At 40.8% G+C, this 144179-nt stretch overlaps 3 protein-coding genes across 18 annotated transcripts; 1 reads left to right on the top strand and 2 right to left on the bottom strand.

Annotated features, from left to right (window-relative positions):
• The first annotated feature begins 6170 nt into the window (after positions 1-6170).
• Positions 6171-47491, top strand: LOC101673359 (adhesion G protein-coupled receptor E2). Of its 8 annotated transcripts, none has more exons than XM_045082849.1 (10): positions 6171-6335; positions 6969-7067; positions 13505-13558; positions 13867-13986; positions 24528-24683; positions 27411-27557; positions 27933-28079; positions 28167-28213; positions 28338-28415; positions 28801-31013. In XM_045082849.1, the coding sequence occupies exons 3-10, from the start codon at positions 13513-13515 to the stop codon at positions 29080-29082; spliced, it is 1023 nt and encodes a 340-aa protein (XP_044938784.1). In that variant the 5' UTR covers positions 6171-6335; positions 6969-7067; positions 13505-13512; the 3' UTR covers positions 29083-31013. The 8 variants fall into 8 exon arrangements, with proteins under 8 accessions (XP_044938784.1, XP_044938757.1, XP_044938809.1 ...); XM_045082822.1 differs by lacking the exons at positions 6171-6335; positions 6969-7067 and adding exons at positions 11615-11808; positions 31804-32049 and having other exon boundaries at positions 28801-28978; XM_045082874.1 differs by lacking the exons at positions 6171-6335; positions 6969-7067 and adding exons at positions 11615-11808; positions 22985-23066.
• Positions 47492-51218: 3727 nt separating this feature from the next.
• Positions 51219-87541, bottom strand: ADGRE2 (adhesion G protein-coupled receptor E2). Of its 3 annotated transcripts, none has more exons than XM_004748204.3 (20): positions 87360-87541; positions 85399-85452; positions 78448-78597; positions 76425-76475; positions 75991-76125; positions 72010-72165; positions 71286-71450; positions 70731-70777; positions 70524-70601; positions 69927-70104; positions 62254-62361; positions 61893-62095; positions 61512-61691; positions 59437-59634; positions 58926-59161; positions 56378-56444; positions 55889-55932; positions 54754-54922; positions 54560-54670; positions 51219-53392 (listed from the first exon to the last, which is right to left on the bottom strand). In XM_004748204.3, the coding sequence occupies exons 1-20, from the start codon at positions 87493-87495 to the stop codon at positions 53342-53344; spliced, it is 2517 nt and encodes an 838-aa protein (XP_004748261.1). In that variant the 5' UTR covers positions 87496-87541; the 3' UTR covers positions 51219-53341. The 3 variants fall into 3 exon arrangements, with proteins under 3 accessions (XP_004748261.1, XP_004748260.1, XP_044938702.1); XM_004748203.3 differs by having other exon boundaries at positions 55889-55980; positions 72010-72135; XM_045082767.1 differs by lacking the exon at positions 70524-70601 and having other exon boundaries at positions 55889-55980.
• Positions 87542-93269: 5728 nt separating this feature from the next.
• LOC101673058 (adhesion G protein-coupled receptor E2) lies at positions 93270-129893 on the bottom strand. Of its 7 annotated transcripts, none has more exons than XM_045082782.1 (10): positions 129763-129893; positions 128652-128702; positions 128281-128403; positions 119735-120142; positions 119553-119628; positions 118961-119138; positions 103221-103287; positions 101576-101744; positions 101386-101496; positions 93270-94462 (listed from the first exon to the last, which is right to left on the bottom strand). In XM_045082782.1, exons 4-10 carry the CDS (start codon positions 119968-119970, stop codon positions 94256-94258), a joined length of 1044 nt encoding a protein of 347 aa, XP_044938717.1. In that variant the 5' UTR covers positions 119971-120142; positions 128281-128403; positions 128652-128702; positions 129763-129893; the 3' UTR covers positions 93270-94255. The 7 variants fall into 7 exon arrangements, with proteins under 7 accessions (XP_044938717.1, XP_044938719.1, XP_004748262.1 ...); XM_045082784.1 differs by having other exon boundaries at positions 128281-128380; XM_004748205.3 differs by lacking the exons at positions 119553-119628; positions 128281-128403 and having other exon boundaries at positions 119735-119781; positions 119996-120142.
• Between the last annotated feature and the right edge of the window lie 14286 nt (positions 129894-144179).

Raw genomic sequence — 144179 nt, 5'->3', positions numbered from 1 at the left:
TGGATTGTATTTGTAGGCAGCTTGAGAAGGAGCTGACGAGCTCGGACTTCTCCCCTGCCAACCCTGGGGGACACTCCAGGGTGTCGAGGGGCCCAATTTTTTGGAGCCCCTCATTTGTCCGAGGGTTATATCCGTTTGTCCGTTCCAGAGGAACCCCTCGGCCCTGGACGGAATTTGTCCACCGCAGGGAGATCTCGAGGCTCCTCTGGGCCGGTGGAAACCTTGCTTTCGGTAGTATACCGAAACTGCGCAGCGACCTTTTTGTTAATTGTTTTGTGCGTTCTACTCGTTGTCCTTGGTGTTTTCTTTGATTCTAAAATGGAGCTTCTCCCTCACTCACTTCCCGTGTTAATGGCTATAACTGGAGCCAACTGGGGTTGGTCTAACTCAAGACAGAGACTATAAGGAATATTCCCAAGCAGCTGCCGAAACTCTCTTTGTTTCGGGGAAGTTTCCTTGTGTTCTCTGGCCTGACTTAGACTGCTTAACCCCTCCCCCCTTGCTGGTGGGAAAGCATGGTGTCTGCTCCTCCGTTGGGGCTTAGGAGCTCCAAAACTGGGAATCCTTTCTCTGCCTCCTGGCGGCACTTTGTTTCTTCTGTTTCCCCCTTACGTGTTTCTGTACCAACGTGTGTGCAGCCTGCATGACTGGCCTCTAGATCATGCACCACAGCTCCTTCTCTCTCCACTGTCAAGGAGCAAGAAGAGAACCCCCTGGACCTAACACCCACTCCAGATCTTCCCACACATGTCTCAGGTTAGTACAGTTCATTAAAGATCGCCTGTCTGTTCAGACTATGGTACTGACACAGCGATACCAACTCCTCAAACAAACAGAGCCCCGGACTAGCTCAATGCAAGGGCAGGACATGCAAGAACAAGACGAATGGATAGAAGATTCTATCCATGATAAAGAAAAAGGGGGGAATGAAAGACCCCTCCCCTAGAAGATAGATAAGATAACTAACCGCTTGTTTCCTTTTCTGTGAACCGCTGGCTTTTAGGCGTAAATTAGGTTATTAATTGCTCTTTTGCCCTTCTGTAACTGCTTGGCTTATAGAAATAATAGAAGACGCCATGATGGCATTCCTACCTTCCCCCTTCTTGTTCCCCCTCCCTGCCTCTCTCCTCCCGCGCGCGGGCCCTCAGAACCAATCAGCTTGTTCCCCCTTCCCGCCTCTCTCTTCGCGCGCGCGAAGGAGCAGGGGACAACAGTCGAAAAGGACTGCTGCCAGGAGCAACTCCACAGTCTCACTTTTACTGGATAGAAAACAGTAGCCAACAGAAGGACTGATGAAGGTCAAACGTTAATCCCGTCTTGCAGACAAGAAGGAGGATAAAGTTTATAGTTAATCAAGCACATTCAAAGGACTCATCTAACTAACAACGAGCACTTCTGGGAAGAGAAAGGAGCGATAACGGATATGGGAAGCAGGAGGTTTTCGTTCCACCCTAAGCTGACCGGGCCTTCCCTGGTGCTCGGCTTCCCTGAAGCAGGCGGCTTTCTGCCCTGAGCAAGCCGGGCATCCCCAGCTGCCCAGCTTCTGTGAAGGGGCAACATTCCGCTCTGAGCGAGCCGGGCATCCCCAGCTGCCCAGCTTCACGGTCGTACATCGTCCTTCTCCCCAAAGACCCGTTGTCGTATATGTATTTCTTAAGGCCATATCTAAATGTGCTTGGCAACTAGTAAAATCCTCCAGGGGTTACAGTTTAAGTAACAAATTTTTCCGAGGGGCAGCAGCATCTCCCCCCTTTTGTTTGTGAAGAAGTAGAAAAGTTGATTTTGCAGCTTCTTGATTTTTCAGTCGTTGGAGGGATTTTCGCGTGCTTCTGAGGACTAAGCATGAAACATTACAGCAATAAGAAGAATAATCAATCCACTTATAACACCGAGACCAGTTTGTGTGATCCAAGTAGAAGGGTTTAAGTCGGACAGAATATCATTAATTCTTTGAGTAAAACTCACTCCTGGAACAGATTGTAATGATGAGTGAGTAATACTTAGGATCGTATCTTGAAGTTGTTTAATATCTAAGGTTAGATTATCACCATAATGGTTAGTAATATGTCGGCGAATTTTGCTCCAAGATACTTCTGATTCATTATAGGCATGGGAGTAACACAGAAAGAAGAAACATTCCAATCACATAAAATATGAAGTCTAAGCTTTATATTCTGAAGATCATCTCCTATATATATCATGGCTGTCTCTAAATCAGAGACACGTTCATCTAATTTTTGATCTATGAACATTTGTTGATTCCAGGCCTTGCTAGCATTCTCGTGCCACTTCTGTACAAATTGTGTAGTTTGTACAGTTTGATGCAAGGCCATTCCTGCAGTGGTAGCTGTAGCAGTAATGGCTATAATTCCTAGAATAGCTGTTATAAGTAACCCAACAAATCTTTTTGTTCTATAAATCCAGTTCTTCAATACTGTTAAAAGTATATGTACGTCTGGAGAACTTTCCCAAACACGGTGGTGTTTCACCGGTAGCCAAATGCCTATTCTTCTTCTAGCTAAAAGAATGATAGAATTGTCTTTATAAACATTCGTATCTACACAGGTGAACATCTTACAGTTTAGATAGTCTATTTCTTTATTACTATGAACAAAAGTCATTTTGCCAATAACAAAAACATAGGGATCTCTAACACAAGCTCTTACCCATTCTTCATCCATGAGGAAAAAAGAAAATGCACAATTATTAGACTGATGAATATAAGAGCCATTCCAAACTCTTACGTGACTTAAAGCATTAGTAACCTTCCATAAATTTTTTTGTCTTTTATGATAATCAACAAAAGGAGATGGCATAGAAAGTCCTTGCCCAAGCCACACCAGATGTGCATCTCCTGAAGCTAAGGTTTGCGGTACAATGGGATCATCAAAAACTTGCCATATTAACTTTTGATGAGGGCAGCAGGGTTCCCTAGTGCAATTGGTGACTGCCATCCCCATAGGGGACCAGTCCCATACAATTCCGTAGGAATCATTAATAAGAATACTGGGGTGAGCTGCTCTACAATCCTTCTATAAAGGGCAAATTCCCTCATCTGACCACATCTGCGCTGGTTTGCATTTGGGAATAGGGGGTGCTGCGTTATAGCTAGGACCCCGATATTTGTAGGCTTGGAATCCTTTAACGGAAAGTAAATGTAACTGAGCTTTAGTCAAGTAATTATTAGTAGGAAGGTCCACCAACCATCTCTGATCACCAGGAACAAGGCAGCTGGAATGACTGCCAATACATATTGGCCTATTTTGATATCCAAAAGTAAGATTAATATTTGTGCCCTGTTTGCCCACAGTTGAAACACTGTCCTTTAAATTTTCCTGTGGTCAGAGCAGCCATTGCTTGAGCTAACAAATCAGCTCTATAGGTCTCTGTTCCTACTCCTTGACATAGCTTAATATAATCTGTCAATGTTCCCTTGCCTTTAAAGGGTGCTAGCAACTTCTTACAATCAGAATTAGCATTCTCATAAGCCAACAGTTGCATAATGGTACCCCCAGCCTCAATATTATTTATCTGTCTTTTGACAGCCTCTTGTAATCTTGCAATAAAATCAGTATAGGGCTCCCTTGGACCCTGTACCACCTTTTGAAAAGAAGAGCACTTATCTCCCTGAGATTCTATTCTCTCCCATGCTCTCAAACAGCAACGCCAGAGCTGCTCAGCAGCTTGATCATTCATTAATATCTGGTCTTGACCCTGGGCCCATGGTCCACGACCCATGAGCTGTTCCATGGAAATAGGAATGTTATGAGCTCTATTATGGGCAGCTGCTATTTCTGCTTGATCTTGCCACCATGTTTTGAACTGCAAGAACTCACTTGGAGATAGAACTGTTCTTGCTAGCAATGACCAATCCGTCGGAATAAGTCGATTGCCTTCTGTGATGCCTTGAATAATTCCCGTTGTAAATGGAGAATTAGCTCCATATTTTTGCACTGCCTGTTTTAGTTCCTTCAACAATTTGAAGGGAAATTGCTCATGCTTGGCCTCATAGACACCATTAGGGTTGTTAGGATCATGTCCTGGAGCGACATGTTCTGTAATAATAACCGGGAAATTAAAATGCAAAGCATCTAGGTCTCCCGCTCACTGTGCTTCAAGGAGGCCTTTCTGAACAGCCGATAGCATGTACTTTCCATCTTTTTCATTTAATGGTGCCCTCTTATAGAACGGCGGAGCCGATGGCAACAGTGACATGGGCACCTTTTGTTCTGTTACTGGAGGAGAAGGAGGAGGAGGTTCCTCCTTTCTATATTCCTTTCTGGTAGCCTTAATAGTTTCTTTCTCCTCCTGGATGGCATGTTCAGGTTCCTCTTTTTTAGTTTCTCCTGAACATTATCGCTCTCCGAATCAGTGGTTTGTAAAGGCTCCAAAACGGAGCGAATGAGGGTCCAAGTAGGCCATATAGTGACTGGAATTTGCTTTCCTTTCATATATGAAAGTTTTAACTCGTGACCTACTTTTTCCCATGTTTGTAAATCTAAAGTCCTAATATAGGGAACCAGGAGCAATGTTCTTTGATTACCTTTTTTTTTTTTTTTTTAAAGATTTTATTTATTTATTTGACAGACAGAAATCACAAGTAGACGGAGAGGCAGGCAGAGAGAGAGAGAGGGAAGCAGGCTCCCTGCTGAGCAGAGAGCCCGATGCGGGACTCGATCCCAGGACCCTGAGATCATGACCTGAGCCGAAGGCAGCGGCTTAACCCACTGAGCCACCCAGGCGCCCTTTGATTACCTTTAAAAGCTCCAGAAGTTGACCCTCGCTGACTTTTGCTCCTCCCACCTTCAAGAGCCTTCTCAATAAACACACGTAAGGGCTCTCTAGATTACCCATACCCTGCGATAATTGCCCACAACTCACCAGCGGGAAAAAGGAACGGCCATGCAAAACTCACGTTGGGGCTTCTTCTCCTGTTTTATTTCTGATCAGATCAGGTCTGGTCTGGCCCCGGTCCCTGTTCGGGCGCCACTTGCCGCTTCCAGTCGGCGACGAGAGAAGAGTTAGGCACAAACAAGTCAGCTGCAAGAGATTGGGAGCAGGGGACAACAGTCGAAAAGGACTGCTGCCAGGAGCAACTCCACAGTCTCACTTTTATTGGATAGAAAACAGTAGCCAACAGAAGGACTGATGAAGGTCAAACGTTAATCCCGTCTTGCACACAAGAAGGAGGATAAAGTTTATAGTTAATCAAGCACATTCAAAGGACTCATCTAACTAACAACGAGCACTTCTGGGAAGAGAAAGGAGCGATATCGAAAAAGGGAAGCAGGCGGTATTTCCTTCCACCCTGAGCTGACTGGGGCATTCCTGGTGCTCGGCTTCCCTGAAGCAGGCGGCCTTCTGCCCTGAGCGAGCCAGGCATCCCCAGCTGCCCAGCTTCATGGTCGTATATCGTCCTTCTCCCCAAAGACCTGTTGCCAGTATATGTTTTTCTTAAGGCCATCTCTAAATGTGCTTGGCAACTAGTAAAATCCTCCAGGGGTTATAGTTTAAGTAACAAATTGTTCCGAGGGGCAGTAGCATATAGCCTTAAGAAAAACACATACTGGGGCGCCTAGGTGGCTCAGTGGGTTAAAGCCTCTGCTTTCAGCTCAGGTCATGATCCCAGGGTCCTGGGATCGAGCCCCGCATCGGGCTCTCTGCTCCGCAGGGAGCCTGCTTCCCCCTCTCTCTCTGCCTGCCTCTCTGCCTACTTGTGATCTCTGCCTGTGAAATAAATAAATAAAATCTTAAAAAAAGAAAAAAAGAAAAACACATACTGGCAACAGATCTCTGGGGGAGAGGATGATACATGGCCTTGAAGCGGAGCAGCAGGGGATGCCCCGCTAGCTCAAGGCAGAACATGGCCTGCTTCATTTTTTCCATTATCTACCCCCCGCCCCAGCACCTGTGGCTAGTTAGGTAAGTCCTTTGAATGTGCTTGTTCAACTATAGACTTTATGCTGCTTGTCCAGACATACTTTGCCTTCCTTCTTGCTTATCTACAAGGCATATGACTAATGTTTGGCCTTCTTCAGCTCTTCTGTTGATTGCTGTTTCTATCCAATAAAAGCTGGACTGAGGAGTTGTTCGGGGCAACAGCCTTTTCTACTGTTGTAGAAACAGTACAGCTGCTCCCTTTCTCTTGCAGCTGACTTGTTTGTGCCACATTCTTCTCCCGTGCACCCTCAGGGAGCAGCATGTGATTATTGCTATTAAGCTGAAATTCCATAAAACTCTAACCTCTCACTCCCCAGATGCGTTAAGAAAGATCAGATGTTGGCCATTGGATAATTTGGACAATAGTGCAAAATCGAGGCGGGGCTCCTTGACAGGTCAGATACAGTTTCTCTATGACTTTTTTTCTCTCCAGTGCCTGGGGGAGTAGCTAACACACAGTAGGTGCTCAGTATATGCTTTCTAATTTGTTTCTTGATTTCGAGGACACTTACGTTATAGCCTGCTATGGGAAATGCAATTTTTGACTAGCAGCTGTGTTGATTGGGTAATTTCCACCTATTAAAGACTGGTCTAAATGCTGTTGAGGTTGTAAAAGCAAGAGAAAGCCAAGCTAGTGCCTTCACGGAGTTTAAAAGCTTAGATGTTTACATAGAATACACTCCAGAGACCACCCTGTAAACCAAATGTAAAATCACATCCCATATAGGAGGCTCTGGGTGGCATATTGTAGGAAAGGCTATAATGAGAGAAGGGAAAAGAAATTCCTTGAGGAGCTTAGAATTTCAATCTGGAAAGGAAAAACGTGGAATAGATTATTGGGTACAAAGTCAGTCATGACTGATTTCATCCATAGCTGAAAAGAAGCAGATTTCAAACTGTAATACCTAGGTTACTGTCTTCATGCTGCCATTACTAATGGCTGAAAACACTTAGGGACTTAGGGAGCACACACTACGTAGCAGTTACTGTCCTGGGTGGTTAATGAGTATCACTGATTTAATTCACAGATAGCTGCCCTGTGTGGGAAGTGCTGCTCTTAGCTCAATTTTATGGATGAGGAAATTAAGGCCGAAGAAAGCTCCATGGCCCTAAAGGATGCACAGAAGGTAAGCGATAGAATAGGACCTAAAGCCAAGCAGGCTGGCTCCAGAGCCGATATCCTAGATTCAGATCCAAATTTTGGACTGTACTAGTTTTCTGTGGCTGATATGACAAATCATCACAACCTGGCTGGCCTAAAATAACAAAAATAACAGAAGCATCTTCTCTCACACTTGTGGAGAACAGAAGTCTGAAATCCAGGTGCTGGCAGGGCCAGTGTCCCTGTGAAGGTTCTGCGGGGGAGGGGTAAGGTGGGGGTGGGGTGGGGGTAGGGGGTCCTTCATTGCCTCCCCCAGCTCTGGGGGCCCCAGATGCCCCCCGGGTTGTGGTCGCCTTAGAGGCTGCTTTTATTTTTATTTTTTAATTTAATTTGTATAATGCTTCATTTTATGTTATTTTTTAATTTTTTTTATTATGTTGTGTTAGTAGAGGCTGCTGTTAGGTCAATGGGCTTGGGTACAGGATGCAGAAAGGGCCACAGAGTCCCCCTGGCTGAAGAACAGGCCCGTCAGACTATCTGCAGGCTCTAACTGACCAACGGGCTACTTGCAACCAGGCACAGTTCCCAAGAAAGGGAAGATTCCATATGTCGCCAGACCGCCTCCCCTTCCCCCTTTAAAAACGACCCCCACCCAGTGCCTCGTGACAGCCTCTCCTCTGCTGTCTTGCCCACTGTTCCCTTGTGGTGTATTCCATAAACTTCTATCACCTTTATTCTGCTTCAGGTGGATTCTTGTCACCACCTGCAACCCCAGCGTCCACGCAATCATCACCTCATATTTAGGGGGCCCCCATCCGATCGAGACCCCTGATTTAGTGGTACCCTAGGTACCACAGCCACATCTCCCCAAGGTCTGCTTCTGTCTCTACGTGGCCTTCCCCTCTGCGAGCTGCACTGTGTCCTTCCCTCTCTGTATAAGGACACCGGTCATTGGATTTAGAGCCCACCTGGTGAGTCCAGGATGGTCTCACTTCCAGATCCTTACATCTCCTTTTCAGATAATATGTAAAGTTTTTTCCAGCAAGATAAACACAACACCAGGCAAAGTGGGTGCAAGGCAAGATTTACTAAAAACACTCTCCGGGGAAGTTTCAGGGCTCAGGAGAGGGGGAGGCGGGAAAGTTGCCCCAGGAGGAGGTGGGCACCCTCGGGCGAGGTTCCGGATTCTGGAAAGCAGAGTGGCGGAAGTCGCGCTGATGTAGGGAGAAGGGGGCTTTTAAGGGGCCTCCAGGGGAGTTCAGGGGTCTTTTAGCAAGTTTCCCTTATTTGGATATTTCGCCTGCTCATGGAGTCCCATTGGTCCACTGGAGCCCGGGGCAGGGGTCTCAGATTCCCGCTTGTCAGGGTCCCATTGGTCCACAGGAGCCCAGGTGGGAGGGTTTTCATATTCCTGCTTGGGTCTTTGTTCTCCTGTCTGAGCTCAGGTTTTGTGGCGGGGACTTTTGCCATCTTAAGTAGCCCTTTCTTTCTGCCAGCCCAACAGAATATATACTACTTTGTGAACAAAATGATAAAGTGCTGCAAGAAGGAAGTCATAGTGGAGATAACTGATTCAGGCTGCACTTCTTGGTAACAAAGGGACCCCAGGAGGATAGAACAAAAGACCAAGACTTATTAATCTCTTACTATGAGCCAGACCCTCTCCTCCATGTGTACAGTTAGGGACTCACCTTGTGAGTAAGGAACTCTTAAAATTCCCATTTTGCACATGAGAAATTGAAGCTTGCCCAATATCATAGCTGAAAAGTATCAGAACTGGGGCCTGAGCTCAGGCCATCTTGTTGTGCAATTTTACCCATGGAAAGTCATGCTGTGCCACATGGGGAAAGGCAGGAGCATTCCCAGGGAGAAGGGCAACCTGTGAAAAGGAAGGTATCCTGTCCACGTGAGGATAGAGCCAGGAAAAGAGAATCATAAAAGCTAGATCCTTGGGTGTGACTCATAGGCAGGAGTGTCTGAGGTCAAGAAAAAATTTTAGAGAGAGGAAAGGCTGCTTTTCCTTTTTGCTATTTTAACATCTCAGTCCTGAAAGCACACTTCTATAATGACATTCTATTGTCAATTTCATTATACCCATTTTACAATTGAGCAAACCGAGATTCAAGATTTAAGTGGTGAAGCTAAAGCCCCATATAAGGGGAGGAGTGAGGAGTTCAAATTTGGGGCTGATTTCAAAACCCACTCTTCACTTGTATGTCCTGGAACAGGGAGACCAGTACTCTAGGGAGAGGAATCCTGAAAGAGGAAGCAGATTTCTATTATGGTCTAGCTCTGGGCAATGGCAGACCGAACAACTGAGGAATTTCTCCTTTAGAATTTACCCCCTCTGCTGGAGAGGTTATTGTTTTTTCCTTCCTTCCTTCCTTCCTCCCTCCCTTCCTTTTTTATTTTCTTCCATTCCTTCTTCTTGTCTTTTAAAAAGATTTTATTTTTTTGAGAGAGCAAACACGAGCCGGGGGCAGGGGCAGAGAGAGATGGAGAAGCAGACTCCCTGCTGAGCAGGGAGCCCTACTTGGGGCTCTATCCAGGGACTCCAAGATCATGACCCACACTAAAGTCAGATGCTTAACCAAGTGAGCCACCCAGGTGACCGAGGTTGGTTTTTAAGTTTTGCAAATGGCATCAGCTGTCTGCATATATTTTGTCTCCTTTCTGGTAGCACCTGCGGTACTATGGGGGCTTGTGGCTGTTGGTAACTGGTTCCTCAGGGAGTCCCAGGAGATGGAGAGGAGAGGTTGAGCCCAAGATTCCATGCAAAGCGGGGGAGCCTGGTCTGGGGAGCCTCCAGAATTCTGCCAGAAAATTGGGGGCTGCAGGACCAGAGCCACCTAGTGTGGAGGCAGTGGCCATGGGGATAAGAGTTGTGTTGGGGTTTGACTTCTTTCATTCACCACCCTTCTTGCCCCAGGACTGTCTGTGCTGCTGCTCTTGCCATTGGGAGCTGCAGCCCTGAACCCTGGAGGTGAGCCTGGCCAGCTGGCCCCATGAGCGGTGGAGGGCATGCCAGCCTGGGCTCTGTGTTCCTTCACTGCGAAGGGAGAGCCAGGGAGAGGAGGCTTATTCTGTGAATGAACCTCTTCCTCTTTCTCTGGAGATGAGAGAAACTTTCTTCCTCCTCAAATACCTAATGTTCCCTGAATTCTTCCTTTTCAAGAGCAGCTAGCCTTCCCCTCCTCCGCTCTCTGGTTCCCAGCAGGCAGCTGGCATCCTGCATTCCCTGGGGCTTTTGACCACAGTCTCCATCCCAACAGTGTCTGCGGTTGGAGGTGCCCTTCTGACTCCATATCTCTCAGGGCCCCTTCCTGTTGCCGTTATGTTGATTCATATTTCCCTCTGGGGAGATCTTCAGCAATCCCATGATGGGTTGTAAAGGTACAACAGGTACAGGCTTGAGGGTATTGGAGAGGGACCTCCAAGATTGTGGGACATTCAGTCCTCAGTCCTGGGAGCAGCACAGAAGCACTTTGTCAAGAGAATATGGGCCAGAGGAAAAGTGGTGGGGAGGGGGCAGTGCTGGCATGTTGCCAGGGGGATGCAGCGTGAATATCTCTGGCTTGTAACTAGAGGGCTTGTAACTTCTGTCCCTCCCTCCCTCTTTCTCTCCCCTAACCCCCTTCTCTCCACACTCAGAGAAAAGATTGTGTGGGGACACAGGAAGAAAGGTGGCCATCTACAAGCCAAGAGAGAGCTCTCACCAGAAACCAACCCTGCCATCTCCTTGGCCTTAGAACGCAGCCTCCAGAAACAGTTTGAGAAAACAAATTTCTGTGGTTTAAACCTTCTCATTAATAACCTATTATTATGCAGCACTCACAGACTGATACACATGAAAATGGAGAAAACAAAGAAAATGTAAAGACTGCAAACAAAGGAAATTACCATAATTCTATCACAGACACTAGTGAAATATTTGGAGGTAATTTTTCCTCATCTTTTAAAACATATAAATAATATTTTCTTTTATCAATGAATGTGAATGTCACTGTGTTGAGTATTGCACGAACAATGAATCTTGGAACACTGAAAAAATAAAATAAGATTAAAAAAAAAATACCTTCCAGGGTTTGGGGATGTTGGGGTTGCATGAGGGAGAGCTTGTGGTGATGGGATCTTTATCTGCTTTATTGCAGTGACAGTTACAGGAATCCACATGTGCGATAAAATGTCACAGAACTGTACATGTGTTGTGCTGATGTCAGTTTCTTGGTTTGCATATTTTATTATTACATAAAAATACATAAATACATAAAATGTATCTTTTGCAGGAAGCCAGGGAAGGGTCCTCTAGGTATTGTTTTTGAGACTTACTGTCAATCTCTGTTTATTTCAAAATAAAACTTTAGAAATAAAGAAGTCTTTGAATAGATAACCTAGATAAAAAACGATCTGTTCAGTCTGAACCATAGATCTCTAGGGACCAAAACACTAGTGGAATTATCTTCATAGAAAATTGTTTGTGAGGTCTTCCTATATCAAAAAGGTAGAAACCATTAAGGAGGCTTTCCCAGAAATACTAGAAAGGCTGAGGAAATACTTAAAAAGAGAAGTGTGAGTTTCAGAGATGTTCATGATAGGGAAACACAGGGCAAGGAAGCATCCAGACTAGCAGTTTACCAAGTAGCTCATCTAGATAAGTAAAAAGGAAGTCTTTTCAGCACACCCAGACCAAGACCAGATGGTATCCTCCATGGCTGGGCTCGCTGGTGTCTGCACCATGAGGAACGGGCATCTATGGTTGCTGCCAGGTAGGCAGAATTACAACAATGGTGATAGGACAATTAAAGCTACGCAGAAACTATCCAGTTTGAGAATTATCTCTGCTCTTTGCTTTATTTCTAGCTTTTGCTCTATTTCTTCTTCTTTTTTTCACTCTGTAAGGATAAACAAGGAAAAAGTTTTAATGCTATTAATTATATTAAATTCTCAAAGAAGAAAGTAGGTGGAACTTACTTCTAGGGCAATTTTTAGAACTTATCAGAGCTTTCTCATTTTCTGGCCTATATGAGACCTCGTTCTCCAGAGAAACAGAACCAAGTTTTGGCATATTACATATTTGTATAAAGATGTGTATATGTGTATGTGTATGCGTGTGGGTATAGACAGATGAGAAAAATGTATTAGTTTAAGAAATTGTTTTATGAGATTGTTGAAGTTAGAAATTCCAAAATCTGTAGGGCAGGCTGGAACCCCATGGATGTTTCCAAGGACACTGATGTTGATCTTAAGTCTGAAGTCAGTCAGAAGCAGAATTCTCTTTCTTGGAGGAGGTCAGTCTTTTTAGCGCTTAAGGTCTTCAACTGATTAGACGAGGCCCACCCAGAGTGTCTGCTTTACTGAGTCTACTGATTTCACTGTTAATCTCATTTAAATAACCACCTTCACAGCAGCATCATGCTTCCCATGAGTGGAATGACAGACTCTGACAGGTGATCAGGTGGTTGCCTGTAGGACAGATTCCTTCACACCTGCAGTGGTTTCCATACCATGAAGCATGTTCAGTGACTCATCAGTCAGGACCAGATTAAGAGATAAAGGGAAAGGCTGTGCCCCCAGGACACTGTAGGACAGCCAGGAGCTCACTTTGAAGGAACCAGAGAAGCCATGCTGCACCTGGAGAAGCCACTTAACCAGGAGATGGTGGCTCCAACTGCTAGTGTGATAGTTCCTACCCCTCACCTGTCATCAGCTCCCTGTCTTGAGATGCTAGGGCTCCCTACCCATCCAGTACGACTGTGAGCTGGGACTCAGACTTGGAGTTGGCTGACTCCCAAACCCATGTTCTTCTTGTGTGCCCCAAAATATGTGGGTTAAACAGGGGGAAGTCATCCTGGAAGAGAAATCCTCAAGGTAGATTTCTGCCATTGCCAGAGAAAATAGGACCTGGCTATGGGCAGAGTACACCAACCTGTGGACTTTGTACTTCAAGATTTACTCTCTCCATGGTACTTGGGTGACCCAGCCAGTTAAGCATCTGCCTTCAGCTCAGATCGTGGTCCCTGGGTCCTGGGATTGAGCCGTGTCAGGCTCCCTGCTATGTGGGGAGTTTGCTTTTCCCTCTCTCTCTGCCCCTCCCCCAGCTTGTGCTCTCTCTACTCTCTCTAAAATAAATAAATATTTACTAGCAAAGTATTTAACCCCTCCATTGGGAGAGGCTGGAATTTCTGTGTTGTGTCCCTGACATCGCCTCTGTATATTCTGTGCCCTTACCTGTAGTTCTGAGGCTGCATGATGGTGCCTGTTAGTGACTGACTCCTCAGGGAGTCTGAGGAGAGGGAGGGTAGAAGACTGGTTCTCAAATCTTCATGAATCACTAGAGCCTTGGGAGGGCCATGGGCTACAGAATCAGAGCCACTTTCTAGGATGAAATGGCCCTGAGGACAAGGGTTGAAACTGGAGCTCCATCATGTTTCTTTGTCATCTCTCTGTTTTTTTCTGCTCCAGGACTCTTGATGCTGCTGCTGTTGCCATTGAGAGCTGCAGCCCAGAAGACTAGTGGTGAGTCTGCCCAGCCAACCCAACTGGTGACAGAAGCTGGGGAGTGCATGAAAGGGTCTGGGTCCTCAAATGAACAAGGGGAAAAAGGCGGGCATATCTTCAGGTGAGGTTCTGGTCTTCTGGAGATAACAGAGACTATTTCTACATCCCCAAATGTCCAGAATTTTCTGTCCATTCCTCTTTCAATGGCAGCCATCCCTCTCCTTCCTCCAACTCACCTCCCTCCCCCAGCTGGCTGCTGACTCCATCCATTTCTTGACTCGTCCTTCTGACTATGGTCTCTGTCCCCACAACATCTGCCTCTACAGATTGTGCTCGCTGGTGCCCTCCAAACTCCACATGTGCCAATGCCACTGCCTGTCGCTGCTCTCCAGGATTCAATTCTTCATCTGGGGTGATCTTCACCAGCTTGTTGGAGATCTGTGAAGGTACAGGGGCTTGGGATGGTGGTGGGGCATGGAGCTGGGTGTGGGGGGAGAAGTGTTCTCTCTGTGCCTCAGTTTGCTTGTCTGTAAATTGCAGACAATCATTGTACCTACCCCCCATGGATGGAGTAAGATTTAAAATTCATGTGTGTGAAGAACAGGTGAAGACTAGTACAGACCAGACTGTCAAACACAAGCTATTTATCATGGTTACTGCTATTATTACTGTGATTATTCTCATAGCACAAGGAAAGGAAGAAGTGGAAGAAACAGGAGAGAACAATCAACCAGTGCCTGGAAGATTAGACTTCATCTAGTAGGAGCTTACTGGGAATAGTTATTCCTGATACCTTTGAAAAGTTAAGAAAAAAAATACCCTAAATTTTCCCGGTAGTTTGTATAGTGGACTTATGGGTGATTTTATTTTCATTTTTTTACATTTTCTTTCTCTTCTAAGTATCTATGTTCCATTTAACATTTGGGGGAAAGTAAATTTTTAAAAAATCTTATTTTATTTAAATTCAATTAATTAACATATGTTGCATTATTAGTTTCAGAAGTAGAGTTCAGTGATTCGTCAATTATATATAACATCCAGTGCTCATTACATCACATACCCTCCTTAATACCCATCATGCATTTACCCCATACCCACCCTCTCTCCTCCAGCAACCCTCAGTTTGTTTCTTATGATAAAGGGTCTCTTATGATTTGTCTCTCTGATTTTATCTTGTTTTTTCTCTCCCTTCTCCTCTCCTCCTCTGTTGTTTTCTTAACTTCCATATTTGAGTGAAATCATATGATAATTATCTTTCTCTGATTTTATTTTGCTTATTTTGTTTATCATAATGCCCTCTAGTTCCATCCATGTTGTTGCAAATGACAAGATTAAATTTTTTTTAGATATATCTATCATCTATCTATCTCACATCTTTTATTATCCATTCATCTGTCAATGGACATCTGGGCTCTTTCCTTATCTTGGCTATGGGAGACACTTCTGCTATAAACATTGGGGTGCACATGCCCTTTCAGATGACTACATTCGTATCTTTGGGGTAGACCTAGCAGTACAATTGCTGGGTTGTAGGGTAGCTCTATTTTCAACTTTTTGAGGAACCTCCATACTATAGCAGCTTGCATTCCCACCAACAGTATAAGAGAGTTCCTCTTTCTCAGCATCCTTACCAACACTTGTCTTTTCCTGAGTTGTTAACTGTAGCCATTTTGATGGGTGTGAGGTGGTATCTCATTATGGTTTTGATTTGTATTTCCCCGATGCTGAGTCATGTTGAGCATTTTGTTATATGTCTGTTGGCCATTTGTCTTCATTGGAGAAATATCTGTTCATGACTTCTGCCCATTTCTTGACTGGATTATTTGTTTTTTTGGGTGTGGAGTTTGATAAGTTGTTTATAGATTTTGGGCACTAACCCTTTATCTGATAAGACATTTGCAAATATCTTTTTTAAAATTTTAAAATTTTTTTTATGTAACAGTGTAACAGTATTCATTATTTTTGCACCACACCCAGTGCTCCATGCAATCCGTGCCCTCTCCAATACCAACCACCTGGTTCCCCCAGCCTCCTACCCTCCACCCCTTGAAAACCCTCAGATTGTTTTTCAGAGTCCATAGTCTCTCATGGTTCACCTCCCCTTCCAATTTCCCTCAACTCCTTTCTCTTCTCCATCTCCCCATGTCCTCCATGATATTTGTTATGATGCACAAATAAGTGAAACCATATGATAATGGACTCTCTCTGCTTGACTTATTTCACTCAGCATAATTTCTTCCAGTCCCGTCCATGTTGCTACAAAAGTTGGGTATTCATCCTTTCTGATGGAGGCATAATACTCCATAGTGTATATGGGCCACATCTTCCTTATCCAAATATCTTCTCCCATTTTGTCACTTGTCTTTTGGTTTTGTGGACTGTTTCCTTTGCTCTGCAAAAGCTTTTTATCTTGATGAAATCCTAATAATTCATTTTTGCCTTTGTTTTCCCCACCTTCGGTGAAGTGTCTAGAAAAAGTTGTGGCAGATGTCAAAATGTTGTTGCCTGTGTTCTCCTCTAGGATTTTGATGGGTTCCTATCTCACATTATGTCTTTCATCCATTTTGTGTGTAGTGTCAGAAAGTGGTCCAGTTTCATTCTTCTGAATGTGGCCGTCCAATTTTCCCAACACCACTTGTTGAAGAGACTGTCTTTTTCCCATTGAATATTCTTTACTGCTTTGTCCCATTTCTGGGTTCTTTACTTTGTTCCATTGTTCTATGTGTCTGTTTTTGTGCCAGTACTATGGTGTCTTGATGATTACAGCTTTGTAGTATAACCTGAGGTCAGACATTTTGATGCCTCCAGTTTTGGTTCCCTTTTCAACATTTCTTTGGCTATTCAGGGACTTCTGGTTCAATATAAATTGTTTGTTTGTTACAGCTCTGTGAAAAATGTTCATAGTATTTTGATAGGGATTGTATTGAGTGTGTAGTTTGCTGTAGGTAGCATATACATTTAAACAATATTTTTCTTCCAATCTATGAGCATGGAATGTTTTTGCACTTTTTAATGTCTTCCTCAATTTCTTTCATAAGTGGTCTGTAGTTTTCAGAGTACAGATACTTTGCCTCTTTGGTTAGGTTTATTACTAGGTATCTTATAGTTTTTGGTGCAACTGTAAATGGGATGGATTCCTTAATTTCTCTCTTCTTTCTCACTGTTAGTGTATAGAATTTCAAGTGATTTCTCTGTATTGATTTTATATCCTGCCACTTGGCTGAATTGCTGTATGAGTTCTAGTAATTTGGGGGTGGAGTCTTTTGGGTTTTTCACATAAAGTATCATGTTATCTGTGAAAAAAGAGTTTGACTTCTTTGCCAATTTGGATGCCTTTTATTTCTTTTTGTTCTCTGAGTGACTGCTGAGGCTAGCACTTCATGTACTATGTTGGACAGCTGTAGTGAGAGTGGGAATCCTTGTCATGTTCCTGACCTTAAGGGAAAAGCTCTCAGTTTTTCCTTGTTGAGAATGATATTTGCTATGGGCTTTTCATATATTGCTTTTATGATATTGAGGTATGTTTCCTCTATCCCTATACCATGGAGAGTTTTAATCAGGAAAGGATCTTGTACTTTGTCAAATGCTTTTACTGCAATCATTGAGAGGAGCATATGATTCTTCTCTTTTCTTTTATTAATCTGGTGTATCACACATTGACTGATAGATGCATATTGAACCACACTTCAGTTGAGGAATAAATCCCATTGGTTGTGGTGAATAATCCTTTAATGTACTGTTGGATCTTATTGGTCAGTAGATTGGGGGGAATTTCTTTTGGGGGGGAGAATATATATATTTTTAATTAACATATAATGTATTATTTGCCCCAGGGGTATAGGTCTGTGAATCATTAGGTTTACACATTTTATAGCACTCACCATAGCACATACTCTCCCCAATGTCTATAACCCAGCCACCCTATCCCTACCCCTTCCTCAACCTCCCAGCAATCCCCAGTTTGTTTCATGAGATTAAGAGTCTCTTATTATTTTTTTCCCTCTGTACCCCGTAGGACCCCCCTCCCTGCCTCTCAAATTTCTCACATCAGAGAGATCAGATAATTGTCTTTCCCTGATTTACTTATTTGCTTAGCATGATACCCTCTACATCATTGATACCTTTCCAGGATACCCTTGGTATCATGGCATGATCCATTTTGAGGTATCAAGGAATGATACTCTTCCATCATTTCAAATGGCAAGATTTTATTTCTTTTCATGGCTGCATAGTATTCCATTGTATATATATTTATACCACATCTTCTTTACCCATTCATATGTTGATGGACATCTAGATTCTTTTAATAGTTTGGCTATTGTGGACATTGCTGCTATAAGCATTCGGGTGCATCACTATATTTGGATCACTATATTTTTATCTTTAGGGCAAATACCCAGTAGTGTGGTTGCTGGATCATAGGGTAGCTCTACTTCCAACTTTTTGAGGAACTTCCATACTGTTTTCAGAGTGGCTGCACCAGCTTGTATTCCCACCAACAGCATAGGAGGGTTCTTGGGGAGAATTTTGTATCCATGTTTATTAGGGACGTTGGTCTGCAATTCTCCTTTTTTGGTGGGGTCTTTTTCTTGTTTGGGATCAAGGTAATGCTAGCTTCATTAAAAGAATTTAGAAATTTTCCTTCCATTTCAACTTTTTGAAACAGCTTTAGAAGATAGGTATTATTTCTTCTTTAAATCTTTGGTAGAATTCCCAAAGGAAGCTACCAGCCCTGGAGTGTTGTTCTTTGGGACATTTTTTGATTACTGTTTCAATTTCCTTGCTGGGTCTGTTCAGGTTTTCTATTTTCTTCCTGTTTCAGTTCTGGTAGTTTTTATGTTTCTAGGAATGCATCAATTTCTTCCAGTTTACTTAATTTGTTGGCATATAGTTGCAGATAATATGTTATTATAATTGTATTTCTTTGGTGTTGGTTGGATCAATCCTCTTTCAGTAATGATTTTATTAATTTGGGTCTTTTCTCCTTTCTTTTCCAATAGTCTAGGTATTCAAGTTTTTTAGTCTTATTAATTTTTTCAGGACTTTATCAATCATTAATTCTTTCAAAGAACTAGTTCCTAGATTTGTTCATCTGTTCTACTGTACTTTCGGTTTCTATTTCATTCAGTTCTGCTCTAATCTTTATTAATTTTCTTCTCCTGCTAGGTTTAGGCTTTACTTGATACTTTTTATTCAGCTCTTTTAGGTGTAAGTTTAGGTTGTGTGTTTGAGCCTTTTCTTGTTTCTTTTTCTTTTTTTTATTTAATTTTTTCAATTTATTTATTTTCAGAAAAACAGTATTCATTATTTTTTCACTACACCCAGTGCTCCATGCAATCTGTGCCCTCTATAATACCCACCACCTGGTACCCCACCCTCCCACACCCCCACCACTTCAAACCCCTCAGAATGTTTTTCAGAGTCCATAGTTTCTTATGATTCACCTCCCCTTACAATTTACCCCAACTCCCTTCTCCTCTCTAACACCCCTTGACCTCCATGATATTTGTTATGCTCCACAAATAAGTGAAACCATATGATACTTGATTCTCTCTGCTTGACTTATTTCACTCAGCATAATCTCTTCCAGTTCCGTCCATGTTGCTACAAAAGTTGGGCATTCATCCTTTCTGATGGAGGCATAATACTCCATAGTGTATATGGACCACATCTTCCTTACCCATTTGTCCGTTGAAGGGCATCTTGGTTCTTTCCACAGCTTGGCAACCGTGGCCATTGGTGCTATGAACATTGAGGTACAGATGGCCCTTCTTTTCACGAAATCTTTATCTTTGGGGTAAATACCCAGGAGCGCAATGGCAGGGTCATAGGGAAGCTCTATTTTTAACTTCTTGAGGAATCTCCACACTGTTCTCCAAAGAGGCTGCACCAACTTGCATTCCCACCAACAGTGGAAGAGGGTTCCCCTTTCTCCACATCTTCTTTTTCTTTTTTTTAAAGTTTTTATTTATTTATTTATTTAAAAATTAACAGTATTCATTATTTTTGCACCACACCCAGTGCTCCATGCAATCCGTGCCCTCTATAATACCCACCACCTGGTTCCCCGACCTCCCACACCCCTGCCACTTCAAAACCCTCAGATTGTTTTTCGGAGTCCATAGTCTTTCATGGTTCACCTCCCCTTCCAATTTCCAACTCCTTTCTCCTCTCTAACTCCCCATGTCCTCCATGCTATTTGTTATGCTCCACAAATAAGTGAAACCATATGATACTTGATTCTTTCTGCTTGACTTATTTCACTCAGCATAATCTCTTCCAGTTCCGTCCATGTTGCTACAAAAGTTGGGTATTCGTCCTTTCTGATGGAGGCATAATAAATACTCCAGAGTGTATATGGACCACATCTTCCTTACCCATTCGTCCGTTGAAGGGCATCTTGGTTCTTTCCACAGTTTGGCAACTGTGGCCATTGGTGCTATGAACATTGAGGTACAGATGGCCCTTCTTTTCACGACATCTGTATCTTTGGGGTAAATACCCAGGAGCGCAATGGCAGGGTCATAGGGAAGCTCTATTTTTAACTTCTTGAGAAATCTCCACACTGTTCTCCAAAGAGGCTGCACCAACTTGCATTCCCACCAACAGTGGAAGAGGGTTCCCCTTTCTCCACATCCCCTCCTACACATGTTGTTTCCTGTTTTGTTAATTTTGGCCATTCTAATTGGTGTAAGGTGATATCTCAATGTGGTTTTAATTTGAATCTCCCTGAGGGCTAGTGATGATGAACATATTTTCATGTGTCTGATAGCCATTTGTATGTCTTCATTGGAGAAGTGTCTGTTCTGCACAGCAAAGGAAACAGTAAAAAAAAAAAAAAAAGCAAAGAGGCAACCCACGGAATGGGAGAAGATATTTGCAAATGACAGAACAGACACTTCTCCTTTTCTTGTTTCTTGAGAAAGTTGTGTAGTGCTGTGTACTTCCCTCTTAAGACCACCTTTGCAGCATCCTAAAGTTCTTGAAGAGTTATGTTTTCATTTTCATTTGCTTTCATGTATTTTTAAAATTCTTCTTTAATTTCCTAGTTGAACTATTCATTTTTTAATAGGATGCTCTTTAATTCCATGTATCTGTGTTTCTTCCAAATTTCCTCTTGTGATTGAATTAAGTTTTAAAGCATTATGATCTGAAGATTGGCAGGGAATAATCCTAATTGTTGTTGGTTGGACATGATTCTTTTTTTCCTTTTTTTAAAAAAAGATTTTACTTATTTATTTGACAGATAGAGACTACAAGTAGGCAGAGAGGCAGGCAGAGAGAGACAGGAGGAAGCAGGCTCCCTGCTGAGCAGAGAGCCCAATGTGGGGCTTGATCCCTGGACCCTGGGATCATGACCTGAGCTGAAAGCAGAGGCTTTAACCCACTGACCCATCCAGGCACCCCAGTTGGACATGATTCTTGACCCAGTGTGTGATCTATCCTGGAGAATGTTCCATATGCACCTGAGAAGAATGAGAATGCTGTTGATTAAGGACGGAATGCTCTGTAAATGTTTGTGAAGTCCATCTGGTCCAGTGTGTCACTCAAAGCTTTTGTTTTCTTGTTGATCTTCTGCTTAGATAATCTATCCATTGCTTTGAATGGAGTGTTAAATTCCCTTACTATTCTTGTATTATTATCAATGTATTTGTATAGCTTTTTATTTGTTAGTTTATAAAATTGGCTACTCCCAAGTTAGGGGGATAAATATTTTAAATTGTTATATCTTCTTGTTGGATAGACCCTTTAATTATGATATAAAGTTATTCTTCATATCTAATTACAGTCTTTGGTTTAAAATCTAGTCTTTATGATATAAAGTTTGCTACCATAGCTTTCTTTTGATGTCCATTAGCATGATAAATAGTTTTCCACCTCCTCAACTTTCAATCTGGAAGAGTCTTTGGGTCTAAAATGAGCCTCCTGTAGACAGACTTATGGGTAAGCCTTGCTTTTTTAGCTTATCTGATACCCTGTGTCTTTTGACTGGGGATTTTAGCCCATTTACATTCAGAGTAATTACTGAAAGATATGAATTTAGTGCCATTGTATTACCTGTAAAGTCCCTTTTTCTGTGTATTGTCTCTGTTCTATTCTGGTCTTTGTTACTTTTGGGCTTTCTCTTCACTTGAAAGATCCCCTTTAATACTTCTTGCAGGGCTGGTTTAGTGATCAAAAAAAAATATTTTTTTTCTAGGTTTCTGTTTGTCCTGGAAGCACTTTATCTCTCCTTCTATTCTGAATGACAGCCTTGCTGGATAAAGCCTTGGTGCGTATTTTTCTCATTTAGCACCCTGAACATATCATGTCAGTCTTTTCTGGCCTGCCAGCGCTCTGTGGATAGGTCTGCTGCCAGCTTTAAGTTTCTACTCTTATAAGTTCAGGACCTTTTGCCCAAGGTGCTTTCAGGAATTTCTCTTTGTCTCTGAAATTTGCCAGCTTCAATATTATATGTCAAGTTATTGACCTATTTTTATTGATCTTGAATCCTCCTGGACTTGAATGCCTGTTTTTTTCCCCAGAATAAGGAAGTTCTCAGCTGTAATTTGTTCAAATAACTTTCCACTCCTCCATTTCTCTTCCTCTGGGACACCAATTATTCTAACATTGTTTAGCTTTATTGCATCACTGATGTCTGGAATCCTCTCCTTGTGATCCAGTAGTTGTTTATCTCTCTTTTTCTCAGTTTCTTTATTCTCCATAATTTAATCTTCTATAACATTGATTCTCTCTTCTGCTCATTTATTCTGCAGTCAGAGCATCCATCATTGATTGCATCTCATTAATAGCCTTTTTTATTTCAGCTTGATTAGATTTTAGTTCCTTTATTTCTCCAGAACCCTTTCTCTAATGTCTTCTGTGCTTTTTTCAAGCCCAGCTAGTGTCTTTATAATCATTATTTTAGATTGTAGTTCCTACATTTTTTTATATCCATATTCATTAAGTCCCTGGTAGTGACTACTGCCTTTGTTATTTTTTTTGTGGTGAGTTCTTCTGTCTTGTCATTCCTGCAAAAAGTGGTCTTTTTTTATTTGTAGACTTGCAGCAATTCTTTTTTAAAATCTCTGGCTCATTTGCAGGTGTTCAGAATAATTTGATAGCTATGTAGCTGAATTCTAGGCAAAATGAGGGTCCCCTATTCCTCCACCATCTTCCTCTTCTTGGGAGGAAAGTAAATTTTATCATAAAAAAAAAGGTGTTGTGACTCCCGCCCAGCCCTTCTATGCCCAAGAGGTATCCCTAACAGATTCCTCTGCATTTGTGTCTCATGGATAATCATGGCTGGGTGAGCATGGCAAGGAGCCCTGCTGATGGAAACCAGCTCCTTCCTGGGAGCACGTCTGTCAGGTGGAGAATTACTCATTGTCATGTTTTCCCCTCCCACACGCCTCATTCCTGTTTGTGCCCCACTCTACTCCACTCCATGCAACAACCATGAAGGCTGATGTCCAGCCATTGCTACCATCTAAGAAGAGAGGAGGACAGTCCCATTGCCAGATGGGAGTGAACATGAATGTGTTAAGTATGTGTCTTCCCACATCCTGTCATGTTCTGGTGCTGACATCCACATCCTGGGTCTGTGGTCTTAGAAGGGAGGTCCACAGTTTAGGGCAGAAAACTGATCTGGGGGAGACCATTTGCTTGCCCTGACTCAGCATGATACCATGAGTCCTTTTAGGCTCTAAAAGTCTTTTTGCCCCAATTGGAAGGTACAGGACCAAATATTCTGTCCTTGCATTTTGATGCGTTCTTGTCTTGCTTGTTCTTATTAAACTGTTATTTATAAACCAGTGATGTGTGGCTTCTGTTGTGTGGGTCCCTGAGCTACTCAAAGAGGACCTGGCTCAAGGCAATCTTTTCTCTCAGGTTTAGACAGGAGGAGATAGGAGGCCAGAAAACACCCCCAGTGACTCCACCATGAGAAACTGCATTTTACTTCCTCATTTCATATCTCCAATGGCTTTGATAAGAGGAAATTCTTCCAGGGCTGGAGGTAGCAAGATTCCTCCAAAGAAATCCTGGAGTATCTTTTTTTCTTTCTTTTCTAAGGTTTTACTTATTTATTTATTTGTTAGAGTGAGAGTGAGAGACTGCACACGAGTGGGAGGGGGAGGGGCAGTGCCAGAGGGAGAAGTAGACTCCCCACTGAGCAGGGAGCCTAATGCGGGGGTTGATCCTAGAACCCTTGGATCATGACCCGAGTTGAATGGAGACAGTTAACTGATTGGGACACCCAAGTGCCCATCTTGAAAATGCCTGACACTGGAGCTGGGGGAGTGCTTGATGAAGCCTGTGGGGTGTACCGAGGTCACCATGAGTAATGAGAGATGGAAGCTATCAATGGCAGGGGCCTGGCCACCTGGATTTATCCTCAAATGGGAAAGAGTGCTACCTTGGACAGACTCTAGCCATGACTCCCTTCACGACTCAGTATCAAGAGTAACCTTCAGGGGCACCTGGGTGGCTCAGTGGGTTAAACCTTCTGCCTTCGACTCAGGTCATGATCCCAGGGTCCTGGGATTGAGCCCTGCATCAGCTCTCTGCTCGGTGGAGAGCCTGCTTCCCTCTCTCTTTCTGCCTGCCTCTCTGCCTATTGTGATCTCTCTGTGTCAAAAAAAAAAAAAAAAAAAAAAAAAGTAGCCTTCAGTGCCAGTCACCCTGACTGGAGCCCACCACCTATTCCCCAATAGTGCAAACAGAAACTCAGTACCTCACAAGACCTGCAGAAGGGGATGAAGACCTCCTTCCAGACCCCATGGTGGCACAGCAAAGTGTCTGGGTCTAGGTCCCATCAGGCCCATCTAGAGAGCAGAGATGAGCAGAGCAGTGAACAGGTGTTTGGAATAGCAGCTTCCAGCTCATCCAGAAAACTATGAGCTGAGTTCTGTCCAGTCTCTATGGCGAGTAGTGCTTGAGGCCAGGGCCTCTGCCCTATGGAAACTCACAATTTGTTGAGGTGACCCTTTGTTCTGTTGTGTTCCAGATATCAACGAGTGTGGACCACTGTCAGCCGTGTCCTGTGGAAAATTTGCAGACTGCCAGAACACAGAGGGGAGCTACTACTGCACATGCATTCCAGGATACGAGCTTGCTTCTGGGGCAAGAATGTTCAAAAATGAGAGTGAGAACACATGTCAAGGTAAGAATTGAGTTCTGTCTTCCATCTTCTCCTCCATGAGGTTTGGGGTCACTCAGCTCACTTTCTCCAGGCACCAGAGAACATCCTAGTATCCTGTCCCTTTTCAAAACTCAAGGCTCAGAACCCTATCCCAGAGGGTCACTTCTGTAATTCTGAAATGTCCTCCTTGTCTATCTGGGATCTTTTGTTCATAAAACAAAAAGAGAGATGGCATCAAGATACTTCAGAAGCTGAGAGCATGTGTGTTCTAACACAATATCTATCTTCTTCACCATAATCAATGACTGCCATGAAGAGATCTGCCCCCACTGGAGCCCACATGTGTTTGGCCCCCACTGGGAGCCCTCTCAAAGCCCTGGGCCCTGAGGGATCCAGTAACCCTATCCAGAGACATGGGAGGAAGGAGATTTAAGGGTGGGTTCATCTTCCCCAGCTGGCCTTGCCAACAACTCCACCTAGAGAAGACACCTCCTAGCACCTTGATTTGGGTTTTTGTCTGCTCTACCACTATGTACTTCCCCATGCAAGGCTCTGCCTGACTCTCCCCAGTAACTTCCATTCAACATCCTAAGACAAATTGGTGACCAGGATCTGGGAGGCTGTTGTGTTGGTGGTGGGAAGAGTGATGTGGACTATCCCCACACACCTGAAAACTCAGATGAATGGAGGAGGGTCTCATATGGACCAAATGGCAAGACAGGACATAATTGGAGATCAGAGTCCCAAGTCTGACCCTCTTACAAAGGGCTCAACCTGGGTCCCAGGTTGACTCAGACCACTTGGTGACAGAAGATGAAGGCTAAACTCACTTGAAAGGATCCACAGGTCTGTGTCCTTTCCTGGGACACAAGGCCAAGAACCTGTCATTCCTTGCCATCAGCATGTGTTCCTTATTCCATCCACTCAACTCTTGCCTATCTAAGGACTTGCTCAGATGTTTATTCTCAGCACTTCCTGCCAATCCAAGCATGCCTTCAGGGGAATCATAAAAAGTCACCTTCATCACCCCAAAGCTGCTTGGCTGAACATTAGCCCCCCACTATCCTCTTCAGCTTGGTGCCCGCTGTTTGGGTGACCCAGGACTGGCTGGCATAATCTTCATCTTCCTTCCTCTATAGAAAGATTTTTCCTTGAGGAGCCTGGCTCAGATGTGGGTCTTGGTGCATCTCCATGGAGCTGAAGTCTCAGGCAGTGTGGCTGAGTGTTGTCCTGCTAGGGTCACCGAGTTCCAAGGACAACTCAGGCAACAAGTTGTTGCCCTGGGAAATTAGGACAAAACCATCACTGGGAACTAAGTCCTGCTTGGGGAACACAGCATTTCCCCTGCATTTGGTTCCTAGGAAGGCCCACCCTGGACTTGTCCAAGTCCTCAGGCTGGAACACAGGTGGCCATGATGTCCCTGCCTTACCTGGGAGCTTCCCAGAGAGGCCAAGGGGACCAGAGCTGGCAGATGGGGAGGACTTGGACCACTTCTGGCAACATCTGGAAACAACATCTGGGCCACCATGCTCACCTATCACTCATCTTCATGTGAATTAGAAAAGGCACCCAGTCACTGAGGAGGAGAGAACAGAGGTTTCCAGATGCTTCTATCCCAGGAAACAGCTGCAGGCACCCAGCATCCTCTCCTTTCCCCTGCAGATGTGAATGAATGTCAGCGGAAACCCCGAGTCTATAAAAGAGGCAGTATCTGCGCCAACACTCAGGGCAACTACACCTGCGAGTGTCCGCCCAGCTTGCAGCTCAACCCGGGCGACCTGAATCTGTGCACAGGTGGAGGCCCTAGCAGACACTGTGAGGCTGCGCTGGAGCTGGGGAGGGGCCAAGACAGAGCCTGCAGCCCCAGGAGGAGGGAGAACCTCAGGTTCCTGGAACACTGGGGGTTTGCTCTGCCCAAGGAGTCACCTTGCAGGAAGGTCCTACTACAGAGCAGGGAAGCCACAGGGCCTTCTGGGCCTGGGGTTCCCTATGGGCCTCAGTCTCTATAAGCACCCCCACACTTGCCCCTCCTAATCTGTCCCATTCCAGCAGGAAGTGTCACTTCTAGCTCTGAGTAGGGGAACCTCAGTTGCCAGCTGAGGAGGAAATGACTAAGAACCTTGACTGGGAAGTCTAGCTCTCATGACTCAATTTCCCCTTTGCTACAGTTTTTGCCTGAGAAGGAGGATACTGTCCCTCCTGAGTTCATCTTGAAGGAAGCTGTCATGAGCTTTGAGAGTGGAGAGGCAGCATTATTTTCAGGACCAGTGTATGCTCAGTACAAGCAGTGAGGAGATGGGGAACCGGGCCTGGGCAGGGCAGGGCTGACCCTGTGGGATTTGTTCTCATAAGGACAGGGGTGCGGTTTGGGACAGCAGTGGTGCCATTACCCCACCCACTGAGTCAACACAAGGGTATCTCAGTGTCACAGCCTCACTGGGTAGAGGCCCATTCTTGCCCCCGATACTCAGTCCATTCTGCACCATATGTGAAGGGACTCAGCTTCGTCTGGAATGACACACATGGTTCTTCCCTGTCCACCTTGCAGGGATAATCTGAGATTATGGAGTTTTTACAAGAGATGATGCTATCATGAAATTTATTTTGACATGCTAAGTGGCTGGTACATGGTGTGTGTGTGTGTGTGTATGTCTCCTTGGTGTGAAGTACTAAAGTATCTGAGAAAAGGGGAAGGCAGGATGGGTGCAGTGAGTGGAGGGACTCTGACCCTCTTGCTTTGTCCTCAGATGTGAATGAATGCACATCAGGGCAGAACCCATGCCACAGCTCCGCCCACTGCCTCAACATCATTAGTGGCTACAAGTGCCGCTGCCGCCCTGGCTGGAAGCCCATTCCTGGGTCCCCCAATGGACCAAGCAACACTGTCTGTGAAGGTACGAGCTCAGAAGCTACTTCCTGGAGAACTGCACTCAGAACATCTGATCCCATATTCAGTGGCATTAATTATTTTGAGGCTGGAGGGGGGGTGGTTTCTGGGAAAGGAGCTAGGGTACAGAGGAGCAGGCTCCTTGGAGACCCCAGACAGCAGCTAATTACCACCTCGGGCAAAGATATTTCTATATTCACAACCTACACATCTGTACAGGGCTCACGTGCTGCATGTCAGGCTCACTTCCCCTAATCCCTGCATCACTAGGATATGGAGGTAACAGGCGTTATCACCTCCAGTCAAGGGGGTACACTAACACAAGTAAATGAGGAAGGGGACAGAGAGGAAAGGGGTCCTGACTCCCATTTTGTGTCCCCAGATGTGGACGAGTGCAGCTCTATGCAGACTACGTGCCACAAGTCCACCATCTGCATCAACGCCGTGGGCTCGTACAAGTGCCGCTGCCGCCGGGGCTGGGAGCCCAAACCTGGATTCCAGGATAATCAACTGAATACCACCTGTGAAGGTACCTGGTCTGACCTGACCCCAGACTCCGCCCTTGATACACACAGACACTCTCACACCTAATGAACTGCTGCTCTATCCCCTGCAGAGATGTCCTTCCCCACCTGGACCCCACCCCCTAGAATCAAGAGCCAGGTGAGTGGCCCCAGCAGGGACCAGGATGCAGGAATCCCTTCACGCAGCGCACCTGATCCACCCATTCATCCCAAGCTCCTGACTCAAATGTGAGGCTCTCTGACTTGTGTCATCTCTATCCTAGCGGCTCTCCCATTTCTTTGAAAGAGTCCAAGGCCTGGGGAGACACTTCAAGCCAGCCTTGGCTCAGGACACCATCCAGGTAAGGGCAGATCCCAGGGAAAGCAACCTGGAGGCATCCCATAGAGACCTGGGAAGCTTTGGTCTGGGAGGAGGCAGCCCCAACATGATGGCTTCCTGTCTCAGGCCCCACCTTTCCCAGGGTGGGTGGAGACCTGCAGGCATTCCTACTCACTGTTAGACACCCCCCGCAGCCAGAAATGACTTTTTTTCTTGCTGTTTCTGGACATTGGGCTAATGTCACTCTTGGCATTTGTGAACAGGGTTGACTTTTGTCTGGCTGGACAAGACCCAGGAAATGTGATCCAGTACCACCTTCATCTACCAATGATTCTCCAGGCTCTGTTGTCTGGGGCAGAGTGGGAAGGGTCTTCATGCTCACTAGCTCTGTGTCCCCATCCCCCCAGGACCTCATTCAGGTGGTGGATGAGCTGCTCCAGACCCCTGAGGACCTGGAGACCCTGTCCCGCTCAGACCAGCACTGTGTGGCTACGAGCCTGCTCGGTGGCCTGGAGGATGTCCTGAGAAACCTGAGTCAGGCTCTACCTAGTGGAACATTGACCTTCAATGCATCTGCAGGCACAGGTAAGTACTGGGGTCTGCCCCAGGCAGACCTGTTCCCGCCACATTTGTCCCGCAGCCTCACTAGAATGTGTGACCATGCTTGTAGCTCAGTGTTACACTCATAAGCCAATTAAGATGTTAAATGAATAAAACTGCTAATCATACACATTTTCATTGTAATATAAAGAATGGAAATTTAATATTATTTGATATTTAAGTATGATTTGTTTTATTGAGGTAAAATTTACATAACATAAAATTCACCATTTTAAACAAAATGTACAATTCAGTGGACTTAGTACACTGCTAAAACTGCTAATCATACACATTTTCATTGTAATATAAAGAATGGAAATTTTAGAAATGGAAAAATCAGTCCTCAAGTTCACAAGGCATTGCAAGGGGCAAAAATACCCAAAACAATCTTGAAAATGAAAAACATAGAGTTGTACAACCATCACCTCCATTTCTAAAATATTTTCATCACCCCAAAAGTAAATAGTGTACCCACTAAGCAGTCCCTTCTCATCTCTCTCCCAGACCCTGGCAGTCACCAGTCTGTTTTCTGTGTCTGTGGATTTCCCTATCCTGAACATTTCATAGCAATAGAATCACGCAATAGGTGATCTTATAGTCTGGTTTCTTTCACACAGGATCATGTTTTCAAGGGGAATCCCTGTTGTAGCCCGTGGCAGTAATTGTTTCCTTTTTAGGGTCAGATAATATTTCATTATTGTGGCTACAGCACCTTTTGTGTATCCATTCATCCACTGATGGACCTTTGGGTTGTTGCCAGCTTTTGGCTATTTTGAATAGTGTTTCTATAATATTGGTGGACAAGTTTTTGTTTGAATAACCATTCTCAGCTCTTTGCATACCCACTTAGGAGTGGAATTTCTGAGTGATGAGGTGACTCTCTCTTCAACTTTTTGTGGAATGACCAAACTCTTTTTCCAAAATGGAGGCACCATTTTACATCCCCACAAGCAACACAAGCAACACAAGGGTTCCAGTATGCACAGTCTCAGCAACACTTCGTACTTACATTTTGTTTTTGTATAGCCATTTTAGTGTATCAGGTGATATCTCATTATGGTTTTGATTTGCATTTCTCAAATGACTAATGATATTTACCATCTTTTCATGTGATTGCTGAATATTTGTGTGTGTGTATTTTTTTTTTTTTTTGAGAGACATCTATTCAAGTCTTTTGCCTATCTTTTTAATTCATTGTTTGGCTTTTGGTTGTTGAGCTGTAAGAGTTTTTTATATATTCTATAGTAGACTCTATGAGATACGGGATTTGCTAATTTTTTTCTCCCATTCCATAGACTGTCTCTCCACTTTCTCCTTGGTCTTTTCACTCTTGTGAACAGATGCTTCTGTTTTGATGAAATCCCTTTCCTCTATTTTTTCTTTTGTTGGCTATGCATTTGGTGCATTCTCTAAGAATCCATTGCCAAGTTCAAGCCCATGAAGATTACACCTGTGTTTCTTCCTAACTGTTGTAGTTTAGCTTATAAATGTAAGTGTTTTACCCATTTTGAGTTAGTGTTTGTGTGTTATGTGAGGTGGGGTCCTTCTGTTCTAAGTGGAGATCCAGATGTGCCCAGCACCATTTTCTAAAGAGACTTTTCTTTTTCTGCTGAAGGGTCTTGGCATCTCTTGTTGGAAATCAATTGAGTACTCAATTGATGTGTGGGTTTATTTCAGGACTTCCAATTTTATTTTACTTGTCTGTATGTCTATCCTTATACCAGAGCCTACTGTTCTGGTTACTATAGGTTAGTACTCAGTTTTGAAATCAGGAGGTATAAATACTCCAATTTTGTTTTTCATTTTCAAGATTGTTTTGGGCATTTTTGCCCCTTGTAATGCCTTGTGAACTTGAGGACTGATTTTTCCATTTCTAAAAAAAATGTTGTTGGAATATTGATATGGATTGCATTGAAAATGTAGACCTCTTTTGAAAATATTGCTATTTTAACAATATTAAGCCTTTAAATCATGAATATAGAATGTTTTTCCAGTTACATAGGGTCCTTCATTTATTCTTTTTTTTTTTAAGATTTTATTTATTTATTTATTTGTCAGAGAGAAAGAGAGAGAGAGAGAGCTAGTGAGCACACAAGCAGGCAGAGTGACAGGCAGAGGTGGAGAGAGAAGCAGGTTTCTTACCGAGGAAGAAGCCCGATGTGGGACTCAATCCCAGGACCCTGGGATCATGACCTGAGCTGAAGGCAATGGCTTAAGCCACAGAACCACCCAGACGTCCCTCCTTCATTTATTCTAACTTTTTTTTGTAGTTTTCTTTTTTTTTTCTAAAGATTTTATTTATTTGACAGAGAGAGATCACAAGTAGGCAGAGAGGCAGGCAGAGAGAGAGAGAGAGGAGGAAGCAGGCTCACTGCTGAGCAGAGAGCCCGATGCGGGACTCGATCCCAGGACCCTGAGATCATGACCTGAACCGAAGGCAGTGGCTTAACCCACTGAGCCACCCAGGCGCCCTTTTGTAGTTTTCAATGTACAAGTCTTGAACATCTTCGGGTAAATTTATTCCTAATACTTTCTTGAAGGTTATTATTTTTTTTTACATCTGTGACCACAAGAAATATTGGTCTATAGTTTCCTCCTAAAGGCTTTATCTAGTTTTGTTATCAGGGTGATGGTGGCATCATAAGATTATTCACATAGTATTCTATCCTTTCCTACATTTGGAGGGGTTTAGTAAGGATCTTATTAATGCTTACTTAAATAGTTGGCAGAAGTCCACCAGTAAAACCATCTGGTTTAGGCTTTTTATTTTGGGGATTAAAAAAAAAAGTGTTTTATTTATTTGTTGACAGAGGGAGAGAGAAACAGTGAGAGAGGGAACACAAGCCGGGGGAGTGAGAGAGGGAGAAGAAGGTTTCCTACTGAGCAGAGAGCCCGATGTGGGGCTTGATTGCAGGACCCTGGGATCATGACCTGAAGTGATGGCAGACGCTTAATGACTGAGCCACCTGGTGTCCCATTTTGGGGAATTTTTACCTGCTTATTATATTTCCCTGTGATAGTTAAACTTTATTAAAGTTCAACTTTTTTGATGGCTGCATAGTATTCCATTGTGTATATATACCACATCTTCTTGATCCATTCATCTGTTGATGGACATCTAGGTTCTTTCCATAGTTTGGCTATTGTGGACATTGCTGCTATAAACATTCGGGTGCATGTGTCCCTTTGGATCACTACATTTGTATCTTTAGGGTAAATACCCAATAGTGCAATTGCTGGGTCATAGGGCAGTTCTATTTTCAACATTTTGAGGAACCTCCATGCTGTTTTCCAGAGTGGCTGCACCAGCTTGCATTCCCACCAACAGTGTAGGAGGGTTCCCCTTTCTCCGCATCCTCGCCAGCATCTGTCATTTCCTGACTTGTTGATTTTAGCCATTCTGACTGGTGTGAGGTGATATCTATGCAGCCATCAAAAGAAATGAAATCTTGCCATTTGCAACAACATGGATGGAACTAGAGCGTATCATGCTTAGCGAAATAAGTCAAGCAGAGAAAGACAACTATCATATGATCTCCCTGATATGAGGAAGTGGTGATGCAACATGGAGGCTTAAGTGGGTAGAAGAAGAATAAATAAAACAAGATGGGATTGGGAGGGAGACAAACCATAAGTGACTCTTAATCTCACAAAACAAACTGAGGGTTGCCGGGGGGAGGGGGTTTGGGAGAAGGGGGTGGGATTATGGACATTGGGGAGGGTATGTGATTTGGTGAGTGCTGTGAAGTGTGTAAACCTGGTGATTCACAGACCTGTACCCCTGGGGATAAAAATATATGTTTATAAAAAAATAAAAAATAAAATTAGAAAAAAAAAAAGGGAGAAAGAAAAAAAAAAGAAAAAAAAGAAAAGAATTAAAATAAAAGAAAATGAATAAAGAAATATATAAAAAAGAAAATATATATATATTAGATAAACTAGTTAAAAAACATTAAAAAAGAAAAGGGCAAAAGTTAAAAAAAATTTTTTTACCAGAAGGCGAGAAAAAAAAACAAAAAGTGAAAAAGAAAAAAAAATTAAATTAACTGCAAGACTAAAAAGAAATCACAGGGAGAAAGCCATGAGTTCTGTGCTTTGCTTTCTCCTTCTCTGGAATTCTGCTGCTCTCCTTGGTATTGAAACCACACTCCTTGGTAGGTGAACTTGGTCTGGGCTGGATTTCTTATTGATCCTCTGGGGGAGGGGCCTGGTGTAGTGACTCTCAAGTGACTTTGCCCCAGGCGGAATTGCACTGCCCTTACCAGGGGCCGGGCTGAGTAATCCGCTGGGGTTTGCTTTTAGGAGCTTTTGTTCCCTGAGCGCTTTCCATAGAGTTCCGGAGGATGGGAATACAAATGGTGGCCTCCTGGTCTCTGGCCCGGAGGAGCCAAGAGCCCAGGGCCCCACTCCTCAGTGTGCCCTCAGAGAACAGCACCCAGTAACTCCTGTCTGCCTGACCTCCGGCCGCGCTCCGAGCTCACCGAGCCTGTAACCGGTTCAAGGTAACACCGAGCTGCGAGCTTACTGTCAGCTCTGTCTCTGTAGCCGGCTTTCCTGTTCCAATATGCACAAGCTCTGCGACACTCAGACACCCCCGATTCTTCTGTGACCCTGTGGGACCTGAGGCCACGCTTCGCCCCAGTTTAGCCTCTGGAACGATGTCCCTCAGTGGAACAGACTTTTAAAAGTCCTAATTTTGTGCTCCGTTGCTCCGCCGCTTGCCGGGAGCCGGCCCCTCCCCCCGGGCCTATCTTCCCGTCGCTTTGGATTCACTTCTCCGCTGGTCCTACCTTTCAGAAAGTGGTTGTTTTTCTGTTTCCAGAATTGCTGTACTTCTCTTTGATCTGCCGATGGATTTGCAGGTGTTTGCAATCTTTAGATAAGCTATCTAGCTGATCTCCTGGTAGCTGAAGTAGTCTCAGCTTGCTACTTCTCTGCCATCTTGACTCCTCCTTAAATTAATTTTTAAAACTTGAGTATGGTTGACACAATATGTCATATTACTTTCGGGTGCACAACAGAGTGTTACAACAAGTTTAAACATTGCACTGTGTTCACCACATGTGGAGCTTCCATCTGTCACCACAAAACACTATGTTGATATCACTGACTATATTCCCTAGGCTGTGCCTTTTATTCCCGTGATTCATTCACTCTTTAACTGGAGGCCACTCCTTTTCACCACTCTGCTTTTCATTTATTCATTTATTATTTTAAGAAAATCAGGGGTGCCTAGGTGGCTCAGTGGGTTAAAGTCTCTGCCTTTGGCTGAGATCATGATCCCAGGGTCCTGGGATCAAACCCTGCATCGGGCTTTCTGCTTGGCAGGGAGCCTGCTTCCACCTTCTCTCTCTCTGCCTGCCTCTCTGTCACTTGTGATCTCTGCCTCTCAAATAAATAAATAAATAAATAAATAAAATCTTAAAAAAAAAAAAAGAAAATCAAAGCTCAAGCTATGAGGGGGCAAGATGGCAGAAGAGTAGGGGACCTCTTTTCATCTAGCCCATTGAATTTACCTAGATGACTATCAAATCATTCTGAGCATCCATGACTTCAACCTGGGATGTAAGTAAAGAATACTGGAACTCCACTTTTTGAAAGGTAGGAGGTGTGGAGAAGTGAATCTGAGGGGAGATATCAGAAGATAAATGGTGGGAGGAAGAGGTCTCCTATTCCAGCTTCCAGAAAGTGATATAGCCCCAGGGGCCCAGATCAGAACCCTTATAAATCTGCTCCTGTGAAAGACATCCCTGTCTGAAAGGTGCTCAGGTAGAATGGGCAGAATTCTAGGTGGGACAGCATGGTCTCAGGATTCCTGGAGTCACGGAATTAGCCGGGGTGCCTGAGCCATTAGATTTCCCAAGCATTGGAGCAGGAAAACTGGTTATAGTCAGCGAATGCATGAGGGGGTTCTCAGCTGTGTTTGTCATAAACTGTGACCTGGCGACTACTGGGAGACTGCTGGGAGACTGGAACATGTGGACCCTCTACCATCCCGAGTGTGGGCTGGGATGGTGATGAACATGGAAGCAAAAAATCTCACCAAGATTCTAGCCAATAGGGTCCAACAGTACACTAAAAGGATTATTCACCAAGACCAATTGGGATTTATTCCTGGACTGCAAGGGTTGGTTCAACATCTGCAAATTATTTAATGCGATACTACATAAAGAACAGAACAGAACAGAAAAGAGAACAGAAGAAAAGAAAAGAGAAAAGAGAAGAAAAGAAAGGGCAAGAAAAGTAAAGGAAGGACAGGAATCATATGATCCCCTCAACTGATGCAGAAAAAAAAAATTGTCAAAACAGAACGTCCTTTCTTGATTAAAATTCTCCAAAGCTAAGATAGAGGTAACATACCTCAATATCATAAAAGCTCATAGGGAATATAATTCTCAATGGCCAATAACACAGAGGTTTTCCCCTAAAGTCAGGAAGATGACAGGGATGCCCATTCTCAACACTTAAGTTCAAGATATTACTAGAAGTTTGAGCCTCAGCAATCAAAGATATAAAAGGCATCTGATTGGGCAAAGAAGTAGTGAAAAGAAGGGCCATCTGTACCCCAATGTTTATAGCAGCAATGGCCACGGTCGCCAAACCGTGGAAAGAACCAAGATGCCCTTCAATGGACGAATGGATAAGGAAGATGTGGTCTGTATACACTATGGAGTATTATGCCTCCATCAGAAAGGATGAATAGCCAAGTTTTGTGGCAACATGGACGGGACTGGAAGAGATTATGCTGAGTAAAATAAGTCAAGCAGAGAGAGTCAGTTATCATATGGTTTCACTTATTTGTGGAGCATAACAAAGAGCATGGAGGACATGAGGAGTTAGAGAGGAGAAGGCAGTTGGGGTAAATTGGAAAGGAAGGTGAACCATGAGAGACTATGGACTCTGAAAAACAATCTGAGGGTTTTGAAGGGTCGGGGGGGTGGGAGGTTGGGGGAACCAGGTGGTGGGTAATAGAGAGAGCACGGATTGCATGGAGCACTGGGTGTGGTGCAAAAACAATGAATACTGTTACGCTGAAAATAAATAAAAAATTTTAAAAAAAGAACTAAAACTCTTACTCTTTGAAGATTACATGATACTTTATGTGGAAAACCAAAACGACTCCACCCCAAAATTGTGAGAACTCACACAGCAACTCAGCAACACGGCAGGATACAAAATCAATTCACAGAAATCAGCTGCATTTCAATTCTCACCATCTTCCCACTCATTACGTATCACCCATATCGATTTCACAAACATTGAACATGAGTTGTAGATTCATCTGAAGCCCCAGTCTCCAGGCTTAGAGACTCAATATACCTGCAGTCCTCTGCTTGGAGTCCCCCACTGATCTATTTGGGATCATTCACCTCCTTTCTAATTTCACAATCCCATTGCCTCTTTCAGACTCCAGTGGATCATCTCCCTCATTAACCTGTTTTTGTTTTGCTGTTTTATTTAACATTCCCACAGAAAAAGGACACTTTCTTTCAAAATAAGTTAGATGTAGGAGTTGTCAGTGTGTAATTTTTATTTAATTCTATGTATGTTTCCCTGCTAGAATGTGAGTACATGGTGCATGTTATACATAACTCAGACATCATTTGGTTAGGACCAGTAAGAATAAATACATACTCTGCAAAGGAATGAGAGAATCTGTGCCCATGAGAGATTCTGTTGCCAGTTTACAGAAGCATGGAATTAGTCCAGAAATGGAGGATGTTGGAAGGGAATTTTCCATATTCCAAGCTTGGGACCATCTGTGGGCCAGGCTGTGGTTTGTAAGAATAAAATAGAACAGAATAAATAGGCATGATAAAAAAGTATTAGAGTGCACCATATCTAGGGTGTATAGAAAATCATTTTTGTGCTAAATTAAACAGATATTTCTTTAACATATTAAATTATTTGACTATAAGTGAATGGGTTGACCCACCAACAAACACAATGATCTCTTGGATCTGGGCTAGGCTGGATAGGGTTTGAGGCAAGCACTGGTAAAAGCTTTCAGCTTCCATTTTCTCTGAACCTTTCCTGAAATGCCTGCTGAGCTCTGAGACCTACCTGGATGGGGTCTCTGAGAGGAAAGTCTCCATGTGGAGGTCCAAACTCCTCCCTTAATGTTTCATGGTGGAGACCTAATTTCTGTCCCCAGACAGGACAGCAGGTAGTAGTAAAGCATGGGTCCCACAGACAGACTTAGGTGTCCAAAAGCAAAAACTACGTCTCCTCCAGCTCAAGTTTTAACATGCTCAGGGGCTTCAGTAGAGGATATATTTACAGTTCCCAATGTCTGCTGTAAATGTCCCCTATCCTTAATCATTAGACACATTTCCCATTATTACTCCAGCCCCTGAGTACATCATCCCATGGCAATTTATCTGTCCTGGATGAAATTCTTTCCTGTAGATTTTCCGTTCCCAAGAGACCAGGTAGCATTCAGGCACATGCAATGTTTATTACTACTCCCTGAAATTACCCAGCTTCCAGAACTCTAACATTGAAACTTTCCACAGACCTGAGTGAAAATCCTCCCCACCCCCAAATCTAGGACTGAGAAACCTGCCTTGACTATATCCTTTGGTTCTCCAAACAATTGACATGTGGTGGGAGCACAACTCCTTACAGCTCCAAAAATTTGTACTTCCTTCTTCAACAAGCAAGAGTGTGTTCCTTTGCTATAAAACCACAGGTAAAACAAATCCTTGGATTCATAATTCTTTTTACAAATCAATTAGGAACTTTGTATGTTTAATACAGGTTAAAAGTTGGCATTTAGTCTTTCACTTTTAAGATATTTGATATTATAAGAAATCTACTTAAACTACTTAAGGCACTAAAGGATGAGCTTAGAGTCTTATTGTATTTCTTTTATTTTGTGCAAAAGCCATTCTATGAGGACCATAAAATGATGAGTCTCATTCCACATCTATAGAAATGTGATTTGGAATGGTTGAGTGTCTGACTCAGAATTATGAACTGGGTAATTATGAACTAATGTACTTTGATTCGAGTGCAACAAGATAGTCCAGGGGTTCTCAACCAGGGATGATTTTGCCTCCAGAGGACACTTGGAATTGTGTGGAGAAATTTTTGATTGTCATAGTGTGGGAAGTGCTACTACTAATTTGGCATGTCTAGGGTGGCCCAGAGAGTTTGCATTTGTAACTAGCTCCCAATCATTGATGTGCCTTATCTTGGTGTGTAGACACATTTGGTTTTCAAGGCTGCAGTCCAGTATCAGAATTAGTTGTGTTCTTCTTCTCCCAGAATCCTCTATCCACTTCACGTATGACCTTAGGTGGACAGGAAAGTTGACAGATATCTCTTTTCCCTCATGACAGTAAATGAACCTGTAATGTATTTGTTTCCTGCCCATAGAAGAGAGAAATTTCATCTAATGATTTCATCTGAGAACTTAGTATATTTTAGAGTTCACAGGAAATTCTGTGAAACAGAGCAGGTACTCTATCCACGAGGACTATTATGACCATCTAAGTACCACATTTCCTAAGCTCATGATGACACCAAAAAAGGTCTCTTGGGACAGGAAGTGAATCCAGGATTACTCTGCCTCTGGGACAGTTTTCTGTGTGGGTTGAGAATGAAGTGGGTGTCACTGACAGCATCCTGCACAGCTGGGAAAGCCAAGAACTCACTCACACACTCACACACTCACATTCATCCATAGGAGAAATCCCTGGCCAAGAAGATCTCCTGTGGCACTGAGTGTGCTGCCTTGAGTTAGAGGGTATGTGGGTAAAGTGCAATTGTTCCTCTCAGTCTCCTCAACGTGTTCAATATTGGATATTTTTCGTGCCATGTTGGGATTGAGTTTCTTTGTCAAACCCCCGGACTTTCATAAAGGACTTTAAACCATGAGTTATGGTCAAAAGTGGTACTTTTTGAGAAAAAAGGTGAGAAAACACATATTCACCATTTTGAGGATCTATTTCTTTTTCCAATTTGGAAAATGCATATTTACCTAGAAACTCCACTAACAGATTTCAGTCATGTATATTTGGGAAAATTTGTGTTCAAACACAGATAGTGTATTTGTTTCCAAACATGGTATGATAGGGAGAATAATGGCCCTCCCAAACTGTCCACATCCCAATCCTTAGAACATGTGAAAATAGGTTACCATGAGGTTACCATAAGAAAAAAGAAGTAAAGTTATAGAAGGAATTTGGTTTTGCTAATCACCTAACATTAAAATACAGATTAGCTGAAGTTATTTGTATGAAGCCAGTGGAATTATAAGGGTCCATGAATGGGAAAAGGTGGCAACAGCAATAAGATTCTGAGAGATGAGACATGAGAAAAACTTAGCCTGCCACTGCAGGCATTGAAGATGAGGGTAGGGCTATGGGAAAAAGGATGCAGGCTTCCTCTAGAAGTTGGAGAAGGCAAGAAGGTGGGTTTCCCCTTAGAGTCTCTAGAAAGATATACAACCATGCAGACAACTTGACTTTTATCCCAGGAAGACCCATTTTGGACTTCTGATTATTCTTTGTGATCTTTTTAAGCCACCAAGTCTGTGGTCACTGGTTACCATAACAACAGTAAACCAAGAGACTTGATCACCCCTATATTGATGTTTTCATCTGAGTATATTGCCAACCTTATCAAATCACTGTCCTGTCACTAGGAAAAGCAGATAATCCATATTAGAAAGTAACCTTGCCTCTGTTTAAGAAACAAAACAGACGAACAGGGGAAGGGAAGGAAAATAAAATAAGGAGAAAATTGAGACGGAGACATTCCATAAGAGATGCTGAACTCTAGTAAACAAACTGAGGACTGCTGAAAGGGAGATGAGTGGAGGAATGCTATAATTGGGTGATGAGCTTTAAGGAGGCCACTTGATCTAATGAGCTCTGGGTGTTATATGCCACTGATGAATCCCTAAATTCTACTTCTGAAACTAATAAAAAATTGTGAAATTGGCTTAAGCTTAAATTGGTGTCATGACAAAAGAATGAGAAAAGACAAATTTTATAAAATAAAAAGCTGTTATATTATAAAAGTGGTATCGAAAGCAGTAAGTAAACATGCTTGGGTAGCTCAGTCAGTTAAGTTTCCAATTCTTGATTTCAGCTCAAGTCACATGGTCTCAAGGTTGTGAAATTGAGCCCTTGGTAGGTTTCCCTGCTGGATGTGGGTCCTTCTTAGAATCTGTCTCACCTTACCACCCCTCTCCATCCCCCTCTCTCTTCTCTCTCTCTGAATAACAACAACAACAACAACAACAAAATGAATAAAAACCAATGAAGAAAGCAAGTTTTTGAAATAAATGGTGCTTGGACATTTTTTATTAGTTGAAACCAAAATAGCATTAAATTTATCTCTTTAATTAAATAGAACTTGCCTATGACCCTGCAATTGCACTTCTGGGTATTTACCCCAAAGATACAGATGTCGTGAAAAGAAGGGCCATCTGTACCCCAATGTTTATAGCAGCAATGGCCATGGTTGCCCAACTATGGAAAGAACCAAGATGCCCTTTAACGGATAAATGGATAAGGAAGATGTGGTCCATATACACTATGGAGTATTATGCCTCCATCAGAAAGGATGAATACCCAACTTTTGTAGCAACATGGATGGGACTGGAAGAGATTATGCTGAGTGAAATAAGTCAAGCAGAGAGAGTCAATTATCATATGGTTTCACTCATTTGTGGAGCATAACAAATAGATGGAGGACAAGGGGAGATGCAGAGGAGAAGGGAGTGGAGGAAAATTGGAAGGGGAGGTGAATCATGAGAGACTATGGATGGATTCTAGGATTCTGATGGATTCCTGTCTCAAATTGAGGCCTTTTTACCATTTTGAGTTTATCTTTGTGTACGGTGTAAGAGAATGGTCAAGTTTCATTCTTCTACATATAGCTGCCCAGTTTTCCCAGCACCTTTTATTGAAGAAACTTTTTTTCACTGTATATTCTTTCCTGTTTTGTCAAGGATTAATTGACCATATAGTTGAGGGTCCATATCTGGGCTCTCTACTCTGTTCCACTGGTCTATGTGTCTGTTTTTATGCCACTACTATGCTGTCTTGGTGATCACAGCTTTGTAATAAAGCTTGAAATCAGGTAATGTGATGCCCCCCATTTTATTTTTTATTTTTCAACATTTCCTTAGTGATTTGGGGTCTCTTCTGATTCCATACAAATTTTTGGATTATTTGCTCCAGCTCTTTGAAGAATACCGGTGGAATTTTGATTGAAATGGCATTAAAAGTATAGATTGATCTAGGCAGTATAGACACTTTAACAATGTTTATTCTTCCAATCCAAGAGCATGGAATGGTCTTCCATCTTTTTGTGTCTTCTTCAATTTCTTTCATGAGTGTTCTGTAGTTCCTCAAGTACAGATCCTTTACCTCTTTGGTTAGGTTTATTCCCAGGTATCTTATGGATCCTGGTGCTATAGGAAATGGAATCAATTCTCTAATGTGCCTTTCTGTATTTTAATTGTTAGTGTATAAGAAAGCCACTGATTTCTGTACATTGACTTTGTATCCTGCCACGTTGCTGAATTGTTGCAGTAATCTCTTCGATATCAGCCACAGCAACTTCTTTCAAGATATGTCTCCAAAGGCAAAGGAAACAAAAGCTAAAATAAACTTTTGGGACTTCATCAAAATCAAAAGCTTCTGCACAGCAAAGGAAACAGTCAAGAAAACAAAGAGGCAACCCACGGAATGGGAGAAGATATTTGCAAATGACAGTACAGACAAAAGGTTGACATCCAGGATCTATAAAGAACTCCTCAAACTCAACACACATGAAACAGTCATATCAAAAAATGGGCAGAAGATATAAACAGACACTTCTCCAATGAAGACATACAAATGGCTATCAGACACATGAAAAATGTTCATCATCACTAGCCCTCAGGGAGATTCAAATTAAAGCCACATTGAGATATCACCTGACACCAGTTAGAATGGCCAAAATTAGCAAGACAGGAAACAACATGTGTTGGAGGGGATGTGGAGAAAGGGGAACCCTTTTTGACTGTTGGTGGGAATGCAAGTTGGTGCAGCCTCTTTGGAGAACAGTGTGGAGATTCCTGAAGAAATTAAAAATAGAACTTCCCTATTCCCTATTCCCTACATTCCCAGAAGTGCAATTGCACTCCTGGGTATTTACCCCAAAGATACAGATGTCGTGAAAAGAAGGGCCATCTGTACCCCAATGTTTATAGCCATGGTCGCCAAACAGTGGAAACAACCAAGATGCCCTTCAATGGACGAATGGATAAGGAAGATGTGGTGCATATACACTATGGAGTATTATGCCTCCATCAGAAAGGATGAATACCCAACTTTTGTAGCAACATGGATGGGGCTGAGAGATTATGCTGAGTGAAATAAATCAAGCAGAGAGAGTCAATTATCATATGGTTTCACTTATTTGTGGAGCATAACAAATAGCATGGAAGACGTGGGAAGATAGAGAGGAGAAGTAGTTGGGGGAAATTGAAAGGGGAGTTGAAACATGAGAGACTATGGCCTCTGAAAAACAATCTGAGGGGTTTGAAGGGGCGGTGGGTGAGAGGTTGGAGGAACCAGGTGGTGGGTATTAGAGAGGGCACGGATTACATGGAGCACTGGGTGTGGTGCAAAAATAATGCATGCTGTTATGTTGAAAATAAATAAAAAATAAATTAAAAAAATGAATGGATTCTACTAAATGAAAACTATATGTCCAAAAATAAAGAAAATTTAACAAGTGTAAAACTAGGGAAAATATTTAAACACATTGCCTATCACAAAGCATAACGTGTCGAGATGTAAAAAAGGGGTGTTAGAGAAGAGAAGAGAGTTGGGGTAAATTGGAAGGGGAGGTGAACCATGAGAGACTATGGACTCTAAAAAACAATCTGAGGGGTTTGAAGTGGCAGGGGGGGGGTGGGAGGTTGGGGTACCAGTTGGTGGGTATTATAGAGGGCAGGGATTGCATGGAGCACTGGGTGTGGTGAAAAAATAATGATACTGTTTTTCTGAAAATAAATAAATTAATTTAATAAAAAAAGTTTCCAAAATATTTTTTAATTTTTATTTTATTTTATTTTATTTTTAAAATTAATTTATTTATTTACCCCAACTCCCTTCTCCTCTCTAACACCCCTTGTCCTCCATGATATTTGTTATGCTCCACAAATAAGTGAAACCATATGATAATTGACTCTCTCTGCTTGACTTATATCACTTAGTATAATCTCTTCCAGTCCCGTCCATGTTGCTACAAAAGTTGGGGATTCATCCTTTCTGATGGAGGCATAATACTCCATAGTGTATACAGACCACATCTTCCTTATCCATTCGTCTGTTAAAGGGCATCTTGGTTCTTTCCACCATTTGGCGACCGTGGCCATTGCTGCTATAAACATTGGGGTACAGATGGCTCTTCTTTTCACGACATCTGTATCTTTGGGGTAAATATCCAGGAGTGCAATTGCAGGGTCATACAGAAGTTCTATTTTTAATTTCTTGAGGAATCTCCACACAGTTCTCCATAGAGGCTGCACCAACTTGCATTCCCACCAACAGTCAAAAAGGGTTCCCCTTTCTCCACATCCCCTCCAACACATGTTGTTTCCTGTCTTGCTAATTTTGGCCATTCTAACTGGTGTCAGGTGATATCTCAATGTGGTTTTAATTTGAATCTCCCTGAGGGCTAGTGATGATAAACATTTTTTCATGTGTCTGATAGCCATTTGTATGTCTTCATTGGAGAAGTGTCTGTTTATATCTTCTGCCCATTTTTTGATATGACTGTTTCATGTGTGTTGAGTTTGAGGAGTTCTTTATAGATCCTGGATGTCAACCTTTTGTCTGTACTGTCATTTGCAAATATCTTCTCCCATTCCGTGGGTTGCCTCTTTTTTTTTTTTTTTTTGACTGTTTCCTTTGCTGTGCAGAAGCTTTTGATTTTGATGAAGTCCCAAAAGTTTATTTTAGCTTTTGTTTCCTTTGCCTTTGGAGACATATCTTGAAAGAAGTTGCTGTGGCTGATATTGAAGGGGTTACTGCTTCTCCTCTAGGATTCTGATGGATTCCTGTCTCATGTTGAGGTATTTTATCCATTTTGAGATTATCTTTGTGTACCATGTAAGAGAATGTGACCATGACGTCTTATTTAGACCCGTATATTTCCTTATGAGTCAAGAGCATCATGTACATCATAGTCCTCAGAGTGAAGCAAGTCTGGAATGAAATGCCGCTCTCTCAGGTGTTTGCTATGTTACCTTGGTAAAATCATTAAAAATTTCATATATATATTTATTTATTTTAAAGATTTTATTTATTTATTTGATGGAGATCGAGTGAGTGCACAAGCAGGGGGAGGGGAAAAGGGAGAGGGAGAAGCTGGCTCCTCACCGAGCCAGGAGTCTGACGTGGGGCTCCATCTCCAGACTGTGGGATCATTACCTGGGCTGAAGGCAGATGCCCAAATGACTGAACCACCTAAATGCCCCTAAAAATTTTAGATCACCCATTGCCACCTTCCTCTTTTCCTACACATGAGACAGTTTTTTTTTAGATTACCTCAATCAGTACTTATTACTTGCTTCCATATGTGGATATTTTAGGTGGCTCATGCTTTGGTGGTGGGGGCTGAACACCTCCCACACACATTGTAGATGTTGGTTCAGCCACGGATGCTTTACAGCATTTAAAATGTGCTTACCACTTGTACCAATTGACCTTTCCTGAAATCATGCAGTATTGAGTTATGTCTTGAAATTTATTCCCATGCCAGAATCTTATCAATATATAAGAAATTTAGAAAGATTAGGTGCCAAAATATCCAGCTCAATGCTTGTTGTATATTTTTAGTATCGTACAGAACTAAAATCCCAGGAACTATGAACACTCTGGACCTTATGTGGTTTATTCCTTCAGTCATTTCAAACATAGAAATTAGGGCCTATATGGTTATTTGCCTGCTCACGTTTTGTTTACATCTCCCACATTCATACCAATATACATCAGGTTTGCTCAACTTCTTTTTCTTTTTCTTTTTTTTTTAAATCAGTCTTACAATGATTACTTCATGTCTTTCTACAAATTTCATTTTGCGCTGTTATGGAAAACCTCCATTTTGAAAATCTACGTTGTACAGAAGCACATGTCTTTAATGTCTCCAGACAAAAAAGCCTTACAGTTAATTTTAATGTTTGCACTTTGGGTGCAACTTACAGGGAGGGCCTGAAAAAAGAACAGGAGGGGGCTACTAAGTATTTTTAGTAAAATCTTGCCTTTGTCTTGTGCAGAACATGTAGAATATGCTCTTTAATTTAGTAAATATTTTTTTAAAAGGTAGATGCTTTGTTATTGTAGCTAAAACAATTCTTAATCATAAAATTTCTGAAATTCTTGTAAGTTTTTTCTTATCTGAAGTTGTTTATCAACATATTTTTGTTTGAAGTGTGATTTTTTTTCTTCTCTTCCCAACCTCTCTTGCAAAAAAAAAAAAAAAAAAAGTGTACCAATTGACCTTTCCTGACCAAATCAAGCTTGATTTCCAAACCAAGCAGGAGCTAATGTAGCATCTCTCAGTACAGCTGATGCCATCACACAAGCAGAGGGATCACAACATACATCCTGAAACAGATAGATCATTTTTTTCTGTAGCACATTTAACTGCTCTTATCTTTTGTAACTTGGGGGTTAGGAAATGTAGGGAGATGGGAATTCTGGGGAAGAGCAGGGTCTCACCTAATATAATCCGATATGCCCTTTTGATCTTACTCTGACATATTCATCTGGCAGGTAAATTTTGTGATTGAAGGCTTCTTAAATTTCTTATTCCTTTTTTTAAAGGAAACTTTTGAGCAGGATTTTAAAATCTATTTGAAAGAGTTAGAGAGCATGAATGGGAGAAGCAGAGTGAGAGGGAGAGAGAATTTCAGGCAGACTCTGAACTCAGCATGGAGCCCAATGTGGGGCTCATTCTCATGACCCTCATCATGACCTGAGCTGAAACCAAGACTCATCATGTAGCTGACTGAGCCAACAAGAACCCAAAGGAAGCTTTAAAATTATCTTTCTGTAGTGTTTTATATCATTTCTAAAATATTATCTTTTCTAGGTTTATTAAAAAATCTTTTAAGTTATATCTTCTTATCCCTTGGAAATTTGGAGCTATTAGTATCTGAGCCTTGAGAGGATAAATAAGACTTCATTGTGTGTATTTTCAAGAAATTCACCATGTCAACAATGTGAAAGAAGTCAACCATGTTTGACACTCAAGATCTGCAAAATCTGGAATTTTCTGTGTACTTCAGTGTGCTCAGAAAACTTTCATCATATAAAGGGACAGCTGTGGCCCAATTTCGTGGTTACTCTTGGTTACACCCTTTTCTGAGGCCTCTCCTTCCTACAAAGACTCTTCCAGACTGAACATCTATGAGCAGGAAAACCCAGCTCAATGGATTTTCCTATGGGCAACATCCACAAGAATGGAAGTGTTCACACCAGTGTCTGGATTTTGTAATTTCTTTCTTCTGTTTTCTGTGTGTTTAGTTATTTACCCATTGAAAGTTATTATTTTTCTCATTAAGTCCAAGGCAGAAATCAAGAGAGACACAAGTTTCACTTTCATTGAGATTTCAGGGGGAAATAAAGTGATTTTTTTGTAGCTAGAGTTGACTCAGAGGCTGAAAGATATGTATAATACATGTATCTATAGCTGGATAATTGAAATATAAACCGTTTTACAGACACATCTTATTTCCTTCTCACATGATGATGCAGATAGTTTGAAAACTTAGATGATTACATGTATATTTTAGGCTTTGTGGGCCTGTATATTAGCCAGGGTTGTCCAGAGGAATAGAACCAACAGGATACACACACACACACACACATTTTTATGCAGGGATTTATAATGAGGTATTGGCTCACATGATTATGCAGCTAAGTCCCACAGTCTGCTGTATGCAATCTGGAGACTCAGGAAAGACGGTGGTGTAGTTTGAAGGCCTGAGGACCCGAGAGATGATGCTGTAGATTACACTGTGTGTCTGAAGGCCTAAGTGCTGGGTGTGTGGAGGCTAGAAAATAGATGCCCCAGTCAAACCATCAGGTTGAGTTAATTCAACCTCCCTCTATGTTTTTATTTTATTTAGGCCCTCAAGGGCCAGGATGATGCCCATCCACATTGAAGAGGGCCTTCTGTTTTACTCAGTCTAACCCAAATGCTAATCCCTTCTGGAAACACCCTTACAGATTCACCCAGAATTCATTTTTAACCAGCTATCTGACATCCTGTGGCCCAGTCAAGTTGACATATGAAATTAAGCATCACAGCTAGAATCTATAATGACAGTTTAACTCTGCCATTGGAGCATGAGAACTGCTATAGACACTCATAAATGATTGATGATCATGACTGTGCTTTTATTTTTTAAAGATTTATTTATTTATTTATTTGACAGACAGAGATCACAAGTAGGCAGAGAGGCAGGCAGAGAAAGAGAGAGAGAGAGAGGAAGGGAAGCAGGCTCCTTTCTTTTTATTTTTCATTTTTCTCTTTAAAAATTTTTTAATTTTTTATAAACATATATTTTTATCTCTAGGGGTACAGGTCTGTGAATCGCCAGGTTTACAGCAGGCTCCTTTCTAAGCAGAGAGCCCGACTTGGGGCCCAATCCCAGGACCCTGAGATCATGACCTGAGCCGAAGGCAGTGGCTTTAACCCACTGAGCCACCCAGGCGCCCCATGACTGTGTTTTAATAAAACTTTATTTTTGGAAGTTATGTGATCTTAACATTATGTGATGTTAACATGACATGAAATATTCTTCTTTTGATTTTTTTCACTTGTTTAAAAATGTAGAGACTCGGGGCACCTGGGTGGCTCAGTGGACTAAGGCCTCTGACTTCAGTTCGGGTCGGGATCCCAGAGTCCTGGGATGGAGCCCCGCATCAGGTTCTCTGCTCTGCAGGAGCCTGCCCCCCCTCCCCCGCCCTGCCTGCCTCTCTGAAAACTTGTGGTCTCTGTCAAGTAAATGAATAAAATCTTTTTTTTAAAATTTATTTTTTATTTTAAGCATAACAGTATTCATTATTTTTGCATCCCACCCAGTGCTCCATGCAATCCCTACCCTCTATAATACCCACCACCTGGTACCCCAACCTCCCCCACCCCTGCCTCTTCAAACCCCTCAGATTGTTTTTTAGAGCCCATAGTCTCTCATGGTTCACCTCCCCTTCCAATTTCCCCCAACTCCCTTCTCCACTCTAACTCCCCATGTCCTCCATGCTATTTTATATGCTCCACAAATAAGTGAAACCATATGATAAGGGTATTTACCCCAAAGATACAGATGGAGTGAAAAGAAGGGCCATCTGTACCCCAATGTTTATAGCAGCAATGGCCATGGTAACCAAACTGTGGAAAGAACCAAGATGTCCTTCAACGGATGAATGGATAAGGAAGATGTGGTCCATATACGCTATGGAGTACTATGCCTCCATCAGAAAGGACGAATACCCAACTTTTGTAGCAACATGGACGGGACTGGAAGAGATTATGCTGAGTGAATAAACTCCTTAAAAAAATGTAGAGACTCCATAAGTGACTCTTAATCTCACAAAACAAACTGAGGGTTGCCGGGGGGAGGGGGTTTGGGAGAAGGGGGTGGGATTATGGACATTGGGGAGGGTATGTGATTTGGTGAGTGCTGTGAAGTGTGTAAACCTGGTGATTCACAGACCTGTAACCCTGGGGATAAAAATATATGTTTATAAAAAATAACCCCCCCCCCCAAAAAAATAAAATGGACTAGATTCGAATAGAAAAAAAAAAAATGTAGAGACTCTTCTTACCTTGTAGGGTGTACAAAGCCAGGCAGTGAGCCAGATTTGGCCCATGAGCTGTAGTTTGTTGAGCTATATCCAGGATGTTCTGGGGAGCTCTTTATCCCACATCAGTTAATTCAGGCATTTTTCAGTCTTGCAGTTTTTTTTAGTCTTGCAGTTAATTTAATTTTTTCTTTTTCATTTTTTTTTTTTCTCGCCTTCGGGTAAAATTTTTTTTTAACTGTTACCTTTTTCTTTTTTAACGATTTTTTACTAGTTTATCTAATATATATATATATATATATATATATTTTTACATTTTTCTTAGGTGTTTTCTTTTTTTAAAAATTCTTTTCTTTTCTTTTCTTTTTTTTTCTTTTTCTTTTCTTTTTGCTTTTTTCTTTCTTTCTTCCTTTTTGAACCTCTTTTTATCCCCTTTCTCCCCACTCACGATTTTGGATCTCTTCTAATTTGGTTAAAGCATATTTTCCTGGGGTTGTTGCCACCCTTTTAATATTTTACTTGCCCCTTCATTTACTCTTATCTGGACAAAATGACAAGACGTAAAAATTCAACACAAAAAAAAGAACAAGAGGCAGTACCGAAGGCTAGGGACCTAATCAATACAGACATCGGTAATATGTCAGATCTAGAGTTCAGAATGACAATTCTCAAGGTTCTAGCCGGGCTCGAAAAAGGCATGGAAGATATTAGAGAAACCCTCTCGAGAGATATAAAAGCCCTTTCTGGAGAAATAAAAGAACTAAAATCTAACCAAGTTGAAATCAAAAAAGCTATTAATGAGGTGCAATCAAAAATGGAGGCTCTAACTGCTAGGATAAATGAGGCAGAAGAAAGAATTAGTGATATAGAAGACCAAATGACAGAGAATAAAGAAGCTGAGCAAAAGAGGGACAAACAGCTACTGGACCACGAGGGGAGAATTCGAGAGATAAGTGACACCATAAGACGAAACAACATTAGAATAATTGGGATTCCAGAAGAAGAAGAAAGTGAGAGGGGAGCAGAAGGTATACTGGAGAGAATTATTGGGGAGAATTTCCCCAATATGGCAAAGGGAACGAGCATCAAAATTCAGGAGGTTCAGAGAATGCCCCTCAAAATCAATAAGAATAGGCCCACACCCCGTCACCTAATAGTAAAATTTACAAGTCTCAATGACAAAGAGAAAATCCTGAAAGCAGCCCGGGAAAAGAAGTCTGTAACATACAATGGTAAAAATATTAGATTGGCAGCTGACTTATCCGCATTTTTCAAAATATGTTATAATTACTTATTTTTTTTTGTATTATGTTAGTCACCATACAGTACATCATTAGTTTTTGATGTAGTGTTCCACATTTCGTTGTTCACGCATAATAACCAGTGCTCTATGTAATCTGTACCCTCCTTAATACCCATTACCAGGCTCACCTATACCCTGCACCCTTCCTCTCTGAAACCCTGTTTGTTTCCTGGAGCCCATAGTCTCTCATGGTCCACCTCCCCCTTTGATTTTCCCCTCTTCAGTTTTCTCTTCCTTCTAATTTCTTCCATGATATTTCTTATGTTCCACAAATAAGTGAAACCATATGATAATTGACTTTTTCTGCTTGACTTATTTCACTCAGCATAATCTCCTCCAGTCCCATCCAAGTTGATATAAAAGTTGGGTATTCATCCTTTCTGATAGCTGGGTAATATTACTTTATGTATGTGGACCACATCTTCTTTATCCAGTCATCTGTTGAAGGGCATCTTGGCTCTTTCTACATTTTGGCTATTGTGGATATTGCTGCTATGAATACTGGAGTGCATATGGCCCTTTTTTTCACTACATCTGTATCTTTGGGGTAAATACCCAGTAGTGAAATTGCTGGGTTATAGGGTAGCTCTATTTTTAAGTTTGTGAGGAATCTCCACACTGTTTTCCAAAGTGGCTGCACCAACTTGCATTCCCACCAACAGTGTAAGAGGATTCCCCTTTCTCCAAAACTTCTCCAACATTTGTTGTTTCTTGCTTTGCCAATTTTTTAAGTAGCTGAGGGGTTGTGGGATCAAGCCCTGAATTGGGCTCTGAGCTCAGTGTACAGTCTGCTTGTCCCACTCCCTCTGCTCCTGCCCTCCTGTCCCAGCTTGTGTGTTTTCTCTCTCTCCCTCTCTCTCTCAAATAAATAAATAAAATCTTAAAAAACATTCATTCACAAAGTTAGTTTTGTGCAGAGGTGAAAGCATTTTATGTGGACATCTAGGAATTTATGAGGGCATATATATTTATGAATTAATAACTAATTGATATATTTATTGTCTTCTCTGACACCTTTTGTTTATCATTTTAAACATAGAGAGAATTTGGAAAAAACATACAATAAACACTCATATTCTCCATCAAGAGTCAACAATTGTTAACATAGTGCCACATTAAAACACTTTTCTCAATTTATTTCCACACATGGATACATTTTCTTGCTAAAACATGATACTCAGTGGTAGACATCATGACAATTCATTCTTCAATCCTCCTTCAACAAATATTTGAGAATTCAAGAATTGAGAATTCAATATTCTATATAAACCACAATACTATTACTATACCCAAGAAAATTAATAAAAATTTCATAATAACTTTCAATGCCTGATACATATTCAAATTATCCTAATTGCCTCCAAAATGTCATGGATAGCTGTTTTTCTGAACCAGAACTTCACTAAAATTGATACTGAATTTGTTTGTAATGTCACTTCCATTTCTTTTTTTAAGTAATGAAATATATTTATATATTTATTTAATTTTATTATTTAACTTTATTTTTTCCATGTTCTAAGGTTCATTGTTTATGTACCATACCCAGTGCTCCATGCAATATGTGCCCTCCTTGATACCCAGCACCAGGCTTTCATTTCTTTTAATGTAGAGCAGCCTCTAGTCACTTTGTAAAAATGATATTGATTTTAGAAGAGGCCAGGCCAATTGTCTTGTTGAATGCCTGAATTCAGGATTTGCCTGACGGTTTCTTCATGATGTCATTTAAATTATTTTGTCCTCTGTGTTTCATCTATATTGAAAGGTAAGTCTAAAAGGACAGAGACCAGCAAGCTTCTTTTATAAAGGGCTAGGTGGCAAATATTTTTAGCTTTGTATCCTTATAGCCTCTGTCACAACTCAACTCTTACATTGTAGCATGAAAGCAGCCTAGATAATGAATGTGTTTGGCTGTGTCCCAATAAAAGTTTATTAACAAAAATAGGCAGTTCCCTGCATTTGGCTGGAATGTTATACTTTGCCAATTCACAGCCTAAAGTTTGGATTAGATTTCAATTAGAGTGATTTGCTAATAATTCTTCTTCTTCTTCTTCTTCTTCTTTTTTTTTTTTTTACTAAAAATGGGATGTTGTAATTTCATGACATATCAGGAGATACATAAAGTCAGTTTGCTTACCATTGATGATATTAAGCTTCATCATTAGTTTCAGATGATGGCTGTCAGATCTCCATGTTGCCAATGTACACTTTGTCCCTTGTAATTAATTGGTAGTCTGTGAGGTGATTCCTTGAATCTCTGGCCTTAGCCTGTTCTCCAAAGACTTTCACTCAATGTTTTTAGTGGCCACTTATGGGATATTGGAAGAATCATGCTGTTCTAATTATTCAGTGGTCTTTTAAAGCATCACTATGGACTCATGGATAAGTTATTTAAAACATAATCATGTTTCTTAGATGTTCAAATTGATACAGAATTGGTCAGAGGGAGTCCTCAGGAAATTTCTTGTAGGTGTAACTGCTCTGGATTTAGATCTTGCTTAGACTGCATGAAGAGAGTGAAAATATGTTATCTATAAATAAATCTCACAAAATGTGCAGTAGCCATATATACCTTTTCCCACAACTCAACTTATAAACATAAAGATGCAGAGACTCTAGTCCCCTAGCTCTGATTTTATTCTGATGAAACCTTCCCTTCCCACATTTAAAGTCTGTGAAATCAGGAATTGGATCTCCTTGATCTATTCCCAGCACATACTTTTGGAATGAATAAATTAGTAAGTCTTTAGAAATGGAAAGTGAAGAAGTTGAGGCATTGTATGTATGTATGGGGACCAACTGATCTACTTTGCCTGTAACCAAAGTGTTTCCTGGGATATAATATTTCCAGTACTAAAACCAGGAAAGTCTTGAGCAACTGGGATTAGTTGATTATACTATATGCAGGTGTGTGAATATTAGTTTCCCTCTTATGTCATTTCAGGAAAGTCCTTTGAGGCTGTTTTTCCTTGTTATATATCATTAACCTGAGGAAGAACTTTTGTAGAAGAGGTTTCTACTGGGGTATTGGGCCATAGCTCCTAATTACACTGGGAGTGAGATGAACATGCTGTATGCACCAGAAAACCAAAAGTCTCCAGCAGCTGAATATCAAATATTTACTGCTTATTTTCTCTTACAAGTGGTGCCAAGAAGAGTTATTTGTGATAAACATGAAAAAGCATCTTTTATACTCTGTCCAAAGGATGGCAGCCAGCATTTTCTTCATTTTCTAAGAGACAAGTTCTTCAGGCTTAGCTGTTCATTATAATTCTCCTAAGAAGGAAGGTATAAACATGATTTTGTATTAGAAGGTGCATGGTGTGCACAGAAAACTACAAAATATTATTGGAAGAAGTCTAAGAAGAGAAATGGTTTTGTAAATCTGAACATACAAATTCTTGGTACAATTCACATTGCCAGGATCTCTCCTCTGCCTTCTGTGACTCTCTAGTGAGGTTTGCAGGGTTTGTGTATTTGGAAATACTAGGAATGAAAGAAGACTTTGAAAAAAGTTTCCAATCCATCCTAGTATTTATTTCACTTGACTTTTGTGACTATATTTACACATATTTGTTGTTTGTCATACACAGGGCTGGTGGGGAATGATGACGGATAAAGGATGTGCAGTGACTATGTGTAGCGTGTGCATGAGGGGTACAGATCTTTATTCCTGATTACTTGGTCGATAACAACATTATTCTCTGCTTATAATTATTTTGTATCATGTTACTAAGTACATTTAATATACACTATGGAGTATTATGCCTCCATCAGAAAGGATGAATCCCCAACTTTTGTAGCAACATGGACGGGACTGGAAGAGATTATGCTGAGTGAAATAAGTCATGCAGAGAGAGTCAATTATCATATGGTTTCACTTATTTGTGGAGCATGACAAATAGCATGGAAGACATGGGGAGTTAGAGAGGAGAAGGGAGTTGGGGTAAATTGGAAGGGGAGGTGAATCATGAGAGACTATGGACTCTGAAAAACAATCTGAGGGGTTTGAAGTGGTGGGGGGGTGGGAGGTTGGGATACCAGGTGGTGGGTATTATAGAGGGCAGGGATTGCATGGAGCACTGGGTGTGGTGAAAAATAATGAATACTGTTATGCTGAAAATAAATAAATTAATATAAAAAATTTAAAAAAATAAAAAAATTAAAAAGGGGATGCACCCATGTCACACTAAGTGATGCTGTACATTGTGGAGAAAGAGGACAGTCTTGTGCAAGGGTCAACATGAGCATAGAAAGTGAGTGAAAGTATAGGAAGACCCCTTTTCAAGATAGGGAAGTGTCTTCAAGTGAGTTCAGGTGAAAACCAAGTGTAAGTCATCATAGAGCATCTCCTGATGTATACCCAGGTTATCAGTGAAGTAGGCATGAGCTTCTCAAGAGGACTGGTTAGTGAAGTGCTCTGGGAACACTGGATAATCTTACCATACTGTGTTTGGAGTCATCAGACATGGTCCGACTTGAAAGAGTGTACTTCTCAGACTCAGCTTTGGTTTTTCCGACCCCTTTGAACCATTTCTTGTATTGTTCCCGGACCTGTAGAGACGAAACATGCTTGGGTCAGCTCACTGAAGGGAGTGAGCATAGGAAGGGTCCTGGGCGGGAATGAGCAGTAGTACCTGCTGGTTCAGGATGCAGTATACCAGGAAGATGAAGACGCCCTGCAGGCCGTTGATGATAGTGAAGAGGTAAGCCATGACATGGGCAGCTGGACCCACCTGAAGGATGCCCAGACACCATGTACAGCCCAAGATGAGCAGCTGAGCTGTGGCTTTAAATGTTAGCATCCTGGGTAGGAGGAGGAAGGAGGTCAGGATGCATCCAGAGCAACACAACCAGGTCTGGTTTCATGTCCACTCCATGATGCTTCTGACTGAATTGTGATCAACTTTGACCTTTATTGTCAATGATTCCCTAAAGAGAAACACTATTTGGGTCTAGGATGGCATTTGACTCGGACTGAGGATAATGGTGACACTCAAAAATGTGAGTTTTGAAAAGATCCTGATGTTTCATGAAGATCCCTAATTTTGTTCAACTGACATTACCGAGATTATTCTATGCACCTGGCTCTAGGCTGGGGCTAGGGCATTCAAAAGAACAAAGAACAAGACCTCTGTTCTTACAGACCTTAAAATCTGGTGGAAAGACAAGAATAAATGATCACTTATAACATTTGCAAAGTGAGGTACTTCTTTCCATCCAGGGCTGACCCTCTCCATGAACTGAGCCAGGGTATGCTTTGCCCAGAATTGAGGCCATTGATTCTGTGTAAAGTTGAGGAAAGCAAAGGACATCCCCAAACTCTTAGAGGATGTGATATGTGGAAGATGAAACTGATTTCACCAGGTTCAAGAGAAGGGGGAAAGCAGAGGGCAGAGCATGCATGAAGGCATGAGCATGGTGGGGTGTGCTGGTTCCGAAAACTGTTATGTGATTTCCTGAGTGTGTTATAAAGATATGAATTTTCACAGGATATTTTTCACAGATCTCTGATAGCAATCTCTGCTTGTCAGAACAAAGTCATTTCTCTCTGCAGCTGAAGTAGTTTGTTGTGGAGGGTATGCACAGATGGAATGTTTTTAGTATGGGTGTCAGCAGCAAACCACAGAATCTGAGCTGGCTGCCAAGGAGGGTTGCTGCCCTTTTATCTTCCTGTCCCCTCAGGAGTCCTGTGAAGGGACACCAGAGCCTTGGAGGCGTGAGGACAATGTTCTGTCTGGGGCATGGTGTGACCCTGCGACCCATCCTCACCTTGTGTTCTGGAGGGTGGACACCTCGCTGTTGAGTGAGGAGAGCTTGTTTTTCACAATCCAGAAGGTCATCAGAAAGAAAACCAAATTAATCTGCAGAAAACCCATAGGCATTTAACTACACATTTAGAAAACCTTCGTCCTAGCTCATCCAGCTGCTAATGTGGGAGGGAAGAAGCCTTTGTGTTTCATAACAGTCCTAGAGAAGCAGAGTAAACACTCTCTAAATCAGAGTTTATCCTGTAACTTCAGTGACCACTTCAATTCAGTTTGCATGGGAATTCCAAATTTTGTCACTGAAAGTGCTACGTCTCAGGAAACACCTGATTCCTGGTTTTACAGTGGGAATTCCCACCTCCTGGGAGCCCCTCATCCGTCCTGGGCCGACTGGAATGATTGCTCACCCTGCCTTTCACCCTCCTGATACACCTGGTCTTTGAATGACCCTCAGCTGGGCAAGTGGGCTGCTCTGATGTCATCCATTACTCACAGAGAAGATGGTGCAGACAGGGCCAAGGAAGGTCCATATGAATCCTTTGTTTGTGTGGAGCCAGCATCTAAGAGAAAGATGGGAAGAGATTCAAGAAAATATTGGATTTCCTGGATAAAAGATTTATAAATAAGCACCCCCAATGTTCCCTCCTGCCTTCTTCATCATTATTATTATTGCTTTTTTTTTCGTGTGTAAACATTTAACATACCCTACTAGTCAATTTTTTTTTTTAAGATTTTATTTATTTATCAGAGAGAGAGAGGGGGAGAGAGCGAGCACAGGCACACAGAATGGCAGGCAGAGGCAGAGGGAGAAGCAGGCTCCCTGCTGAGCAAGGAGCCCGATGTGGGACTCGATCCCAGGACGCTGGGATCATGACCTGAGCCGAAGGCAGCTGCTTAACCAACTGAGCCACCCAGGCGTCCCTCTCCTAGTCAATTTTAAGTATGCAATACTTAACTATTGTTAGGGAAAACCGCTATGTGATATAGATCTCCTAAACTTACTTATTTTGAAGAACTACAACTTTGTATATGCCTTTGATGGTGGCAATAGTTTCATGAGTATTAGCCCCAAACTTAACAGGTTGTGTACACTAATTACATACAGTGTTTTACATGTCAGTCATACCTTAATAAAGTGGTCTTTTAAAAAAGATAAGTTCCTTTAAAAAATTCTTCCTCTGTCTTGGCACCCAGACATACTAGCAAAAATAAATATAATTTTAAAAAAGAAAATAGCAGTATTGACATAAATTAATTCATGGTTTTTTTTAGGTAAGTATTGAGTGTCTCCTCTGTATCAGGGTCTGTGCTTGGCTCTAAGATTGGCTGGGATTAGGCTGGGGTGGTCTCAGTCCTCAGGGAGACATCAGCGAGGTGGGAAAGTCAACAATTAGTAGACAAAATCAAGGTAATTAATTTTATGATCAAGTATGAAGAGCTATGAGGATATGTAGCTGGATCCATAACTTAGTCTGGGGTATAGGAGATCCAGATAGTCAGGAAGCATTTCTCTGAAAGAACTGAATTGTATTTAAGGTGAAATATGAGTGATGAATGAGTATGGACAGGTGAAAATTTTGGACCATGCAAGAAGTGAGGGAAAAATCCCAAATTAGACAAAACAGTGAGCCTGCTCCAGCCTTAAGGCTCATGTGTGTTACATAACTTATGGAGACAGGTACTCACACACTCACAGATGAGGCATCTCAAGGCCACACTGAGAGCAAGGACAGAGCTGGACTTTATCCCCAGTGAGATGGGAGGTGTAAAGATGGAGAAAGGGTCAGATGGACCCAGCGGGAAGCATCAAAGTATAGCTTTGAAGGTAGGTGTTGGCAAAGCAGGCAGCTGCCACTTCCTCTTGAAACTGGGTTTTATTGGAACACACGCTCATCCCTCCCAAAGTGTCTATGGCCTTGTTTATGCTCTGAGGACAGAGCTGAGTAATTGCTGCAGAGATCATAGGACCCACAAAGCTGGAAATATTGATTACCTGGCCATTTATGGAAAAAGTTTGCTAACCTTTATGCTTAACTCCCTAGGGAGGCCAGATGGCCAGGGCTCGCTGATGCAGCTGAGCTCTCGTGTCATCAGGATAGGCACACAGTGTGAGTTCCAGACTGGATGTGGCCCCAGTTCTGCCACAAACCAGCTGTGTGACCTCAACCATGTTAGTTAATCTCCTTGTGCCTCAGTTCCTCATCTGTCTTGTGGCCCAATACCAGTTTCTACTGCACAGGTTGTTGTTGATTTGAGCTGACATATGAAAAATATTTAGAACAGTGATTGTGTATCAGAAGTGATTTCTAAATCTTGGCTGTTTTTGCATTTATTTTGTCACCCAAATGACCCTATGTTTCCTTTAAAATTAGGATAGAAAAGTTTACACAAATCAGTGCCATCTCGTCATTTCAGTTTTTCTTTCTAGATTTAAAACTGTCCCCTCAGTTAACACAATGAATACTATATTAATATGTATTTACTAATGCACAAGATGTTATTTATATTACAGACTATAGTCATTAATATAATTTAGTTATTTATGTAATATACACTTAATATTTAAAATAATTATATCTGAAAGATTAAAAAGTCACCTCATTTATCTTAACTAGATCAATTAGTAATTATTAAACATCATTAATATTATATTAGTTTATAGTTAATAACATAATGCATGATATTATTTACACATTTTATAGTTAACATTTAAAACAATTATATCTTAATGACTTAAGAATGATCCTGGTGCTGGGTATTATGGAGAGCACATATTGCATGGAGCACCACATGTGGTGCATAAACAATGAATTCTGGGACACTGAAAAGAAATTAAAAAAAAAATAAAAGATTATACTCCCAAACTAAAAAAAAAAAAAAAAAAGAGCAGTTCAAGGAACACGATCTTCTACCAGGTAGATGTCCTTGGAGTGGTCACTGACTTTTCTGTCTATCATATTCTGGTGGAATTAAATATTTATTGGTTCTATGATGGCCATGGTCATGCTGGAGAAGATGAGGATGTGGGAATTTGTGTTTACCGGGTGGGTGTTCCATACAGGTGAGGCCTAGATGCAGCAGAAATGGCCACAATTATAGCTGGGACTCCATAGCCCACAGGGAACATGAACTTCTTCATGATACTGCTCACACTGGAGTAGTTGACCACCGTCAGGTTACGTGCAGTGAGGAAGAGATTCAGACCCTCCAGCAGCATCCAGGTGAAGGAGGCCAGGTAGAGATAGTGTAGGGCACCTGCAATGATGGCACACAGCACCTGGGGGAGGAGAATGGTGTCACCAGGAAGGATCATCAAGGAGGAAGGTGACCCCAGGACCTGTCCCATACTTTGCCATGAAGGAACTCTCAAGTATATGGTCAAGTTGTCAGAAGAGGGTTTGTCTTCTAGTTAATTAGTCGATGTGAAATAGGCTACGTACCCTCTAACCTCCCCAGAACCCAATGTCATTTTATTAAGGTGTCAGTGCAGCATGGCTCCATGAACTAAGAACCCCTGGGTCAGCAGGAGCTCCTCTGTGACAGTGTCAGTACCTTGATCTCAGTCCAGTCAATGGCCATGAGGAAGAGCAGGTGGGCCAAGAAGAGGCAGATTGAGAGCTGCAGGTGGAGGGAGGTGCTGGTGTTCTGGATGGTTTTGCACAGTAGGAAGGTGAGGGCTGCCAGGAGGAGGCAGAGCAGAGAGAGGCCCAGCCCCAGGTACGTGATCACAGCCAGCCAGGTATCCTTCTCCTGGGATCCAGCAAAGAGAAGCAAAAAGGACATTACAGTCACATTTCCCTAAATCTTCCATCTAAAATTTTTAAATTTAATTTTAATTCTTGCTGTAGCCAAATGAGGAAAGAAGGAGGTAGGTAAATATGTTATGTTATTGGATAAATTCCTATAGGTTTAGAATGCTAGAATTTTATGGAAATATGAATTGATTAACTCAGACCTTGGAAGATTTGAGGAATAAGAGTCCTTACTTAAGACAGAACCCAGGGGGGCACCTGAGTGGTTCAGTGGGTTAAAGCCTCTGCTTTTAAAAGGGTTCTGGGATTGAGCCCCACATTGGGTTCTCTGCTCAGCAGTGAGCCTGATTCCTCCTCTCTCTGCCTGAAAAAGATCTGTCAAATAAAGAAATAAAATCTTCACTTATTTGTGGAGCATAACAAAGAGCATGGAGGACATGGGGAGTTAGAGAGGAGAAGGGAGTTGGGGGAAATTGGAAGGGGAGGTGAACCATGAGAGACTATGGACTCTGAAAAACAATCTGAGGGGTTTGAAGTGGCGGGGGGAGGGTGGGAGGTTGGTGGAACCAGGTGGTGGGTATTATAGAGGGCATGGATTGCATGGAGCACTGGGTGTGGTGCAAAAATAATGAATACTGTTATGCTGAAAATAAAAAATAAAGTAAAAAAAAGACAACTATCATATGATCTCCCTGATATGAGGAAGTGGTGTTGCAACATGGGGGCTTAAGTGGGTACGAGAAGAATAAATGAAGGAAGATGGGATTGGGAGGGAGACAAACCATAAGTGACTCTTAATCTCACAAAACAAACTGAGGGTTGCTGGGGGGAGGGGGTTTGGGAGAAGGGGGTGGTATTATGGACATTGGGGAGGGTATGTGCTTTGGTGAGTGCTGTGAAGTGTGTAAACCTGGTGATTCACAGACCTGTACCACTGGGGATAAAAATACATGTTTATAAAAAATAAAAAATTATATTAAAAAAAAAAGAAATAAAATCTTAAAATCTTAAAAAAAAAAAAGACAGAACCCAGGAACTCACAAGGGTTTATTTTACTTTACATATCAGGTAAGGAAGTCTTTGATGTGGTGATCCAGAGAAAGTAACTCAACTGGCTAAGGGAGCAGGCAAACATAGTTCCTAACTCACCTGTACTCACTGGCTTTCTTGGCCCCTTTGCCTCTGCTATCACCAAATCTTCCTTTCTACAGCTCCTAAGAGCCACTTTCTACAGACTTCCTGTCCTGAAGATCCCTGTGGTAAGCAGAAATCTAATTTGTCAATAACAGGTGTACACACACTTTCTTCTGGATTTTCAGTTAAATGCCATTTTAGGTGCTGCTGTGAAGGGATTATGCTGATGGAATTCAGATCCTATGTCTCTGAGAGGGAGTTTATTGTGAGTGGGCCTGGTCTAATCAAGTTACCTCTTAAAAGCTCTGGGCTCTTGGAGAAAAATGAGTTGAAGTTTGAGAGCAATTGTGGTAAGGGAGCTCCTCCTACTCATCTCTGAATAGAAATGCTGAGATGCCATGTGAGAGCTGCTGGAGGAGGAATGCATGCAGCCCCAAAGAGCTGAGCAAGTCCACTGCTCACAGCTACCCAGAAAGTGGAACCCCAGCCCTATAACTGCAGAGAACTGAATCCTTGTCAATGACCAGGGAGCTCCCAGGAGGACCCTGAGCCACCAAGGACAATGCAACTCTGGTCAATTTCAGGCTTATAAGACTAAGAATAGACAACTCAGGCCCACCATACCCAAGATGCCCCAAAGAAACCACAGATACAAGTTTCTGTTTATTTAAAGCCCCTACATATGAGGAAACGTGTTACAGAGCAATAGGCATGGAATGCAGCCCCTTCCAGGGCTCTCACCTGCACATCATAGTGGGCCATGAGGACAGCAAAGCTGCTGAGATGGGTGCACTGGCAGGTGGTACTGGTGTCTTCAGTGGTCACTATCCTGCATCCTGTGGTGGACCAATGACCATATCCATCCAGACTGTGCTCCCAGAAGACGCAGAACACATTTTGCTTTGGCCCAGTGGTCACTGACTGCAGGAAGAGAATGTAGGTAGGAACTGGTGGTTCTGGTGTTCGGAAATGCTTATCCAAAGCTGGCTTGCAAAGGGCTTTCCTGAGGAATGATGCATCCATGGGGCAACCTCCTGAAACCTCAAGACTGAGCTAGGCAGTAAGGCTGTGCCCAGGACCTAGGCTCATTCCACACCCACAGCCTATCTCATCAACACTCACATGGTGAGAGAAGATGAAGGTGATAGGGGAGCTGAGGTTCTGGGTGTCCTTGTTGTTCATAAAGGCAGAGATGACATCTGAGAGCAGAACGCCCTTGCGTGCCCCATGCAGAACTGCCTTTTTCTCAGGCTCCAGGACTAGGGGTGCCTCCACCAGCAACTTGGCCATCCCCGGAATGGAGACGAGACCCACCACAGAAGGACCTGCAGGATGAGGCCAATATTGATACCTTGGGGTGCCAATAGGGCCCCTTCCTCCTCAGATGTACTCTTTGTGGCTCCACTACACCCCCATTTCCTTTTAATTTTCAGTTTCCTGTTTGTCACATCCTTGGGCATCTTCCTCCCATTTCAGCCATTACCTGAGTCCTCAGATTCATGCACCACATCCCAGTTCAGCATCATCGTCACCTGATTGTGACTCAAGATGACAGTTTTATCTCCTTGCTCCCGCACCTTCAGGGACAGGTCTATGAGATTCCAGAGTTGTGTAAGGGAGTTATATTAGTATTTGTGACAGTAGTGGTTGATATAATACCATTCTATGTGTGTATATATGATGTATGTATAAAAATATTTTATATATTACCTAAATCTATAATATAAATACTTTATATGTAATATAAATACATACAGAAGTCATAGTATAAAATACTATAAAATTTAAAAATATATTTTATAAATATAAAAGTCATAGTATGAAATATAATGTTGAATATTATATAATTTATAGAATGCACATATAATATAACATATGAATGTTCTAGATCTAATATATAATATATTAATAATAGTATTATTTGACACACATAATAACAATATTGCACATATTTGGTATACATAATAATTTTATATATGTGTAAAATTTGAATTTATCAAGGGTTAGAATATTATCAGCAATTATTCAACAGTAGATTAGATAACCTAGAAGAAATGAGAAAATTCCTAAGCAGTCACAAAAATTACTAAAACTGACTTTTTAAAAAATTTCTTTTCAGTGTAACAGTATTCATTGTTTTTGTACCACACCCAGTGCTCCATGTATTATGTACCCTTCTTAATACCCACCACCTGGCTCCCCCAAACTGACTTTTTAAAAATTAAGTTTAGTTAGCCAACATATCATAACATGTCATTAGTAAAACTGACTTTAGAAGAAGCAGAAAATCAGGACAGACCTGCAGTAGGTAGAGGCATTGAGTTGTTTATCAAAAACCTTGGAAGGGGAGGTGAACCATGAGAGACTATGGACTCTGAAACAATTTGAGGGTTTTGAAGGGGCTGGGGGTGGGAGGTTGGGGGAACCAGGTGGTGGGTATTAGAGAGGGCACGGATTGCATGGAGCACTGGGTGTGGTGCAAAAACAATGGATACTGTTACGCTGAAAACAAACAAACAAACAAACAAACAAACAAAACCCTTCCCTGAACAAAAAGCTCAGGTCAGTTGGTTTTGTTGCTGAATTCCATTTAAGGATGATATCCATTTAAAAGACTAATCCTCTGTAAACTGCTCCATAAAGTAAAATAAAATAAAGTAAAATAATAATAGGAAGAAATACTACCTAAATAATTCTATGAGGCCACCATTACCCTGCAAACAAAACTAGATAATGATATCACAAGAAAAAAAAAACAACTATAGACCAAATTTTTAGGAACATAGATGCCAAAAGAATATGGAATAATTTTATTCAAGGGTGCTCAAGACTTGTTCATAGAAAACTGTTAACTGTGTTTATGGATGGGCGACTCAATATAGTTATGATGGCAATGGTCCCTGCAGAGATCTACAGAATCAGTGCAATCCCTATCAGGATTCCAAAGCAATTTTAGATATTTAAGTTCTTGAGGAAATGGAAAAGCTCAACCTAAAATTCACAGGGCATTGCAAATACCCAAATAGTATCTTGAAGATGAAAAAAAAAGTGCATGGAGCACTGGGTGTGGTGAAAAAAATAATGAATACTGTTTTTCTGAAAATAAATCAATTTAATAAAAAAAAAGTTGAAGCACTTAATCTCCTAATTTCAAAACTGACTACCAACCTACAATAATGAGAACAGGAGGCATTGGCATAAGGATTGGCATACAGATCAGTAAAATAGAGTTTAAAGTCCAGAAACAAACCCGTATATCTATGGTTAATTAATTTCCAAAAACTGGTGTCAAGACCCTTCAGTGGAAAAAGAAAAGTGTCTATAACAAATGGTCCTGACACATCAGGCTACCAAACAAAAGAAGGAAGCTGGAAACCTATCTCACACAATACGGAAAAATTAGTTCAAAACAGGTCAAAGACCTACATTAACATTTTTTTAAACTGGGTATTCACCCCAAAGATAGAGATGTAGTGAAAAGAAAGGCCATCTGTACCCCAATGTTCATAGCAGCAATGGCCACGGTCGCCAAACTGTGGAAAGAACCAAGATGCCCTTCAACGAACAAATGTATAAGGAAGAGGTGGTGCATATACACTATGTAGTATTATGCCTCCTTCAGAAAGGACGAATACCCAACTTTTGTAACAACATGGACGGGCCTGGAAGAGATTATGCTGAGTGAAATAAGTCAAGCAGAGAGAGTCAATTGTCATATGGTTTCACTTATTTGTGGAGCATAATAAATAACATGGAGGGCATGGGGAAATGGAGAGGAGAAGGGAGTTGGGGGAAATTGGAGGGGGAGACAAACCCTGAGAGACTATGGATTCTGAAAAACAATCTGAGGGTTTTGGTGGGATCTGGGATGGGAGGTTGGGTGAGCCTGGTGGTGGGTATTATGTAGGGCACATATTGCATGGAACATGTTTATAAAAAAAAAATAAAATAAAATAAATTCTAAAAAAAACTTTTAATTTTTATTTATTTATTTTTTTAAATTTTTTATTTTTTATAAACATATATTTTTATCCCCAGGGGTACAGGTCTGTGAATCACCAGGTTTACACACTTCACAGCACTCACCAAATCACATACCCTCCCCAATGTCCATAATCCCACCCCCTTCTCCCAAACCCCCTCCCCCCCCGGCAACCCTCAGTTTGTTTTGTGAGATTAAGAGTCACTTAAAATTCAATTAACATACACTGTGTTAGTTTCAGCAGTAGAATTTAGTGATTCATCAGTTGTGTGTAATACCCAGTTCTCATTACATCAAGTACCCTCTCTAATGCCCATCGTCCAGTTATCCCATCAAAAAATAAATAAAGAGTTGGGGGAAGTTGGAAGGGGAGGTGAATCATGAGAGACTATGGACTTTGAAAAACAATCTGAGGGGTTTGAAGTGGCGGGGGAGTGGGAGGTTGGGGTACCAGGTGGTGGGTATTATAGAGGGCATGGATTGTATGGAGCACTGGGTGTGGTGAAAAAATAATGAATACTGTTATGCTGAAAATAAATAAAAAATAAATAAAAAATAAATAAAAATTAAACAAAAACATGTGAACCAATATTCATAGTAGGATTATTCTCAACAATCAGAAGGTGGCAATAAGCTAAATGTCCATCAGTGGATGAAGGGTGGAATAAAAGGTGCTGCATCCATATGCAATGGAATATTATACAGCCATAAGAATAACAAAACACCTATAGATGCTACAACATGGATAAACCTTGAAAACATGATGCTAGGTGGAAGAAGACACATATTAAGCAACGCAGTGTATCTCTCCATATGAAATGTCCAGAATAGGCACATCCATAGAGACAGAAAACAAACCAGTGATGTATAGGGGCTGGGAGAGGGGAAGAATGAAGAATGACTCCTGAGCAGGGGTACAATATTTACTGCAAGGGTGATGAAAATATTTTAGAAATAGAGGCAATGATTGCAACTCTGTGAATATATTAAATGTCACTGAATGGGGGCACCTGCGTGGCTCAGTGGGATGAGCATTGGACTCTTGGTTTTGTTCAGGTGATGATGTCAAGGTCATGGGATTGAGCCCTGCCTTGGGCTTGTGCTCAGGGGGAGTTTGCTTGAGGTTTCTCTCTCCCTCTTCCTCAGCCCCTCCACTCTGCTCTTACTCTCTCTCTTTATAAAATCAATCAATCAATCAATCTTAGAAAAATAAATGCCACTGCATAGTATGCTTTGCTTAAAATGGATTTTTGCTTAAAAAGAATTTTATGGTACATGAATTTTACCTGAAATAAAACAAATAAAACACTTAAATATCAGATAATATTAAATTCATATTATTCCTAATTAAATAAATTATTTTCTTGGGAAGCCATTTCTATTTTATCTTAAATTCTTATTTATCATCAATTCCTCTGTTAATAATTTATTTTTTATTAACATGTATATTATTTATAGTTTTATTCATTTCTTTTTTAATTTTAATTTTTTTCAGTGTTCCAATATTCATTGCTTATGCACCACACCCAGTGCTCCATGCAATATGAGCCCTCCTTAATACCTACCACCAGTGTCACCCAACCCCTCACCCCCTCCCTTCCAAAACCCTCAGTTTGTTTCTCAGAGTCCATAGTCTCTTATATTTCATCTCCCCCTCTGAATTCTTTCTTTTTTTTTTCTTTTTTTAAATTTTTTATTTATTTGACAGAGAGAGATTACAGCAGACAGAGAGAGAGGGAAGCAGGCACCCCGCCAAGCAGAGAGCCCAATGTGGGACTCCATCCCAAGACCCTGAGATCACGACCTGAGCCGAAGGCAGTGGCTTAACCCACTGAGCCACCCAGGTACCCCTCCCCCTCTGATTCCCCCCAATTCACTTTTCCTCTCATTCTCCTAATGTCCTCCATGTTATTCCTTATGCTCCACAAGTTAAACGAAGCCATATGACTTCACTTAATTGACTTCACTTAATTGACTCTCTCTGCTTGACTTATTATACTCAGTATAATCTCCAGTCCCGATGTTTGATACAAAAGTTGGATATTCATCCTTTCTGATGGAGGCATAATATTCCATTGTATATATGGACCATATCTTAATTATCTGTCTGTTGAAGGGCATCTTGGTTCTTTGCACAGTTTGGTGACCGTGGCCACTGCTGCTATGAACATTGGAGTACAGATGTTCTTTTTATTACATCTGTATTTGGGGTAAATATCCAGTAGTGCAATTGCAGGGTCATAGGGTAGCTCAATTTTTTTAATTTCTTAGGAATATCCACACTGTTTTCCAAAGTGGTGCACCAACTTGCATTCCCACCAATAGTGTTAGAGGGTTCCCCCTTCTCCACATTCTGTCTAACAGTTGTTGTTTCCTGTTCTGAAAATTTTGGCTGTTCTAACTGGGGTATGGTGGTATCCCAATGAGGTTTTGATTTGAATATCCCTAATTTAAGGTAGTATTTCAATGAGCAAGACAGGAAACAACATGTGTTGGAGAGGATGTGGAGAAAGGGGAACCCTCTTACACTGTTGGTGGGAATGCAAGTTGGTCCAGCCACTTTGGAGAACAGTGTGGAGATTCCTCAAGAAATTAAAAATAGAGCTTCTCTATGACCCTGCAATTGCACTACTGGGTATTTACCCCAAAGATACAGATGTAGTGAAAAGAAGGGCCATCTGTTCCCCAATGTTTATAGCAGCAATGGCCACGGTCGCCAAACTGTGGAAAGAACCAAGATGCTCTTCAACGGACAAATGTATAAGGAAGATGTGGTCCATATACACTATGGAGTATTATGTCTCCATCAGAAAGGATGAATACCCAACTTTTGTAGCAACATGGACGGGACTGGAAGAGATTATGCTGAGTGAAATGAGTCAAGCAGAGAGAGTCAATTATCATATGGTTTCACTTATTTGTGGAGCATAACAAATAGCATGGAGGACATGCGGAGTTAGAGAGGGGAAAGGAGTTGAGGGAAATTGGAAGGGGAGGTGAACCATGAGAGACTGTGGACTCTGAAAAACAATCTGAGGGTTTTGAAGGGGCGGGGGATGGGAGGTTGGGGAACCAGGTGGTGGGTATTAGAGAGGGCACGGATTGCATGGAGCACTGGGTGTGGTGCAAAAACAATGAATACTGTTACGCTGAAAATAAATAAAAAAAATTAAAAAAAAAGAATATCCCTGATAGCTAATGATGATGAAGATTTTTACATGTGTCTGATAGCCATTTGTATGTCTTCTTTGGAGAAGTGTCTGTTCATGTCTTCTGCCCATTTTTTGACATGATTATCGGTTTTGTGTGTGTTGAGTTGGAGGAGATCTTTATAGATCTTGAATACCAGCCCTTTCTCTGTAGTGTTATTTGTGAATATCTTCTCCCATTCTGAGGGTTGCCTCTTTGTTTTGTTGGCTGTTCTGTTTGCTGTGTAGAAGCTTTTGATCTTGATGAATTCCCAAAAGTTTTTTGCTTTGGTTTCCTTTGCCTTTAGAGACATGTCATGAAAGAAGTTGCTGTGGCCGATGTCAAAGAGGTTACTGCCTATGTTCTCCTCTGGGATTTTGATAGATTTCTCCCTCATGTTGAGGTCTTTCATTCATTTTGAGTTCAACTTTGTGAATGGTTTAAGAGAATGGTCGAGTTTCATTCTTCTATACATAAGTATCTAATTTTCTTAGCACCATTTTTTCCCCAAAGATTTTTGCTAATTTATTTGACAGAGAGAGATCACAAGTAGGCAGAGAGAGAGAGAGAGGGAAGCAGGCTTCCTGCTGAGCAGAAAGCCTGATGCAGGACTTGATCCCAGGACCCCGAGATCATGACCCAAGCCGAAGGCAGCGGCTTAACCCATTGAGCCTCCCAGGTGTCCCATCCCAGCACCATTTATTGAAGAGACTGTCTTTTCCCAACTGGATATTTTTTCCTGCTTTGTTGATTATTTGAGCATAGATATTCATTTCTTGTTTTGTTGAGATACAATTGACATTAGTTTCATGTTTACAACATAATGATTATTTATTTATTTATATTGCAAAATGATCACCATAGGAAGCCTAGTTAATTTCTGGCACCACAGTTAAAAATTATTTTTCCTGAGATGAGAACTTCCAAGATTTAAATTTTTTTTATTAACATATAATATATTATTTGCCCCAGGTGTACAGGTCTGTGATTCATCAGGCTTACACATTTCACAGCACTCACCATAGCACAGACTCTCCCTAATGTCCATAACAAAGCCACCCTATCCCTACGCTTTCACTCCCAACAGCTCTCAGTTTGTTTTGTGAGATTAAGAGTCTCTTATGGTTTGCCTCCTTCCTGAATCTTGTTTAAATTTTTCCTTTCCTATCCCCCTCTATCCCCCCACTCTGCCTCTCAAATTTCTCATATCACAGAGATTATATGATAATTGCCTTTATCTGATTGACATTTCACTCAGCATAACACCCTCTAGTTCCTTTCATGTCATTTCAAATGGCAAGATTTCATTTCTTTTCATGGCTGCATAGTATTCCATTGCATATATATACACCACATCTTCTTTATCCATTCATCTGTTGATGGACGTCTAGACTCTTTCCATAGTTTGGCTATTGTGGACATTGCTGCTATAAACGTTTGGGTGCATGTGCCCATTCGGATCACTACATTTGTATCTTTAGGGTAAGTACCCAGTAGTGCAATTGCTGGGTCATAGGGTAGCTCTATTTTCAACTTTTTGATCAAGATTTACTCTTGTAGCAACTTTGAAATATGTAACAGAGTATTATTTACTATAGTCACAAGGCACCTTACATACCATCACTTATTTATTTTATATCTTTGACCCCCTTCACCCATTTAGCCTACTGACCTACCACCACACACCTCACAAGCACCCCTCTAACCCCAATCTATGGCAACCACCAGTCTGTGCCTATGAGCTCCAGTTTGTGTTTTATTTATTCATTTTTTTAAGATTCCACATATAAGTGAGATCACCCAGAATTTGTCCTTCTCTGACTTATTTTACTTAGCATAATTTATTCATTTCTTTTTACCACTTATTTTAATTTGTTTATGATTATAATACTGAGATACAAGCATGGTCACACATTCCATTGAGGCTGGGGAACAAATGTGGGAGAACAGGCAGAGCAGAGCTTGGGGCAGACCCCAGTACTTACCTGTGCCTGCAGATGCATTGAAGGTCAATGTCCCATTGGGCAGGGCCTGGCTTAGGTTACTCAGCACATTCTCCAGGCCAGCGAGCAGGTTTGTGGCCACATAGTGTTGCTTTGAGCGGGGCAGGGCCTCCAGGTCTTCAGGGGTCTGCAGCAGCTCATCCACACCCTGTACGACATCCTGGGGGAAAGCAGACACAGAAGTAGTGCATCATGGGCCAGAAAGACTGAATGAATAGGCTGTCCACTTAGCCTCAAAGTAAAGGTCCTAGAGACTATCTGTTTGGGGGAAAAGGTGGCACTGTTTGGGGTTTCCTGGGATTGTCCCTGGAATCCAGCCACTCACGGCCAATCCTTTTCATGAATGCCAAGGATGACATAAATCCAATTTCCAGAAAAGTAAGATGAAAGGTTGTTAGTAGATGCAGGTGGGTGTCTAACAGTGAGTACAAATACCTGGATATCTGCTCTTCCCACCCACCCCAGGAGAGGAGTGCCTCAGAGAGGTCACCATGGTGTTGGGGGGTTTCTTTCCACACCAAGGCTCTCCTGGGCCTTCATGAGATGCCTCCAATTGTCTCCCCTGGATTCTGACCTTACCTGTATGGTGTCCTGGACAAAGGCTGGTATGAAATTTCTGCCTAGATCTTCGAATCTTTTAAAGAAGTGGGAGAGTCTCTGGGGAGAGGGAAGATGAGGTAGTCAGAGAGCCTCTATGTGGGAATCTTGGGGGAAATGGCAACCAGGAGGGGTGGGGAACTTTGAGGAAGAATTTCCTGTCTCCTAGTCCCTGCTGGGGCCACTCACCCGGCTCTTGATTCCATGGGGTGGGGTCCAGGTGGGGAAAAAGATGCCTGCAGGGGACAACAGCAGTTCATTAGGTATGAAAGCTTCTGTGTGTGTGTGTGTGTGTGTGTGTGTGTGTGTGTGTGTGTGTAAGGGGCCTGGGATCAGGTCAGACCAGATACTTTCCCAGGTGGTCATTTAGTTATTCAGAGTTTGGACATAGAAGCATCAGGAAGGCCACATTGACTCCTCCCTGGTAAGTGGGTGCCTTTTCTTATTCACACCGAGGTGTGCTATGGGTGAATGTGGTGCCCAGATGCTCAGCTGCCCAGATATGGATGGAATTGGCCTGAATTCTCCCTGTCTTCAGCTCCAGTTCTCTCAGCTTCCCTGGGCAGCTTTCAGCCAGGATGGGGACATCATGGCAATCTGTGTCTCAGCCTGAGCATTTGGACAAAGACCAGATTGGGTCTTTTGGGGAACCACATTGAGGGAATATACCACATTTCCCAACCAGGATGCTGTCTGGCTCCCAGTGACAGCTTTTGTTTTAATTCCCTCAGGGCAACTGCTCACCTGGTCGTCCCCGATGTCTCCCACTGCTATTTGGTCTAGATGGGAGCCCCTTCTCATCACCCAATTCTCCACGTGTGTATGGGGGTGCCTCCGTGTTATTCTGCTTAGACTCCACACAACATCCTTCTGGGTCCTGGTCATCTGGTCTTCTCTCAGGATTGTGAACTGAATTTATTTGGGAGAGTCAGGGTCAGCCTTGTGCAGGGAGACAGACAGAGGCCGAGCAGCTGAGAAGGAGGTTCAGGATGCTGAAATTGTTGGCCAGGGAGAGAACAGACCCAGGCAACAGGGTTGGCCTTCCCATCTTCCCCTTGTAGTGTTTCTGGGTGGGTTCCCTGGGTCCAACATGGCCCAAAAGATCTGAGAGCTTTCCTGGCATGGCCAAGCCCAAGTGGGCTCTGGTGGGAAAGGTCTCATCCTCACAGTCACTGATGATGGTGAGGTGGAGGGATTTTCCACTAGAAACTTCTATGAGCTCCTGAAATATCTTGAGTGCCATCCTTTTTATTTTTTTTAATTTTACAAAAGTAAAATGCCAAGGAGCAAGGGGAATTCTTTGAACTTCCATAAGTGACCCTCTACAGAGAGTTCTGAGCCTTGGGGTTCAAAGAGGTACAGATCTCTGGCTAGGTGCTGAGGATGGGTCTCTGATGCCTGGAGAAAGTGCGCTGGGTGACTCGAAACCTCATGGAGGAGTAGATGGAAGACACAAGTGAATTCTTACCTTGACATGTGTTCTCACTCTCATTCCTGAATGTTCTTGCCCCAGAAGCAAGCTTGTAACCTGGAATGCATGTGCAGTAGTAGCTCCCCACTGTGTTCCAGCAGTCTGCGAATTTCCCACAGGACGCTGTCGAGGAGGGAACACACTCGTTGATGTCTGGAAAACAATAGGTCAAAGGGTCACCTCCCAAAGATGTGAGTTCCCATAGGGCAGAGACCCTGGCCTCCAGCCTGACTCAGTCATAGGTGCTGGAGAGAACTCAGATAGCAGGTGGCATTCCTGGGGCAGGTCTGAGCTGGAGACAGCTTCTCCAGAAAGCCTGCTCACTGCTCCACTCATCTTTGCTCTCTGGCTGGGCCTGAGGGCACCTAGATTCAGATACTCTGCTGTGCCATCATAGGGGCTGGAAGGAGGTCAGCATACCCTTCTGCATGTGTTGTGGGTCTCTGCTTGCACTATTGGGGATCTGGGGGTGGGTTCCAGTTAGTGTGACAGTGGCACAAAAGTGACTCAATGCTGAGTCAGTGAAGGGGGTCACGGCTAGAGTCTGTGCAGAGTAACACTCTTTCCTACCTGAGGGTAAAGCCAAGTGGTCTGGCCACTGCCCATTGGCAGCTTCCACCTCCCATTACTCACGATGGCCCAAGATCCCCCCAGAGTCCTTATCACCCACTGCCTCAGGCTCCCAATGTCAGGTACTTTTATGATCCCCAAGGATATTTCTGTGGAAGTTATACTATATCTGCTTCTGAAGGAGGTCCCCTCTTGTCAGAGACATTGGGAATGTGAAATGAAGCTGCACAAAGTTCCTCACAGCTGAGTCATTGGTGATGTCTTCTGGCATCTTATTTCTCCCTATTTTTTAAATGACTGGAAAGATGTCTGTGTGCCAGGTCCTCTTTGAGTAGCTCAGGGAGCTAGGGACGGACACTATCAGCTAAAAATAGCAACAGTTTTATAAAAAACCATGGACACAAGAATGAATCAAAATGCAGGCATAAAATATTTGGTCCTATACATTCCAAAACTTTCAAAGTTTCTTCTCTGCACCTGTGGACATTCCTTCTAAGACCCCATACCAGGCTGTGGGTGTCAGCACCAGGACATGACAGGATGTTGGAAAACACACACGTGATGCATTCGTGTTCACCCCCACCTGGGCCATGGAACTGCCCTCCTCTCTTCTCAGATGGCGACAATGGCAAGAGAACTATCTTCAGTGTTGCAGGTTGGGGTGGAGGTGAGTGGGGGTTGACTGAGAAGGAGGTGCAAGGTGTGGAAGGCATAAGGACAGGAAACTCCTCAACCATACACACATGCTTCCAGAAAGGAGCTGAGATCAGTTACATTAGTGGTAGGATCTCCTTGTCATACTCACTCAGCCATAAGTCTCCATAATACACACATGCAAATGCACCAAAGCTGGCTAATAGTCACAACATCTCTTTTTAAAAATATGATAGCATCTTTCCCCCAAGTACTAAATGACACATGGATATTAGAAAATATGAGAAATGAGAACATATACACTATGGAGTATTATGCCTCCATCAGAGAGGATGAATACCCAACTTTTGTAGCAACATGGATGGGACTGGAAGAGATTATGCTGAGTGAAATAAGTCAAGCAGAGAGAGTCAATTATCATATGGTTTCACTAATTTGTGGAGCATAACAAATAGCATGGAGGACAAGGGGAGATGGAGAGAAGGGAGTTGAGGGAAATTGGAAGGGGAGGTGAACCATGAGAGACTCTGGACTCTGAAAAACAATCTGAGGGGTTTGAAGGGTCAGGGGATGGGAGGTTGGGGGAATCAGGTGGTGGGTATTAGAGAGGGCACGGATTGCATGGAGCTCTGGGTGTGGTGCAAAAACAATGAATACTGTTAAGCTGAAAAAAATATTTAAAAAATGAGAACAAAGAAAATCCACTTACAAGTCCACTATATATTGACTACTTGAAGATTGAGGATATTTTTTTCCCTCAGCTTTTCAAACATGCTAGGAGCATTGTCCTTTATTATCAGTAAATATGCATCTAAGATGATTTTGAGTAGATGAAGAATATTTCTTGGTATGAAAATTGTTTATTTCCCCTTTTCTCCACTAATTTTCTTATTGTGGTGAAATGCCCATAGCATATGATATACCATGTTGGCCATACTTAAGTCATGTAAATTTCTTTTTAAATCTTGCATTGTTTAAGAATAAAAACTCTTCTGTTTTAGATGTTGATCTAGGTTCTACAATCTTATTAATCTTGATTTGGATAAGCCAATCTCTTTGGTCCCAATTATGATAAAAAATGAATCCATAAAATTCATAGAAAAAAAAACACAGGAGATAAAGTCTTTGAAATCGGTCTCAACACAGATATTTTGGATTTCACTCCAGAAAACAAAGATAAAGAAGAGGAAATATGCCACATCAGAAAGCTTTTATAAAACAAAGGAAACTATCAATAAAATGAAAAGGCAATCTATAATTTAAGAGAAAATATTCACAAATCATATATCTGAAAAGTGATTAACATCCAAAAAAATATAAAGGACCCATTTAACACAATATAAAAAACCGAAACAATCCAATTTAAAAAATGGGTAGAGATCTGAATAGGCATTATCCACAGAAGACATTCAAATGGCCAAGAGGTACATGAAAAAGTACCCAATATCACTCATCATCATGGAAATGGGAATCCAAACCATAAGGTGCTATCATCTCACACCTGTTGGAATGACTATTATAAAAAAAAAGATAAGGAATTGCAAATATTGGTGAGGATGTGGACAAAAGAGAACCTTGCTCCCTATTGAAGGGACTGCAAATTAGTGCAACCACTGTGGGAAAAAATCTGGAGATTCCTCAAAAAAATTAAAAACAGAACTACTGTATGATCCAACAATTCCACTCCTGGGTATTTATTTGAAGGAAACAAAAACACTAACCTGGAAAGATATCTGCATCACAGCATTTATAACAGGCAAGCTCATCACAGCATTTATGATAGAAAGGCAAGGTAGGGAAACATGTTTCTATCAGTGCCTGAGTGGATGATGGAAGGTGGTGTAGGTGCACAGGGGACTATCATTCAGCCATAAAAGGGAAGGCAATATGGCCATTTGCAACGACACAGATGGATCTTGAGGGCATTATGCTGAGTGAGATATGCCAGAGTGAGAAGGACAAATGACATATGATTTCACTTATATGTGGAATCTAAAAAGAAACAAACAAAACAGAACTCAGAACAGAGGAATGTAGGTGGGAAATAAAAACTGTGCCAGCTCATGGAACACTACATCAAAAACTAATGATATGCCATATGGTGACTAATGTAACATAATGAAACACACACACACACACACACACACACACACACCCCACCCAAAAAACAAACCGTGTTAGCTCTGCCTGCCTCATGAGGCTGCTGTGAGGAGTGAGGTGCAAAACCATGACCATGAAGGGGAAGGAGTTCCCAGTGAGCTTATTGTGGAAGGAGACCCTGAGCTTCCAGGTTGCTTACTCCTGCTGCTTCCATTACTCTCCCCTTTCCTTGTGTTACAAGTATAAACACAGTAATAACAGCAGGGACCATGATAATAGCTTGTGTTTGACAGTGTGCCTTGTACTATTCTTTACCTGTTCTTCACACATGTGAATTTTAAATCCCCAATTTATCGACAAGCAAACTGGAGCATAGAGAGGAGAAATAATTTCCTACATGTCAGATGTAATTGGCAGTGAGCTGGACTTTGAACCCACGTAGCTCAGCTCTGCTGTGCAAGCTCTCAACACTCTACCTACTGATCATGAAAACCAGATTGTCCACTTCCCTTGTACTCCTCCTGCCCTGTCACCTCTCTCTTTTCCTTGATGAAATGCTGGGTGCTCTTCTCACTAATACTGAGCGCTTGGGAATGCCTCACCATCTCCCAACCCCTGGGGTCCTTGCCCCTCCACCACCCCAAGACCCTGTACCATCACAACTCTCCGACAGGCTGGTGAAGATCACCCCAGACGATGAAATGAATCCTGGGGAGCAGCGACAGGCAGTGGCATTCACACACGTGGATTTTGGAGGGCACCACTGGGCACAGTCTGTGGGGACAGAGACTGAGGGGACGAAGACCACAGTCAGAGGGTTCAAGAAATGGAGGGAGACATATACCAGCTAAGAGTCCAGGGATAGAGCAAGGGGTGGGGTATAGGGAAGGGATGGCTGTTACTGGAAGAGCTCAGAGAACTCTGGACATTTAGGGAGGAGGAATCAGCTTCTTGTATACCCAGAAAGCATCTGTGAGCATCACTTGTGGAATACGCCCCCTTCCCTACCCATTGATGGTAAGAAAGCCCAGACCCCAGAATTCACTCCCCAGCTTATGTCCCCAGTGGGATAGGCTGGGCAGACTCACCTTTCAGTTTCTGTGCAGGCCCCAGTGTCAACAGCAGCAGCACCAAGATCCCTGGGACAGAAAAGAAGACAACACAGAAATGAGAGTGAATCCCAGTTTCAACCCATGACTGCATGGCCATTGCCTTCTGCAGCGCATAGCTTTCCAGCAGGATCCATGAGCGTCCTCTGCTGCACATTGTGCCAAGACTATCTGCATCCCCTCCATCTCCCTGGGCTCCCCAAGAAGTAAGTCAAGGATAACCACAAACATAACCTTCATGGAACCCCAGGTGCTACAGTTAAGGGGACAGAGTATACATGGACAGCTGATGTCAGTGACACAACATAGAAATTGAAACCTCTTCCAAAGGAGGGGAGAAAATCTTGAAGGAGAAACTCTTCCAATCCATGTGTCTTGCCCTTATATAGGTTCTTTGTTCCCTGGCAATAGCAGAAATCTGCTTGGAGAAGGCCTGCTTTCTCTTCCGTGGTGAATGTGTGCCTTTTCTATTTCACATGGATTATTTTATGAGACAAGAGAGTGGCTAGGTGTTCTGTTGTCCAGATGTGGATGAAACTGGTCCAAGCCCTCTCAGTCTGTCAGGCCTGGTGCCCTCAGATTTCCTGGGTGACTCCTAGAGGGGTGGGGATATCACAGCCACCAAACCTGAGGATTTGAAGAAGTCCAGGATGGGCCTTCCTGGAAACTAAGTGCAGGGGAAATGCTATGTACCCAATCAGGAACTGTCATGGCTCCCAGCATTGGCCTTTGTCCTGACATTTCCTGGGTGGAATCTCACTGCCTGCCTAATTCTTGGAATCCCAGCTGTCCTGGGAGACAGCATGCTCCCATCCACGTTAACTCTGAGACTCTAGTTCCATGGAGATGAGTAAAACCCACACCTGATCCAGGACTTTCAAGGGGCTTAAGGGCAATAATCAAGAGAATGAAGGTGATGCTGTACAGTCAGGGTCACCTGGAGAGTGGCCACCAGGGCTGTGGTAGACAGTGGGGCTGACATTCAGTCAGGCAGCTATGGGGCAGTGAAGTTTTCTTTTCTGATCCCCATGAAGGAATCTCTGGACTAAAAGATGGTGGTGAGAATCTGCATTTGAGCAAGGTCAGTGGTGGAGGAGGGCAAGGTGGATGGAGAATGGAGCAGGTGCTGATGGGCAAGAGGTGGCAGATGCTTCTGTTTTCTTGACCCTTGGACTTCCACCAGTGATATAGACCTGTGGGAACTGCCAAATGGGACTCACCCTCCATCTTCTGTCTCTGAGTGGTCTGGGTTAAACGGGGCCTGGGTTGACCTCCTTGGAAAAGGGTCAGGACTCTGCAGTCGTCCCCTCTTTTTCCATCTGGTCCAGACGGAAGACTCTTCCATTCACCTCAATCTCAGAGTGTGTGTAGGGTGGTCCACATCACTCTGCCTACCCCCATACAACATCTTCCAGGTCCCAGTCACCTGAGTTACCTACAGGCCTATAAACTAAATTATCGGGGAGGTTCAGGGCAGAGCTTGCAGGGGGAATTAAAGCCGGAAGGCCAAGAAACCAGTTCACCATGTGAGGAGGCATTTTTTCCAGGTAGGGTTGTTGGCTAGGGGAATGTTGGCCAGGAAAGGTGTGCCCACCCTCAAATATCCCCCATTCTTACAATTCTAGACAGGGTTCCTGGATCCATTCTGGTGTGACCAAGTTTGTATGGATTCTGGGACAGTGGCGGTGGGCAGGGAAGGTCTTATACTGGCCACCACTGATGAAGCAGAAGACGGATATTGCACTGAAACATAATGTGCTGTGAGTTTGTGAAGTCTCCTAAATGTCACCTCTTTGTTTTATGAAAATAAAGTACTATGTGGGAAGGGAAGATGTTCCAAAATTGTGTGAGTGGCCCTTTGTGGAGGTATCAGAGCCTTGGGGTTTGGAGAGGGATAGAACTCAAATAGGTGCCGAGAACAGCTCTCTGATGCCTGGAAAAGTGAGCTTAGTGACCCCAAACCTCATGGATGGGGATATAGAAGGTGAAAAATCTTTCTTACCTTGACACATGTTCTCACTCTCATTCCTGAATGCTGTCTCAGAAATGAGCTCCTGTCTTGGGCCACACATGCAGTACTTGTCGTCCATGCTCCGGCAGTCAGCGTAGGTTGCACAGGACTTTCTCAACGGTCGTTCACACATGTTGATGTCTAGAATACAAGATAAAGGATCATGTCCCAAAGGAATCAGTTCCCATAAGGCAGAGACCCTGGCCTCCAGCCTGACTCAGCCATAGGTACTGGAAAGAACTCAGCTTGCAGGTGGCATTCCTGGGGCAGGTATGAGCTGGAGACAGCTTCTCCAGAAAGCCTGCTCACTGCTCTGCTCATCTCTACTCTCTGGCTGGGCCTGAGGGCACCTAGATTCAGATACTCTGTTGTGCCATCATAGGGGCTGGAAGGAGGTCAGCATACCCTTCTGCAAATGTGGTGTGAACTTAGGCACTAAGTCTCTGCTTGCACTATTGGTGTTCTGGGGGTGGGCTCCAGTCAGTGTGATGGTGGCATTGAAGACCACTCTCGATGCTGAGTCAGTTAAGGGTGTCACAGCTGGAGTCTGCTAGAGTAACACTCTTCCCCACCTGAGAGTAAAGCCAGGTGGTCTGGCCACTGCCCATTGGCAGCTTCCACTTCCCATTACTCAACAGTGGCCCAAGATCCTGACAGAGTCCTCATCATCCACTGTCCCAAGCTCCAAATGTCAGGCATTTTCAAGAAGTCCAAGGATGTCTCTGGAGGAGTCTTGCTGCCTCCAACCCTGGAGGAAGTTTCTCTTATCAGAGCCCATCACACATATGAAATGAGGAAGCAACATGCAGGTTCTCACAGCTGAGTCACTGGGGGAGGGGGGTTCGTCTGGTCTCTTACCTCTCTCTCTTCTCTACACATGAGAGGAAAGAGTTTCATGAGCCAGAGTCACTGAGTATCTCAGGGACCCAGAGAGCAGGGGCTCTGACTCATCCCTGACTAAAAATAACAGTTGAATGAGAACTAGCAAGTCAAGAATGCATCAAAATGCAGGGACAGAATGTTCGGTCCTGTACCATCCAAACAGGGCAACAAGACTTTAGAGCCTGAAAGAACTCATGGCATCATGTAGAGTCAGGGCAGGCAACTGGGTCCCCCAGAGAAGAGTGTCCTACCTGACCTCGTAGATGTCCCTTCTAAGGCCCCAGGCCAGGCTGTGGGTGTCAGCACCAGGACATGACAAGATGTGGGAAGACACACACATGTTGCCTTCATGTTCACCCCCATCTGGGCAAAGGGACTGCCCTCCTCTCTTCTCAGATGGTGGCAATAGCTGGACACTTGCCTTCAAGGTCGTTGGGTGGCATGGAGTCGAGTGGGGGACAGGTGGGAATGACAAATGCAGGAGGGGAAGACATGATATGAGAAATCCTCAACCTGACAGGCATGCTCCCGGGAAGGAGCTGGGATCCAGGCGTACCATCAGCAGGGCTCATGGCCATGCTCACCCAGCCATGAGCCTCCATGGGTCACACATGCACAAATGGAGGGGATCCATTAGGGGTGCCTCTCAGGCATAGAGGGACTGGGCGGGAGTCCCAACACTACCTTTTTTTCCATGGTAAATTAACTTTCTCCCAAATATTAAATGACACATGGATACTTAGAAGGACAAAGAAAATATAAAAAAAATGAAAACAAAGAAAACTGTGTATAAGTCCACTACACAGACTACTAGTAAGTTAGGGTATTTTTTTCTTTTCTTTTCAAAAAATTAGAAAATTTTCCTTTACTTATCAATAGATATGCATCTAAGACTATTTTGAGTACATGAAAATATTTCTTGGTGTAAAAACTGTATTTTCTTGCTTTTTCCTATTATTGTGGTCAAATGCACACAAACAAAATTTTCCATCTTAACCATTTTTAAGTATTAGAATTTCCTTTTATGATTCTATTTTGTTGAATAAAAACCTCTTCAGTGTCATTATAAAATGTTTTTTGAAGCAAACTTTAGTTTCAGCTTCCATTATGCAAGTTGTATTTATTTTCATCTTAAAGGAAAAGCAATTTTTGTTTCCTTAAAGATTTTTATTTTGTTTATTTGACAGAGAGAAAGAGAGGGAGAGAGCACAAGGAAGGTCAGCAGCAGTCAGAAGGAGAGGGAGAAGCAGACTTCTCACTAAGCGGGGAGCCTGATGTGGGGCTCAATCCCAGAACCCTGGGATCAAGACCTGAGCTGAAGGCATATGTTTAACGACTGAGCCGCTCAGATGACCCAATTTTTTGTTTTTCTGATTTGAGAAAAATAGTTGATTTTCTTTATGAGATTGAAATTTCTTTCTTTTTTCCTCTTTCTTTCTTTCTTCCTTCCTTTCTTTCCTTCTTTCTCTCTTTATTTCTCAGAATATTTTAACAACTGTTGTTTTAAAGTTAAGGTTATTTCACCAGTCCATTATTAGTATTTATTTGTTTATCATTATTATTACTATTTTTTATCATATCACATGCCCTCTTTAATTCCCATCACCCAGTTACCCCATCTGCCTGACCACTTCCCTTTCTGCAACCCCTAGTTTGCTTCCTGTAGTCAAGAGTCTCATGTGATTTGTCTCCCTCAATGATTTCTTCCCATTCAGTTTTCCCTCCCTTCTCCTATCTTCTTCTGCCCTATTGCTTATGTTCCACATTTGAGTGAAACCATATGATAATTAGGTATCTCTGATTGAGTTATTTATTTTTAAGTTAAAATTATTATTTATTTAAATGTTCTGAAAAGATATTCAGATATAACAAGATTTTAAAAAGCATACCTTCTAATTTTGTATCATTTCTTTTTTTTTCTTTAAAAAATTTTTTTAAAATTTATTTTCAGCGTAACAGTATTCATTGTTTTTGCACCACACCCAGTGCTCCATGCAATACATGCCCTCTCCAATACCCACCACCTGGTCCCCCCAACCTCCCACCCCCCGCCCCTTCAGACCCCTCAGATTGTTTTACAGAGTCCATAGTCTCTCATGGTTTTGTACCATTTCTTAAGCAGAAATGATACAAAAGTAGTAATTTAATTCTTGGATTTTGAAAATATTTTTAAAAGAATGTTTATTGGGTAGAGAGAGAGAGCACAAGGGGAGGGGCAGAGGGAGAGGGAGACAAGCTTATTCCCTGCTGAGCAGTCGGCTTGTCTCCCTCTCCCTTGGAATTCCATCCTAGGACCCTCAGATCACAACCTGAGCTGAAATCAAGAGTCAGGTGTTTAACTGACTGAGCCACCCAGGTTCCCTGAAAGTTTACTTAAGTATCCTTAAAAATACTTAAAAAAATACTTAAAGATGCTTTAAAAAATACTTAAAAATAATTGGGAGGGAGACAAACCATAAGTGACTCTTAATCTCACAAAACAAACTGAGGGTTGCCGGGGGGAGGGGGTTTGGGAGAAGGGGGTGGGATTATGGTCATTGGGGAGGGTATGTGCTTTGGTGAGTGCTGTGAAGTGTATAAACCTGGTGATTCACAGACCTGTACCCCTGGGGATAAAAATATATGTTTATAAAAAATAAAAATTTAAAAAAAAAAAAAATAAAAAAAAATAAAAAAAAAATAAAAAAAAAATACTTAAAAATAAGTATACTTAAAAAAGTATAAGTATACTTAAAAAAGTATATTTAAAAATATTTCAGGGGGAAAATAAATGATTTAAACAGCGCTAAACAATACTATCTTATTTTCTTGCATAGTGCTCTTTAGCTTATTTTTAAATTGTTGTTTATTACAGCATTATTACAATAGCCAATATATGTAGCAACCTGAGTATCTGTCAACAGATGAGTGGATAAGGGACATGTGGTATATACACAATGGAATGTTACAGAGCCATAAAGTGGATGAGATTATGCCATTTGAGACAATATGAATGGACCTAGAGAGTATTATGTTAAGTGAAATAAGATTGAGAAAGAAAAATACCATATGATATCACTCATAAATGATATCTAAAAAAAGAAAATCCAAATGAATAAAACATACAAAAAACCAAAAAGCAGAATCAGACCTATAAATACAGAAAGCAAATTCTAGGTTTCCAAAGGAGAGTGGGGCCAGGGTTTGGGTGAAGGGGAGTGGGAAATGCAGGCTATCAATTATGAAATGAATAAATCATGGGAAGAAAAGACACAACATAAGGAATATAACAGCAATCTGTTGATTTATGGGGGCAGATTGTAGCTACACTTGTGGTGAACATGGCATAATGTATAAATTTGTCTAGTCATTATGTTGTACATCTGAAACTAATGTAACATTGTGTGTTGAATATACTCAAATATAAAAGACTTTAGGAATGTTTTCTTCTTTTTTTAAGATACATTTTCACTGAAGTAAGAGTGTTATATTAGTTTCAGATGTACAACACAATGATTTAACAGTTCTTTTTTTTTTTAAGATTTTATTTTTTTTTGACAGAGATCACAAGTAGATGGAGAGGCAGGCAGAGGGAGAGAGAGAGAGAGAGAGAGAGAGAGAAAGCAGGCTCCCTGCTGAGCAGAGAGCCCCATGAGGGACTCGATCCCAGGACCCTGAGATCATGACCTGAGCCGAAGGCAGTGGCTTAACCCACTGAGCCACCCAGGCACCCTGATTTAACAGTTCTAAACATTTCTCGGTGCTCACCATGGTGAGTGTAGTCATTGCTTGTCACCAAACAATATTATTATAGTATTATTGACTATATTCCCCATGCTGTGATCCTTGTCTCTATAACTTATTTATTTTATAGCTGGAAGTTTGTAACTCTTAATCCCATTTATCTTTTTTGCCCATCTCCCTGCCACTTCCCCCTGGCAATCATCAGGTTGCTCTCTGTATTTAAGAGTCTGGTTTTATTTTACATTTTATATTCAACATATATGTGCAATCATACAGGATTTGTCTCTTTCAGACTGACTTATTGCACTTGACAGTATGCCTTCTAGGTCCATTCATGTTGTTGCAGATGGCAAGATCTCTTTTTAATGGGCGAGTAATATTCCATTGCAGATGGATGCCACATCTTATTTACCATTTCAATTATGGATGAACACTTGAGTTTCCTCCATATCTTGGCCATTGTAAATAATGTTGCAATAAATGTTGGTGCATATATCTTTTTGAATTAGTGTTTTTGTTTTCTTTGAGTAAATACCCAGTAGTGAAATTACTGGATCATATGGTGTTTCCATTTTTAATTTTCTGAGGAATCTCCATACTGTTTTCCACAGTGGCTGCACCAATTTACATTCCTACTAACAGTGCATGAGGTTTCCTTTTTCTCCACTTCCTCACCAATACTTAAAATCACCTTAGTTTTATACCTGGACATGCTTCTATCATTTTATTAGTTGTAAGACTTTGGATAAGTCACTTGATCTCTTTGAGCCTTAATTTAATAATTTAAAAATGATGCTACCCTGAAATCATGAAATTCACAGAAGAAAACTGGGAGTGAGCTTTTTGACATTGGTGTAGGCAGTGATATTTTGGACTCAACACCAAAAGCAAAGACAATAAAAGCAAAAATAGACTAGTGGGACCATATCAAACTAAAAACTTCTGTACAATAAGGGAAAGCATCAACAAAATGAAAAGCCTATTGACAATTTGGGAGAAATTATTTGCAAATCATATTATCACATAAAGGATTAACATCCAAAATATATAAAGAATTCATACAGCTCAATAGCAACCTCCCAAATACTATTACTTTTAACCAATTTAAAGATGGGTGAAGGACCTGAATGTATATTTTTTCCAAAGATGACCTCTAATCAGCCAAGATGTACATGAAAACGTACACAACACCACTAATCATCAGGAAAATGCACATCAAAACCACAGTGAGATATCACTTCACACCTGTCAGAATGGCTGTTATAAAAAAGACAAAAAATAACAACTTTTGGTGAGGATGTGGGAAAAAGGGAAATTTGTGCATTGTTGGAGGAAATTTAAATTAGGAAGCCATGATCCTGAGGGGGCAGGAGTTCCTGGTGAGCTCATGCCAGGAGGAAGCCCTGAGCTTCCAGGCTGTGGGTATTTCTTCTCTCCTGTTGCTTCCACTTCTCTCCCCTTTCTTTATGCTATGAGAAAATCACAGTAATAATAGCAGTGACCATAATAATAACTTGTGTTTGGCAGTCTCCTTTGAACTAGTCTTTACCTGTTCTTTATACTTGTGAATTTTAAATCTTATTCCATCTATGGGGTATAGGTACAATGATTGTCCCCAATTTACAGACAAGCAAGCTGAGGCAGAGAAGAGAAATAATTTCCTACATGTCAGATGTAATCAGCAGTGAGCTGGACTTTGAACCCACATAGCTCAGCTCTGCTGTGTAAGCTCTCAACACTCTACCTACTGATCATGAAAACCTTCCACTTCCCTCATACTTCCCCTGCCCTGTCACCTCCCTCTTTTCCTAGATGAAGTGCTGGGTGCTACTCTCAGTGAGGCTGAGGGCTTAGAATGCTCCACCATCTCTCCTCTCTGTTTCCCTGGCTCTCCACCACCCCATGCTCCTATACCATCAAAGCTCTCCAACAGGCTGATGAAGATCTCCCCAGATGAAGAACTGAATCCCAGGGAACAGCGACAGGTGGTGGTATTGGCCCATGGAGAGTTCTTAGGGCACCAGGGAGCACAGGTGTGGGGGAACTAGCAGTGGGGATGGAGACCACAGCCAGAAGTTTCACAGAATTAGATGAAGTCAGCTGCCAACTAAGAGTCCATGAGTAGAGCAGGGGAAGGTAGGGAAGGGATGGCTGCCATCAAAAGAGGAAAAAGACCAAAGACTGGACATTTGGAGAGGAGGAAGTAGTTTCTCTTGTCTCCAGAAGACCATCTTGGAGCTTCACTTGGAGAATAAGCCTCATTTTCCCCTTGTTGGTGTAGAACCCAGACCCAGCATATGCACTCCTTAGCTTATGTCACTAAGTCTGCAGACTCACCTCTACTGTACTGGGCTGCAGCTCCCAGTGTCAACAGCAGCAGCATCAAAATTCCTACAGCAGAAAAAAAAGAACAGTGAGAGAACAAAGGGAGGAGAGTGGAGTTCCAATTTCAACTCCTAGTGGCATGGTCATTGCCTCCTAGGGATGTGGATCTCACCATGCAGCTAAAGCTTTCCAGCAGCATCCATAAGACTCTTGCACCTTATATAGGACCAGCCCTATTACCTCCCTCTCCCTAGAGAGGAGTTAGTCACTAACGGACACCATCCTCATGGAGTCTCAGTGTTACAGGTAAGAGGACACAGACATATATACACAGACAACTGATGTCAGGGACACAACTTGGAAATTATGGCCTCTCCTGATGGAGGGGATAAATCTTGAAGCACAAAGTCCACAGACTGGTGTGCTCTGCCCATAGCCAGGTCCTTTGTTCTCTGACAATGGCAGAAATATACCTTGAGGATTTCTCTTAGAGGATTATTACCTCCTGTTTAACCCACATATTTTGGGGCACACAAGAGGAGCATGGGTTTGGGAGTCAGCCAGCCCCAAGTTTGAGTCCAGCTTATAGTAGTATTGGTGAGGCAGGAAGCCCAGGAAACACAATAGGGGAAGCTGAGGTAAGTAAGTGGTAAGAACTAAGGCGCCAGCAGGTAGAGCCACCGTTTCGTCGTTAAGTGGCCTCTCCAGGTGCAGTGACCATGGCTTCTACGGTTCATAACAAGTGAGCTCCTGGCCATCCTACAGTGCATTGAGGACACAGCCTTTCCCTTTATCCTCTAGGCTTGTCCTGAGTGATGAGTCACTGGACAGGCTTCATGGTATCAAAACCACTACAAGTGTGAAGGGACTACTCTACAGGCAATCACCTGCCCACCTATTAGAGTTTCATTCCATTCATGGGAGGCAGTGAACTCTATGAAAAGTCTTTCCATATGTCAGTGCCTTCATACTATTTTCTAAAATATTCCCAGCATTAAAAATAATCATGTTCCACACAGCAGATGATAAGAAATGTGACTATTTTCACAAAAACAAGGGAACAAATTACAACCAACAAGGACAATATATAAGGAATGCTTAACTTGCTATGTAACAGGTATTATCCTAACCATTGAGGGAAATAAAGACCAATTAGCATTAAGCTGTCCTTCCTGTTATGCACCATTATTGCCCTTTTAACAATTCCATGACCCACACAAAGCCCATGGACTGGAGGATGATGTTTTTCTTAGTTCACTAGAGTTTTCAGAGACTTTGGTTATGTACCCTTGTGAAAAAAAATACTATAGGCGGTAGGAGGGTTAATTTCATGTATCAATTTGGCTGGACCCAGATATTTGGTCAAACACCTGCTGGGCAGGTGTCTTTTAGATGAGATTAATAATTAAATCAGTAGACTCAGAGTAAAGCAGATTATCCTCCATAATGTGGGTGGAACTCATCTAATCAGTTGAAGACCTCAGGAGAAAAAAGACTGCCCTCCTCTCAGGAGGAGGAAATTCTGCTTTCAGAATGACTTCAGACTTGAGATGTAACATCAAGTCAGTCTGCTGGTCTGCCCTACAGAATATCAATTTCCTAACCTCCACAATTGCATGAACCAATTCCTTAAAATGAATGAATCTCTCTTTCTCTCCTTCATCTCCCCTCTCACACACACACACATACACACACATTATATTAATTCTCTTTCTCTGAAGAAGCTGAGCCAATGTAGCTGATAAAATGAGAAATCTCTGTTGGATTGGCTCCAGGAGTAAGTTTTACTGATTTTCTGCTTTGAGACTAGATATAAATGAGCCAACATCTTTCTTAAAATCTCTTCCCTTTGTCCTTTAGAGAGAAAGTGAGAAAACAAAACAGATTATCAAGAACATAGAATATTATCTAACTGGATAGAGAGTTCCCAGATAGCTTTAGTTATCTGTCATTATTCTTATAATTCTACCTACCTGGCAACAGTAGATTTTTGTTTCTCATGATGCAGACAACTGCGAGCCCAGGCACAGAGGACGTCTTGTCTTGGTCTGTGTGTGTTACAAAGACTTCCTGTTTTAAGTCTGACTTGGGCTCCAGAGAGACTGCCATAGGAAACCACTGGTTTGGATCCTTTCTTTCCTGAGACTCTGTCTTGTGATTAACTTCTCAGAAACTTTACTTCTATTTTTTAAGTATTTGCATAGCATTAGTGGTGTTTGTACTGGAAACCTCCTTGAAGGTGGTTTTTAAATCTTTGTGGTATAAGAAGATGTGATCCTGTGTATTATAAGAACTTCCCAACATGAAGAATTACTCTGCTCATTTTTCTACTCCATGAAGACTTTGGATCAGAGTCAACAGAATTCATTATTTAGTATCTGTTAAAAGACAGTTTTTAAAAAAATATTTTATTTATTCAATTTATTAATTTTATTTAAATTCAATTAGCCAACTTTTAGTACATCATTAGTTTTTGATATAATGTTCAATGATATATTAGTTGCATATAATACCCTGTGCTTATTTATTTTAGAGAGAGAGAGAGAAAGCAAGTGAGAGTGTGAGCGGGGGGAAGGGCAGAGGGGAGGGTGGGAGAGAATCTCAAGCAGACTCACTGCTCAGCACAGACTTTCCTGCAACGTGGGGTCTGATTCCAAAACCCAAAGATCATGGCCTGAGCAGAAATCAAGAATTGGATGCTTAACTGACTGAGCCCCCCAGGTGCCCCCAAAGATGATTTTATTGAGGTATAATTGCCATACAGCACTATATTAGTTTTAGGTATACAACATAATGATTTGATATTTGTATATATTGTGAAATAATCACCACAACATATCTTCTTGACATCCATTACCATACATAGTTGCAAATTTTGTGTGTGTGTGTGTGTGATGAGAACTTTTAAAAAAATTTATTTTTTCAGTGTTTTAAGATTCATTGTTTATGCACCACACCCAGTGCTCCATGCAGTATGTGCCTTCCTTAAGTGATGAGAACTTTTAAGATCTTTTCTGTTAACAACTTTCAAATATGCAATATGATATTATTAATTGTAGTTACCATGTTGTACTTTACAACCCCGTGACTTATATATTTTGTACATGGATGAATAATATTCATATATGTATATATAAAATTCCATTGTGTGTGCATATATATATATGTATATATGTATATATATACACTACATTTTCTTTATCCATTCATTTATGCCATGAAGATGTTGTGCTACATACATTCCACTGGCATCCATGATTTCATTTTTTAAAATTTAATTTTATTTTTTTCAGTGTTCCAAGATTGATTGTTTATGCATCACACCCAGTGCTCTATCAATATGTGCCCTCCATAATTTCTGATGAGAGATGAGCTGATACCTGAAATGTTTGTTCCCATAGGGATGAGGTATCATAATCTCTCATTGCTTTCAGTTTTTTTTTTCTTGGTCTTTAGTTATCAGAAATTTGATTATACTGTATCTTGGCCCTGATTTGTTTAAGTTGATTCTGCTTGGAGTTACCTCAACTTCTTGAATCTATGTTTTTGTCTTTTGGAAATCTGAGAAATTTTAACCAGTTTTTCCCTCCAAAGAACTTTTCAGTTCCATATTCTCTATCTCCCTCTGGAATTCATTTTTTTTCTGCTAAAACAAATTGAATGTTTATTACTTTTTCTTCTGGCAGCAATGAAAATCACTAGGGGAATTCATTTTTAAAAAAAGTTAAATTCAATTAGCCAACATATAGTACATAATTTGTTTCAGTTGTACAGTTCAATAATTTATCAGTTGCATATAACACTCAGTGCTTATGACCTAGTTACCCCATTCCCCACCCACCACCCCTCCAGTAATCCTCAGCTTGTTCTCTAGAATTAAGAGTCTTTCATGGAATTAAACTGTAGAAATATTAGATTTTGGGGGGTAGTCCTGTAGGTCCCTGAGATGCTGATAATTTTTTTGTAGTTTATTTTGTCTTATTCAGATTGCATAAATTATATTGTTTTGTCTTCAGGTTCACTGATATTTCCATTCTTTTGTACCCATTCTGCTAGTAAGCCTAATAAGCCTAATAGAGTTTTCATTTCACTTTTTGTATTTTTCAGGTCTAAATTTCCATTAGGTCTTTGTAATCTGTTTGTTTATCAAAGTTCTCTTTTCTTTTCTAAACTTTCTAATTTTTTATTTGTTTCAGAAAAGTTTGCTTGTAATTATTCATTAGAACATTTTTTATGATTGTTGCTGTAAAATATTTGTCAGGTAATTCTAACATTTGTGTCATCTCAAGTTGAGGTATTCCTGGTTCTTGGTATGACACTGATTTCTTAAATTGTATCCTTGGTCTTTATAGTATTGTGTTTTCTAAGTGGATTTTATTATTAACTTTTCTGTTTTGGAAGACTTTTCTGACATTATGCTGGGAGTTGGGGGAAGAGTGGCCATGTTGTTGCTGGCAAGTAAGGGTGGGAATGAATTCCCTCTCAGCCTGCTGACGCTCCTGTGTTGGAAGGGTAACTTGTTCCTGGTGGAGTTGAAAGTTCTCCCTCCATGCCAAGCCTCTGTGTACATCACCCTGATGTGGGATTGTAGGATGCCTTGTAACTGCTCCCCACATGGCCTCTTCTGACACAATGGAAGTCTCTGCCACAAACCGAAGGGATGGGAAGGAACGCTTCCATCACAGCTGGGCAAGGGTAGAGGTCTGGGCTTCCAGACTTGATCTTTGCTGAGGAAAAGAAGCGTGGGGTCAGTTTTTCTCTGCTGTTTGGTTGGAATTGGGCAGTTACTGCTGAAATACTTTCTGTTTTTCCAGGTGCTCCCTTTCCTGGTCCTTTGGATAGGGAGAACTGGCTTTTCTCAGAGACATTTTTTGTTGTCTGCACCTGTTGGCATTTCTGGACTGCCAGCCTCTTCAGTTCCAAGCCTGGGATAGATGAAGCCAAACAAGAGCTTGTGGGACTCACCACAGCAGAGCTTTTTGGTCCCAAGGTCCTTGTTCTATCTTCCTTCCCTGTATGTTTTAGAGTGGTGTTTATGTTTTGTATGAAATTGTTTATATTTAATTTAGCTGAAGTTATGTTTTTAAAATAAAGTTTTTCCTACTATGTACTTTGTTTTCAACTTACTCTTTAGTCAGCAATATTTGGAGAGGTTTTACATGTCACTGTATATAGATCCACGTCTTTCTTTTCAGCTGCTGTTGTATACATGTAGATTAGAAAATTTATTTTGCTTTTCTCTTTTTTAATGCACATTTAGATGGCCTCCTGTTTCCTATCTCTAAAATAATGCTGCAGTGAATGTCTCAACAATACCATAAGGAGAACATTTTTAAATTTTCTTAGACTAGGTGGCCTCTATACTGGGTTACAGAGCATATATATTTTACATTGTAATAAATTCTGCAACTCTTCTATGTAATGAGATTGTATCAAATTACCCAGGTGCTATAGGAGAGGATCAATTTTCCACATGCCATCAACACTACTGCTATCATATCTTTTTAAATTTTTCATTTTTAACATGAATAATTTTGTTGATCTGTGGCTTAAGTGACCCTTAGGCTCTTGTTAATCATTTATCTCATTTAGAAGGAAATTAATAGGAGAAAGACACAGGAACTTAAAATTGTCAGGAAGGCATGTCCATTATATATTGTGGACAGGAAAAAAAAAAATCAGACTTCGGGGCCCCTGGGTGGCTCAGTGGGTTAAGCCGCTGCCTTTGGCTCAGGTCATGATCTCAGGGTCCTGGGATCGAGTCCCGCATCGGGCTCTCTGCTCAGCAGGGAGCCTGCTTCCTCCTCTCTCTCTCTCTCTGCCTGCCTCTCTGCCTACTTGTGATCTATGTTAAATAAATAAATAAAACCTTTAAAAAAAATCAAAGACTTCAAGAATATAAGCCAGTCTCTCTGAAGGATGGACAGGTTTTTTTATTTTTATTTTTATTATTTTTATTTTTTTTAAAGATTTTATTTATTTATTTGTCAGAGAGAGAGCGAGTGAAAGCGAGCACAGGCAGACAGAGTGGAAGATAGAGTCAGAGGGAGAAGCAGGCTCCCCGCGGAGCAAGGAGCCCGATGTGGGACTCGATCCCAGGTCGCTGGGATCATGACCTGAGCCGAAGGCAGCTGCTCAACCAACTGAGCCACCCAGGCGTCCCTGGACAGGTTTTTTTATTGATAGAATGACACAATCAGTCTAGATGATCTGTAAAAGACATTTCAACTTAACAATTCTAAGTTTCTATTTAATTATTAGGAGGCTTAGGGTCTACAGATGTCTTGGAATCTTAAAATTATGTATTATCAAATGTTTTTATTTATCTTAATATAGAATTAGTATTTCATTAACAGTGCTGCAATTTTTATATATCTTTGTATTTTCACAGTCATCTCTGTGAATTATATACTCCTATATTTTGCATGCCTTATTTTATTCACTGTATTTTTCTCTTCTTTTTCTTTTTAAGGATTTTATTTATTTGACAGGGAGAGATCACAAGTAGGCAGAGAGGCAGGCTGGGGGTGGGGAGAAACAGGCTCCCTGCTGAGCAGAGAACCCAACACAGGGCTAGATCCCAGGAACCAGAGACCATGACCTAAACCAAAGGCAGAGGCTTAACTCACTGAGCCACCCAGGCACCCCCACTTTATTTTTCTTACTGACTTTAAGGCATACATATGTGTGTATATATCTATCTATATGTATGTATCTTTTGTCAAATAATTCAATTTTTTTTATTGTATCACATGCATTCAGACTCTGAATATGGTGTCTTCTGTCAATATAAATATTTCTCCCCCCGAAAACCTTGTCACCTGCTTTATTTTTGGAGAAGGGTAAAGGAAGAAGAGAAAATATTCACTTGAATTTGAGGGGCAGCTAAATTGGAAGGGAAACCAATTTTAGGCCTCTAAGATTATTCTGGTAAATAAGGGAATACTGAAACTTCCTAGTTTGAAAAGTCAAGAGATAAATATTACCCTAGAGCAAGAACATCCATTTTCACAGGGATAAAAGAATAAAGAACAACAAACACAATAGCAACAGATGGAGTTTTAACAGAGGAAATAAGGCCAAATTTCTCCTTTCAAATACAAAATTTTAATTAAAATATGTTCATAAATCAAAATTATATTCTCTCTTTTAATAAAGTCTTATTTTTAAAGTAATCTCTCTCTTTTTAAATCCAAGTTTAATTTATTGTTATTAGATTCAACAAACATAAAATCTACATTTCAGTAGATACAGAAGAAACATAACCAAAAGGGAAAGAAGAATTACAAAGAATTGCAAAACTAAACATGTTTAGAAGTGTATACACAGGCAATTAATATGGAGAATTAATACAATTGTTATTTTTATTTCACAACAGTACTAAAGAGTATGCAAGGAAATAATGATGTTCCATATGAAATGCCTCTTCACACAATTTATTTATTTATTTATTTTTACCCAATGTGGTGGTTGAAGTGACCAGCCCAAGATCAAGTGTCACATGCTCGACTGACTTAGCCAGCTAGGTACCCCTAGTCATAGTCTCTCTCTCTCTCTCTTTTTTTAAAATTTATATTTTAATTATTTTTTTATATTATCCCCAGGGATACAGGTCTGTGAATCGCCAGGTTTACACACTTCACAGCACTCACCATACCACATGTCATAGTCCCTCTTGATTCACCCTTGTCTTGTTCTTTTTTTTTTTAATATAATTTTTTATTTTTTATAAACATATATTTTTATCCCCAGGGGTACAGGTCTGTGAATCACCAGGTTTACACACTTCACAGCACTCACCAAAACACATACCCTCCCCAGTGTCCATAATACCACCCCCTTCTCCCAAACCCCCTCCCCCCAACAACCCTCAGTTTGTTTTGTGAGATTAAGAGTCACTTATGGTTTGTCTCCCTCCCAATCCATCTTCTTTCATTTATTCTTCTCGTACCCACTTAAGCCCCCATGTGATCACCCTTGTCTTGTTCTTAACAGTAGCCCTAGGAACCAGAAGAACAGATTGTAATCAGATACAATCCAGCTGCTCCTTCCAAACTGGACTCTGATGGCTAATAGTCTGGCCTATCTCAGGACTTCCCCAGGGATGGGACTCTGCAGACAAGTTGGCAGGTGGGACAGACACTGAAGATGCATCAGTCGAATAGTCACCTGCTGTGGTGGGTCCTGGATGACTTGTACACCCTGTTCATTGTACAGCTTTGGGGGGAGTATCTTGGAAAACCCATGTCACTTGATGGTTCTGCATGTCCATGCTCACATGGATAAAGAACAGGGTAAATATCAACCCTATTACAATCGTAATAAAGATGAGCTTGAGGGTGGTATCCCTATAAACTTAAAATTTCATTTTGGTTCAGGTTTTCAATTGACTGTACACATTTTGCTTTAATCTTGCCTAAGAGATTGCCCCTCATTTTCTAGTATTCTAGAATATTTTAGTATATTTTAATATACCTGGAATTTGTTCAGTAAATAATTTGTCTTAAATGAATAGGCTGTTGTCCTGACATCATTTACTGAGAAAATCTGTGACTTCCCTGACTTCACATGCAATGCTTCACACACTCATTTAGAATGTCATTTTTATGAAACGTTACATTGCTATATGTGACGTGTCCTTTATTTTGATTCATAGACTCCACTTATGTTCCTGGAACAATACCACACATTAAGAAATGCCGTGGTTTTGTTTTTATAGATGTTATGAGGCAATTTCTGTGTTTTATGTCCAATAAATTTAAATCTGGGCTTGAATAAAGAGACAAGTTACTTAGAAGGACTATTGCAGCAGGGAGAAGTTTCTGATCTCAGAAGTCGATGAGCATCTCAAAAATACAGAAAAACGTTCTTATTTTATAGGGTAAAGGAGGAAGCAGACAGAATAAACAGCATTTTTGGAGGGGAAGCTGGACAAATAAGGGGAAATTATCAGTGTGTTGTGACAAAGAGAGGGTCTTGCTGTGGTCAGCCAATTCCCAGGAAAGGTTGATGTGGGGGGGCATGTTCCACTTTTTTGGTACTTGCTAAGATTTGAGGGTAAGCAGAATTCAGGGGCCTGTAGGAAAGAGAGAGGCCTGATTAATGTTTGGTCAAGACAAAGTAGAGAGTAGGAATAGGCCATTGTGAGTACCTCTTCACCTATTCTTCAAGTGAACTGTCACTCTGTCACATTTTTTCTTCTATACACACTTTATGGCTAGTTTACTAAATTCCACAAAAATGTCTTGGGACTTTTATTGTGATTGCATTGACTGATGAGTTTGGAAATAATAACTTCTTTTTTTTTCCTTTTTAAAACTATTTTATCTATTTATTTATGTGTGAGAGAGAGCACACAAGAAGAGAGCAGGAGCAGAGGGAGGAAGAGCAGAAGGAGAGGGACAAGCAGACTCCCACTGAGCAGGAAACCGGACCCTGGGATCATGACCTGAGCTGAAGGCAGATGCTCAACCAACTGAGCTACTCAGGCACCACAGAATTCATAGTCTTTGTGGAACTGAAAAATTATAACTAAGAGTAAATATGCCTCAGGATTTTTTTGTAGTTCAATTTTTTCTTTTTTTAAATTTAATTTTATTTTTTCAGTGTTCCAAGATTCATTGTTTATGCACCACACCCAGTGCTCCATGCAATACGTGCCCTCCTTAATTCCCACCACCAGGCCCTCCCAAGCCCCCATTCCTCCTCCCATCCTAAACCCTCAGTTTGTTTCTCAAGTCCAGTCTCTCATGGGTTGGAAATAATACCTTCTTGTTAAAAATTAAAAAAAAATTATTTATTTGCCAGAGAGAGAGAGAGTACACACAAGCAGGCAGAGAGGCAGGCAGAGGCAGAGAGAGAAACAGGCTCCCCACTGAAAAAGAAGCCCAATTCGGGACTTGATCCCAGGACCCTGGGGTCATGATCTGAGCCAAAGCCAGTGGCTTAACCAACTGAGCCACCCAGGCATCCCTGGAAATAATCGCTTCTTAAAAATATTAAGACCTCTCCACCCCACCAACATAACTCTTTCTCTAGGTTATGATTTCTTATTTTACACTTGACAGTTTTCTTCCTGAGAAACTACATGCATTTCTTGTAGGATGGTTCTCAGGTACTTAGAAGATTTAGTTTTGAATTTTATTTTATTTTTATTTATTTTTTATTTTTAAATATAATTTTTTATTTTTTATAAACATATATTTTTATCCCCAGGGGTACAGGTCTGTGAATCGCCAGGTTTACACACTTCACAGCACTCACCAAAACACATACCCTCCCCAATGTCCATAATACCACCCCCTCCCCCCAGCAACCCTCAGTTTGTTTTGTGAGATTAAGAGTCACTTATGGTATGGTATTTTTAAATTTAATTAATTAATTTTATTTATTTTAATTTTAAATTTTTTTAAAATTTATTTTTTATTTATTTTCAGCATACCAGTATTCATTATTTTGGCATCACACCAGTGCTCCATGCAATCCGTGCCCTCTATAATACCCACCACCTGGTACTCTGACCTCCCACCCTCCGCCCCTTCAAAACCCTCAGATTGTTTTTCAGAGTCCATAGTCTCTCATGGTTCACCTCCCCTTCCAATTTCCCTCAACTTCCTTCTCCTCTCCATCTCCCCTTGTCCTCCATGCTATTTGTTATGCTCCACAAATAAGTGAAACCATATGATAATTGACTCTCTCTGCTTGACTTATTTCACTCAGCATAATCTCTTCCAGTCTCATCCATGTTGCTACAAAAGTTGGGTATTCGTCCTTTCTGATGGAGGCATAATACTCCATAGTGTATATGGACCACATCTTCCTTATTCATTCAACCATTGAAGGGCATCTTGGTTCTTTCCACAGTTTGGTGACCATGGCCATTGCTGCTATAAACATTGGGGAACAGATGGCCCTTCTTTTCACGACATCTGTATCTTTGAGGTAAATACCCAGGAGTGCAACTGCAGGATCATAGAGAAACTCTATTTTTAATTTCTTGAGGAATCTCCACACTGTTCTCCAAAGTGGCTGCACCAACTTGCATTCCCACCAACAGTATAAGAAGGTTCCCCTTTCTCCTCATTCTCTCGAACACACGTCGTTTCCTGTCTTGCTAATTTTGGCCATTCTGACTGGTGTAAGGTGGTATCTCAATGTGATTTTAATTTGACTCTCACTAATGGCTAGTGATGATGAACATTTTTTCATGTGTCTGATAGCCATTTGTATGTCTTGATTGGAGAAGTGTCTGTTCATATCTTCCGCCCATTTTTTGATATGATTATCTGTTTTGTGTGTTGAGTTTGAGATGTTCTTTATAGATCCTGGATATCAAATTTTGTCTGTACTGTCATTTGAAAAGATCTTCTCCCATTCCATGGGTTGCCTCTTTGTTTTCTTGACTGTTTCCTTTGCTGTGCGATCTTGATGAAGTCCCAAAAGTTCATTTTTGCTTTTGTTTCCTTTGCCTTTGGAGACATATCTTGAAAGAACTTGTTGTGGCTGATATCAAAGAGGTTACTGCCTATGTTCTCTTCTAGGATTCTGATGGACTCCTGTCTCACATTGAGGTCTTTTATCCATTTTGAGTTTATCTTTGTGTATGGTGTAAGAGAATGGTTGAGTTTCATTCTTCTACATATAGCTGTCCAATTTTCCCAGCACCATTTATTGAAGAGACTGTCTTTTTCCACTGTATATTTTTTCCTGCTTTGTTGAAGGTTAATTGACCATAGAATTGAGGGTTCTTATTGGGCTCTACTCTGTTCCACTGGTCTATGTGTCTGTTTTTACGCCAGTACGATGCTGTCTTGGTGATCACAGCTTTGTAGTAAAGCTTGAAATCAGGTAACATGACTCCCCCAGTTTTATTTTTGTTTTTCAACATTTCCTTGGTGATTCAGCATCTCTTCTGATTCCATACAAATTTTAGGATTATTTGCTCCAGCTCTTTGAAAAATACCAGTGGAATTTTTATTGGAATGGCATTAAAAGTATAAATTGCTCTATGCAGTATAGACATTTTAACAATGTTTATTCTTCCGATACAAGAGCATGCAATGGTCTTCCATCTTTTTGTGTTTTCTTCAATTTCTTTCATGGGTGTTCCGAAGTTCCCTGAGTACAGATCCTTTACCTCTTTGGTTAGGTTTATTCCCAGGTATTTTATGGTTCTTGGTACTATAGTAAATGGAATCAATTCTCTAATTTCCCTTTCTTTATTTTCATTGTTAGTGTATCAAAAAGTCACTGATTTCTTTATGTTGACTTTGTATCCTGCCACACTACTGAATTACTGTATGAGTTTCAGTAGTTTGGGGGTGGAGTCTTTTGGGTTTTCCATATAAATAATCAAATCATCTGTGAAGAGAGAGAGTTTGACTTCTTCATTGCCAATTTGGATACTTTTTATTTCTCTTTATTGTCTGATTGCTGTTGCTTATATTTTGCTTTTTAGCAATGGTATTCTTGTCTTTATCAGGAGAGGGCACCTTATTTAAAACACTTTAAAATTTATTTATTTATTTATTTATTTATTTATTAAAGATTTTATTTATTTATTTGACTGAGAGAGACAGGAGTTAGGCAGTGTGTGTGTGTGGGGGGGAGCAGGCTCCCTGCTGATCAGAGAGCCTGATGTGGGGCTCAATCCCAAGACACTGAGATCCTGACCTGAGCCAAAGACAGAGGCTTAACCCACTGCACCACCTATGTGCCCATAAAAATTTATTAAAAAAAATTTTTTTTTGAGATAGAAAAAGAGTGAGAGAGAGAGAGCGCATAGGGAGGGAAGGTCAGAGGGAGAAGCAGCCTCCCTGTTGAGCAGGGAGCCCCAGGTGGCACTCAGTCCTGACTCCAGGATCATCATCTGAGCCAAAGGCAATCATTTAACCAACTTACCCACCCATGTGCCCTAAAACTTTGTTTTTGATAACAAGTAAAAGCATGCATACATTTTGTTAAAAACATACTACCACAAACACAAGAGATATCTGATTGATCTTCACCTTGACCTAACCTCCCTTGCATAAGTATTCTCTAATATCAACAAATTATATTTTGTTCTGCCAGACTAGAATCTATAACTTAATTATGAAAAGTTAGATAAAATCATATCTGCATAAACATTAAACTGTGAATAATTCTAAGGTTTTAAAATTATACAGTATTGTATTATGAATACCTAACCACTTGTACATGGAAATTTTTCCATGTCAACATAGGTAGAAGTGATTTGGTCTTTGTGTCCGTGAACTGACATTCCTTAAAACCAAAATAGCTTTTCATTTCCTATTGATGGTTCACTTGAGTGTCTTGTGCTTTTCTTCCTTCCAGTTTGCTTCAACAAACACACTTAGGTCATCATTCCCTTTGGGCTCTTTGGGCTTTGAGGCTTTTAAGAGCAGAGAAGATGGCATGCATTCCCCTGGATGAAGAAGAAATTCCTTAGCTGGGTCTCAGCCCTTTGTGGTTGATTCCTGGAAGTTGGAAACCTTAGAATCTGGGAACTAGAAGTTTGTGACTTTAGGAGGCTGGGTACCAGAACCCCTTGCTTCCTGTACCTGGAGATCCAAGACCATTGATCTGCAGTAAGGGGAATTGAAATTTCAGAAGAGATTATGCTGAGTGAAATAAGTCAAGCAGAGAGAGTCAATTATCATATGGTTTCACTTATTTGTGGAGCATAACAAATAGCATGGAGGACAAGGGGATGTGGGATATATGAGAAATTGGAAGAATAGGCTGGAAAGGAATTGGAGAGATTCAGAGAATGGCGGAGACTTTTGTGGACCAGAGGGATGAGCCAGAATGGTTGAGGGGTCCTGATGAGAGAATGTGAGGGCCTGATAGTGAGAAGAGGGGTGCGGTCATGGAGGAGCTACGTAGGAGGAATTGGAAGCTGTGCTGGAAAGAGTCAGGGAGAATAGTGAGAGGGCTTTGAAATGAGGAAGTTAAGACATATGATAAAAAATAGTTTGTCTACAGTGTAATAAGCAGCAAATAGCTGAGCGAACAGCTGAATATTTGAATTCAGCCCAATACAAACTGAATTTCCCAGCTGCTAAAACATCCTAAGAGTGTGCTAGAAGATCAGTCTGGGATTTCTGCTTGAGACTTTGTTTTGTAGGGTTATTTTTGTGGGGAAGGACTTGTTTTTGGGGAGTATCTGCATGTTGGGACCAGTACTGTATACTGTCTGCTTCAAGAAACAGCTAGGGACTTCCACATAGTGAATTGAGATCACATTGCTATATTGTGGGTGACTGGATGTTGTTCATGCCTCTTCTTTACCTAGATCCAAAGGAAAGTCTATGTCTTGTGGAGGATTAATGGTTTCTAGGGAAAAAGATTGCTTGGAAAATAACTGATATGGAAAATATAAACACACCAAGAAAAGTGCATTGCCCCCATAATCTGGAGAAGGCCCTTCTAGATGTGAACACTTTAACGTGAAAAGTAGATAGTTATCCACATCATGTGAATTTCTTTCTTGTGCTTTGCAGCAACTAAGAATTTTCTTTTTATTTTTCAATAAAAAATATGTGAACATTCTCTTTTTAAATAGTGTTAATAGTGTATATATACAGAAAAATAGGAAGAATCTCCCCCATATCCCATGACTGCCTTCTCCAATACACAGGCATGATGTACACTTTGAAATGTACTCACTAACTTTCTTAAACATTAATCTACATACATCATAAAATCTATGAGAAAAGAAGTGTTTTTAGAATGAAGTCAGGTAGCATAGTTGAAATATAAAGAAGATGAAGAAAGCTCAGGTATAAAGTTAGCAAGTTTTCCAGGGAATGTTGAGTCATAGAAGTCAGACACACAAGAGGAGTATTTCAAAATAGAGGAGGCAAACAGCATCCAGTCCTCCCAAGACTACCAACTCCTACCAAGAAACCTAAGAGGACCAAAAGATATTTAAAAGTGGAGAACATTGGAGGCCCAAGAGATAGCTCTTTTGGTAGAATGATGGAGGTAAAATCTAGGTTTGAACATCTGGAGGAAGAAGAGGGAGGACCAAACATATAAAATTAATACTTCAGATTCAGAGATTTAACATGTTGCAATGCTGGTGGAAAGGACGTTATTGAGGACATGAGACCAAATATATTAGAGAGAAAGTGTGCGATTGGTAATGTCAACTTACTGAGAAGTCAAGAGAAGTGCTGGTGGAGGGATTAGCCATAAAAGGTAGGAAGCATATTTTGTCTATCTGTGGTGACAAGGTGGAATGAAGAGACAATGAACAAAATGCCAAATGGCTGGTGTTTTTGAGAGTTCAAAATTGATCTTGTTTTTTACTGCTGACTCCTGTTTTCTATATGAAGAAGTCAGTAAGAACATCTGCTGAGAAGAGGAAAGAGTTTGAAGGATGGGATTTTGATGAGTAGAGCATTTGGGAAGGAACAGTTTTAGAAGGAGGACAAACAAGTGGTGCAGAGATGGGCAGATGATTTTCCAGGGAGGGTGGGGGGGGCACTGAAGTCGGGGAAAAGTAAGGGAGGCTGAAGACCTCGCATAATTGACATAAACCCTCTGAGTCTAACTTTCTTTCCAGAGTGACCTGGAATAAAGAATGGGCGGTGACTGTGCAGTTTGTGCATTACTGCTCCAGATCATTAATTTATAATTATTTAGCTGACCAAGCCTCCCTCTCTGCTTATAAGTATCTGTCTTTTGTATCTCCTATCCAAGTACAATTAGAAACCATATGCAACATGTCACACAAAGTGGATGCTCTACAATTTTGGGGAAAGAGGGCAGTCTTTTGCAAGGGTCAATGTGAGCATAGAACCTCAGCAAGGGTAAGTGTAGGAAGACATCATTTGAAGACAGAGAAGTGACCTCAGGTATGTCCAAGGGTAAACTAAGAGTGAACCATCCAAGAGCATTGCCTGCTATATACCCAGGTTTTCCAGTGAGGCAGACATAGCTTCTTAAGAGGACTTGTTAATGAAGTGTTTTGGGAACACTGCATAATCTTACCACACTGTGTTTGGAGGCATCAGACATGGTCCCACTTGAGAGCATGTACTTCTCAGACTCAGCTTTTGTTTTCCTGATCCCTTTGAACCATTTCTTGTATTGTTCCTGGACCTGTAGAGTCAGAAAATGCCTGGGTCACTGAAGGGAGTGAGCATAGGAAGGGTCCTGGGAGGGAACTGGAAAGTAGTACCTGCTGACTGAGGATGCAGTACACCAGGAAGATGTAGATGCCCTGCAGGCTGTTGATGATAGTGAAGCGGTAAGCCATGACATGGGCAGCTGGACCCACCTGCAGGATGCCCAGACACCATGTGCAGTCCAAGATGAGCAGCTGAGCTGTGGCTTTAAATGTTAGCATCCTGGGCAGGAGGAAGAAGGAGGTCAGGATGCATCCAGTGCAACCCAACCAGGGCTGGTTTCATGTTCACTCCATGATGCTTCTGACTGAGCTGGGATCAACTTTGACCTTTGTTGTCAATGATCCCCTAAAGAGAAATACTATTTGGGTCCAGGATGGCATTTGACTAGGACTGGGGATAATGTTGACACTCAAGAATGTGAGTCTCAAGAAGACATGATGTTTCATGAAGATCCCTAATTTTGTTCAGCTGATTTTACTGAGAATGTTCTATGCACCTGGCTCTAGGCTGGGGCTAGGGCATTCAAAAGAACAAAGAACAAGACCTCTGTTCTTACAGACCTTGAAATCTGGTGGAAAGTCAAGAACATATGATCACTTATAACATTTGCGAAGTGAGGTACTTCTTTCCATCCAGGGCTGTTCCTGTCCTCATCCTCTCCATGAAATGAGCCAGGGTATGCTTTACACGGAATAGAGGCCATTGACTCTGTGTAAAGTTGAGGAAACCAGAGGAAATCTCCAAACTCTTAGAGGATGTGATATGAGGATGATGAAGCTGAGTCCACCAGGTGCAAGAGAAGAGGAAAACAGAGGGCAGAGCTTGCATGAAGGCGTGGGCATGGTAGGGTGTGCTATTACATTATTTCTTAAAAATAACTGTTATGTTATTTCTTGAGTGTGTTATAAGGATATGAATGTTCACAGGATCTTTTCCCATAGATTCCTGATAGCAATCTCTGCTTATCAGAACAAAGTCAATTATCTCTGTAGCTGAAGTAGTTTGTTGAGGTTGTGCACAGATGGAATGTTTTTGGTATGGGTGTCAGCAACAAACCACAAAATCTGAGCTGGCTGCCAAGGAGGGTTGCTGCCCTTCTCTCTTCCTGTCCCCTCAGGAGTCCTATGAAGGGACGCCAGAGCCCTGGAGGCGTGAGGACAATGTTCTGTCTGGGGCATGGTGTGCCCCTGTGACCCATCCTCACCTTGTGTTCTGGAGGGTGGACACATCGCTGTTGAGTGAGGAGAGGTTCTTTTTCACAATACAGAAGGTCATCAGAAAGAAAACCAAATTAATCTGAAGAAAACCCACAGGCATTTTAACTACACTCTACATTTGGAAAATCCTAGCTCACCCAGCTGCTAATGTGGCAGGGAAGAAGGTTTTGTGTTTCATAACAGTCCTAGAAAAGCAGAACAAACACCTACTAAATCAGGCCCATGTTTGTCCTGTAACTTCAGTGACTTCAATTCAGTTTGCATGGGAATTCCAAATTTTAGCAGTGGAAATGCTACGTCTCAGGAAACACCTGATTCCTGGTTTTACAGTGGGAATTCCCACCACCTGGGAGTCTCTCATCCATCCTGGGCCAACTGGAATGATTGCTCACCGAGTCTGTCACCCTTCTGATACACCTGATTTTTTAATGACCCTCAGTTGGGCAAGTGGGCTATTCTGATGTCATCTATTACTCACAAAGAAGATGGCACAGATGGAGCCAAGGAAGGTCCATATGAATCCTTTGTCTGTGTGGAGCCAGCATCTAAGAGAAAGATAGGAAGACATGCAAGAGAACATGGGCCTTTATGGATAAAGGATTGATAAACAAACATACCATTCTCCTCCTAATGTTTCCTCCTGCCTCCTTCATCATTGTTATTAATTAGTATTATTTTACTGTTGCTGTTGTGTAAGAACATTGAACATAAGATCTATCCTCATAACAGAATTTCAGAATACAATACAGTACTACCAGCTGTAATCACAATTGTTTATAATTGAAATCTCGACCCTATTTATCTTATAATACTGAAACTTTGTATATGCTTTTGATAGTGGTCATTGTTCTATGAGTGTATACTTATCCCCCAAAGCATTAGGTTGTATACATTCAGTATGTTCAGCTTATACCATGTAAAGAATTCTGTAATAATGTTGTTTTTAAGAAACATAAATTCCTTTCAAGGAGCATTTTTAGGTCTTGGCCTTCAGAAATGTTGGCAGAAATAAGAGAAATTAAAAAAAAAAAAAAAAGAGAAATTAAAAAAAAACAATTTTTTTCCAAATTTTTTAAGTGTTCCAGAGTTTATTGTTTATGCACCACACCCAGTGCTCCATGCAATACCTGCCCTCCCTAATACCCATCACCAGGCTCAGCCAACCTCCCACCTCTCTTCTTTCTAAAACCCTCAGATTGTTTCTCAGAGTCCATAGTCTCTCATGGTTATCTCCCCCTCCAATTTCCCCCAACTCCCTTCTCCTCTCCATCTCCTCATATCCTTTGTGTTACTCCTTATGCTCCACAAATAAGCAAAACCACACGTTAATTGACTCTCTCTGCTTGACATAAGAAATAAATGAATTTTTGCCAGCATTTCTAAAGACCAAGACTTAAAAGAGCTCCTTGAAAGGAAGGAATTTATGTTTCTTAAAAACAACTTTACTACAGAATGGTTCACATGGAATAAGCTGAACATACTTAAACATGTTGGCAGAAATAAGTGGATTTTTCCTGCAATTGCACTATTAGATATTTATCCCAAAGATACAGATGTAGTGAAAATAAGGTCCATCTGTACCCCAATGTTCAGAGCAGCAATGTCCACAGTTGCCAAACTGTGGAAAGAACCAAATGGTCCATGCATACTATGTATACATCAGAAAGGATGAATACCCAACTTTTGTATCAACATGGATAAGACTGGAGGAGATTATGTTGAGTGAGATAATTCAAGCAGAGGTAGTCAATTATATGGTTTCACTTATTTGTGGAGCATAAGGAATAACACGGAAGAGGAGAAGTGAGTTGGGGGAAATTAGAGAGGGAAATGAATCATGAGAGAATGTGGGCTCTGAGAAACAAACTGAGGGTTTTGGAGAGAAGAGAGGTGGGAGGTTGGCTGAGCCTAGTGATGGGTATTATGGAGGGCAGGTATTGCACGGAGCACTGGGTGTGGTGCATAAACAATGAATTCTGGGTCGAGGAGTCAAGATGGCGGAGAAGTAGCAGGCTGAGACTACTTCAGTTAGCAGGAGATTAGCTAGCTAGTTTATCTAAAGATTTCAAAAACCTGCAAATCCATTGACAGATTGAAGAGAAGAAGAACAGCAATTCTAGAAACAGAAAAACAACCACTTTCTGAAAGGTAGGACTGGCAGAGAAGTGAATCCAAAGCGACAGGAAGATAGACCCCGGGGGGAGGGGCCAGCTCCTGGCAAGCTGCAGAGCAATGGAGAATAAAATCAGGACTTTTAAAGTCTGTTCCGCTGAGGGACATCACTCCAGAGAAGCGATGGTGAAGACCATGCGGGGCCAGTGTGGCCTCAGGTCCTGCAGGGTCACAGAAGGATCGGGGGGTGTCTGAGTGTCGCAGAGCTTGCAGGTATTGAACGGGGAAGCTGGCTATAGAGACAGAGCCAACAGTAAGCTCACAGCTCGGGGTTACCTTGAACACATCGCGGGCTCGGTGAGCTCAGAGCGCGGCCAGAGGTCAGGCAGACGGGAGTTACTGGGCGCTGTTCTCTGAGGGTGCACTGAGGAATGGGACCCTGGGCTCAAGGCTGCTCTGGGATGGAGACCAGGAGGCCGCCATTTGTATTCCAGTCCTGCGGAATCTACGGAAAATGCTCAGGGAACAAAAGCTTCTGAAAGCAAACCCAAGTGGATTACTCAGCCTGGCCCCTGGTAAGGGCGGTGCAATTCCGCCTGGGGAAAAGACACTTGAGAATCACTACAACAGGCCCCTCCCCCAGAAGATCAACAAGAAATCCAGCCAAGACCAAGTTCACCTACCAAGGAGTACAGTTTCAATACCAAGGAGAGCAGCAGAATTCTAGAGGAGGAGAAAGCAAAGCACAGAACTCATGGCTTTTTCCCTGTGATTTTTTAGTCTTGCAGTTAATTTAATAATTTTTTCTTTTTCATTTTTTTCTCTTCTTCTGCTAAATTTTTAAAACTTTTACCCTTTTCTTTTTTAACGTTTTTTAAACTAGTTTATCTAATATATATATTTTTCCTTTTTTATACTTTTCTTTGTTTTCTTTTTAAAATTCTTTTCTTTTCTTTCTTTTTCTTTCTTTCTTTCTGAACCTCTTTTTATCCCCTTTCTCCCCCTTCACGATTTGGGATCTATTCTGATTTGGTTAAAGCACATTTTCCTGGGGTTGTTGCCACCCTTTTAGAATTTTACTTACTCCTTCATATACTCTTATCTGGACAAAATGACAAGGCAGAAAAATTTACCACAAAAAAAAAAAAGAAGAGGCAGTACTGAAGGCTAGGGACCTAATCAATACAGGCATTGGTAATATGTCAGATCTAGAGTTCAGAATGACAATTCTCAAGGTTCTAGCCGGACTCGAAAAAGGCATGGAAGATATTAGAGAAACCCACTCTGGAGATATAAAAGCCCTTTCTGGAGAAATAAAAGAACTAAAATCTAACCAAGTTGAAATAAAAAAAGCAATTAATGAGGCGCAATAAAAAATGGAGGCTCTCACAGCTAGGATAAATGAAGCAGAAGAAAGAATTAGTGATATAGAAGACCAAATGACAGAGAATAAAGAAGCTGAGCAAAAGAGGGACAAACAGCTACTGGACCATGAGGGGAGAATTCTAGAGATAAGTGACACCATAAGACGAAACAACATTGAATAATTGGGATTCCAGAAGAAGAAGAAAGAGAGAGGGGAGCAGAAGGTATACTGGAGAGAATTATTGGGGAGAATTTCCCCAATATGGCAAAGGGAATGAGCATCAAAATTCAGGAGGTCCAGAGAATGCCCCTCAAAATCAATAAGAATAGGCCCACGCCCGGTCACCTAATAGTAAAATTTACAAGTCTCAGTGACAAAGAGAAAATCCTGAAAGCAGCCAGGGAAAAGAAGTCTGTAACATACAATGGTCAAAATATTAGATTGGCAGCGGACTTATCCACAGAGACCTGGCTGGCCAGAAAGAGCTGGCATGATATTTTCAGAGCACTAAACAAGAAAAACATGCAGCCAAGAATACTATATCCAGCTAGGCTGTCATTGAAAATAGAAGGAGAGATTAAAAGCTTCCAGGACAAACAAAAACTGAAAGAATTTGCAAACAACAAACCAGCTCTACAGGAAATATTGAAAAGGATCCTCTAAGCAAAGAGAGAGCCTACAAGTGGTAGATCAGAAAGGAACAGAGACCATATACAGTAACAGTCACCTTACAGGCAATACAATGGCACTAGTTACCCTGAATGTTAATGGGCTAAATGCCCCAATCAAAAGACACAGGGTATCAGAATGGATTAAAAAAAAAAAACCATCTATATGTTGCCTCCAAGAAACTCAATTTAAGCCCGAAGACACCTCCAGATTTAAAATGAGGGGGTGGAAAAGAATTTACCATGCTAATGGACATCAGAAGAAAGCAGGAGTGGCAATCCTTATATCAGATCAATTAGATTTTAAGCCAAAGACTATAATAAGAGATAAGGAAGGATGCTATATCATACTCAAAGGGTCTGTCCAACAAGAAGATCTAACAATTTTAAATATCTATGCCACTAACGTGGGAGCAGCCAACTATATAAACCAATTAATAACAAAATCAAAGAAACACATCAACAATAATACGATAATAGTAGGGGACTTTGACACTACCCTCACTGACAAGGACAGATCATCCAAGCAAAAGATCAACAAGGAAATAAAGGCTTTAAACGACACACTGGACCAGATGGACATCACAGATATATTCAGAACATTTCATCCCAAAGCAACAGAATACACATTCTTCTCTAGTGCACATGGAACATTCTCCAGAATAGATCACATCCTCGGTCCTAAATCAGGACTCAACCGGTATCAAAAGATTGGGATCATTCCCTGCATATTTTCAGACCACAATGCTCTGAAGCTAGAACTCAACCACAAGAGGAAGTTTGGAAAAAACCCAAATACATGGAGACTAAACAGCATTCTTCTAAAGAATGAATGGGTCAACTGGGAAATTAAAGAAGAATTGAAAAAATTCATGGAAACAAATGATAATGAAAATACAACGGTTCAAAATCTGTGGGACACAACAAAGGCAGTCCTGAGAGGAAAATATATAGTGGTACAAGCCTTTCTCAAGAAATAAGAAAGGTCTCAGGTACACACCCTAACCCTACACCTAAAGGAGCTGGAGAAAGAAGAAAGAAACCCTAAGCCCAGCAGGAGAAGAGATATCATAAAGATCAGCGCAGAAATCATTGATATAGAAACCAAAAAAACAATAGAACAAATCAACGAAACTAGGAGCTGGTTCTTTGAAAGAATTAATAAAATTGATAACCCCCTGGTCAGACTTATCAAAAAGAAAAGAGAAAGGACCCAAATAAATAAAGTCATGAATGAAAGAGGAGAGATTACAAATAACACCAAAGATATACAAACAATTATAAGACCATACTATGAGCAACTCTACGCCAACAAATTTGACAATCTGGAAGAAATGGATGCATTCCTAGAAACATATAAACTACCACAACTGAACCAGGAAGAAATAGAAAGCCTGAACAGACCCATAACCAGTAAGGAGATAGAAATAGTCATTAAAAGTCTCCAAACAAACAAAAGCCCAGGGCCAGATGGCTTCCCAGGGGAATTCTACCAATCATTTAAAGAAGAACTAATTCCTATTCTCCTGAAACTGTTCCAAAAAAATAGAAATGGAAGGAAAACTTCCAAACTCATTTTATGAGGCCAGCATCACCTTGATCCCCAAACCAGACAAGGATCCTATCAAAAAAGAGAGCTATAGACCAATATCCTTGATGAACACAGATGTGAAAATTCTCACCAAAATACTAGCCAATAGGATTCAACAGCACATTAAAAGGATCACTCACCACGCCCAGGTGGGATTTATTCCAGGGCTGCAAGGTTGGTTCAACATCTGCAAATCAGTCAATGTGATACAACACATCAATAAAAGAAAGAACAAGAACCATATGATACTCTCAATAGATGTTGAAAAAGCATTTGACAAAGTACAGCATCCCTTCCTGATCAAAACTCTTCAAAGTGTAGGGATAGAGGGCACATACTTCAATATTATCAAAGCCATCTATGAAAAACCCACCGCAAATATCATTCTCAATGGAGATAAGCTGAAAGCTTTTCCGCTAAGGTCAGGAACACGGCAGGGATGTCCATTATCACCACTGCTATTCAACATAGTACTAGAAGTCCTAGCCTCAGCAATCAGACAACAAAAGGAAATTAAAGGCATCCAAATCGGCAAAGAAGAAGTCAAACTATCACTCTTCACAGATGATATGATACTATATGTGGAAAACCCAAAAGACTCCACTCCAAAACTGCTAGAACTTGTACAGGAATTCAGTAAAGTGTCAGGATATAAAATCAATGCACAGAAATCAGTTGCGTTTCTCTACACCAACAACAGGACAGAAGAAGGAGAAATTAAGGAGTCCATCCCATTTACTATTGCACCCCAAACCATAAGATACCTAGAAATAAACCTAGCCAAAGAGACACAGAATCTATACTCAGAAAACTATAAAGTACTCATGAAAGAAATTGAGGAAGACACAAAGAAATGGAAAAATGTTCCATTCTCTTGGATTGGAAGAATAAATATTGTGAAAATGTCTATGCTACCTAAAGCAATCTACACATTTAATGCAATTCCTATCAAAGTACCATCCATCTTTTTCAAAGAAATGGAACAAATAATTCTAAAATTTATATGGAACCAGAAAAGACCTCGAATAGCCAAAGGAATATTGAAAAAGAAAGCCAACGTTGGTGGCATCACAATTCCGGATTTCAAGCTCTATTACAACGCTGTCATCATCAAGACAGCATGGTACTGGCACAAAAACAGACACATAGGTCAACGGGACAGAATAGAGAGCCCAGAAATAGACCCTCAACTCTATGGTCAACTAATCTTTGACAAAGCAGGAAAGAATGGCCAATGGAAAAAAGACAGCCTTTTCAATAAATGGTGCTGGGAAAATTGGACAGCCACATGCAGAAAAATGAAATTGGACCATTTCCTTATACCACACACAAAAATAGACTCAAAATGGTTGAAGGACCTCAATATGAGAAAGGAATCCATCAAAATCCTTGAGGAGAACACAGGGAGCAGCCTCTTCGACCTCAGCCGCAGCAACATCTTCCTAGGAACATCGCCAAAGGGAAGTGAAGTAAGGGCAAAAATGAACTATTGGGATTTCATCAAGATCAAAAGCTCTTGCACAGCAAAGGAAACAGTTAACAAAATCAAAAGACAACTAACAGAATGGGAGAAGATATTTGTAAATGACATATCAGATAAAGGACTAGTGTCCAGAATTTATAAAGAACTTAGCAAACTCAACACCCAAAGAACAAATAATCCAATCAAGAAATGGGCAGAGGACCTGAACAGACATTTCTGCAAAGAAGACATCGGATTGGGAGGGAGACAAACCATAAGTGACTCTTAATCTCACAAAACAAACTGAGGGTTGCTGGGGGGAGGGGGTTTGGGAGAAGGGGGTGGGATTATGGACATTGGGGAGGGTATGTGATTTGGTGAGTGCTGTGAAGTGTGTAAACCTGGTGATTCACAGACCTGTACCCCTGGGGATAAAAATATATGTTTATAAAAAATAAAAAATTAAAAAAAAAAAAAAAAAAAAAAAAGAAGACATCCAGAAGGCCAACAGACACATGAAAAAGTGTTCCATATCACTCGGCGTCAGGGAAATACAAATCAAAACCACAATGAGATATCACCTCACACCAGTCAGAATGGCTAAAATCAACAAGTCAGGAAATGACAGATGCTGGTGAGGATGCGGAGAAGGGGGAACCCTCCTACACTGTCGGTGGGATTGCAAGCTGGTGCAACCACTCTGGAAAACAGCATGGAGGTTCCTCAAAATGTTGAAAATAGAACTTCCCTATGACACAGCAATTGCACTACTGGGTTTACCTTAATTATACAAATGTAGTGATCTGAAGGGGCATGTGCACCCGAATGTTTATAGCAGCAATGTCCATAATAGCCAAACTATGGAAAGAACCTAGATGTCCATCAACAGATGAATGGACAAGGAAGAAGTGGTATATATACACAATGGAATACCATGCAGCCATCAAAAGAAATGAAATCTTGCCATTTGCGACAAGATGGATGGAACTAGAGCATATTATGCTTAGCGAAATAAGTCAAGCAGAGAAAGACAACTATCATATGATCTCCCTGATATGAGGAAGTGGTGATGCAACATGGGGGCTTAAGTGGGTACGAGAAGAATAAATGAAACAAGATGGGATTGGGAGGGAGACAAACCATAAGTGACTCTTAATCTCACAAAACAAACTGAGGGTTGCTGGGGGGAGGGGCGTTGGGAGAAAGGGCCTGGGGTTATGGACATTGGGGAGGGTATGTGCTATGGTGAGTGCTGTGAAGTGTGTAAACCTGGCGATTCACTGACCTATACTTCTGGGGATAAAAATATATTATATGTTTATAAAAAATAAAAAAAATTAAAAAAAAGAATAAATAAGGTCTGTGGGACTCGCACTAAAATCCCTACTTCTAAAAAAAATAAAACCCAATGAATTCTGGAACACTGAAAAAAATTTAAAGTGTAAAAAAATATAAAAAAGGAATCAAATTGGTAAAAATATATTTTGGACAAATATGAAGTGTAACCTCTGTGTCAGGATCTGTAGTTGGCTTTGAAGTCCCAGATGTGGTTAGGTTAGAGTGTTCTCAGTACTCAGGGAGACACCAATGAAGATGGAGAATCAACAATTAGAAAATAAACAACATCAAGATGATGAACTTTATGATCATGTATGAAGATCTTTGAGGATATGTAGCTGGATCCATAATATACTTGGGGTATAGGAGATCCCAATAGTTGGAGGAACTTTCCCTGAAGGAACTGAAATTTTTTTGTTTTGTTTGTATTTGAAAATTTTTATTTAAATTCAATATAGTGTATACTGTATTAGTGGTTGTAGTGGTAGAATTTAGTGATTCATCAGTTTCAAAAAACACCCAGTGCACATTACTTCAAGTGCCCTCATTAATGCCCATCATCTAATTACCCCATACTCCCACACATCTCCTCTCCAGCAGCCCTACATCTGTTTCCTATAGTTAAGTGTCAGAGAGGGTCAAATGTACCCACCAGGAAGCATCAAAGTGAAGTTTCAAAGGTAGGTGCTGGCAAAGAAAGCAGCTGCTGTCTACTCTTGTAAGTGGGTTTTACTGGAACACACACTCATCCCTCCCAAACTGTCTATGGTTTTGTTTACGCTCTGAGGACAGAGCTGAGTGGCTGCTACAGAGACCATAGGACCCACAAAGCTGGAAATATTGATTATCTGGCCATTTATGGAAAAAGCTTGCTGACCTTTATGCTTAACTCCCCAGGAACGCCAGATGGCCAGGGCCTGCTGATGCAGCTGAGCACTTGTGTCATCAAGATAGGCACATAGTGTGAGTGCCAGACTGGATGTGACTCCAGTTCTGCCACCAACCAGCTGTGTGACCTTGGCCATGTTAGTTAATCTCCTTCTGCCTCAGTTCCTTATCTGTCACATGGTCCAATACCAGTTTCTACTGCACAGGTTGGGAGAAGGGGGTGGGATTATGGACATTGGGGAGGGTATGTGATTTGGTGAGTGCTGTGAAGTGTGTAAACCTGGTGATTCACAGACCTGTACCCCTGGGGATAAAAATATATGTTTATAAAAATATAAAAAATTAAAATTAGTTCTGGTCACAGTTATTTTGCCATCCAAATGACCATTTGTTTATTTTAAAATTAGGATAGAGAAGGAATTTACACAAATCATTGTCTGCCTTTATGTCAATTTTGTTTTCTGGATTTTAAAATAACCCCCTAAATTAATACAATGAATATTTTATTAGTAGGAATATATGAGATTCAATTAATGTTTACTAATACATAGTAATTGACTAATGATTAGTAAGTTAGTTATTATTAATTGATTAATGACTAGTAACTTAGTACATGACTAATACATAGTCATTTATATAATATACACTGAATATTTTAAATATTTGAAGAATAGAGAATTTAGAAATGGACCCTCAACTCTATGGTCAATTGATTTTTTGAAAAAGTGGGAAAGAATATCCAGTGGAAAAGGGACAGTCTCTTCTGCAAACCGTGTTGGGAAAATTGGATAGCCACATGCAGAAGAATGAATGTGGACCAGTTTCTTACACCAGATACAAAGACAAGCTCAAAGTGGATGACAGACAGGAGGGGGGGGACAAGATGGCAGGGTAGTAGGAAGAGGCGCCTTTTGTGCCTATACCCCAAAGTAGCTGATTACCTACCAAAGAATTTTGATCACCCATGAAATCAGCCTGAGATCAGAATTATACACGTCTGGATCTCTACAGGGCCAGAAGACGTCAGTGGGCAGGTAAAGAGGAGTGGGAACGGAGGACTGATATCAGACGATAAACAAAAGGGGGAGGGAGCCACCAGAGGTGACCGGTTGGAATGCAATACCCCAATACGAGCGAGAGTGCCCTGTGTCTGGGGACCAGCATTAACTTGGAGATTGGCTGAAAGCACTCCAAAGAGCAAAGGATCACGGGGGGGGGGGGGATTGTGGGAATCGGGGCAGCTAGGGACAGGGGCTTAAGTCCCCAATCCTAGGACAGCCTCCCCTGGTGCTGAGGCAGAGAGATGTGGCAGAGAAACCAGGTCTTGGTCCCTAAGCCACCAGCACACCCGAGAACATGTGGGGTCCATTTCCTGTGAGGGGATGGGAGCCACGCTGGGCAGCAGATCGCGTGAGCCCTGCTATAGAGCCTGAGATACTCCCCTGAGAGAGGTACAAAGTCCCAGCCAGTGCACTTTGATATGCGCCATTGTTTCAGAACCTAAGACACCTGCACCAAACTCTCCCCCAAGAGAGATGCGCCGAAGGCCCAGTATGGTGCTTTTGGACCTGCGCCCTGTTCTCAGAGCCTGAGACCGGCGTGCGACCCACAGTCTCCCCTGAAATTGGTGCGCGCAAGCTGGGCGCTCTTAGATCCAGAAAGACCAGGCACTCCCAGCCCAGGCCAGCGGGAAAATCTCAGTGTGAATATTGCTTGGAAACTCTCTGGTGGTCTGGAGCTGCCCAGACAGCCACCACTGCCTTGGCTTTGGATACAAGCAAAAGATTCTGCATCCCCAGGGACCGCGACTTGGAACCTGCTCTGCCAGTGGCCAAGGGGGAACTTATTTAGGCTCTGCAGCCAGACTGAGGCTTCTCTCTGAGAGGGAGATCAGGGTGCGGTTTGTTTTCCTCTAAAACTACAAAAACCATCAAAATCAGTCAAAGTGAGAGAAAAAAAAAGTGAACAAACATAAAAACTGCCAGAGAACAAAAGCCTGAAAAAAAAAAACCAGTTTCCTCAGAGCCCACCCCCTTGAGGGGGGAGGGAGGACTTAACTCAGGGAACATCATTGACTGAAAACCCACGTGGCAGGCCCCTCCCCAGAAAACAAACCAAGAAAGAAAGAAAAAAAAGAAACAACCACTACTTCATAGGAAAACTTTTATTTTTTACTCTTTCCCACTATTCTGGTTCATTTTTTTTAATACATAGGTAATTTTTTTAACCTATTTACCATCACAGTGAGCTGTCCAGTACATCAAATTCCATAATACCCTTCTAACCTGAACTTTTTGATACATACACTTATGTTTTTCTTTTGCACTTCTATTTTTTGAATTCCTTTTTTTAAAATTTTAGTTTAGTTTAGTGCTCACTTCGGCAGCACATATACTAAAATTTTAGTTTAGTTTAGTCTAGTTTATTCCTTTTTATTTCTATCTTCCAATATTCATATAGAATTAAACTTCAAAGTAATCCCCTTTCCCCAATCAATACTAACCCTATAGGTAAACCAATTTTTAATCCCCCTTTATCTTAGGAAAGTTGAATCCTTTAACAAAGACATCAAGATACATCCAGGAAGAATCAAAACAACCTTCCTCGCACACACTGAAAATTTATAACCACTCTCCCATCTTTTTCTTCCACCAGTGTTCTGTGTTTTTGTGTTTGTCCTGATAGCATATAAATCTTACACTTGGGGTTCTTTTTGACGAAGTTCTTTCTTTATTTGTATATATATATATTTTCTCTTGTCATATACTTGTATCAGTCTTTTTGTCTGTTTTTGTATGACTACTTCATAAATCTTACCTTGGGGCCCATTTGGCCCGAAACTTCTCTTTCATCTTCCCTTTCTTTCCTGTCTCTCTCTCTTTGTTTTTCTTCTTCTTTTTCTTTTCTTTTGTCTCTCATTTGGGTGGGAAATCCTGATTGCTCAGAAGTGTTCCACAGTGCACCTTGACTGCACCACGGTTGATACATGGAGCTACATCTGTTCAGTCATCTCCCACCAAAATGACTAGGAGGAGGAATGCCCATCAGAAGAAAAATACAGAGGATGGACCTTCTCCAACAGAGCTAACGGCTATCAACATAGACAATATGTCAGAAAGAGAATTCAGGCTAACAATTATCCAGGCAATAGCTAGATTGAAGAAAGCCATGGATGCCCAAACGGAATTGATTAGAGCCGAGCTGAAAGCAACGAAAGATGATGTTCACAATGTTAGGGCGGAGCTTAAAGCTACCAGGGAGGAGGTTCACAATGCTCTCAATGAGTTCCAATCTAATAAACTCTATCAAAGCTAGAGTAACTGAGACAAAAGATAGATTAGTGATCTGGAGGAAAAACAGACAGAGAGAAAGGATCAGCAGGAAGCCTGGAACAAACAGCTTAGAAACCACGAAAACAGAATCAGGGAAGTAAATGATGCCACGAAGCATTCCAACGTCAGAATTATTGGAATCCCTGAAGGGGAGGAGAAAGAAAGAAGTTTAGAAGATATAGTGGATCAAGTCCTTCATGAAAATTTTCCCAATCTCACGAATGGAACCAGCATTCATGTACTAGAGGTTGAAAGGTCTCTATCCAAGATTATACATTCCAAAAAAAATCACGACACCTGATAGTCAAATTGAGGAATTATAATTGTAGGTATAATCTCTTGAAAGCCGCCAGAGCAAAGAGCCTCCTTACTTACAGAGGAAAGCCCATCAGAATAACGTCAGACCTGTCTAGAGACTTGGCAAGCCAGAAAAGGCTGGTGAGATATATTCAGGGCACTAAATGAGAAGAACATGCAGCCAAGAATACTTTATCCAGCAAGACTGACATTCAAAATAAATAGAGAGATAAAGAGTTTCCAGACCAGCAAGGCTTAAAAGATTAAGTAACCACTAAGCCAACACTGCAGGAAATATTAAGGGGGGTTCTAGAAAAGAGGAAAAATCCTAAGAATAGCATTGAACAGAAATATAGACACAGTCTACAGAAAGAAAGACTTCAAAGGTAACTCGATGTCAATAAAACGTATCTATCAATAATCACTCTCAATGTGAATGGCCTAAATGCGCCCATAAAATGGCATAGTGTTGCAGATTGGATAAGATGACAGGACCCATCCATATGTTGTCTACAAGAGACCCATTTTGAACCTAAAGATACACCCAGACTGAAAGTGAAGGGATGGGGAAGCATCTTTCATGCCAATGGGCCTCAAAAGAAGACTGGGGTAGCGATTCTCATATCAGATAAATTAGATTTTAAACTAAAGACCGTAGTCAGAGATACAGAAGGACACTACAAAATCCTTAAAGGGACTATCCACCAAGATGATCTAACAATTATAAATATCTATGTTCCCAATATGGGAGCAGCCAACTACATAAGAAAACTGTTAATCAAGATAAAGATTCATATATATGAATACACTAATCGTAGGAGATCTTGACACGCCTCTCTCAGAAATAGACAGATCATCGAAGCAGAAAATCATTAAAGAAACAAGAGCATTGAATGACACATTGGACCAGATGGACCTCATAGATACATACAGAACATTCCACTCTAAAACAACAGAATACTCATGCTTCTCAAGTGCACATGGAACCTTCTCCAGAATAGACCACATAATGGGTCACAAATCAGGACTCAACCGATACTCAAGGAACTACAGAACACTCATGAAAGGAATTGAAGAAGACACAAAAACGTGGAAGACCATTCCATGCTCTTGGATTGGAAGAATAAACATTGTTAAAATGTCTATACTGCCTAGAGAAATCTATACTTTTAATGCCATTCCGATCAAAATTCCACTGGTATTTTTCAAAGAGCTGGAGCAAATGATCCTAAAAGTTGTATGAAATCAGAAGAGACCCCGAATCTCTAAGGAAATTTTGAAAAACAAAAAATAAAATGGGGCATCACGTTACCTGATTTCAAGCTTTACTACAAAGCTGTGATCACCAAGACAGCATGGTACTGGCATAAAAACAGACACATAGACCAGTGGAACAGAGTAGAGAGCCCAGATATGGACCCTCAACTCTATGGTCAAATAATCTTTGACAAAACAGGAAAAAATATACAGTGGAAAAAAGACAGTCTCTTCAATAAATGGTGCTGGGAAAACTGGGCAGTTAATGTAGAAGAATGAAATTCGACCATTCTCTTACACCGTACACAAAGATAAGCTCAAAATGGATAGAAGACCTCAATGTGAGACAGGAATCCATCAGAATCCTAGAGGAGAACATAGGCAGTAATCTATTCGATATCAGCCACAGCAACTTCTTTCAAGATATGTCTCCAAAGGCAAAGGAAACGGAAGTGAAGATGAACCTTTGGGACATCATCAAAATCAAAAGCTTCTGCACATCAAAGGAAACAGTCAAGAAAACAAAGAGGCAATCCACGGAATGGGAGAAGATATTTGCAAATGACAATAGAGACAAAAGTTGATATCCAGGATCTATATGAACTCCTCAAACTCAACACACACAAAACAGACAATCACATTAAAAAATGGGCAGAAGATATGGACAGACACTTCTCCAATAAAGACATACAAATGGCTATCAGACACATAAAAAAATGTTCATCATCACTAGTCATCAGGGAGATTCAAATTAAAACTACATTGAGATATCATCTTACATCACTTAGAATGGCCAAAATTAGCAAGACAGGAAACAACATGTGTTGGAGGGGATGTGGAGAAAGGGGAACCCTCTTACACTACTGGTGGGAATGCAAGTTGGTGCAGCCTCTTTGGAGAACAGTGTGGATATTCCTCAAGAAATTAAAAATAGAGCTTCCCTATGACCTTGCCATTGCACTCCTGGGTATTTACCCCAAAGATACAGATGTAGTGAAAAGAAGGGCCATCTGTACCCCAATGTTTATAGCAGCAATGGCCACGGTCGCCAACTGTGGAAAGAACCAAGATGCCCTTCAATGGTCGAATGCATAAGGAAGATGTGGTCCATATACACTATGGTGTATTTTGCCTCCATCAGAAAGGACGAATACCCAACTTTTGTAGCAACATGGACGGGACTGGAAGAGATTATGCTGAGTGAAATAAGTCAAGCAGAGAGAGTTAATTATCATATGGTTTCACTTATTTGTGGAGCATAACAATTAGCATGGAGGACATGGGGAGATAGAGAGGAGAAGGGAGTGGGGGATATTGGAAGCAGAGGTGAACCATGCAAGACTATGGACTCTGAAAAACAATCTGAGGGTTTTGAAGGGGCGGGTGGTGGGAGGTTGTGGTATTAGGTGGTGGGTATTATAGAGGACACACATTGCATGGAGCTCTGGGTGTGGTGCAAAAATAATGAATACTGTTTTGCTGAAAATAAATAAGAAATTAAAAAACAATCTATGAAAAATTAATATAAATTCTTTTTTTATTAGCCTTGCACTTGATTTTATTTAGCTAGTTTTCAGAAAAGTTGCTAACATCTTTATTTTTTTTTAACTTTTATTTTATTTTTTCAGTGCTCCAAGACTCATTGTTTATGCACCACACCCAGTGCTCCATGCAATATGTGCCCTCATTAATACTCATCACTAGGTCCTCCCAACCCCCCACTCCTCTCCCCTTCAAAACCTTCAGTTTTCATTTCTCAGAGTCCACAGACTCTCAATATGAGTTATTTTAAATAAAATACTGTGATGTGAGTGTGGTCAGTTGGCTCCAGTGGGGCAGTGTCTAGGAAGAAGGAGTGAGAAGGTGAACAGGGAGATCAGGAGACTGATGCAGACTTGGGTATTTACCTGTGCCTGCAGGAGCACACACAGTCAATGGCCCATTGGGCAGGAACTTTCTTAGCACTCTTAGGACATCCTCCAGGCCAACGAGCAGATGAGTGTCCACACAGTGCTGCTTTGAGGGAGGCAGGGTCTTCAGGTCCCCTGGGGTATCCAGCAGCTCAACTACTTCCTTCATGAGGTCCTGGAGGGATGCAGACACAGAGCCAGTGGGCAATAGATCAAAGGGGTTTCACAAAGTCCTGGCCATTCAGTCCTAGAAAACAGACCCTAAAGACTGGGTATTTGGCACTGAATAAAATTTTCAGAATGGTTCTTGATGCTTAGGTCTCAGCTACTTAGAGGCCAACTCAGGTCAAAAAGTCCAAGATTGACAAAACCCTGAAGCCCAGAACGAGCAATAGGGAAATAGATAAATACATTAGTGTACCTGGATGTCTTTAAAATTGATAGCTGAGATAGCTGAGTGCTCTAGTCTTCTCACCACCCTGGTTGAGGGACTAGTTGCAGTGCCCACTACATGAGGACTTTTTTCCACTCCTACTAAAGACCTCTATGGGATTCTCATATCTTGCCTCTTTCTTGGTTCCAATTTTACCTGGATGGTGTTCTTGGCCAAGGCTGTTTTGAAGTCTGGGTATAACTGCTGGACTTTGTCAAAGAAGTGGGAGAGACTATGGGGAAAGGGGATATGGGGGTGAGTCAGAGAGCCTGAAGAGGGTGGACACAAGATGGTTGGTGAACATCTTTCTGCTTCTGGTCTTCTGAAATTTCACTCACCTGGCTGGTGACTCCAGAAGGTGATGTCCATGCAGAGAAGGGGACCTCTGCAGGGAAAAGAGGCAGAAGCACTGCTTGTGTGTGTGTGTGTGTGTGTGTGTGTGTGTGTCTACATGCTGAATGCATGTATGTGCTTGCTTTTTGTGTTGTGAATGCACGTATGCATTACACATGTTCATGTGTAAGAGTATATGTGCACACACATGCACATGCAGGTTATACTTAAGTGTGCACATATGTATGTGTGTCAGGAGTATACACCTTCACAGATGGTGAGCTCCAGGCCATGCAGAGGCTTGGACATGGCCATCCAGTCATGGTGACAGTAGCATCTATAGCTTCCCTTCACATTGATGCAATGGGTTGAGTTGTGGCGTTGGTGTTTTCCAGAGATACACTCATCCACATCTAAAGACATAAAAGGGAGGATCAGTCCACTATCTCAGCTCAGGCCTTTCTCTTCTCATTAACTCCAGCCTTACCATCCTCTACCTTCATCAGTATCAGGAGTCCATCATAGCTGAAACGGATGGACACCATCTGGTGGCAGCATTCCCAACTCATCAACCACCTCAGAGAAGGGATTGGCAAACTATGGCCCACAGCCAAACCCAGCTGTTTCTACATATGGGAATTACATGAAATTCAAATTTTATTAACCATAGAGAGAATTATACTGGAATGCAGTCACTCCTATTCATTTATGTGTTGTCTATGTCTGCTTTAATACTATAATGGCAGAATTGAGTAGCTGTGACAGGGACCTTCTGGCCCGCAAAACTGAAGATACTTACTATGAGGCCCTTCACATGAAGAGCTGGCTGGCCGCTACATTCAAGGAAAGTTGGCAAGATGAGAACTCTGTATATATGTGTGAGTGTATGATATTTCAGGTCAGAGCTGCTTGGTGGATGGTGAATATGGTAGACAAGATAATGGCCCTTTCAAAGATGTTCAAGTCCTTATGCCTGGAGCCTGTGATTATGTTAGCTTTTGAACTTGGTGATTAAGAATTTTGTTGGGGGAATATTTTGATGATGTGGGTGTATCTAATATAATCACGAAGGTTCTTATAAAAGGGACGATCAGAGAAGAAAGGAGATGATACATATGATGTTGGCTTTGAAAATGGAGAAAGGAGCCCTGTACCAAGGAAGGCCAGCAGCTTCTAGAAGCCAGCAAAGGCAAGGAAACAAATTCTCTCTTCACGCCTCTAGAAGGAAACATTTAAAGCTTCTGACCTTCAACACTGTAAGGGAATATATTTATACTGTTTTAAGCTATTAAGTTTGTCATATCAGCTATAGGAAACTAATACAGTGGTCCACTTAGGAGCCTGGGAATCCAGCCAACTTCCAGCCAAGTAGTGTTGGTATCAGCCCCTCACGTTGCTGCAAGAATGTGATGGATAATCTGGAGATCTGCTTAGCCAGCTCACAAAACCTCTAACCTCATTGCTTAATGACACCTGTCAATTTTCTATGGCTCCAGCCACAGCTCTACCCTTTAGGGATTGGGGCTCACATAGCCCTCTGTAATGCCTATAGCCTGTGGGGGGAGGTGGTAGGTCTATTCTAAGTGCCACACCCAGGGGGAACTTGTTTTTGACCCAGAATGTCTCCAGCATCCCTGCTATCTCTCCACCCAAAGGAAGTTCCTCCTCTGAGCAGTTTGTGAGTGAAAAATGAGGAAGGAGTGTGATTGTGGTCACAGCACTGAATAAGTGTGGGTGTTTTCACATCCACTTGCCTCCCAAGTTATCTTTTCTTATTTTCTAATTAGAAGAGAAATGTGATACTCTTTTGTTGACTTACAAACCAAGAGAGTGGAGTTTGGACTATACTTGCTATAGTTTGTTTCTGTTTGTAACCTAGACAGTGAGGTAGGAGATGCTTCTCTTAACTTAAGATCAGAAATTTGTCTTCTTTAGGGATGGTAAGTAGCTTATAAACAGCATCATGTTCCCAATAAGATTTACATTTAACATGAACCCATTTTAGCACATGGGTGGCTCAGTTGGTTAAGCATCTGCCTTTGGCTCAGGTTTTGATCTCAGGGTCCTGGGATTGAGCCCCATGTTGGACTCCCTGCTCAGGTGGAATCTGCTTCTCCTCACTCTTCCCCTCACCTCACTCACACATGATTGTTTTTCTCTCTCTTAAATAAATAAATAAAATCTTCAAAACAGTGAGCCAGTCCCAAAGCAAATACATTGCTATCACATTTGTCAATGTTGAAAGATTTAATATTTTACTTTTCTTTTTGTGGTTACTAAACATTTACCCCTTGTCTCTTAGCCATTTGAATACTCTCAAACATTGGTCAAACAACTATGTAAAAAAATGGTTAGTGTTGGAAATGAATAATGGATTAAAAAGTCCTCAAGTAATTTAAGTCTGTGAAGCTTTTCTTAAAAGTGAATTGCACTTAGCTTTATAAGATAAACAACTTAATATTCAAGTTTAAATAAAAACTTAATCTCTTAATCTCAGGTATTATTGCCCCTGAATTAGAGATGAGGAAGCCAAGACCAAAGACTGTAAAAACTAGGTCAAAATCAAGGCCAGCTGTGAGCGCCAAAGTGTGACCACAGCTCTGATCACTGTGGCACAGCTCCTTCCAGTTATTCATTTATGCATATTTCCAGTGTGCCTTCTTTGTGCTAGGCACTGGGGTACAGTGATGAGAAAGACATTTTCACCCATGAAGTTGATGGTTTGTGAAGAGTGACTATTACTTTTCACAAACATTTGGTTTATACTGCATTTGCTTACAGGTCTGTCTACTGGAGTAAAATCTCCAGGAGACAGAGCCTATGCATTGTTTAGCGTTGGAGTAATAGTGCCTGTCATAGTGCTCAGAGCAGTGCTAGGCAATCAAATTATGCTTATGATGAAATTATTGTCTAAATACTATTAAAAAGTAGTATTTACTTTTTGGACTAATACTTGAAAAGTTTTAAGATTAAAATAAACTTATGGAAACATGCATGAGATTAATAAAAAAGGAAGATAAGGAAGAAGAAATAGCCATTGGCATACTATAGGTACCATGCACAGCATGCTTTTCTATTTAAAACAACTTGGAAAGCAATCTAATTTAATCCATCAAGAGATATCTCACTTAGCTCTTTTCTTTCTTTCTTTCTTTTTTTCTTTCTTTCTTTCTTTCTTTCATCTTTCTTTCTTTCATATTTATTTTTTAATTAACATAATATATTATTTATTTCAAGGGTACAGGTCTGTGATTCATCAGTCTTACACAATTCATAGCGTTCACCATAGCACATACAATTCTCAGTGTCCATACCCCAGCCACCACATCCCTCCCATCCTCCTCCCCTCCAGCAACCCTCAGTTTGTTTCCAGAGATTAAGAGTCTCTTATGGTTTATCTCCCTCTCTGGTTTCATCTTGTTTCATTTTCCCTCATTTCCCCTATGATCCTCTGTCTTTCTTCTCAAATTTCTCATATCAGTGAGATCATATAATAATTGTCTTTCTCTTATTGACTTATTTCACTTATCGTAATCCCTCTAGTTTCATCCATGTCTTTGCAAATGGCAAGATTTCATTCTTTTGATGACTGCATAGTATTCAATTGTGTGTATATATGTGTGTGTCTGTGTGTGTATATATATATATATATCACATTTTCTTTATCCATCCATCTGTTGATCAACATCTAGTCTCTTTCCATAGTTTGGTCATTTAGCTCTATTCTTAATCACTCCAAACTGGAAACAATCCAACGTTCTCTCAATGGATGAATGAATAAACTAACTGTGGTACAGCTGTGTAATGGAATATTACTTAGCAATAACAATGAATAAACTAATCACCAAAATTATCATTGGAACTTTAAAGAAATAAACATACGGGGCTCCATGTCTGGGCATGATTCAGTATATCTCAGGTAGGCATGGTCCAGGCATCTCTATTATTAAAAATACAGGATGATTAAACCAAACAGCCAGATGAGGGTTACTATATCCTTCTCTCTAAAACAATGGTCTGTGGGTTAATGTGATGTGTGTATCTAGCAACATATTAGAATTTTGCAGTCCACATAGGGGAAATAACTTTATGTAATTGTACTATTAACCAAACCCAAGATTCAGATAAATAGAAGAAAGCAGTCATTGTAAAGCCAAGATAACTGAAGACAATTTTCTTTCTGGAAAATAAAAATGTCAAAATGGAGGAAAAAAGGGATAAACTATTGATACCCAAAACAATATGGATGAAACTAAAAAATGTTACACTGAGTGGAAGGAATCTGACTCAAAAGGCTACATATTGTGTTATTCCATCCATATAAAATTTTCAGGAGACAATGCTACAGGTAAAAGAAAGCATCTGTAGGTTAGGGGCTGCCAGGGCAGAGGGGTGAGGTGACTATAAAGGAACAAAAGGAAGGAGTGTTTCAAGATAATGGAAGTAATGAGTCTGGATCCTGAATGTAGAGGTGGTAATCCAAATCTGTACATGTGTGAAAATTCATAGAACTCTTTGGGATACCTGTCTGGCTGAGTTGGAAGAACACATGATTCTTGATCTTGAGGTTGTACATTTGAATCCCATTTTGGGTGCAGAGATTACTTAAAAATAAAAATCTTTAAAAATTCATAGAACTGTCCATCAAAGAGAAAAACAAGTTGATAAAAATGTTCTGAAAAGTAAATTGGGGCAAATTGGAGGGGTGATGAAGCATTAGAGACTGTGGGCTCTGAGAAGAAAACTGAGTGTTTTGGAAGGGAGAGGGGTGGTGGGATGGATGAAGCTGGTGGTGGGTATTAAGGAGGGCACATATTGCATAGAGCACTGGGTGTGTTGCATAAACAATGACTCTTGGAACACTAAAGAATAAAATAAAAAAAAAAGGCTCTGAAGCTCATAATTGTATAATGGTACCATAGTATGTTAAATTATTTTCCATAAATGGAAATCATCTGTTTCCAATCTTTAACTATTGCATATGATGTTGCAGTAAATTATCCTCTAGATATACCTTAGCATGGCATTCTAAGTCTAAACAATAACAAAAAATTGGAGGAATGAGCTCCTGATCAAGGATGTTCTCTCTTGGACTCTCAAACATAAGGGATAATGGTTCCAAGACAGTCTTCAGAATTGACAGCATGAGGTTGGTTGTGGGAGTGGGAGAAATGTGTGACATGGGAAGCTACTTCCTTTGACAAGTGTTCTCCTTCTCGCTTTGGAATTTGGTGCCCCAGAAAGGAGCTCATGCCCAGAAGCACATTCACAGTAGTGACTCCCCTCGACATTGTGACAATGTGCAAAACCTCCACAAGATATGTATAGAGGTGGGCCACACTCATTGACATCTGGAACATAAATGGGAACTGCTAAGAACACCCCAAATTCTGGTAGGATCAGTAGCAACCAGATTCAATGATTTTACCCCTTGCGTTTTCTTTCCAAATGAAATTATGTGTTTACAGTTGAAAATTAGGAAATCAGAAAATGCAAGCAATACATAAATATCCAACCACTGGGGTTGCAATAGTTTTTTTTAATAACAGAGAGCAGTATAATAACTCCACATGTACTTGTCACCCAGCATTACCAGTTATGAAGACAACACTACTATTTTTTCATCAATTTCCCATGGCATCAGACGACAACTTTAAAATTTTTTTCACACCTTTTGATACATACAAATTCTCCCAAGACTTTAAATATTTTATGACAATGTTTCCACATCAAAATAAAAAAACAGTTTTAATGCCTGTAGATATTCCATGGTAGGAGTATTTCATATTGTATCCAACTCATGGCCACCTGGACAGACATCAGAATGTTACAGTTTGAACCATGGGTCCAGAGTCTTCCATCTCCTAGCTGTGTGACTTTGGACAAATGGCTTCCCCTCTCCAGGCTCAGTTTCCCCATTTACAATATGGCACCAACATTGACTTTCTCAAGGGGCTGATCTGAATTTCTTCAGGGACAGTGATTGTTTCAGAGATTGGTGGATTTCAGATTTTTCCTATCCATATTCCAGCCATATGACCAGTTGTGAGTGTGAGCAAACCACCTCTTAAAGTCTCAGTTCTCTTATCTATAAATCATGGGTAATAGCAATATCCACTTTTCTGATTGTTAGGTGGTTTAAATTAATTTTAACTTTGGAAATAGGGTTTTAGAAATGGCAAATGACCATCCTGGCATGAGGTTGCTTGTGGTTATTTTTAGATGGAGGAACTGAGATTATGGGAGTTTCCAGCAAGTTAATTCTAGGGTTGGTAGAACGTTCCAAATCTCTGATGGCTGCCCGGCCTTCCCTGACTGCCTCCTTCAACATGCTACCTCTGTCTTTGACCAAGTAATGACCGTTAACAACATAAGTAAAATGTATTGGTTTCTTATCAAGTGCAACACACTAAGTATTTTACATGTTTTAATTTATCATTTATGTATTTTTTATTGAGGTAAGCATTCACATACAAAAGAACACTATATCTGAAACTAATGATGTACTATGGGTTGGCTAATTGAATTTAAATAAGAAAAGGATATAGAATCTTCGACAAAAAGGAAAAAATATACAGTGGAAAAAAGACAGTCTCTTCAATAAATGGTGCTGGGAAAACTGGGCAGCTATATTTAGAAGAATGAAATGTGAACATTCTCTTACACTGTACACAAAGATAAACTGAAAATGGATAAAAGACCTCAATGTGAGACAGGAGTCCATCAGAACCCTAGAGGAGAATATATGCAGTAATCTCTTTGATATCAGCCACAGCAACGTTTTTCAAGATATGTCTCCAAAGGCAAAGGAAACAAAAGCGAAAATGAATTTTTGGGACTTCATCAAGATCAAATGCTTCTGCACAGCAAAGGAAGCAGTCAACAAAACAAAGAGGCAACCCATGGAATGGGAGAAGATATTTGCAAATGACAGTACAGACAAAAGGTTGATATCTAGGATCTATAAAGAACTCCTCAAACTCAACAAACACAAAACAGAAAATCATATCAAAAAATGGGCAGAAGATATGAACAGACACTTCTCTAATGAAGACATACAAATGGCTATCAGACACATGAAAAAATGTTCATCATCAATAGCCATCAGAGAGATTCAAATTAAAACCACATTGAGATATCACCTTACACCAGTTATAATGGCAAAAATTAGCAAGACAGGAAACAATGTGTGTTGGAGGGGATGTGGAGAAAGGGGAACCCTCCTACATTGTTGGTGGGAATGCAAGTTGGTGCATCCACTTTGGAGAACAGTGTGGAGATTCCTCAAGAAATTAAAAATAGAGCTTCCCTATGACCCTGCAATTGCACTTTTGGGTATCTACCCCAAGGATACAGATGTAGTGAAAAGAAGGGCCATCTGTACCCCAATGTTTATAGCAGCAATGGCCATGGTCACCAAACTGTGGAAAGAACCAAGATGCCCTCCGATGGATGAATGGATAAGGAAGATGTGGTCCATATACACTATAGAGTATTATGCCTCCATCAGAAAGGATGAATACCCAACTTTTGTAGCAACATGGACGGGACTGGAAGAGATTATGTTGAGTGAAATAAGTCATGCAGAGAGAGTCAAGTATCATATGGTTTCACTTATTTGTGGAGCATAACAAATAGCATGGAGGACAAGGGGAGATGGAAAGGAGAAGGGAGTTGAGGGAAATTGGAAAGGGAGGTGAACCATGAGAGACTATGGACTCTGAAAAACAACCTGAGGGTGGAAGGTTGGGGGAGCCAGGTGGTGGGTATTAGAGAGGGTGCAGATTGCATGGAGCACTGGGTGTGGTGCAAAAACAATGACTACTGTTATGCTGAAAATAAATAAATAAATAAAAAAAGATATAGAAAAATATCAACTGTTTTAAAGTGAACAACTTACTGAAATTTATTACATTCACAATTTTGTGCAACCACCACCTCTGTCTAGTTACAAAACATTTTTATCACTCCAAAAGAAAACCCCCTTAGGTGAAGGGTATTAAGAGTATGGTTCTCATCATGAGCCCTGAGTAATTGTGAACCACTGAGAATTGTTGAATCAGTACATTGTACACTGGAAATGAATAAAACACTGTATATTAATTATACTGGAATTAAAATTAAAAAACTTGAAAAAAAGAACCTCATTACCCAATTAGGTAGCCACTCCCTATTCCTCCCTCCCCCAGCACCTGACAACAATCAATTTGCTTTCTGTTTCTATGAATTCCATTTATATGTATTCATTGATTTAAAGCACATAATAACTAAATAGGTTGATCTCATTATTCCTATTTACAGATAGGGAAATTGAGGCATTGGGAGATGAAACAATTTGCTTGGACTCACACACTGGGATTCAGATAATCCAGCTCCAAATCCTAAGCTTTTAACACTACTCCTTGACCATGAGATATGGTTGCCCATCTCTTGGCTTTCATCTCCTGCCCTTGGCAAAGAACTTCAGTGTTGCTTCAAGGGATGAGGAGTCTGGACACCCCCAGGTAACTTCCCTCTGATGACCCCCTCTTCAGTCTCTCAGTCTTTTTACCTGTACAGACCTCCGAGGGGGTGCTAAAGATGACCTCTCCAGACAGAGAAGGGAATCCAGGATCACAGTGGCAGGAAGTGGCATTGGTAGAGTGGGCATTCTGTGGGCATCAAGCACAGAGAGCTGTGGAGAATAGATATAGGGATTTGAAGGCCCTCAGAAGATGCCAACTCCCAGATGAGAATAGGAGATGGAAGGAAGAGAAGGATGCAATGCCTGTCATCATACAAGGAATTGTCTTCAAAGTTTGGGGGACAAACAGGGTCAAATTCTCAAAGCTGAACAAGACTATTCTCAAGAAAAGACCTTTGCTAGTGTGAAGTCCCTTTCCTCAGCTTCAGGTTATGGAGGGGTTTGTTGCACATACTCACTTATGTTCTTGTGAGAAATAGTTCCCAGTGATATTAACAGGACACAAAGCCCTAGAACAGAGAGAGAAGGTAAGTATGGTTGAGAAATGATATTTAAACGATCCACAGAAATAGCTGCTACAACCTGGTTAAGGCAACGCTCCCTTATGACTCCATGGCTTTAGAGCAGTCCAGTGTTTCCTTCTGGACAGTATCCTAGACTTTCCCAGAGGACCTAGAGGGGCACATGTTTTCTCTCCCTTTTATCTTCCAGAAGTCCCCTGAGGAATTGATAGTAGCAGGCTTTTGGTATAGGGATCAAAATCTGCACAGATGGAAAGTAATAGACACAGGTTTTAGAACCTCTTTTCCCATCCATTTTATGACATACCTGTTATGAAGAAAATTTCAGATCTGTCTGTCTTTATTCAGATACTAGTTTTTTACAGTCAGGATCTTTCTTCTTTTGAAGTGGCTTAAATCCATTTTCACTTCCAAGCTGGCCTGAGAGTACACCCCTGGTCTTGGAGTTGAATGTAATTAAATTTGAATTTTGGTTCTGCCACTCATTGGCTCTGTGACTTTGTGCAACTTGATCTTTATTTTAATTTTTTTTCAGTACTTCAAAAACTAATGAGGTACTGTATAATGACTAACATAACATAATACAATATTTTTCAGTTTAATAGAAAATTCCAAACACAGTAAAATGTAGAAAAACAGTGAAGTCAACCTTTGTGTATTAATTACCCTGCTACAATAATCATAAAATTATGGTCATTTTACTTTATCTAAACCTTTACTCAGTACTTGACCCCACTGGATAATTTGGGAGCAAATTACAGACACCATATTATTTCATATGATTTATTCTAAGAACAAAATTATTTATAGGTATTAATAACAAAAAATATAATCATAAATTGAGAAATGCCAAAATAAGCCCCACATTTTCCCTTGGCTGCAAATTCAAACCATTTCATTCTTGAAAAAAAAAGCCTTTTTTGGTTATAATCCTTCTGAAGAATAGTGCAAGAACAAGCTGTGAATCAACAGAGGAAAAAGGCATTTATCTAAAGGCACAGAGAACACTAAAATGGTTTTAGTTGAAGAGTCTCACAATTCTACCTACCTGAATGAAATGCAAAATTCCTGCCCCTCATGGTACAGAAACATGAAGCCTCAGCAGTGGGGGAATTTGATCTTGAGATGTGTGCTAATAATATTTCCTGTTGAAGAAAATATGTACCCTAGAAGAACTGACTTGGCAAACAACTAGCCTGAATTCTTTCTTCCCCTTTTCCCCACCAATTTAAACTTATCAGATCTCCCTGTTCTGCTTTTAAAATTTTTTTTTGCAAAGGCAAAAAAGGACAAATTTAATTCCTAAATGTGTTATTTTAAACTCTTGTTTCAAGTTCATCTTGCATTTTTTAAGTTTTTGGAGAACATACAAATATAATATTGTAAATATATAAATACATCAATAAATATTTATATATATAATTGTTTCCTTGGAAAAATCAACAACTTTCTTACAGGTACTAAAGTTCTTGGCCCAATATCATTGTGGGTATATAATCATTTACCAGTAAAAAATAAGAAATATATCCTGAACAAGCATGAAAACCATAATTTCTTTTTTTTTAAAATTTCTTTTCAACATAACAGTATTCATAGTTTTTGCACCACACCCAGTGCTCCATGCAATCCGTGCCCTCTCTAATACCCACCACCTGGTTCCCCCAACCTCCCACCCTCCGCCCCTTCAAAACCCTCAGATTGTTTTTCACAGTCCATAGTCTCTCATGGTTCACCTCCCCTTCCAATTTTTCTCAACTCCCTTCTCCTCTCCATCTCCCCTTGTCCTCCATGCTATTTGCTATGCTCCACAAATAAGTGAAACCATATGATACTTGACTCTCTCTGCTTGAATTATTTCACTCAGCATAATCTCTTCGAGTCCCATCCATGTTGCTACAAAAGTTGGGTATTCATCCTTTCTGATGGAGGCATAATACTCCATAGTGTATATGGACCACATCTTCCTTATCCATTCATCTGTTGAAGGGCATCTTGGTTCTTTCCACAGTTTGGTGACCATGGCCATTGCTGCTATAAACATTGGGGTACAGATGGCCCTTCTTTTCACGACATCTATATCTTTGGAGTAAATACCCAGTAGTGCAATTCCAGGGTCATAGAGAAGCTCTATTTTTAATTTCTTGAGGAATCTCCACACTGTTCTCCAAAGTGGATGCACCAACTTGCATTCCCACCAACAGTGTAGGAGGGTTCCCCTTTCTCCACATCCCCTCCAACACACGTTGTTTCCTGTCTTGCTAATTTTTGCCATTCTAACTGGTGTAATGTGGTATCTCAATGTGGTTTTAATTTGAATCTCCCTGATGGCTAGTGATGATGTTTATTCTGATTTTTATTCTTTGCCTGGTATTACCATTGCACTGCCAACCTCCTTGCTGATGTTTCTTAATTTCTAATGATGAGAGTGAGTGATGGTGAATCTATTTAGAGGGTCTTTCTAGAAGAGTAAATCTGCTGGTCCCTCGCCAATGCTGCAGTTCAGGATTATTGAATAAGACCACTGCCTGGCTAATATCACTGAGTACTTTCTACAACCTGAGGTTTGAGCCATATAGGTTACTCTTCTTCATTCTTAATTTTCCTTATTGCTTTGACTCTAGTGACTCCAATCAAACAAGAATGGCTAGAGGTGGGAAGGCTGCCAAATTTATAGTTACTAGTTATATGATACCAGGCACATATACTCCTTAAGGTTTTTGTAAATTGAAAATACTTATTGTTGGGATTATTCAATGAAATAAAAGAGGTAAAGCATGGACCACTGGATGTGGTGTATAAACAATGAATCTTGGAACACTGAGAAAAAAAATAAAATTAAGATGTTAAAAAAACGATGATACATTATGTGGTCTACTGGAAATACCTAACAAAGAACATTCTTCATATCTTCCTTTGTGAAAGTTAATCATGCAAATGTTTGTTATTCCCATTATTTCACCATTATATTACCCTTATTAATTTTTTTTGTTTTTTTTTGAGGTTCCTTAAAATTACTGAGTTGTCCCCAAATTATACTTCCAAGATAAATATACCTGATTTGATATTCCACTTAAATGACTTAAAATATTTACTTAAGATAGCTTTTCATTGACAAATTATATAACTACATATTTGATTGTTAAAAAATTTCTTTTAAAAATTTTTATTTATTTATTTTTAAACTTCATTTTAAAATGTTTCCCTTGCTGTGCAGAAGCTTTTTATCTTGATGAAGTCCCAGAAGTTCATTTTCACTTTTGTTTCCTTTGCCTTTGGAGACATGTCTTGAAAGAAGTTGCTGTGGCTGATGTCCAAGAGGTTAATGCCTATGTTCTCTTCTAGGATATTGATAGATTCCTGCCTCACACTGAGATCTTTTATCCATTTCTAGTTTATCATTGTGTATGGTGTAACAGAATGATCAAGCTTCACTCTTCTATAAATAGCTGTCCAAATTTCCCAGCACCATTTATTGAAGAGACTGTCTTTTTTCCACTGGATATTCTTCTCTGCTTTTATGAAGTTGAGGATGTTCCCTCTATCCCTATACTTTGAAGCATTTTAATCAGGAACAGATGCTGTGTCTTGTCAAATGCTTTTTCTGCATCAATTGAGAGGACCATGTGGTTTTTCTCTCTTCTCTTAATGATTTGTTCTATCACATGATTAATTTGCAAATGTTGAGGGATGCAACTCAGGGATGAATCCCACCTGGTCATGGTGGATAATCTTTTTAATGTGCTGTTGGATCCTATTAGCTAGGATCTTGCTGAAAATCTTAGCATCCATATTCATCAGTGATACAGGTTTGAAGTTTTACTTTTTGGTAGGGTCTTTGCCTGGTTTGGGGATCAGGGTAATGCTGGCTTCATAGAAAGAGTCTGGAAGTTTTCCTTCTGCTTCAATTTTTTGAAACAGCTTCAGGAGAATAGGTGTTATTTCTTCTTTGAAAGTTTGGTAGAGTTCTCCAGGGAATCCGTCAGCTCCTGGGCTTTTGTTTCTTGGGAGGTTTTTGAACACTGCTTCAATCTTGTTACTAGATATCAGTCTATTCAAGTTGTCAATTTCTTCCTGGTTCAATTTTGGGAGTTTATAGTTTTCCAGGAATGCATCCATTTCATCTAGGTTACTTAACTTAAATGCATATAACTGTTGATAATAATTTCTGAGGATTGTTTCTATTTCCTTGGTGTTAGTTGGGATATCTCCCTTTTCATTCATAATTGTATTAATTTGGGTCCTCTCTCTTTTCTTTTGAATTAGTTTGGCAAATGGTTTATCGATCTTATTGATTCTTTCAAAAAGCGAGCTCCTAGTTTCGTTGATGCATTCTACTGTCTGTCTAGTCTCTATCTCCTAGATCTTTGCTCTAATCTTGATTATTTCCCTTCTTGTGTGTGGGGTTGGCTTAATTTGTTGTTGATTCTCCAGTTCTTGAAGGTGTAAAGACAGCTGGTGTATTCTGGATTTTTCAATTTTTTTGAGAGAGGCTTGGATGGCTATGTATTTCCCCCTTAGGACTGCCTTTGATGTATCCCATAGGTTTTGGACTGAAGTGTCTTTATTCTCATTGGTGTCCATGAATTGTTTAAGTTGTTTGATTTCCTGGTTGATCTCTGGATATTCTCAGATCACAATGCTTTGAAACTGGAACTCACCACAAGGAAAAGTTTTGAAAGAAGTCAAACACCTGGAAGCTAAAGACCACCTTGCTTAGGAATGTGTGGGTCAACCAGGAGATCAAAGAATAACTTAAACAATTCATGGACCCCATTGAGAATGAATACACTTCGATCCAAAACCTATGAGATACAGCAGAGGCCATCCTAAGGGGGAAATACATAGTCATCCAAGCCTCCCTCAAAAAAAAAAAAAAAAAAAAAAAAAAAAAGGAAAAATCCAGAATACACACCAGCTGATCCAAACATTCTTGAGCAAGGTGGTCTTTAGCATCCAGGTGTTTGAATTCCTTCTGAACTTTTCCCTGTGGTTGAGTTCCAGTTCAAATTGTTTTGGTCTGAGAATATGCAGGGAATAATATCAATCTTTTGGTATCAGTTGAGCCCTGATTTGTGACCCAGTTCGTGGTTTATTGTGACGTTTCCATGTGCACTTGAGAAGAATGAGTATTCTGTTGTTTTAGGGTGGAATGTTCCGTATATATCTATGAGATCCTTCTGGTCCAACATACGTTCAATGCTCTTGTTTCTTGATTTTCTCCTTGATTGGCCTATTACTGAGAGTGGCATGTTAAGATCCCCTACTATTAATTATTCATATCAATATGACTCTTTATCTTGATTAACAGTTGTTTTATGTAGTTGGCTGTTCCCGTATTGGAAGCATAAATATTTACAGTTTTTAGATTTTCTTTGTGGACAAACCCTTTAAGAATGATCTCTGACTACAGTCTTCACTTTAAAATCTAATTTATCTGATATGAAAATCACTACCCCAGCCTTCTTTTGAGGCCCATTGGCATGAAAGATGCTTCTCCATCCCTTCACTTTCAGTCTGGATGTATCATTAGGTTCAAAACGGGTCTCTTGTAGACAATATATGGATGGGTCCTGTTGTTTTATCCAATCTGTAACCCTGTGCAATTTTACAGGTGCATTTAGACCATTCACATTGAGAGTGATTATTGAGAGAGACGTTTTTTTGACATCATGTTACCTGTGAAGTATTTGCTTTTACAGATTGTCTACATAATGGAATGGGAGAAGATATTTGCAAATGACAATACAGACAAAGGGCTGATACTCAAGATCTATAAAGAACTCCTCAACCTCGACACTCAAAAAACAGATAATCATGTCAAAAAATGGGCAGAAGACATTAACAGACCCTTCTCCAAAGAAGACATACAAATGGCTAACAGACACATGAAAAAAATATTCATCATCACCAGGCATCAGGGAGATTAAAATCAAAACCACATTGAGATACCACCTTACACCAGTTAGAATGGCCAAAATTAGCAAGACAGTAAACAATGTGTGTTGGAGAGGATGTGGAGAAAGGGGAACCCTCTTACACTGTTGGTGGGAATGCAAGTTGGTGCAGCCACTTTGGAAAACAGTGTGGAGATTCCTCAAGAAATTAAAAATAGAGTTTCCCTATGACCTGCAATTGCACTACTGGGTATTTTCCTCAAAGATACAGATGTAGAGAAAAGAAGGGCCATTGGTACCCCAATGTTTATAGCAGCAATAGCCATGGTCGCCAAACTGTTGAAAGAACCAAGAGGCCCTTTAATGGACGAATGAATAAGAAAGGTATAGTCCATATACACTATGGAATATTATGCCTCCAACAGAAAGGATGAATACCCAACTTTTTTTTATCAACGTGGCAGGACTGGAAGAAATTATGCTGAGTGAAATAATTCAAGCAGAGAGAGTCAATTATCATATGGCTTTGCTTATTTTTGGAGCATAAGAAATAACACGGAGGACATGGGGAGATAGAGAGGAGAAGTCAGTTGGGGGAAATTGGAGGGGGATATGAACCGTGAGAGGTAGTGGACTCAGAAACAAACTGAGAGTTTTAGAGGTGAGGGCAGTGGGAGGTTGGCTGAGCCTGGTGGCGGGTTTATGGAGGGCATGTATTGCATGGAGAACTGGGTGTGGTGCATAAACAATGAATTCTGAAACACTGAGAAGAATTTTAAAAAATAAATAGAAATTAAAAAAAAGACAAATGATAACATGTGTTGCAAGGATGCAGAGAAAAAGAGAACACTGTTGGGAACATAAATTTGTACAGCTTTTATGAAAAACTGTATAATAAATTTGTACAGCTTTTATGAAAAACTGTATAATAATTTGAAAAATGTATAGCTACCATATGATTCAGCAATATAATTTTTGCATATGTATCCCAAACGATGTCAGTATCTCAAAGAGATATCTGTAGTGTCATGTTTATTGCAGCATGACTCACAATAGTCGAGATATGGAAACAACCATGTGTCCATCGATGGATAAATGGATAAAGAAAATATGGATATATATGTATATTTGTATGTACACACTCTCTCTCTCTCTCTCACACACACACACACACACACACACACACACATGCACACAATGGAATGTCATTCAGTGTTAGAGTTGAAAGAAATCCTGTCATTTGTAACAATGTGGATGAACCTGGAGGACAATATGCTAAGTGAAGTAAGCCAGACACAGAAAGACAAATACTGCACGATCTCACTTATATGTTGAATTTAAAAATGTTGATCTCTGAGAAGCAGACGTTAGGCAAGTGGTTTGCAGGGTCTGGCAGGAGGGGCAAAGGAGAAATGCTTGTTAAAGTGTATAGGACTTCCATTATGCAGATGAGTAAGTCCTGGTGATCTAATATACAGCATGGCAAGTATAGTTAACAATACTGCATTGTGTTCTAGATACTTGCTCATAGAGGAGATCTTGATTTTTTTTTTTTACCAAAGAAAAAAGAACCATGTGAGTTATGTTTATGTTAATTAGCTTGATTGTGGCGAGCATTTCACAATGTATACTTCTATCAAAACATCACTTTGTATATGTTAGATATATACACATTTCCTTTGTCAGTTATACCTCCATAAAGCTGGAAAAAAATCGTGGGGCTGTAAATTTTCTTTATCTTTTTTGGGTTAATTTTAATGAATTATGGCTTCTAAGAAATATGTCCAATTTCTCTCTTTTTTCCCCACAAAAGTCACTCCTATTTTGATTTCTGAGGCCATAGATTAATGTTCCCTATTTTTAAACCTTTTTAAAAAAATATTTTATTTATTTGTTTGAAAGAGGGAGACCATTTAAGAGAGCACAAGCATGGGGAGTGGCAGAGGTAGAGGAGAAGCAGACTCCCTGCTGAGAAGGGAGCCATGTGGGACTCCATCCCAGGATCCTGAGATCATGACCTGACCTGAGGATTGGTGGTAAACTGACTGAGCCACCCAGGCATCCCAGTTTGCTCTTTTTTTTTTTTTTTAAAATTGCTGAGTAGTATTCCATTGTATAAAAACCCTACAATTTATTTATTCATTTTACTCTTCATGAACATTTTGGTTATTTCCAGTTTTTTTTTGTTATTATAAATCAAACTTCCATAAACATTCCTGTAAACTTTTGATGCACTCAGTCACTCAATTTTGGGGGATTCATAAGAATGAAATGATGGGTCACAGGTTACATATAATTGGGTAACATTGCTAAACACTTTATAAAGTGGTCCTACCAGTTTATGTTTCCATCATCACTGCAGGAGTTTAAGTGTCCACATTAACCCATAATGCTTACTACTTTTCTTGTCTAAAATTTTAGCTATTCCAGAAGGTATATAGAGGGTGCGTAGTGCTTTCTCATTTTTATAATTTCTAAGTTATAGACATTATTTTGGAATAATTTTCGATTTCTAGAAAAGTTGCACGAGTAGTGTAGAAAATTCCCATATGCTCTTCACTTAGCTTTTCCTATGTTAGCATCTTACATAACAATGACACATTTGGTACAAATAGGAAATTAACATTAAAACTGTGAGAAGTATGTTACATGAACATACAGACTTTATCTCGATTTCACCATTTTTTCCTATTTGTGGCCTTTTCCTGTTTTGAGATTAAATACATGAAACTTCTTCCCATTTAGAGTTCTTTGTGGTTTTTATTTGCACTTTTTTGATGGCTAATGATGTTACACATACTGATCATTTGCATAGCCTCCTTTGAGACACTCAATTTTTTTTCCCCACTCTCATTTTGGTTGTGTTTCTTTTCTGTTTGTGAAAGTTCTTCATATATTCTGGAGTCGTTTGGAGGATATTGGTATTGTGAACTATCTCTTTCTCATGAATAGAAGAAATTCTCCATCTTAATAAAGCCTAACTTAGTAACATTTCCTTTTGTGGTTATATCTTTTTATAATAGCTTTATTGAGGTATTATTGATATATAATAAAATTCACATGTTTAAAATACACAATTTGATACATTTTTCTTACCTTTTTAACATTTTTAAAGCTTACAGTTCAGTTATTTTGTATATATTTATGGTGTTGTTTAATGGGTCTCCAGAACTTTTACATCTTGTAAAATTGAAATTCTCAACCCGTTAAACAATAATTCCCCATAATCCCCTCTTCTAGCCCCCTGGAAATCACCACCCTATCTTCTGTTTCTATGAATTTGACTATTTTAGATACCACGTATAATTTGGATCATGTAGCCTTTGTCTTTTTGCAATGGTTTATTTCATTTAAGATATTATCCTCAAGGCTCATCCATGTTGTAGCATCTGACAGAATTTTCCTTCCTTTTTAAGGCTTGATAATATTCCATTGCATTTGTATATACCATTATGGTTATCCATTGATGGACATTTGAATTCCTTCCACATCTTACCTAATATGAATCATGTTACTATGAGCATGGACACGCAGAAATATCTTGATGCATTCTACTGTATCTCTAGTTTCTATCTCATTGATCTCTGCTCTAATCTTTATTATTTCCCTTCTTGTGTGTGGAGTATGTATTTCCTCCTTAGGACTGCCTTTGCTGTATCCCAGAGGTTTTGGACCAAAGTGTCTTCATTCTCATTGGTTTCCATGAATTGTTTCAGTTCTTCTTTGATCTCCTGGTTGATCCAAGCATTCTTAAGCAAGGTGGTCTTTAGCTTCCAGGTGTTTGAGTTCCTTCTGTACTTTTCCTTGTGATTGAGCTCCAGTTTCAAAGCATTGTGATTTGAAAATATGCAGGGAATAATCTCAATCTTTTGGTATTGGTTGAGCCTTGATTTTTGACACAGTGTGTGGTCTATTCTGGAGAAGGTTTCATGTGCACTCAAGAAGAATGAGTATTCTGTTGTTTTAGGGTGGAATGTTCTGTATATATCTATGAGGTTTATCTTGTCCTATGTGTTATTCAATAGTCTTGTTTCTTTTTTTTAAAACTATTTTATTTATTTATTTGACCGACAGAGATCACAAGTAGGCAGAGAGGCAAGCAGAGAGGAGGAAGTAGGCTTCCTGCTGCAGAGAGCCCAATGTGGGGCTCGATCCCAGGATTCTGGGATCATGATCTGAGCTGAAGGTAGAGAATTTAACCCACTGAGCCACCCAGGCACCCCAATACTCTTGTTTCTTTATTGATTTTCTGCTTGGATGATTTGTCTATTATTGAGATTGGCATGTTAAGATCTCCTACTCTTAATGTATTCATATCAATATGAATCTTTATCTTGATTAACAGTTTTCTTATGTAATTGGCTGCTCCCATACTGGGGACACAAGTATTTACAATTGTTAGATCTTCTTGGTGGATAGTCCCTTTAAGAATGATGTAGTGTCCTTCTGTATCTCTGACTAGTCTTTAGTTTAAAATCTAATTTATCTGATATGAGAATCAATACCCCAGCCTTCTTTTGAGGCCCATTGGCATGAAAGATGCTTCTCCAACCCTTCACTTTCAGTTTCGGTAAATCCTTAGGTTCAAAATGAGTCTCTTTTAGACAACATATGGATGGGTCTAGTCGTTTTATCCAGTCTGCAACCCTGTGTCATTTAATGGGCTCATTTAGGCCATTCGCATTGAGAGTGATTATTGAGAGATACGTTTTTATTGACCTCATGTTACCTGTGAAGTCTTTGTTCTATAGATTGTCTCCATATATTTCTGTTCAATGATTTTCTTAGGATTTTTCCTGTTTTATAGAACCCCCCCCCCCCATTAATATTTCCTTTAGTGTGGGCTTGGTGGTCACATGCTCTCTTAAACATTGCCTGTCCTGGAAACACTTTATCTCTCCATCCATTTTGAATATCAGTCTCACTGGAGAAAGTATTCTTGCCTGCATGTTCTTCTCATTTATTGCCCTGAATATGTCTTGCCAGCCCTTTCTGGCTTGCCAGGTTTCTGTGAACAGGTCTGACATTATTTTGATTGGCTTTCCTCTGTACATAAGGAATTTCTTTGTCCTGGCTGCTTTCAAGAGCTCCTGTCTACAATTATGATTCATAATTTTCAGTATCAGGTGTCTTGAGGCCTTTCTAGGTTCTATGATTTTGGGGGTAGACCTTTCTACCTCTAGCACATGAACGCTGGTTCCATTCGCCACATTGGGAAAAGTTTCATGTAGAATTTGTTCAACTATACCTTTTAGTCTTCTTTCTTTCTCCTCTCCCTCAAGGATTCTAATAATTCTGTCATTGGAACATTTCAAGGCATCATTTATTTCTCTAATTCTGTTTTCATGGTTTCTAAGCTGTTTGTTCCAGGCTTCCTTCTGATCCATTCTCTCTATCTGTTTGTCCTCCTGATCACCAATTCTATCTTCTGTCTCAGTTACCCTAGCTTTTTAAAATAATTTTTTATTTTGTTTAATAAACATATATTTTTTATCCCCAGGGGTACAGGTCTGTGACTCGCCAGGTTTACACACTTCACAGCACTCACCATAGCACATACCCTCCCCAATGTCCATAACCCCACCCCTCTTCTCCCAACCACTTCCCCCAGCAACCCTCAGTTTGTTTTGTGAGATTAAGAGTCACTTATGGTTTGTCTCCCTCCCAATCCCATCTTGTTTCATTTATTCTTCTCCTACCCCCTTAACCCCCCATGTTGCATCACCACTTCCTCATATCAAGGAGACCATATGATAGTTGTTTTTCTCCGCTTGACTTATTTCGCTAAGCATGATACCCTCTAATTCCATCCACGTCATCGCAAACGGCAAGATTTCATTTCTTTTGATGGCTGAATAGTATTCCATGTGTATATATACCACATCTTCTTTGTCCATTCATCTGTTGATGGACATCTAGGTTCTTTCCATAGTTTGGCTATTGTGGACATTGTTGCTATAAACATTTGGGTTCATGTGCCCCTTCGGATCACTACGTTTGTATGTTAAGGGTAAATACCCAGTAGAGCTATTGCTGGGTCAAAAAGTAGTTCTATTTTCAACATTTTGAGGAACAGCCATGTTGTTTTCCAGAGTGGTTGCACTAGCTTGCATTCCCACCAACAGTGTAGGAGGGTTCCCCTTTCTCCACATCCTCGCCAGCATCTGTCATTTCCTGACTTGTTAGTTTTAGCCATTCTGACTGATGTGAGGTGATATCTCATTGTGGTTTTGATTTGTATTTCTCTGATGCCGAGAGATGTGGAGCACATTTTCATGTGTCTGTTGGCCACCTGGATGTCTTCCTTGCAGAAATGTCTGTTCATGTCTTCTGCCCATTTCTTGATTGGATTATTTGTTCTTTGGGTGTTGAGTTTGATAAGTTCTTTATAGATTTTGAACACTAGCCCTTTATCTGATATGTCGTTTGCAAATATCTTCTCCCATTCTGTCAGTTGTCTTTTGGTTTTGTTAACTGTTTCCTTTGCTGTGCAAAAGCTTTTGATCTTGATAAAATCCCAATAGTTCATTTTTCCCCTTGCTTCCCTTGCCTTTGGCGATGTTCCTAGGAAGATATTGCTGCATCTGGGGTCGAAGAGGTTGCTGCCTGTGTTCTCCTCAAGGATTTTGATGGATTCCTTTCGCACATTGAGGTCCTTCATCCATTTTGAGTCTATTTTCGTGTGTGGTGTAAGGAAATGGTCCAATTTCATTTTTCTGCATGTGGCTGTCCAGTTTTCCTGACACCATTTATTGAAGAGGCTGTGTTTTTTTCATTGGACATTCTTTCCTGCTTTGTCGAAGATTAGTTGACCATAGATTTGAGGGTCTATTTCTGGGCTCTCTATTCTGTTCCATTGATCTACGTGTCTGTTTTTGTGCCAGCACCATACTGTCTTGATGATGCTGGCTTTGTAATAGAGCTTAAAATCCGGAATTGTGATGCCAACAACTCTGGCTTTCTTTTTCTATTCTTTTTTTTAAATTTTAAATTTTTAAATTTTTTATAAACATATAATATATTTTTATCCCCAGGGGTACAGGTCTGTGAATCACCAGGTTTACACATTTCACAGCACTCACCAAAGCACATATCCAGGAATGCATCAATTTCATCAAGGTTGCTAAGCTTATTGGCATATAACTGTTGATAATATCTTCTGATTATTGTTTCTACTTCCTTGGTGTTAGTTTTGATCTCTCCCTTTTCATTCATAATTTTATGAATTTGGGCTTTTTCTCTTTTCTTTTGGATTAGTGTAGCTAGTGGCTTATCAATCTTATTGATTCTTTCAAAAAACCAACTTCTAGTTTCATTGATATGTTGTACTGTATCTTTGGTTTCTACCTCATTGATCTCAGCTCTAATTTTGATGATTTCCCTTCTTATATGTGGAGTTGGTTTGATTTGTTATTGATTCTCCAGTTCTTTAAGGTGTAGAGACAGCTGGTGTGTTCTGGATTTTTCAATTTTTTTGAGGGAGGCTTGGATGGCTATGTATTTCCCCCTTAGGACCGCCTTTGCTGTATCCCATAGGTTTTTAACCAAAGTGTCTTCATTCTTATGGGTTCCCATGAATTGTTTCAGTTCTTCCTTGATCTCCTGGTTGATCCAAGCATTCTTTTTTTTTTTAATTTTTTATTTTTTATAAACATATATTTTATCCCCAGGGTACAGGTCTGTGACTCGCCAGGTTTACACACTTCACAGCACTCATCAAAGCACACACCCTCCCCAATGTCCATAATCCCACCCCCTTCTCCCAAACCCCTCCCCCCAGCAACCCTCAGTTTGTTTTGTGAGATTAAGAGTCACTTATGGTTTGTCTCCCTCCCAATCCCATCTTCTTTCATTGATTCTTCTCCTACCCACTTAAGCCCCCATGTTGCATCACCACTTCCTTATATCAGGGAGATCATATGATAGTTGTCTTTCTCTGCTTGACTTATTTCGCTAAGCATGATACGCTCTAGTTCCATCCATCTTGTCATTTCTTTTGATGGCTGCATAGTATTCCATTGTGTATATATACCACATCTTCTTGATCCATTCATCTGTTGATGGACATCTAGGTTCTTTCCATAGTTTGGCTATTGTGGACATTGCTGCTATAAACATTCGAGTACACATGCCCCTTTGGATCACTACGTTTGTATCTTTAGGGTAAATACCCAGTAGTACAATTGCTGGGTCATAGGGCAGTTCTATTTTCAACATTTTGAGGAACCTCCATGCTGTTTTCCAGAGTGGCTGCACCAGCTTTCCTTCCCATCAACAGTGTAGGAGGGTTCCCCTTTCTCCGCATCCTCACCAGCATCTGTCATTTCCTGACTTGTTAGTTTTAGCCATTCTGACTGATGTGAGGTGATATCTCATTGTGGTTTTGATTTGTATTTCTCTGATGCCGAGAGATGTGGAGCACATTTTCATGTGTCTGTTGGCCACCTGGATGTCTTCCTTGCAGAAATGTCTGTTCATGTCTTCTGCCCATTTCTTGATTGGATTATTTGTTCTTTGGGTGTTGAGTTTGATAAGTTCTTTATAGATTTTGAACACTAGCCCTTTATCTGATATGTCGTTTGCAAATATCTTCTCCCATTCTGTTAGTTGTCTTTTGATTTTGTTAACTGTTTCCTTTGCTGTGCAAGAGCTTTTGATCTTGATGAAATCCCAATAGTTCATTTTTTCCCTTGCTTCCCTTGCCTTTGGTGATGTTCCTAGGAAGATGTTGCTGCATCTGGGATCGAAGAGGTAGCTGCCTGTGTTCTCCTCAAGGATTTTGATGGATTCCTTTCGCACATTGAGGTCCTTCATCCATTTTGAGTCTATTTTCGTGTGTGGTGTAAGGAAATTGTCCAATTTCATTTTTCTGCATGTGGCTGCCAATTTTCCCAGCATCATTTATTGAAGAGGCTGTCTTTTTTCCATTGGGTATTCTTTCCTGCTTTGTCAAAGATTAGTTGACCATAGAGTTGAGGGTCTATTTTTGGGCTCTCTATTCTGTTCCGTTGATCTATGTGTCTGTTTTTGTGTCATTACCATGCTGTCTTGATGATGACAGCTTTGCCATAGAGCTTGAAGTCCGGAATTGTGATGCCACCAACTTTGGCTTTCTTTTTCAATATCCCTTTGGCTATTCGAGGTCTTTTCTGGTTCCATATAAATTTTAGAATTATTTGTTCTATTTCTTTGAAAAAGATGGATGGTACTTTGATAGGAATTGCATTAAATATGTAGATTGCTTTGGGTAGCATAGACATTTTCACAATATTTATTCTTCCAATCCAGGAGCATGGGACATTTTTCCATTTCTTTGTGACTTACTCAATTTCTTTCATGAGTACTTTATAGTTTTCTGAGTATAGATTCTGTGCCTCTTTGGTTGGGTTTATTCCTAGTTATCTTATGGTTTTGGGTGCAATTGTAAATGGGATTGACTCCTTAATTTCTCTTTCTTCTGTCTTGTTGTTGGTGTAGAGAAATGCAACTGATTTCTGTGCACTGATTTTATATCCTGACACTTTACTGAATTCCTGTACAAGTTCTAGTAGTTTTGGAGTGGAGTCTTTTG

Source organism: Mustela putorius, unplaced genomic scaffold (assembly GCF_011764305.1).
Source record: "Mustela putorius furo isolate JIRA1106 unplaced genomic scaffold, ASM1176430v1.1 tig00000095_pilon_pilon_pilon, whole genome shotgun sequence".
In the NCBI taxonomy this organism is placed as follows: domain Eukaryota; kingdom Metazoa; phylum Chordata; class Mammalia; order Carnivora; family Mustelidae; genus Mustela; species Mustela putorius.
This window is presented reverse-complemented; position numbering and strand designations above follow the sequence as displayed.

Excerpts from the sequence above, each read along its gene's own strand:
- LOC101673359 (XM_013054060.2), top strand. The coding sequence starts at position 11,739 with ATGGTATCCTCCATGGCTGGGCTCGCTGGTGTCTGCACCATGAGGAAC. Across the intron at positions 11,809-13,504 it reads GCATCTATGGTTGCTGCCAG|GACTCTTGATGCTGCTGCTG; the intron begins GTAGGCAGAATT and ends TTTCTGCTCCAG. Across the intron at positions 24,684-27,410 it reads GAGTGAGAACACATGTCAAG|ATGTGAATGAATGCACATCA; the intron begins GTAAGAATTGAG and ends CTTTGTCCTCAG.
- ADGRE2 (XM_004748203.3), bottom strand. The coding sequence starts at position 87,495 with ATGGCAGTCTCTCTGGAGCCCAAGTCAGACTTAAAACAGGAAGTCTTT. Across the intron at positions 71,451-72,009 it reads GAGTGAGAACACATGTCAAG|TTCACAATCCTGAGAGAAGA; the intron begins GTAAGAATTCAC and ends AAATAAATTCAG. Across the intron at positions 55,981-56,377 it reads CTGTCTGCACCATCTTCTCT|ATTAATTTGGTTTTCTTTCT; the intron begins GTGAGTAATGGA and ends GGTTTTCTGCAG.
- LOC101673058 (XM_045082782.1), bottom strand. The coding sequence starts at position 119,970 with ATGTGCACACTTAAGTATAACCTGCATGTGCATGTGTGTGCACATATA. Across the intron at positions 119,629-119,734 it reads CTTCTGGAGTCACCAGCCAG|TCTCTCCCACTTCTTTGACA; the intron begins GTGAGTGAAATT and ends CTTTCCCCATAG. Across the intron at positions 103,288-118,960 it reads GTGTGCTCCTGCAGGCACAG|ATGCTGGCTCCACACAGACA; the intron begins GTAAATACCCAA and ends TCTTTCTCTTAG.